This window comes from Cryptomeria japonica, chromosome 11 (assembly GCF_030272615.1).
Source record: "Cryptomeria japonica chromosome 11, Sugi_1.0, whole genome shotgun sequence".
Classification (NCBI taxonomy): Eukaryota; Viridiplantae; Streptophyta; class Pinopsida; order Cupressales; family Cupressaceae; genus Cryptomeria; species Cryptomeria japonica.
In genome coordinates this window covers 721,372,431-721,508,785 of record NC_081415.1, presented here as the reverse complement: position 1 = coordinate 721,508,785, position 136,355 = coordinate 721,372,431, and the positions used below count along the sequence as shown (strand labels likewise).

At 36.5% G+C, this 136,355-nt stretch overlaps 3 protein-coding genes across 8 annotated transcripts; 2 read left to right on the top strand and 1 right to left on the bottom strand.

Moving 5' to 3' along the window:
* The first annotated feature begins 16,491 nt into the window (after positions 1 to 16,491).
* Positions 16,492 to 30,231, top strand: LOC131061272 (36.4 kDa proline-rich protein-like). The gene is made up of 2 exons (XM_057994855.2): positions 16,492 to 16,852; positions 30,197 to 30,231. The coding sequence occupies exons 1-2, from the start codon at positions 16,492 to 16,494 to the stop codon at positions 30,229 to 30,231; spliced, it is 396 nt and encodes a 131-aa protein (XP_057850838.1).
* Positions 30,232 to 37,762: 7,531 nt separating this feature from the next.
* Positions 37,763 to 54,054, top strand: LOC131061271 (uncharacterized). Of its 5 annotated transcripts, none has more exons than XM_057994854.2 (2): positions 37,763 to 40,435; positions 53,826 to 54,054. In XM_057994854.2, exon 1 carries the CDS (start codon positions 38,084 to 38,086, stop codon positions 40,424 to 40,426), a length of 2,343 nt encoding a protein of 780 aa, XP_057850837.1. In that variant the 5' UTR covers positions 37,763 to 38,083; the 3' UTR covers positions 40,427 to 40,435; positions 53,826 to 54,054. The 5 variants fall into 5 exon arrangements, with proteins under 5 accessions (XP_057850837.1, XP_057850835.1, XP_057850836.1 ...); XM_057994852.1 differs by lacking the exon at positions 53,826 to 54,054 and adding an exon at positions 53,127 to 53,677; XM_057994853.1 differs by lacking the exon at positions 53,826 to 54,054 and adding an exon at positions 53,091 to 53,677.
* A 78,447-nt stretch (positions 54,055 to 132,501) lies between these two features.
* On the bottom strand, positions 132,502 to 134,137 carry LOC131061381 (extensin-2). Of its 2 annotated transcripts, none has more exons than XM_057995025.1 (2): positions 132,922 to 134,137; positions 132,502 to 132,787 (listed from the first exon to the last, which is right to left on the bottom strand). In XM_057995025.1, exon 1 carries the CDS (start codon positions 134,112 to 134,114, stop codon positions 132,939 to 132,941), a length of 1,176 nt encoding a protein of 391 aa, XP_057851008.1. In that variant the 5' UTR covers positions 134,115 to 134,137; the 3' UTR covers positions 132,502 to 132,787; positions 132,922 to 132,938. The 2 variants fall into 2 exon arrangements, with proteins under 2 accessions (XP_057851008.1, XP_057851009.1); XM_057995026.1 differs by having other exon boundaries at positions 132,502 to 132,764.
* Between the last annotated feature and the right edge of the window lie 2,218 nt (positions 134,138 to 136,355).

Sequence of the window (136,355 nt, the reverse complement as noted above, 5' to 3'; positions counted from 1 at the left end):
TAGGGTTTGGGCAGATCCGGAGCAAATACAAATTAACAATTATATGCAGATTCAAATACACAAAGATGAAGAGAAATACACAACAAAAATAACACATATATTTAACATGGTTCACCCAAGATGGGCTACATCAACAGAACACAGTCGTCCAATCTTTTTCTTATTATCCAGTAAAATAGTACAACACCATTGCAATGCCTTTTTACATTCCAACTCCTTATAACATGCAATTTTAGGGCAACATACAAAGTTGGCTAAAATTAACCCTAACCCTAAAGAAATATTTTTGCAATCTTTTCCTCATACTCGTATTCTCGTATACTTGTACATGTATTCTCGTATTCTCGTACACGTATGAGAAAATTTTGTGGGGAACCTTTGGCTTCCCATTACTTCAGCCCTTTGGGCCGGCACCTCCACCCAACGAGTGTCTAGTACTTGCATGATCAATCGCCACATACCAACAACTTAGATTTTTAGATCTATGTTGTAAACAACTCCTTATTTTCAATAAAGTAGCAAGTTTTACCTTCTCAAATCTATGTTTTATGTGTTTGATGAATGATCTTGATGCATTTTTTGTGATTTGATGTATAAAATCCTTAAATTATGTCTCATTTATGCACCTTGACATGGAATATTCAAAATTTAGGTAGGTTATAGGTTGTATTGAAGTATTCAATTGTTTTAGCTGTGAGAGCATCTATTTTTCCTTCAAGAACTTGAAAGGCAATCTTCTTATGAAACACTATTATCAAGCATCGATGGCTTTAACCTTGGTTATTCCTTTAACCCTTGCACAAGAGTTTATCCTTTGGGTAAAAGCTTTATCCAATGAATAATCTTAATCTAACCTTAACCCTTACCTCTTAAGGTAACCATGAGGTCTTCTCAAGTATTTAATGCTTCTCACATCTCCTCTCAAGTAGTCTTATGTTGACAATTGTCACCATTTCATTGGTGAGAATTATAAACATGGATTGATAACTTTCAATCGCGACCCTTGATAGGATCATCCAATCTTGACCCTTCATTGCCCTATTTTCCCTATAAATAGATCCCTCATTTCTCCATTTTTCATATCCAAGTTTTGTGCATCTAATCTATACTCATTTTTATCAAGCATTTTAATCCCTCTTTAAATAGAAATAATCTAATAAGCATTTTAGAAGTATTTCTCTTTATCATAATATTCATATTAAGCTAGTTTATCATGTTAGGATAGTTCTTTTACTAATCCTTTCATCTTATCATCATATACATGATAGTTTAGTTCATCTTTTGTTAAAATTGTGCATATTAGGATTGCATTCATGTTAGATTGATCAAACATCCCTCATTCTCATGATTGTCATCCCTAAGTCACTTTGCTCGGTGATATGAGAGCAACAGGAGTTGACTTGAGGGGTCTTGTGAGATAGTGAACAATGGAACATTCCTTGGGAAATTGAGCTATTCCATACAACTCCATAACTTGCACCAAGAGTCTCATTGGTGTGTGGACTAGTCTTGAATTCATAATATTCGTTTCATCGAACCACTTTTCCCACATACACCCACCGTTCGAATAACTCCTATGGCTGCGAGGGAAAGAGGGCCATGAAGTCCCGCTTGAGTGGTTTTCCTACACATTGGCAAGTGCCACACCCGACCACCCACTCCCGGGTGTTAGTGTGTAGAGTTGGCCACCACAGACCGGCCAGAAGTACTTTCCTGGCAGTTGCATCTGGTCCCATTTGTCTGCCTGCTAACACATCATGTGCTTCCTTCAACACACTAGGTATTTCCTCCTCCATAACACATCTCCTCAGGATTTGGTCGGGGCCCATTTTATATAGCAGACCATTGATTAGCTGGAAGGTCTCACTCTTTAGTGCCAACTTCCATCGTTCCCCTGGGGGCATCTCCTTTGGGAATGTGGAAGTAGAGAGGTACTGGCCAATCTTCTCATACCACGATGGTAGTACTACAATCTGGAACAAGTGTGCATCTGGGAAGTCCTCGTTCACCCCTTCGACCGGTTCTCCTGATTTGATCCTTGATAGTCAGTCGACTATCACATGGGACTTGCCTGATCGTACAATAATGGTGAAGGTGAATTCTTGCAGGAGTAGCAGCCATCTTCTTACCCAACCCTAGATAATTATTTTATTTACCAGATACATTAGTACCTGATGGTCCACGTAAAACATGAACGGAGTAGCCACCAGGTAGTGGCAAAAAGTTTGTACCGCATACACCATCCCAAGTGCCTCCCTCTCTGTTGTGCTATATCTTTGTTCAGCCCTTGACAAAAGTCGGCTGGCGAAGAAAACAGAATGATCCAGTCCTTGTGTCCCTACTTGTGCGAGGGTAGCACCAATCGTGAAGTTGGAGGCATCGACGTGTACGTGAAACTCCTTATTCCAATCTGGGTACACCATTATTGGTGTACGTACTAGTCGATCTTTTAATTCCTTGAAGGCTTCTTCCTGCTCCGTACCCCATACGAAAGACTCTCCCTTCCTTGTTAGCTTATTTAGGGACTAGGAGACTCAGGCAAAGCCTTTGATAAATGTCCGATAGTAGCCAACATGACCCAAGAATGACTTCACCCCTGTCACATTCATTGGATTCTCCATGTTGACAATCACTCCTATCTTATCTGGGTCTATCTTCAGACCTTCTTTACAAACAATGTGACCGGGAAGCTTCCCTTGTGGTACCATAAACCTGCACTTCCTTGGGTTAAGAGCCAGCCTAGCTTTTTGGCACCTCTCCATACATTCTTCGAGTGCCTTTAGATGGGTGTCCTGATCACTGAAAATCGACCAGTCATCCAAGAATGCCCTGAAATTTCCTACGGATATTTTGTCAAAAATGTGTAAAATTATTCTGTGGAAGGTTGTCAGTGCATTACATATCCCAAAGAGCATGTGATTGTAGGCGTACACCACCTCCTCCACCATGAATGTGGTCTTTAGCTTATCTTCTTCCGCAATACTTATCTGATTGTATCCCGAGAACCCATCTAGAAATGTGTATATCTCATGCCCAACTACTTCTTCCAGAATGTTGTCAGTGAATGGGATTGGGAATGGATCTTTGATTGTTACTACGTTTAGGTACTTGAAGTCCACGCATATCCTTATCTGATTAGCTTCCTTCTTGAGAGAAATGACTATTTGGGAAACCCAATCACTGGTTTCCACTTTGAATATGATCCCAACCTCCAACATTTTGTTGATTTCCTCATTCACCTTGGCTACATAGTTCTTGTTCATCCTGTACGGTCTCCTCCATACAAGTTGGGCTCCTGGTACGAGGGATATGCGATGTACGCACAATTATGGTGGTACCCTCTTCAATTCCTTGTAGGTCCAAGAAAAGACATCCTTGTATTCCAAAAATATCCTGAAAGCTTCCGCCTTCAATACGGGGTTCTAGTCATCCCCCGCGAGTATCACCTGTCGGTCCTCATCCTTGCCTAGATTGACTTTTTTCACACCTTTCCTCGTAATTGATGGGTTTGTCTCATTCAAACTAGTGGGTTGGCGTGTCATCCACCCATGCCATTCCCTCCTGGTAACTACCGTACTTCGAGGAAAATGACTATTCTTCCATACTGCCACTTGATTCCCCAATCTCGCATATTTGCAACATGTGGCACTCCGAGTGGAAGACCTCATAGTCCTCCATCTTCCAATGGAAGAGTCCAATGAGTGAACCAATTCCATCTTCAGAGCATCCATCCAGTTCCAACACTCCTTCTTCATTAGGTTCCCTCCCTCCTCTGTCTCCTTTGAAACCCCACTCCCACCTATTTGAGTCCTCTGAGTCGGAGTCAGACGACGTGAGCTCTTCACTGACAAACTGATTCCTTAGGTCAATCACATACTTATTACCTTCACTCTCGATTGAGAGTGTATTCTTCTTGCAGTTATGGTTGGCTCTAGCCATGATCAGCCATCCCCTTCCCAGGAGGGCGTCGTACGCTTTTCTCTCCAGTAGAATGACTATGAAGTCCAGAAGGAATTGTTATATCCTGATCACCACCTTTTGTGCCATGAGAGTCCCGAGGGGTTTGATGTCGTACTGATCCGCACCGATGAGATGAAATATTGGTGGCTAGAGAGTAGGCTTGCCTAGACCTCTCCAAGTTTCTTCCGGTAGCACGTTGACTCCAGACCCTCCATCCACGATGGTGTTTGTGAGCTTCTGTCCCATTATGTCCATCTCCACCACGACAGGTTTTTCATCCAATGCTTACCATGAGCAACATAGGGTCCATGGCATCTGTACTAGGTTCCTTCACTGGAGCCACACTAGGTGGTTTTGTCACCGTCTGGTGTTCCTAGCCAACGGTGATGTCACTGAATGCATTTGTCAGGGCCATCCTCAACTGTGGCATGGTCTGTAGAAGGTTGGATACCTGTACGGGTATAGTGGTCTGTAACATCTGCTTAATGATAGTTTTTTTTTGTCCTGATCGGAGTGGGGTACTGGAAGCTGGGTGTGAGGCCCTCCATTCTTCTGCCATCGTCCGCTCAATATCTACCCTGGCTTCTGGGAGTCTTTCCTTCTCCATGCGAGATTTAGGATACATGGCTTTCTTGTTTTACAATCTCGTTATTGCTAGTATGCCTTCCTCTGGTTCTTCTACCTCCAACATATTCACCCCTTTTTACTTTAGACACTCTGTGTCCTCATGATTCCTCGAACTGTACCATTTGCACAACATACTTCTTGTGTCATCTCCATTTTGACATTCCCATGCAAAGTGGCCCCATTCGTTGTATTTCTAACATTGGATCATGGGTCGTCCCTTTGCGTCGTATTGAATTCTACTCCTCGGCGTGTTATTATTGGGCCTATTGTTACCCTGTCGGTTGTTTCGGTACCCTCCAAGAGAGCTGTTAGAGTTTGATGTTGGCTTCAGAGGTGTCGCTGGCGGTGTGACTTGGTCGGGTTGGGCATAGAGCACTTGTGTGCTCCGTACTTTCAAGTTTTATGGGCACTCCTTAATGGAATGTCCCATTACTTGGCAGATGTCACAGAAGAATTTTTTAGGGCAACTCCCCTTAGTGTGCCCTTTTGTCTTGTAGTCTATGCACCATAGTTTCTTTCCTTCCTTGCCACTTTCTTTGTCAGACTTTAGTTCTTTCATCATCCTCATCATATCCCTTTGAAGTGCTTGCAAGGTTTTGGACTTCCCATCGCTGTCTTCATTCACACTATCACCATCTCTCACCCAACACTTCCCTCGGGATGTCTTATTTTCACTCTCAATATCCATCGCATGGTTGTATGCTTCATCATATGAGGGCAGAGGGACCACCTTCATCTTTCATTTGAGAGATGGTACCAGTCCTTCAACAAACCATCTCTTATTGAGGCCATCAACTTGTTGGTTCTCCATTTTGTTGAGCAATTCCCTTAGCCTTTTGTTATATACCCGCACACTTTCACTTTTTCCCTGCTTGGTATTGTAAATCTCCGCCACGTTTTCATTGTCATCCCGTAGAAGTTTGAACTCCTCTCGGAAATCCTTCTTCAGATTGTTCCATGACGTTTTATATTGGGCATCTAGGTCTGTATACCAATCAATTGCTATTCCTGGCAGAGTGGCTAGAAATGCCTTCAACCAGTAATCCTGGTCGTCTTGGCCATTTGCCTCCCAAATGGTCATGCATGTCTTACAATGTCGTATGGGATTCTCTGACCTGTCACCCATGAATTTTGGAAGCTTTTGTTTCTCTAGGGTGTGTGCCATTGTTTTTGTCTAGGGGGTTTTATGTAGTGCTTGGAAGTTACTATATGCTCGAAAGGTATTATGTGTCTGGAAGGTATCATACGCTCTTGACCTGGTTGGACCCTTGTCCATAGGGATTTGGTCACCCTCACTCCTATAGTCCCTCCTTCTCGGGGTTTCTGGATCTGACCCTCCTATTTCGATTCCCTCTGAAAAGGACAAATTCCTGATGTCGGATAATGTTGCTTCAAAAATATTAGCAATCTCTGCGTATAGGTCTCATACTACCTCCTCTCTTTGTTCAGAATACTCTAATGGGTTGCTCTGCAACTCAGCTCTGAAGTCTTCTTCACTTGACATCGAGTGTGGGGCCTCATCAGCGAGATCTTCCTTCACTATGTCTGGAAGTGGCAGGTTCCTAGTGACCTCCGCCAACTCCTTCCATGTACATGGCCTTTGTCTCTCCCGACTATGACTCCGACTCACACTCTGACTTTTGCTATGTTTTTCAGGGCTCTTCAAGTCAATAACCTCCCTTAGCCGTCGTCTCTGCTCGGCCTATTCTTTTATACGGAGAGATCTTTGTATAGTTCCCTCGTCTACTCCTTCGGTTGGAGTGGTATGTTTGCCTTTGTTTGGTCGTAGGGGCATTAAGTGCTAGAGGTATGGTGTCAGCTTGTCTCCCTCTCCTCTTCCTCCCTACGGTTCCACTCTTCGTACCTTTGGAGTAATTGTTGCCGATAGAGTTCCTGTGCAGTTTCCTCCCTTTGGTCTTGAAGTGCAATCAGATTTCTGGTGAGTAACCTTGGAATACTTCCGAGTAGGTCAAAGACGGGAGTGCTAATGGTGAGTTCACCACGTACCGTGCCTTCAGAGATGGCTCTCTCCTGAGCCTCCCTCTGCATGTACTGCATGACTGACACGTCCCACAACTCTACCAAGTTTGTCGTCAACTAATCCTCTTGGGTCTCTTCCGCAGTACTTTCTTCGTGTTTGTGTTGTCCACAATAATTAATTGGTGGTTGAATGGCTGGCCCATTAATTCCTTCCGCCTGTCACCATAATTATCTCCAGGTTCATTCAAGCAATGGTGCCAAAATGTTTAGTCCTTAATGTGAGGTTGGTAACTCATGGATAAAACAAGAATTTCCCACACGTACCAATTATTCACGTAACAAAACATTCATATATCAAAGCATAAGTAACAATAACAAACAACTATACCAGAAGAATGATATCTTTATTGAATTCTCCAGAATATGTTAGTACAATACTATCCTTGTCGAGGTTCCATCTGAATCATACATAGACTCGATGGTTGGCCAAGTTGCCAATCGTCACTAACTACCAACTACCCCACGAGAACCTCTCGATGACTCAAACATAACCAAACATAAACACCCATCCCAACTACAAACTAACATGTGTTATTAACCCCTAACAATGACACATTTCCTATATCTTTTGCTTTAGTTCACAAAGTTTCACAAAGTCTTGGCGCATTGTATTTAGTTCTATGTTTTATTTCTTTGTATCTTTCTATCCCTTTTCCCATTTTAAAAATATTCAAACAGTCGGCTTCTAAAATCTCAGAGGTTGTTTAGAAAAAACCACCTTGTCCCTTGTTTGTTAAACTTCTTGTAAGGTTGTTTGTCCGTAAGTGTAAACATTAAGGTCAATAGTTACTATCTCCCTTGGAACACCGTACCTTGTAAATATTTAGCCATACAAGTATTGAGAAACCTTAGTGTACCTTGCAGTCCTTAAACCTTTTATTTATATCCATTTAGCGAAATAGTCAATACAAACCAATATGTAGGATTTTTTGTTAGTTGTTGGTTCTATGGGTCCAATAAAATTAATCCCCCATTTATCAAATGGTGCGAATGCTAGCTATTCCATGTAGGCATTCCCATCCTCTGACATCCATCACATCTCCTTGTATAATGGATAAAATCTTTATGTATGGTAGGTCAAGAATAATCTGCATTAAGGATCTTGATTGTTGTCCTCTTAGTTGCAAAGTGTCCTCCACATGGTTTATCATGGCATGCCTTGAGTATGTCAGATGTTTCATCTTCCATAAGGCATGTGCGTAAGACATTGTCAAACCTTGTATAAAATAGGTAACTAGTTATCCATGAGTAGCAAGAGCTATAGTGAACTAGGCGCTTCTTTTCTCTGGGTGACAAATGTGGAGGTGTCTACCCTGCAACCATGTAATTAGCAATATTTGCATACCGTGGGGCATATACTAATAATGTTGTTTAAGGTAAAAATTAAATTGGGTAGTTTAGGGTCTAATCCGACTTTCATCCACACATTGGAATACAAAATGACCTAAAGAAGTGATCTTCTTTGACTAACTCTTCTGAAAGAGAGTCAAGGGATACTTTTAGGGTTTTCATTCCTTCTCTAATATGAAAGGGAAGATACCAAATTTAGTAGAATGCAAATCCAAGCTAATAAGATAAATGGAACCAACTATAAAAGTAGTAATAATAGTTTGATAAAGAAGCAGAATTGAGACAAAAAGTACAAATCTGAGAATAGGGATCTAGTGTGCACCTGTAACCCAAAAATGAGCTTGATTTGACAAGACCAGGATGTTGTATGCCTTGGTCCCAGAGACTAAATTGAGTTGCAAAATGAGGGAATGAATTTTGAGTCTATCTGAGAGCTTCATGTGAAATCTAAGGTTGACTGAGGAGGACTAGTGCGCGGAGCACCTTGGTCCCTGAGATCCAGGTCCAAATTTTGATGTTGGGTCTATGTTTGTCTATTGAGATCTCCCAGAAATTGACCACTCTAACATAAACCTATAACTGCAAGTCTCCAAGCTAAAAAATGGTGTGTTTGTGGCTATATAGAGTTTTTCCTTAATAAAACCCATTGTTTTGGTGATTTCCACCTCCATAAATAGCAAATATTGTATTGAAAAATGTGTTTACCCTAGAATCTCTTGTGTTTGTGAGATTCCTATGAGCTAAATGCAAACTAGAGTTCTACCCTATGTTTTGAGCAAAACCATAAAATGAGTGTATTATAAATACTTCAAACACAAAAGAAATACGGATCTAAAGAAATAATGCAAATTCGAAAATCAATGTTATGTAGATTTGAAACTCAAATAGAGATATGAGAATTACAGGAAATCATACCAAAGGAAAAGGAAAAGGTACAAGCCAATCAATAGTCGGTGCTATCCTTAACATTCTTCAATATATCCTAAAGCTTCCATTGTTTATGAAAATATTGATGAAGACTTCATTGATAGATGATTTTGCTAATTTTAGACTTCACACAAAGTTGCTCTTTCACTTCACAAGGATCTCCTTTCCAAATTGCTAGATAAGGATCCTCAAAATGAGGGAAAGAAAGGCTTTATATATGAAACCCCAATTTTAAAATTGATAATAGGCTGAATTATAAATGATAAAAATTGACACCAAGCGATATTTGAACATTATAATACCGCCAAATTAAGCTCCCGAAATTCAGGGAAAAAAGTTTGAGACTGTCCAGCCAATTTTATTTTTTTCTAGGGATGCGAGATATCGTGATTCTAAAGTCAAATCCAACATGGTAGGTCAATCCAAGATGTGTAGATATGTTAAAATGTACCTTAAATATTAAAATCAGGACATTATTAGGAATAAATTAAGTTGAAATAAAAAGGGGCGCACCTAGGGTTAAGGGCCCAATTTTATGATGTGTGAATTAATGAGAAAGGACTTTAGATTTAATTAAATTAATAATTAAATGCCTAAAGAAGCCCTATAAATGCAAAATACAATGGGGGACACAAAGGGAGGTGCTAACCTAAGCGTGGAATTGGACAACCCTAATTAGGGGTGTACAATTTACGATGCTATAAATGAAAAGAGATGTTCATCTATATTTGAATCGTCCACTACTGGATCTTATGTAGAGGTTTTTAATTTTGAGAGAAAGTCTTCTAGTACATTATCTTTGCCAGGCTTGTCTACAATTGTGATGTCAAACTCTTGTAATAAGAGCACCCATCTAACAAGTTGACCACTTACCACTAGTTTGTTCATTAGGTAGTGTATTACTACATGATATGAAAATAAAGTATCCAATGTTATAATTCTTAAATCTGTTGAGGGCATCAATAACGATAAGTATTTCTTTCTCCATAACTATATAATTAAACTTAACACCTTGCAAGTTCTTACTGATGTAATAAATTACATATTTTAAATTACCTTCCTTTTGACTTGACATAGCTCCAAATGCAAAATCAAAGGCATATGTGTGTTTATGGAAAGTAAGAGTCTAGTTTAGTCCTCTAAGTACTGGTTCTTGAGTGAGGGTTGATTTTAGTTCTTCACATGATTGTTTACAACTTATAGTCCACTCAAATTCTACTTCCTTGGTCAACAATGTGAAAAAGATGCAACAATCTTGTTAAAGTCCTTTATGAAGCAACTATAATAAATTGCATGCTCAAGATATCTTTTGACATCTCTTTGATTTTGTGATACTAGGACATCTAAGATCATCTCAATTTTAGCAGGGTCAACCTAGATTCTATTAGCTGAGACAAAGTAACCAAGCACAACTTCCTCTTCCATCATCATAAAACTTTTTTCATGACTAAGGGAGAGGTTATTGTCTTGACACCTCTAAATTGCCTTATCCAAAATTTTCAATGCTTCCTTATAAGTGCTACCATAAGTTGTGAAGTCATCTATGTAAATCTCCATTGTATCATGGGAAAAGTTTGAAAAGATGCTCAAAACAACTCTTTGAAAGGCAGCCGATGCATTGCTTAATCCAAAAGGTAGTAGTAAATAGGTATAGGTCCCCCATGGGCATGTGAAGGCAATATTTTTTTGATCCTCAAGGGATATCTTGATCTAATTGATCCGATGGAATAGGGTTTGAGGCAACGACCTAATTTTTTTTTTTTGCAACATGAAAATATTTTAAAATGTCCTTTTTTAACAATTCTCGATGCAATGAAATAAACAATGCCTAGAAACAAAACTTGATGTCTAAACCATACATATGCATTTAATGAACTAATGTTGTGATTAATTAACAAGTGCAAGTGCATAAACTAAGCCATGAACTAAACACTGCAAGTACATAAGTAATGAATGAATGCATCTAATGACATGTAAAAATTAGATCTAAAACTCAAAATCAAAACTTATGCAAATGTAAGAAGAGTAAGGTTCACCAAAATGTAAGAATGAAAATGGAACCGGGTAGGACATAAGACCAAGGTCCACTTTCATACAAACATTGGACTATGAAATCACCTAAAGTAGTGATCATGTTTGACTAACTCTTGTAAAAGAGAGTCAAATGATACTTCTAGGGTTTCTATTCATTTACTACTTTAGAAAGTGAATGAACTATGGAAATAGGTTGAAGTAATGTAAATCATGGCTAAAGTATGAAGTAAATGAACACTTATGTTATTGTAATTGACTGATAAACACACAAAAATGTTGTAACAAACACAAAATTGGATGGGAAATCTTATTGTACATCTATAACTTCAAAATGAAGCTAAATTTGTAGGTTTGGGATGCTCAGAATGCCCTGGTCTGCTGAGTATGAGTTGTTGTATGAGAATGTATAACCCGAAGCAGTTTGGGAGCCACCTGAGAAATCTATTGAAAAAAATTGAGGATAGGGGAACCCTCAGTGCCCTGGTTTGGATAGGGGTGCCCCAACTACCCTAGTTTAGATAGGGGTGCCCCAACCACCCTGGTCCTAAACAATCACATTCAAATTCTGGGAGCAGGTCTGGTACAATTTCCTTATGCTATTTTGGGCTTCTTGGTTATGTCGAGTCCCTATAGCTACACCTGCAAGATGGAAAATGGTAGGGTGGTGGCTATATAGGTGTTTGCCTTGGACAACCCCTCGTTTTGGTGATTTCTACCTCCATAAATAACTGATATTGAAATTGGAATAATGTGTGTGCTCTTGAATCTTAAGTGTGTCTAAGATTGATATGACCTAAAGTGTCTAATATGCAAACTAGAGTCCTATTCAAATATGTTAAAGCAAAAACCTTAAATGATAATGATTAACTTGAAAATGCTTTAAATCACACAATTAGAATGTAGATATGAAGCAACAATGTAAATCTGAAACTAAATATGATGTAGATCTAAAGCCCAATGGTAGAAACATATGAACAACATGAAATCATACCAAATTCCTTAGGAAGAGGTACAAGCCAACCATCAGTCGGTGATTCCCTATCATCCTCCAATGTCTCTTGAAACTTCCATGGTTGAATGAATGTTGATAAAGTATTGATTGATTTGTAGATATGAGACTCCTTTAAAGTAGCACTTTCACTTCATTAGGATACCTTCAATTGCATAATTGTTGCTCTCCAAATACGCCCAAAAGCGATTATCACAAACGAGGAAGTAAATTACCTTATATATGAAATCTTAGGTTTGAATTTGATGAAAATATGGCTTAAGTTTGTTATTTATTTGCACATAGTGGGATTTCAATTGATTAGGACAACCAAATTATCCTCCCGAAATTCTAAGAAAAATTCTCAGGGCTATCGGGAGTCAATTGTACTAGTCTCGATAGCTTGATCCTGAATTTCTAGGGATGCAAGATAATGAGGTTCTAATGCTAATTATAACTCGGTGGCTCAAACCATGATGAATATATATGCAAAATGTGTTTTGGAAGTTGCAATTGGGGTAGGATTAAGGATAAACCATGATAAAATGATAAAATGGCACACCTAGAATCAAGGGCCCAATTTATAGAGTGTGATGTTATTTAAATTTTAAAAAAGGGCTTAGATTTTAATTTATTTATTAAAATGCATATATGGAAGTCCTATAATGCATAGTACAATGAGATGTACTAAAATGAGTGCTAACTAAGTGTGGAATTGAACACCCTAATTAAAGGTGTAAAATTTAAAATGGTGCAAATCTATAATCTTTTTGGGAGAGATGGGATAAATTATTTGACCTGTGTTGTATTGTGTCATTTGGACTATCAATAGAACCTTGAGGTAAATAGAAAATTTCTTTAAGTTGTTTATACCTTATTTAATATTATGTAGGCTAGAAAAAAATAAAAAAAATATTATGTATCTTAGGTTGTGATCTTAAAAAAAATTAGTAGGTGTTGTTGAGATTTTTGGGAGTATTTTAAAGTGGATGGTCCCCTGAATTTTATAGTGCATCTTAAGCTTAAAATTTTCAGATCTAAAATTTAAGGAAGCTAGCAGTCTCATGAATTTTATTATTTTGCATGTTTAATTTAATATAATATTGAAAATATAAAATAATAAAAATATGATATACAATATGCTGAAATATCTTGTGTAAGAGAGTTCAATTTGGTGCCCAAATCCCACTATTCTAAGCACACACAACTTCAACTAAATCACAGTTTTCTTATGTTCAAACTTTTGAAATACATGATAAAACCTCAAAAAAAATGCTATACATTAGTAAGATTTATGAAATAACAATGATGAAAATATAAATTGATAAAATAAATGTTATTATTAAAATATATAGATGACAATGTTGTTGTTATTATTCTTTGGTTTGTGCATTGCTCTATGATTGATTTGCAAACAAGCAGATTAAAAAAATATATAGATCATTTTTAGTCTTTTTAAATGGGAGTGAACACTTTTAATCAAAGCTATGAATCAATGAGGCCATATGTAAGGGACCTCATCCCCAACATGAATTTCAAAGCAATAACACCCCAATAATAAGGGTTTTGAACCTTGGTGGTAAGAACCACAACACTAACCATTGATCTACTCCACTATTGGCATAAAGAGATAATTTTTCCTTAAATTTTGTTGGATTAATTGATGAGAATCTAAAAACTCTAGATGATTGATAAGAAGTAGAAAAATTTCTAAGCTAGTGGGGAAAATTTCTAGCACCATCCCAAATACATCCACTCAAAAATTACAAAGTAAAAAGTAGGGATTCATATTCCTTAGGAGAAAATTTTAATTAATATTGAATCATTTTTGCCTTAGGGGTTCCCTTACTCCATAAAAATAGCTTCCAAAGCTCCTCCATGAGAGCTCGCCCTTCAACAATTAAGAACATACAAGCAGTAAGTATCATCTTCAACTCATATCTTTATTGAAGAGGGTCTCTTGATTTCCTTATTTGAATTGAATACAAAATATTCATTCACCTAACATATTGATTAATCAAATAGCTATGTATAAATTGAGGTAAATTTTATTTTAATATTATGTTAATGTTGGCAATTGACACTCTATTGGTTAGGTTTCATTATGTTGTCATTGAGGGCAACATGATTTTGAGTTCCGGCTTCATATGGTGTACCGACGGGTACTTCACAGACTCTACACCGACACCGATAGGATAGAAGATTTCTTTGTTCACCGGCAATGAAGGTCGACATGGTATAGTTAAGGTTATCGGTATTGGAGGTCGACTTATCTTGGATCCGGCATTGACAACTTGTTTTATTGTTTATTCATTTATGTTATATGGCCGACATGTAATCTCATATTGCATATATCCTTGTAAGCCGACATAAGGCATAAATTTGTATAGCGTATATAGGGTAGATTGATTAGATCATTTTGTAATAAGGATAGACATGTGTAATGGACATGGAAATATAATATGATGTGAAATTATTCTAAGAGATTATGTATGTGAGGAATTCATTGTAAGGGTTATTTCGGTACAAAGGTTTAAGGTTTTAACCGGAACAAACAAAGCTTAAACCGGAACTCTATTCCGGCATAGAAGATGTTATCTTAGCAATTCACACTTCTCCAGATTGTTGTCTAGAATTTTATGTAGTCAGTGAGGCTCCTATTGTGATTGAGCAGTGTCCTCTAGGTTGTAAGCCTTCTTGCAAGTGCAGGCCCATCACATTGAACTTGTGACTGCAAATTCTAAGTCTGAAGATAACACACCATTAGCTTTCAAAAGGGTTGTGAGGAAGAAACCGAAAGAACCTAAGGTAGAAGCAAAGAAACAACCAGTTAGGAAGGTCACCATCAAGTTACCAACACAAAAGCAGGCACCTAAGGCCACATCAACAGCTGCATCCGGTACTATTAGAAGGAGGAAGAAGAGTGACATTTATTTGGCACTAGAGACTGATAATGTGACTATTATACCACCTATGACTTGTGCTAAAATTGTTGATGAAATTACTATGGATGGGATGCTGAAAAATGTTGTCTTATTATGATACATTAGAAGTTGATGAACATAGAGAGGTAGAGGAAGCAATTCTATTGTATTTGGATATCTATAAGAAAGCAATAATAGATATAGAAAATCAAATACCGGCATAATTATATAACATGTTGGATGCTAGAAAGTTATCTGCAATGCAAGAAGACAAACACATTAAGATGTGATAACTTTTAGCTATCTATGTTGCTATAACTCCAAATGAGATGGAAAAGACAATTGAGGCTGCAGATAGGAAGGTATTCAATAGAAAACATAGAATAAATAGCATGATGTTAGGAAGGATGAATGAGGTAATAAAAGAAACACAGAAGGCTTGGATCAAATTTTTGGGAGAACACAGAGGATTCTTTACTTCATCGGAGACCAAGACAGATATTGTAGATACACCGGTTGAAGGGAAAGGAAAGGGGATCATGGATACTCCACCCTCAGTTTTGAAGAATATCAAAATAGTGGAAATTGAGCCACCAGTAAATGTACAGACAAATACTGAGACACCAATTAATACTAAGAACATTGTACAAGATACTAACATTGAGGACAATTGTACTTTAGATACTAATGTACAGGTTGAGGATATTGTTCCTAGAGTGGAATTGGCAGTTGCATAGACTACACCAAGTGGCGAAGCCACCGATGCAAGTGAGGAGGTAATAAAGGATAAATCATCAGAGAAAATAGGGGAATTCGACAGGGAACTGTTAGAGTATTCGGGTATTTACTTGATTAATTAAACATTATTTGTTTAACTATTTAAGTTCCCTTTATCTCCTTTACACTTAAGCTAACTTTAAGTGCATATAATTAATTATCATGTGCAAACCTAGGTTTTCCCTTTTAGGGTTTCTTGACCTATGAAAGGTTGAGTTTTTTCTTTTCATTGTATGAAGAAGGATTATTATTGACAATACATTTTGGAGATTATTGAGCTCTCATCTTTTGGAGCATATTTTTTCTGTGTATTCTTTCCTTCTGTGATTTGCTTCATTGTTTTTCCTTGTAACAGGTTTTTCAGCTTGCAGAGATTATTTGGGCTCCTATGGTGTTGTATTTTCTCATCTCCTATATGGTATCAGAGCTTTAGATCTGCAGCTATCTGTTCTTGTTTTGAGATTTTTGGCTTTGGAAGCAGATCTGGGGTTTCAGAAAGTTTTTATGCACCTAGGGTTTGACCTTTTTTCTAAGCACTTTGGGCCTAAACAAACCTCACCATCGTGCTCAGAAGGCCCGAAAACCCCTATGGTCATATAAAATTCGACCTATTTTGGTTCCTGAGCCTCTGGGAGTATTTTTTTTCTCAGATTCGGTCGTACGACCTGGTACGCAAATCGAGAAAAAAATTCAATTTTTTTTTTTTTTGTTTTGCCTTTTTACGACATGCAGGCTGAAATTTAATTTTTGTAAAAAAAAGAAAAAAAAGCCTAAAAGGCGATAGTGTTTTTTTTTACCAAAAAAAAAAGAAAAAAAAATCAAATTTCTTTTTTTGGGGGGGTTTCCCACAGTACGCAGGGTACCATGGGGCCCCCTGCCGCTGCTGCAGATCTGTCAGGCTCGTACAGTAGCTGCCGACAGTCTTTTTCGGCCCCCGCGGCTCCCTGCTGGCCCCCAGCTCTCCGGCCCTCGCGGCTCCCTGCTGGCCCCCGCAGGCAGCCCCCGGCTCTTCGGCCCCCGCCAGCGCTTCCCCGGCCTCCGTTTGCACCTCGGCTCCCCATGCAGCTCCGCCCGCCGCTCACAGCTCCGCCTCGCTCGCCAGCCGCCGCCTGTAGCACCGCCCCGCCACAGCCCGCCGCCTCAACGGCCCTCGCCTGGCCCGACCTCCTCCCCTGCCTTGGCTTCGCCACTCGGCCACCACCGAAGCTCTACCTGGCCGCCACCGGTGCGCCACCCACTAGCCACCAGACCTCTTTTTTGGCCTTTTTCAGGGGGGGATTTGGTTTTTTCACCCTATCTTGGGCATACGGAGTCATTTTTTTGAAAACAAATAGGTGTCGGAAAGCTGGTTTCGAGGCCGACCTCATGGTGTTGGTATTTTTTTTCCAATTTTGCTGTTTGACTATGTTTTTTTCCAGTCAAAGTGAGGTCTATTTTTTGCACTCCGGGAGCCATAGAATGAGCATCTGACCTCCGTTTTTCAAAAAAATTATATTTTTGGAAAGTGTGTGCTATGTACTTTCCATCCATATGATTTTTATTTCCAGATTCTACTTCAGGAATATTTTATTCAGTTTTTTTCTTTTCAGCACTCTAGTGGATATCTTGGTTGTTTCAGGTCCTGGGATCTCTTCTCTGAGTAGGATGTCTCTATTTTGGTTCACGTTTCTATTTCTAATCTTCTTATCATTGTAGCTTGTATTTATGCAAACACACTGAGATAAAGTGCCATCATGCATTGTTTACTTGGAATCTTGCATATCTTGTGTCTTGTTGTACATGCACTATTGATCAAGTCCCATGAGGGGGTTGATGTTTGCCTGTTGTTTGCCATCTTCCTTTGTCAAGTGAGTGTTCCTTCCACGACATTCGCCTCATGATGATGTGTCTCAGCACCTTTGATGTTCTTGGTTCTTTGTCATGCAGTTGTTTTTTGTTATCCTTTTCAGTGTTCCTATCCCTCTCCCACTTCCGCATTATGGGGAGGTTTATCCTGTTGGTTCTACTGCTTCCATGGTTCGATTGATCAGCTCTTCAGGCTTTGGTTTCTCATGCCATCTGTATCTTCGATTTCAATTGTTTTTGCCTTGTTTGCCTCCTGATTCGAGTAGTGTCATTTGAGGGCACTCATGCAGATTACAATCTTCTCTACCTGGTCATGTTCTAGTTTAGTGGATCTTCTCCATATCAGCAGTTATTCTTTGACAGAGTTTGCAAGTTCTTCATGCTTTAGTGGTGTTCTTTTTATCTATTTTTGGAGTAGAGTTTTGTTCCCACGTGGTTTTCTCTATTTCTCCAGTTCATAGAGATTTCATTATATTTGGGTACCTGATCAGGCCTTGTTGTCGGGACCCATCTTTATTGCTTTCAGTAGTTGTTCTAGGTTTTAGCTTCTCCCTAAGTCTAGCTTAAGGGGGGGTGTTAGAGTATTTGGGTATTTACTTGATTAATTAAACATTATTTGTTTAATTATTCAAGTTCCCTTTATCTCTTTTACACTTAAGCTAACTTTAGGTGCATATAATTAATTATTTTAATTAATTATTATGTGCAAACCTAGGTTTTCCCTTTTAGGGTTTCTTGACCTATTAAAGATTGAGTTCTTTCTTTTCATTGTATGAAAAAGGATTATTATTGATAATACATTTTGGAGATTATTGAGCTATCATCTTTTGGAGCATATTTTCCCTATGTATTCTTTCCTTCTGTGATTTGCTTCATTGCTTCTCCTTGTAACAGGTTTTTCAGCTTGCAGAGATTATTTGGGCTCCTGTGGTGTTGTATTTTCTCAACTCCTATAGGAACCAGTTACTAGCACATCATTATTGACAATTGACACTTCTCTATATGAAAAGAAAACCATCACAGAGATGAGTCCCACATAACTAATGATGATGTTGCTCAGAAACTGATGAAGGAGGGAACCATAGATAAAGGGATTATAGATCAATCCATAATTGTTTTGCACAGAGTGGTCCCAGAGTGTAAGATTGAAAATGAAGCGATCCATTCCGACAAGCTTAAGGTAATAACTGAGCACATATCAAAAGACTTTCAATCCTTACAGCAAATCTCTAACCGACAAGCACTTGAAAAATTCACTCTGGCTAAGAGAGCCGCTTTTGATCAGATCATTGAGAGAGAGAAGAAAAAGATTGAGGAGAAGCTAATTTTGATAGAAAATTCTTTGAAACAATGTACTAATATATACAGGGTATGTTGCAATACTGAGATACTTACAACAAATGTAGATAAAAAGACAAAAGAGACATAGGAGAAGATTGCTAGTATTGCTAACTCTTTTGATGGACTAATTTCACTGACAACATCTATTGATGGACAAATTTTGACTTTGGAGAACCAAATTTTTGCTCTTGAAAGGGAAAGAGATAAAATCATTCAGAGAGCCAGAATTCTCAAAGGTTTGGTGAGTCCAAGATTGGATTCACTCTGTGTACATAAGAAGAAATGCATGGATATGTTCGGAAAGCCCACACCGACAGAAGTTAATGAGAAAGAATCACTTGCATATTTACTGAGTGGACTTGTATCTATCTCTGACACATTCAAAACCAGCTGGGATACTTATATGGAATTATTGGAGAAGGCTTATCCGGAAATCTTGAAACTGGTCAAGCTCCGGTAAGACATTTTTGGAGGTATTCAATATACAATACTTATTCTTTGATATATTGTTTTTGGGCATTGATGTCAAAGGGGGAGTAGTATATATGTGAAAAAGGATTGCATACATTAGGGGAGTTATAGATTTTTTTTGGAGTTTTTGGAGATATGGATCATTTTGTATTTTCAGCTCAAGGGAAGCAGGGCAGGATGAAACCGACAGTTGAAACCATGACCATTTTTCACATGAGTGTTGCCATCAATGCCAAAGGGGGAGATTGTTGGCAATTTACACTCTATTGGTTAGGTTTCATTATGTTTTCATTGATGGCAACATGATTTTGGGTTCCAACTTCATATGGTGTATTGGCAGGCACTTCACAGACTCTACACCGACATCGACAGAATAGAAGATTTCTTTGATCACCGAAAATGAAGGCCGACATGGTATAGTTAAGGTTATTGGTTTGGAGGTTGACTTATCTTGGATCCGACATTGACAACTTGTTTTAATGTTTATTCATTTATGTTATATGGTCGACATGTAATATGATATTGTATATATCCTTGTAAGCTGACATAAGGCATACATTTGTATAGGGTATATAGGGCAGATTGATTAGATCATTTTGTAATAAGGATAGGCATGTTTAATGGACATGGAAATGTAATATGATGTGAAATCATTCTGAGAGACTATGTATGTGAGGAATTCATTGTAAGGGTTTTTCCGGTACAGAGGTTTAGGGTTTTAACCATAACAGACAGAGCTTAAACCGGAACTGTTTTTTGGCATAGAAGATGTTATCTTAGCAGTTCACACTTCTCTGGATTGTTGTCTGGAATTTTATGTGGTTGTTGAGGCTCCTATTGTGATTGAGCAGTGTGCTCTAGGCTGTAAGCCTTCCTGCAAGTGCAGGCCCATCATATATTGTAATATCTCTTCATAGGGCCAGTGAATTGATATTGTGGGTCACAAATCCCACCGTGGTTTTTCCTCATTGAGGTTTTCCACATATAAATTTGTGTGTTATGATTCTCATTTATATGTTTGGCTTATTAGTTAATTTACTTCTTTCAATTATGTTTATACCGATATACCGGTTGGTGTATGAATGTTTTGTTAAGGCTAAAATCTACTATTCTGGTATAACATTGATTCAACCCCCCCACCCCTCTTAGTGTTATTGGTTTCCAACAGTTAATAGTTTAAGATGTGTATGCAAAAATCAAACAAATTGCTTTGCATGATCATTATTGTTTTTAAATTTATTTTCATAGAAGCTAAAGTTTCAGTTACAAAAATATGAATTTTAGGTATATAATTTTGCTATGTCAAAGTTACAAATTGCTTTTGTAATAACCCTTTTTGCAAATTCAATCAGATTTGATGGTTTCTCTAATTTTTACTTCAAATTTGTAAATATGAATGTTTTGGGAAATTGGGTATAAAGGAAATTTTTACCAAAACATCACTTAATGAACCTAAAACTCAATGCAACCAAAAACTTAGTCCATTACTATTATTGAAATAATTATTGATGCTAAATGAATTAAATAAGTCATAATGTCTTCTATAAAATACATTGGAAAGATCTTCCAAAACATGGTCTTAAACACTAAGGAAATCAATTTCAAACTTCAAATAAATCCTCCAAACTCTAGATAAATGTTTATATTAGAAATAAATTTGAAATAAAGCTTCCAATACAACATAAGAACAACAAAATATGTTGCTAACAACAAGACAAAAGCAGTTGGGGCGACCTATGACGAGCTGGTGACTAAGGCAGAGGATCTGCTGAAGAAAATTACTATGTAGTGTCTCCTTGGGTTCTTTATTGTTTAGCTGTTTTTTCTGTTCGCTGGTTTTTTGGACCAGTCGCTTTGTATGAGGACTCTATTTTCTCAGCTTTTTATTTTAACTATGTTGTAATGGTTTCGGGTCCTTAAAACCTATTTTTCATTCAATCAGAACAAGACAAAACTGAAATTAATCTTCTCCTCTAAGTACTCCAAACTCCAACAAACCCCTATAAACACCCCAAGAAAGCAACACAATTGCAAAGCTCTTCTAAACACATAAAATATTTGGGTGAGATTGCCTCTAGAGACTTTTAGGTCCACTTCCCTTGAGCCTCAATCTCTTTGATTTATCAGCCTTGAAGATTTCACCTTTTTGGTTTACTAGCCTCCAAAGGAAAACAACTTTCGCCTGTTGAAAATGACTAGATAGAATTAATGATAGTTGCAACTCAAATTAAATAAATAAAAATATTTTTAAACACAATTCTGGGTGCTCAAATCCATGCCTAGGAGGAAAAGTGTTGAATTTTAAAATTGAAACATTCACTTGTCCTTTGTTCACCAACTCTTAACATTCTATTTTGAACTGCTGACTTAATCTCCTTATTTAATTATTTTTATTTTTACTTCATAAACCAAACTTGCCATTTCCAAACTCATAACCCCTTTTATATTTTAGCAACAATTCAAATTAATTATCATTAATTAAAATTTCCTTTTGGCAATTAGACTTTCTCGGTTTATTTGTAGGTTTCGATTGACTATTTTTAAATAAATAGACTTGTTATAAATAGTAAGCTGCTAAATTTAGAAAGGAGACATGACAACTTTACTAAATGTGAATATATTAGATATTTTAGTTTTCATGTATAAAGTTGAAATCTTTTAAACTTTATAAACACAAAATCTCTAAAATTATTACATCTTTTCTAGATTATTTCTTTCATAGAAAACAATTAGGAGTCTCTTATATTATCACATCACCTTAGAAAAATATCAAATAGATGATAGACAAGTATTTATGGCTTTGTTTGAGATAAAGAGATGAATGCGATGTTTGACCAAAAATACTATAAATTCTATCAACTATATGATAACACTTCTAGGTGATATTACTAGTTCATACTTATTTCAAAATTCACATAAAACTACTTGCAATGCTAAAATTTAAATACTAAACCTAAATAAATAACTAAATCGAACCACCTTATTATAACTCCTAAAAATAAAATACTTTTGCTTGCTTGCTTCTATTCTTTTGGAAAAAATACCTTCCTCCAAGCTAAAAAATCCACACATCCGATAATACCCACAAGGGCCTAAAATTGATAGTTGTATGGCCATATATTAATTTTTTTGAAAGTGTAATGTCAATTTTTTTTAATCAATAAATGCTTTTAACTAGAGCTATGAACTAGGGAGGCCACATTTTTTAGGTACCTCATCCTTAGACATGTTCAACATTACCACCCTTATTTCTCCTCTATCATCCCAATGCTTACTCTATCTCCTAATTTATTTTATCTCTTCTTTCCCCTTATCTCTCTGTGTTGGCCTCTCTATAATTATCTAACCCTACCTCTCCATTCTCAAGCTCCTCTTTATCACTAATTGTGATCTCCTCATCACTCCATATCTCCTTATATCTCAGTCGCGTAGAGATCCTTATTACTCCTTTCGATCTCCTTATCACTCCACATCTACGCTGCCACCTCTTATCACTCCTGTCTACACCTATTGGTCACCTTTTCATGCCCTTCCTTCGTCACGTGTGTGGTACCATTCTCCTTTACATGTTCATGTCCTTGTTGCTAGCACTAAACTCCCACCACTGTTGACACACCACCATTCTCTTTCTACCATTGATTCACCATCTATGTGCTTTGTCAATCATCTCTGAATTGGCCTGTGTGGGAGTCGAACTAAGGACCCAATATCAACACTGGGCGTGCAACAACCATTGCATTGGTGGTCAACCCTCGTGTAATGAAAAATAAATTATACGTTGTAATTAGGCTCACTTTAGCATTGACCTTAATCTTTTATTCAATCATTTTAACCCATCCTTGGCCTTTTACCCACTTCCAATTTCGTGTTGTGTTGTATTTTTGTATGTTCAACCTTGTTTCATATGTATGTGTTCCCCTATATTTATTTTATGTTTTGTACCCATCTTGTGAAGTTTTTGAGTGCGTTGTGCTTGGACACCCATAAGACGTGCTTTTGTCCTTTAACTATACAATCATACAGTATCTAATTTTTTGACTTACCAAAGACCCTTCAACTTCCATAAGTTTCTTTTTAACTGTTGTATGCCTAATGTTTGAAAGTCCAATAATCACATCTATATTTTGAATGTCTATTAGAGCTTCCCTCTTATTATTTTAGGATGGATATTTAATCCTCACATGCATGCTTGTTCTCTTTAATGCAATCTATAACATTTTACAACACTCTAGACATCACGTTACAATATTCTAGAACTTTTTTGTACCTCCTTGGTCTCATGAGCATCCTCTATTGTCATTGTGAAGATCAATTTGCTATTCTTTGTTCTTCTCTATTTGTTTTCTCTTTAGCAATTCCTTGTCTCCTTTAACTTGTACAACTATCACCTCCTTTATCCTAATATATACACCGTAGTCACAAAATTGCATCCTTATGCAAATTCATGCTTATCTAGGCCCCATTTTAGCGAACCTGGACTTTAGTGCCCAATCTGCTTGACCCAACTCAATTTTGTATATGTTTTTAGCTTCCTTGCCCCATTTAGGACCTCAGGTCCCAATTTGGGCTTGCTTTGGAGGGAGCATGGTGCCTAGGATGCCCCACTCCCCTTAGTTTGGCCCCAAATTGAAATCAGACAACGGGCAACTTGATTTAGTGGGAAATATTTTCTCGTGTCTACTTGCTTCGTGTTTTGCACCCCAAAATGCTTAAGAGATATATATAAGCAAGCTATCCTTCCTCATTTTGGGATCTAATCTAATATATCTATCATCTATCAACTATAAGGATGATGACATTATACTAAATTCTCAAGAGCAAGTGATCAAGCATCAAGGCATTTATGGCAGATATAGGCATTTTTTATGGCCTCTATGATCTTCTCTTTCTAAGTCAACATCAAGCATCTTCATGATCACTTTGAAACAAATAAATCCTATAAAGGTATAATCATTTAAATTTTAGCTCTAGCCTCTGCTACCTAATAGCATGCTTTCTATTTCAATTCTAATTCAATTAAATTTCAAGGTTAATTCCTAAACTTTTGCAATTTGTCAGAGCCAAAACTGATGGGAGCGGGGTGCCCTGGGCAATTGAGTCTCGGGTGTGGGATAAGCTAGGCGATTGAGTCCCTACACTTTTGCCTCAAATTTGGACTCCAGGTTAGTTACAATATATACTTTCACATACTTTTCCAAAATTGGGTTTTGAGTTTATTGTCTTCTTATACATGCAAAAAACTATTATTTTAGCTTACTTGCTCCTAATTCATTAATTCTTCCTTACAATTTGCATAGTCACTTTCAACTCAACAACGAAAGACCATTGCATCCACTTTGTGCTTGAGCCATCTTGAGTCTAGTGGTTCATTCTCCTTCCAAATATAATCAAAGCGGAAATAGGCCTAATTTCCTAGTTTGTGTGCATTAAGTTAGTGACCCTGTTCCCTCCCACATTACATACACTAAAGTGTTTCTCTTGATAGACCAATGATTAACACTTAAATATCTATCTATTTTACTATTGTTGTTTTCAAAAAATTTAAATATGCTTAGTGTTTAAGAGCACACATTCTCTCATCTTTCCTCGTTTCTTTATTTGTCTATGGAGGTTGAAAGCCCAAATCAAGGGCTTGACTTAAAGGCATGCTCCTTATTAGTCACCGCCTTTCCCCCCTTCTTAGCTTGAAAGTGTTTGAACACTTCCAAATGCATAGAGGAATGTGTGTGTGTGTGTGTATACCCACACATATACACATATGTATATGTGTGTGTGTGTGTGTATACCCACACATATACACATATGTATATGTGTGTGTGTGTGTGTGTGTGGAGTTAGCGATTTCTTAATTTTTATACATTTTTGGTAAACCTAGTAGTTTGATATTATTATCTTGTATACTTGCATCTAGTGTTGGATAGATTTTGGGAACATTCCCGAGTTTTGTATTTGTCATGGACAATAATGCAAAAGTAGGACTACAACACATCTTGAATGATAATATAAAATTAAGACAATATTGTGATGTGCCACTATCCAAACCAATGAACTTCTCGAGTTGGTTTCTAGATTCTTTATCATTTCAACATTTCTACTCTATAATAATTTTTTTTTTTTTTTCTTTTCCCTTCTATTATTTGTAGTTTCCTCATAACCCTAACCCAACTCACATGATATGATGTAAAGTTTAACATAACTTATGTTTTACACAAAGACTATATTAAATGAAAGAAGACACTATTTAAAATTATATAAGATCATAGTGAAATATACATCTAATTTTGCCGAAGGCATTCCCTATATGAAATGTGCAATCTACTTTTTGAAATCAATGATTCACAATTGATTAGAAGGATGCAAGATGATTGAATTGATCTCAATTGTATGTTTATATTTATATTAATTTTTTTTTTTAATTATGATAAAAAAATTTAAAATATATTTTACTATTATTAATTAGAAAAAGAATGTGCATAAAAAGAAAAATCTATCTTTTACTATTTTCTTCTTTTGATAAGAATATCTTTTAATATTATATTCTTTTATTAAAATGTTCTCTTTTTTTAAAATTTTAAAAATGAAAAAGAAAAAAAATTCAAAAAAGAATTAGCTACTTTCTTCTTCTTTTTTAAGGATTAATTTTTCATGAAGTTTGAAATTTATTTTAATTGTTTATATCTTTTTATGAAATTACTAATTGTAGACACCTAAAATTGTCATACCCTAATTAAATTAATATTTTATTTATTTAATTGGTCTCACTTCTTCTATTAATTAAATGGATTTTTATTTATTTAATTAATTCATTAGCTTTTCCCCCCCATGACATTTGTCATTCATCTCTTAATTTGTCTTTAACCACCTCCTTCATATTTTGGCATTTTCTATACCCACCCTTTAATCTTAGCCGACCATTTATCCTTCCACTTCTTAATCCTATCCCTCCATTTTCTAGGGTACTCTTTATATAAGAGGATCCTTTCATCCTTATCAATCCTAACTAATGCGTCTAATCAACCTTCATGCGATCAACCAATCAAGTGTCTACACAACCACAATCCATTCTTTATTGAGCTCTCGTGTACAATACAAAATCTGAGAGCAACCATATCAAAGCAAGATCGATGGAGAAAGGAAACAATGGAGATCAAACCCTACTAAGCATGTGAACGACATACTCTTTTATGTTTTGTTGTTTTGCATGTTTTAGGTTCTTCATTGGTGTATGGTGGATTTTAGTTATAGAACTAGGGTTTTATGTGTTTGAATCTTATTTGGTTTTACGATAATTTATCATTCCATTTTCACCGTATACACTAATAGTAATTAAGATTTAATAGAATTAGTTTAGTTTATAATTATTTATCTTACTCAAATATTAATTATTGTAGAATAATTATATTTTGAATTGATAAGAATATATTTTAATTTTATTTTCTTCTATTAGGATATTCTATCTTGTTTTTTATTAGTTTATTCTAATCATCATCATATTCTTCTTCTTCTTCTTCTTTTAAAGTTTAATTTCCATTAATAAAAAAATTAATTTTAATTATTTTTGTCTTCTTATGAAATTACATAATAATTAAAAGAAGATAGAATTAATTTAAATTGTAATTTTTATCTTATTAAATTTCAATTTATTATAGAATAATATCTTTAATTTATTAATCATATTTATATAATAAAATAAGTTTCAACTGAGCCTAAATTAAAAGTTTAGAGTGAGAGATCAAGAGAGAGAAACTAACCTTTGATTACTTGTTTCAACCAATAATTTAAGGATATCATGTGTCCTTGGGGAGTTGCTTAGGGTAGCATGTCATTTGAATATTATCTCGATCTTTATCTCTATCCCCTATTTATATTTCCTTACCCTTGTTTGTATATCTCTCTTCCCCCTCTATCCTTCCCACTGTATCCATCTATATATCTCCCTCTTTGTATCCCTCTCTTTCTGTGCCCGTCTTTCTTACGTCTCCCTCATTTTACATCTCTCTACTTCTCCTCTAGCCTCTCTTTATTTCTCTACCTCTCTCCCCTTCTCTATCTATTTATATATATCTTTCTCCCTCTCTATATCTATCTCCATATCTCTCTCACCCACACACACATTCCTTGTTTCTCCCTCCCTATCTCTATATCTCTCTCACTCACATTGGCACAAGCTCTCTAATTCTTTATCTCTATCTCCATCTCTATCTCCGTCTCTCTCTAATACACTCCTCTCCCTTCATCTCTCCTACTCTCTCTCTATACACCATTTCCTATACCTTCATCTTCATCTTTATCTTTATCTTTATCTTTATCTTTATCTTTATCTTTATCTCTCTATCTCCCTCTTTCGATCTCTATTTCTCCCTCTCCCTCTTTCTCTCACTCTCTCTCACCATGTCTCTATTTAACAAGTTATATCTACTTTGTCTCTCCTTTCTATTCCTATTTCCACCTCCCTCCCCCCCCCCTCTCTCTCTCTCTCCCTCTAACTCATACACACACAACTTATTTTTCCCTCCCTATCTCTATCTCTATCTCTCTATCTTTCACGCTCTCTATCTCTCTCCCTCTCTCCAAACCTTTCTCTATTACTTGTCCCTATCACCTTCTTTCTCTCACTCTTTCCTCCTCCATCTCTATTTCCATATATCTCTATCCCTCTTGCTATCAATATATCATTATCTCCACCTCTCTCTATTATTCACTCCATCTCTCTTGTACTATATCTTTTTCTCTGTATTTCTCTCCATCTCCCTCTTGCTACTCTCTCTATCTCTCTCCCTATCCCTCTTTGTCAATCTATATTGTCCTTTATCTATATCACTCACTCTTCCTCTCTCTCTCCTCTCTCTATCTCTTTCTATCCATATCTTTCTCTATCTCCATCTCCTTACTTTCAGTATTTTCCAAATTGAAAAATCCCCCAAAAACATTATTTTCAAAGCTAAATCATTCATATCAAATCCTTGAACTTGCACAAATTTGTTATTATCTTCAAGTGAATGTGTAAGGCCCCTTGGGTTATTAGTAAACTCATTAACTGATTGAGTCACATCTAGGCTTAAAGGAACCTTGAAGTTAGTCATTTGAACTTTTTCGCAATCTTAGCACATGGTATAACTTTGATCAAGAGAGAATAGAGTGACCATTGGTAAACTTTATTCGGTGTTAGACGTAGTCCTAAAAAACAAGTCAACAGGTAGTATCTATTGGTTTCTTTATTTTTGTAGTTTTTTCATAGTTTGCTTTTCTTTGTTGTTGTTGATGAAAGTTGGCCTATTGGTTGTTAGTAATAGATATAATCAGTTTTTGCAATGGTTTAAAGATATCTAATGGGAGGTCTTTTTTTTTTGTTCTAGAGACATTTTGGGTAGTGTTGGTTTCTGTTAGGATTGTTGTACTAGTTTGGGGTAGTTGTAATGACCAGACAAATGATATTTCTCAGACTGATGTAATATTTTTAATACTTTTATATAATTGGGTGCAACTCCTTAGTCGCTTTTGAATGATAAAGTGATAATAATTGAAACCACAAATTTGATTGGTATCTGAATGTGATTACACAAAAGTGATTTATTGATTCATAAATATCAATGACAAAATGACCTTCTATGAGCATGCAACATGTTGGGCCTCAACCATTTGAATACAATTTAGATCAAGATCCTTTATAATTTAAAAGCTCAAGTCTATGGTTGATGTTCTACGCTTTTTCTAGCCTTCACTAGCTATTTTTGCCTCTTTCTATCTATGCTCTTCTTTCCTCAAATGATATTGTACTTCCTTTCTATAGGTGGTTGTAGAATGGTATGTGCCTTATGAAAACATAGTACATTTACCTAAGCAAATGCAATAAAGATCAATGCTCCTAATATTCAAATGATTTGATTTGCAGCTGGCCTTAGTTTTAGGATACGATGCTTCACCTTTGGCTTTTTGTAGCATGTTGGTTCAATAGTATCATTTTGTACATGAACCCTCTCAGGACTTAGAAATTGGTGTGAGATTCAAAAGTTTGTTGCAAGTCCAAAACAAGGTTCTAATATATATTGTATGATTTGGTATCGGTCCTCAAGATGAGAAACATAGATGTGGTGAACGTAAATGCTTTATAAGGCTTGTATTCTTGACCACGCCTTAAAATATGCAAGTGAAAAGAACTTTTCCATGAAATACAAATGATTGTGCTTATGACAGATATGGAAGTTGAACAAACAAATAAAAATTCTATGAGATGTGTCATGAATTTGCCACACTTCATTAGAAAACAACTAGGAAAATTTGAAAATATCTACACAATAAACAAATGGTAAAAGAAAATATTTTTGATCGATACATGATTGCTTGTAGACTTGAGATGTCATTGCATATATATTTTAGGTAATTTAAAAGTGATTCCCTAACTTGGGGTTAATTAGAGGGAAACCAAAATGGTTCATCTTAGTTGAAGATATCCACATGGACTATTGAATAGGCCTTTCTATCTAGTTTATTATATATTCTTCATGTTTTATATTTATAGTGATTCTTCTAATTCTATTGTCTAGTATTACTTCATTTTATCTATTTACATTGTTAGTGTTGACTTTCTTCACTTTGTCTCCACTGCATGTTTTCTATTTATTGCCCTTCATAATACTCATATATCTGCAATTTTAAATACTAGTGATCAAGTCTTTCAATAACTCCACTTTATATGTATTTGTTGGATTGAACATTTTAATGATTTAATAAGGTCCAAATTTCTTCTTTTTCAATTTATTATATGTTCTAGCAGCAAATCTCCCTTTTCTTAAATATAAGACAACACTACTTCATCTTGTACCTCATATTTCTTATGTCTCCTCTTTATATATGTATTCTTCTTATACTTCATATTCATTTTTTTCAATTGAACTCTTTCCTCTTTATGTAGGTTCTTCATATGCTGTATATAATCTTTTGCAATAACCCTCTAAATATGACTTGTGGTGAAATCTCTTAACTATATACATTTTTCACATTATATTAATACTTCAATTGATGTTTTTCTTGTACTCTTGTTTATCAAATTACTGCATGAAAAATTAAGCTTGTGGTAATGCCTGTTGGTATTATGGATGCGTTGCATTGGTTTTGTCATTGATGTCAACACTTGTCAAACACTTGAGAACACTTGGAGATCTTTGGTTATTTTCACCGACATGTTCAATGACTTGTGCACAGTCACCGGTATCTAGTTCACCGACAGGTTATATTGTTCACCGACACTGAGGATGATTTGTTATCATCTCGAGATTACTTGGTTATGTCGAAGACATCGTTTGGACACTTGGTTTTGGTGATTTGGTCATTGATCTAATCAGGTTTGCATATTTGTTGTTACCAACAAATAGGTCTAGGTTATGGACCGACAAGCATTATCTATTCCGGATCAACACGACACATTATGGAGATGATTTGTTATTATTGTAAATGCATTGAGCCGACATCATGCATTGCATATTGATTCATTTGTAATTGATTTTATTGTAATATCTTAGTGAGCCGACCTACACATTTGGTCTTAGGTTTTGGTATATATGTAAAATCTCATTTATGAGATTAAGTAGTAGAGGAGTGTGAAAAAGGATTGTAATAAGGTATATGCGAATATAAGCAGAGCTATACACACAGACATCATTTAAGATTCAAGGAGGATTTTGAAGAAGACAATCAAAGCTTAACCGGTACTGAATCCAACATATGAAGATGCTATTTTGAGCAGTACATTATCACTGGATTTAACCATCCAATTGTAGTCAGTGTGACTCCCATTTTGTGATTGAGCAGTGAGCTCTAGGTAGTTGGCCTTTTTGCACATGCAGACCCCATTTGTACACACATACTATCTGCAGTAGTATCATCTAATTGTGGGTAAGGTTTCCCACCGTGGTTTTTCCCCTTACAGGGTTTCCATGTACAAATAACTGTGTTAAGTGTTATTTGTCTTTATGTTTCATGCATTAAACTTTACCGGTACTGTTATTAACTGCTAAACTGTCTACCGACATTAAAGTTTGGTTGACCGGTATTATGCACTAAGTTTGGTTAAGTTAGTTTTGGTTTAAAATTAATAGACAACCGATTTGTGCCCCCCCGCCCCCCCATCTCAGTTGCCTCCGGGACCTAATAATTGGTATCAAAGGTTAGTCCTCTTTTTGCAGAAGTTTAACAACTTGAGGAGGTCCTATGTCTACTAACTATTTCAGGAAGGACAGTCCAAAGCTTGATGGAACCAACTATGGTATATGGAAGATCATAATAGAGACACATTTGAATTGCATTGGAAATGACATATGGGATGTTACAAAGAATGGCTATATTGCTCCTACTCAAGGTCAACCTACTCCACCAACCTTGGCTAAAGATGAGGAAAATGATTGCAAAGAAAGAGAAACACTTTTGAGCGCATTGTCAGATTAACAAATCATGGGATTATCAGATTGATCTATTGCTAAAGCTATTTGGGATAAATTGGAGACATTGAATGAAGGTGATACCACTGTCAAAATTGCAAAAGTGGAATGCTTCCGGGTTAGGTATGAAAATCTGAAAAATGGAAGAAGATGAAAGGATTTATGCTTTTATGGAAAGAGTTAATGAAATTGTTTTGGGTATACAATGTTGTGGAGGATCCTTAAGTGAAGATGAAATTGTTTCTAAAGTTTTAGGAGCTTTGCCACCGACATACAAAATGAAAGTAACTGTTATTAATGAATTGAAAACAATGCCTAATGCATCAGTATCTAGAGATACTTTGGTTGGAAAACTTTCAACTTTTGAACTTGAGGAATTTGGTCCCATTGCTACAATTAAGACAGATTTGGTTTTCAAAGCGAGATCATCTGCATCATCATCATCATCATCATCTAAAAAATCTGATTGGAAAGCACTCTATGCTAGAGAACTTGAAGAAATCAGAAGAGAGAATGAAGAACTTGAAGAGCTTGAAGCACTATTTGCAAGGAAAATGCCTAAAGGTCTAGTTGGAAGTAAGTATGAAGGTAAGACACCATTTAAATGTTTTAACTACAATAAAATTGGTCATATGGCATCTAGGTGTCCTGATAGACATACAAGATTGAAAGAAGAAGTTAAAAGAACATACAAGCCTAACCCTGAATATCAAAGGTACATATTTAAGAAGAATAGAGACAAATCATGTTACTATGCTGATGAAGGAGTTACTGATGATTCTGATGAGGAACCGATGAACAATGGATGAGCTTTTGTTGCTATAACAGAAGATCAACCGACACCTACTGTTCAATCGGTAGAGCAGGCCCTGACAGCTAAGATTGAAGAAAAGGATGAATGGATCATTGATTCCAAATGTTCACATCATTTGACTGGTGATAAGAGTAAATTCTTAACATTTCAAAAATACAATGGAGGTCTAGTAAGATTTGGAGATGACGACTTGTTTGATCAGAGGAAAAGACACTATATCTTTTGATGGTAAGCACAATACTGATAATGTTTACTATGTTGAAGGTTTGAAGCATAAACTTTTGACTGTTGGTCAATTAGTTGAAAAGAGATTTCAATTACAATTCAAAAATGGTAAATGCAAAATCATGAATAAAACTGGTTTGGAAATTACAACCGGTAATCAGACTAGAGGTAATATCTTTCATTTGAATAATAATGAGAAGACATGCTTGATTGCACATATTGATGAAAGTTGGTTATGGCATAAGAGACTGTGTCATGTAAATTTTGATTGAATTGTGAAAATCAGTACAACTAAGGCAGTAAGAGATTTACCTAAGATTGTTAAACCTCACAATCCGGTATGTAAGGAATGTCAATTTGGAAAGCAAGTTAGAACAACTTTTAAGAGTATTCCAGAAAAATCCAATAATGTTGTTGAATTAATTCATACTGATTTATGTGGTCCAACAAGAACTAGAAGTTTACAAGGAGATAGATATTTTATGCTAATCATTGATGACTATTCTGGAATGTGTTGGGTTACTTTTCTCAGGGAGAAATCAGAAGCCTTTGGGAAATTCAAACTATTCAAGGTAATGGTAGAGAATGAAACTGGTAAGAAAATCAAATGCTTGAGATCAGATCAAGGAGGTGAATTCACATCTAAGGAATTTAATACATTCTGTGAAGTGAATGGAATCAAAAGACAATTATCAACACCTCGGACACCCCAACAAAATGGAGTTATGGAAAGAAATAACATAACTATTTTGGATGCAGCTAGAAGCATGATATCAGAAGCAAACCTACCTCATGTGTATTGGAGAGAAGCAGTCAATACAACTGTTTATACATTCAACAGAGTTCACATCAAAGGTGAAACCGGTAAGACCCCTCATGAACTATGGTTTGGTAATACTCCTACTCTTAAATATTTTAGAATATTTGGAAGCAAATGTTATATTAGGAGAGATGATTATATTGGCAAATTTGATCCTAGAAGTGATGAAGGAATATTTCTTAGTTATTCATCTAAGAGCAAGACATATAGATGTTCTAATAAGAGATTGCAGAAAATCATTGAAAGTGCAAATGTGAAGATTGATGAATAGTTTAGAAAGTCTATAGACTCTGAACCGACAGTTGAGATAATCACAAATGAATCTACTATGAGTACACCCGTACAGAATGTTGATTCAGTCACACCGACATCATCTGAGAATTCTACAGTGACTAAAGAACAACAACAAGTGAACACACCCATGTATGTAAGATTGAATCACTCTGAAAGTCAGATAATTGGGAATAAGTATCAAGGAGTTATGACTAGAGGAAGACTGACAAATGAAGAGGTATGTCTAATTTCTCAAATTGAACCAACTACTATTAATGAGGCATGTGAATATAAAAATTGGATTAAGACTATGGAAGATGAATTGGAACAAATTGAAAAGAATAACACATGGACATTGGTTCCCCCGCCTAAAAATAAAAATGTAATTGGAACTAAATGGGTATTCAGAAATAAACTTAATGAAGATGTTAAGGTAATTAGAAACAAAGCAAGATTAGTGTGTAAAAGATATTCACATAAAGAAGGAATTGATTATAATGAAACCTTTGCACTGGTAGCTAGAATTGAGACAGTCAGATTATTCTTGGCTTTTGTAGCACACAAGAACTATAAAGTATATCAAATGGATGTTAAATGTGCATTTATGAATGGTGATCTTGAAGAGGAAGTTTACATTGAACAACTTGATGGATTTTCTTTGACAGATGACAAAGATATGGTTTGCAGGTTAAGGAAAGCTTTATATGGATTGAAGCAAACTCCTAGAGCTTAGTATGCTAGATTGGACAAATATCTTTTGAAGCTTGGTTACACTAAAGGTAATGCTGACAACAACTTATATTACAAAGTGACTAATGATGACATCTTGGTTATTAAAGTTTTTGTTGATGATATAATTTTTGGAGGAGAAGATGGATTGTGTAAAGACTTTTCTAATAAGATGAAGGAAAAATTCGAAATGTCTATGATTGGGGAGATAAAATTCTTTTTAGGATTGTAGATTTCACACACTGATAAAATTATATTCATAAATCAATCAAAGTACTTGAAGGAATTACTAAAGAAATTTGGCATGAAAAACTTTAAACTGGTAAGTACACCTATGACTACAACTGATAAACTATCATTGAAGAATGAATCAACACCTGTTAATTCAACAAGATGCAAGTCTATGATAGGAGGTTTACTGTATTTGACACAAACAAGACCTGATATTATGAATGCAATATGTATTGTTTCAAGATTTCAGAGTAATCCTAATGAAAATCATGAATCAACAGTAAAAAGGATTTTCCGGTATCTACAAGGCACAACAAATCTTGGTTTATGGTATCCTAAAGATGAATTTTTTTGATTTATGTGCATACACAGATGCAAATTGGGCAGGAGATGTAGATGACAGAAAAAGCACCACCGATAGAGCATTTTTTCTTGGCAGCAGACTAATTTCATGGTTGAGCAAGAAACAAAGTTGTACATCATTATCAATAGCAGAATCAAAATATGTTGCAGCAACAACTAATTGTACATAGGTACTATGGATTAAGCAAATGTTGAAGGACATAAAGGTAAAATGCACAGAACCTATAATCATTTATTGTGATAATATGACAGCAATTGATATATCAAAGAATCCAGTATTTCACTCAAAAAATAAACATGTTTCTATCAAATTCAATTTTCTGAAAGAGAATGTTGAAGCAAAAGAAGTGAAATTGGTTAATGTGAATACTAAAGAGCATATTGCAAATATCTTTATTGAGCCTTTGCCTAAAGAAACTTTTGAATATCTAAGAGATCAACTTGGAGTTATACCCTCACCGGTAGAAACTTAGATAGTTGGAGCATGGCATCAGACCGACATAATTAATAGAGAAAACTTTTTTCTGGCTTTGATGAAGGAGAGCTACTTCTCAGGGGGAGTAGATTGAATAAATGTGGTTATAACAATTGGTATTTGTAACAAGTTCTATGAATTGATTGTATTTGGTTTTGTATTGCTTTGACATTTGATGTCAAAGGGGGAGAGATATCTATGGAAAACACATTATCTTTTGGGGGGAGAGATTGTTACTCTCTGTATCTCTATTTTAATGATCTCTTTGGGAGATTGTTGGTTTTTGGTTTTTGGCATTTCTGCTTTGGCACTTAGATGGTTTTTCCATCTTGTGTGTCCATCAATGCCAAAGGGGGAGATTGTTGGTATTATGGATGTGTTGCATTGGTTTTGTCATTGATGTCAACACTTGTCAAACACTTGAGAATACTTGGAGATCTTTGGTTATGTTCACCGACATGTTCAGTGACTTATGCACAGTCACCGATATCTGGTTCACCAACAGCTTATATTATTCATCGACACTGAGGATGATCTGTTATCATCTCGAGATTACTTGGTTATGTTGAAGACATTGATTAGACACTTGGTTTTGGTGATTTGGTCATTGATCTAATCGGGTTTGCATATTTGCTGTTACTGGCAAATAGGTCTAGGTTATGGACCGACAAGCATTATCTATTCCAGATCAGCACGACATGTTATGGAGATGATTTGTTATTATTGTAAATGCATTGAGCCGACATCATGCATCGCATATTGATTCATTTGTAATTGATTTTATTGTAATATCTTAATGAGCCGACCTACACATTTGGTCTTAGGTTTTGGTATATATGTAAAATCTCATTTATGAGATTAAGTAGTAGAGGAGTGTGAAAAATTATTGTAATAAGGTATATGCGAATATAAGCAGAGCTATACACATAGACATCATTTAAGATTCAAGGAGGATTTTGAAGAAGACAATCAAAGCTTAACCGGTACTGAATCCAACATATGAAGATGCTATTTTGAGCAGTACATTATCATTGGATTTAACCATCCAATTGTAGTCAGTGTGACTCCCATTTTGTGATTGAGCAGTGAGCTCTAGGCAGTTGGCCTTTCTCTGCATGTGCAGACCCCATTTGTACACACATACTATCTGTAGTAGTATCATCTGATTGTGGGTAAGGTTTCCCACCGTGGTTTTTCCCCTTACAGGGTATCCACGTACAAATAACTATGTTATGTGTTATTTGTTTTTCTATTTCATGCATTAAACTTTACCGGTACTGTTATTAACTGCTAAATTGTCTACTGACATTAAAGTTTGGTTTACCGGTATTATGCACTAAGTTTGGTTAAGTTAGTTTTGGTTTACCAATATTTATGCACTTATGCACTAAATTAGTAGATGCAAAGTGGATTTGAAGCTATCACTTTTCCATTGAGATTCTTTGTTGCACAAACAACATTTTCTAGATGACCTACCAATTGATCTCATGTACTACAAAAATTTATTCAAAAAAATTGACCTAATTTACACACCTCTATGACATGCCCATTGCACACCCAAAACTATTTTTGCATTTAGAAGGAAACTCTAAATAGATAACCCTCTAGCTTACTAAAATCTATTTTTCTAAATAGATAACCCTCCCCCCAAAAATAGCTTTATAGGAGGGTCAAATGTCAAATTTGAGGCCCCCATAGTTTTTTAATTCAAAGATGATTAGTAGGTCAATGCAACACTTGTGGAGGAGGAGGCGACGTGGCACAATCTGATTGTCAACACGATAACATTCCCGGGAGAGTTATGTGGGATCCACCGTAGGTGCGTATTTTCATGGAGTACGGTCTTGATGACGTCAGCATTGGGGATAGACATTCCGTGCGAGCAACAAATAAAACGCAAGGCAAACCCCTGAGATCGGGTCGTCCGACGTGGCATGCACGAATGGTGTATTGACACTCTCTCCAAATACTAAAACAAGCATGTAGCCGCTCCCGAGCCGCCACGTGTCAAATAGACTGTCCGGATCATTAGGGCGTGGACTTTTACGGGCACGCATGGCAGTTGGTGAATGTAATTTCTATTTTTAATTTGATTTTACCATAAGCTGGCGGTAAATTTGGAGGTCGGAGGATGATGACACATTTGCACAGAACGCTTGGTTGGTTTAGAAACAAAAACGAGAAATTGGTGTGGAGATTTTGAGAAGTGCAGATGACGAAGAGGGAAGTGTTGTGCGTGGCTGATCAGACCAGTCGGCTACACGTTAAGATTATCAGGCATCGGGCGGTGAATTTTTTACCCAGGGCTCAGATTTTTTTGGGCTGAAAATGGTTTTATAGGGTCTAAAGAGTGTTTTTTTTTTTTTTTGGGGTGGTTTTTAAGGGTTTTGAGAGTTTAAGATGGTTATGTGAGGAATTGAGCGTGGTTTTGTGAGATGGAAACCAGCCGATCGGACGGCGGGGCGTCTCTGCCTCCTCGCAAGAGGTTGCTGGCAGGGTTGAAACAGAATGGGTGGTTTTGCTCTGCGGAAGAGAAGGCGGTTTCCAAGAAAGATGAAGGCCGGGACTGTAAGGGTTACGATTGCTGTGCGACCTGCGGCATCAAAGACGAGGATAATGTCAAAGTGAAGAGTGGCACAAGGTTTGTTTCATTTTGCAGTTCTTGTAATGCCCTGCTGAATTCTGGTGCGATTTGTTGTTATTGTTACGGGAGGATTGCGAATGATAAGGAATTATCCGTTACACTTTGTTGCTGCAAGTGCCAGCATCGCGTGCACTGCGACTGCATTACTAAACATGATTCCTCTGGCAGCGTTTGCCATGATCCGAAGTACTTTGTATGCGGGGATTGTACACAATTTAAGGTGCCTTTGAACGTGGTTGGTAATGGTTGCAGAGTTGATGTGCCTGGGCTAGGGTTAGGGTTAGAGTCTGACGGCCAGGACAAGAAAGGGTTAGGATTTGAGGGACAGGAAAATGGAGAATTAGGGTTAGGGTTTGATGTCCGGGACAGGGGAGAATTAGGGTTAGGGTTTGATGTTCATGGTAAGGGAGAATTAGGGTTAGGTTCAGGGTTAGCTGTTTCCTGCAATTCGAATGCTGGAGGCTGTGCCTCTGGTGGAGAAAGCGTTGTATTTTCTGTAGATAAAAATCCAGTGTCGTCTGTACATAAATCTTTAGGTTTGAAAACATTGATGGAAAATTGCAAGCCTGCCGAGGCTTGTAGCACTACTGAGTCGAAAATTGTAGATGCTGAAGATGAATTGAGGGAGGGAATTGCTAAATATAAATTGAGAAAGAGTGATTTGTTGTTAAAATCGCCTCTTGAGCTTGAGGAGCTTGTGGCAGAGGCCAAGGCTGCTGTGTCGAGGACAGCAGAGGTTGTGGCTGTGGCCAAGGATACAGCATTTAGAAAAGCGGAAGAGGCTGTGAAGGCGGCTGCTGTGGCAAAGGAGGCTTTGAATATAGCTGCTCTTGTTGCTCGGGAGGAGAGGGAGATCAAAGCAGCTGTTAGAAGTAAACATTCTTCAAAGCAGGGTACAAATAGAGTTTTAAACAGACATAGCAAAATTGAGGAAAATGAAGTGAAGGAAGATGTAGGAACATTTTCGAGGAAAATGTCTGTTGTTGACGATGAGGAGCTGGCACGCCGACTTCATCGTGCAATCAATAGTTCTCCCAGAATTTCTCGAAATACAGTCTCATTGGGTGAGAGAGGCATGGGAAGGCTCAGAGTATCTGATTCTTCTATGGCACATTCACATCGATCAGTGGTGCCAAAGCAGCAAACTCGGCTGAGAATTCCATCCTTAAAGAAGCAGGAACAGAAGCTACAGAGTAAGTCAGAGAGTGTCAACTGGGGGAAGCTTGCTCACAAAAGAGAGCCTGGTAGTCAAAGTGCATGTGGTAAGTTTGTAGGCAGTCCTATCAATAAACTTTTACAAACCTTAGATCACTCAGAGACAGAATCATCAGTGGGTCTTCTCGCTCTGAATCAGGATCCTTCAGTTCATAAGCCAATTGAAGCTGATATGAGGCATTTAAGTAATTGTGCAGTGACAGAAGTACCTTTTTCTGACTATGACGAAAAGGCTTCAGATGCAGGTAGGGTTTTGAAAGAACTTGCTATCTGTAATTATAGTAGCACTTTCGTGAAAGATGAGAATGGTCAGCCTCTGCAGCCAGAAGTTGGTAATTTGGAGAAACTGGCAGAAACAGTTGCTGTGGTCATTGAAGAAGAAAATTATCGATGTGAAGAGGATAGGGTGGACAAGTGTATAAAGGAAGAAGCAGCGAGCTGCTCCAATAAACCAATTGAGCCTGTTGGTGGACAACAGAGTCCAGAACCTGGAGAGGCAAGTAGTCAGACGCATGCAGGAGTCAAAAGGAAACGACCATCCCTAGATCTTCTTAAAACTAATGAATGTAGAATAAGATCTTCTAAGAGTAGCAGAACATCTGTCCAAGTTGGAAACTGCCATGGTGGAGTTGCGGTGGATAACAAAGGTTCTCCTATTTCCGATGACAACACAATAAGATCGCATGGAAGACGATCACATTCAAGAAGCAAGTCAGAGAGGAGAACAAAGTCCATATCAGGTGATTTTCCTCAAGAAAGTCAGGGCTCTGCACGTGGAGTAGTAGCTTGGCCTCAGGATAAATTGAAACCATCCCAAAGCTATGCAGGAAGTGTGAATTTAACTCCTCTCCGGGCTGCTCCTCAAATGCATCTGCAATCCTCTGCCTTTGCAAGTGGACTGTCACGGAAACACTCTTAGCCAATGCAGGTAATTAATTAAATTAAAACTACTAATTTTTCTGATTCAAAATATGCACAACATTTATTTGAGATTGATTGCACTTGATCACGGCCATTCCAGTTTCCTTTAGAAGTGTAGTTTAAGCTGATAAAGATTGTATCCTTTTGTTCTCTGTAATTTTTTGCCTGTTCTGCAAATACTTATTTTGTAGATTGAGTTGGCAAATACATATTTTTACTGCCTATGTAGAACTGAGGACGTTGATGTGATTGTATACCTTTTAGGACATTGTGTTTACTCTGGAACCTATTCACTGTATAGAATGCCAGGTTCTTGATGTGTTTGTATAGATAATAGAACATTGATTTTGCTTTGGAACCCCTACTGCTGGCTTAGAACATTAAATTGTTCATGTGTTTATATAAATATTAGATATAGTGATATTGCATTTGGCTGTGTACCCTGTACAGAAGCAATCTTCACTTTTGCTTCTCTTACCAAAATGCAAAAAGAAAAGCCAAAATAAAAAGGAAAAAAGCAAAAAGTAAAAAAAGAAAGGAAAATGCCAATTTGAATTTATTTATTGCAAAAAATGAATATTTTGGAGACAGTGATATTATACTATAAACAAAAAAGTTGAGTTTATGCAAAATAAGTTAGGTTGTATAAGAAAGGCTATAGATGGTCAAACAATAAAAGAAAATGATCATATGTTGAATTCACAAGAGAAAACCACAAGGAATATTGTGGGGTACAAGAATCTACTCTTAAGTTTGGTTCTCCCCTGGTGATTAGAAACACAAACTATGGCTTTTATCGTCCATGTAAGACTTCGATCATCAAATATACTAATAATGATTCATTAGGTACGATGCATTTATCCACATCTTTGGTCTGTATTGATTCATTAGGGAAGATACATTGATCATTGTCATTGGTCAAACACTGTAAATTCACTTTAAATCTGAGTTTTCAGAATGTTCTATTCTTGGCCATCCATCTTAATTTAAACTGGATTTTTAAGATAATATTTGTGACCACCTGTTTTTACTTTATTCATTATTTGACAAAAAACCAATTAACATTACACAAACCAACAGGTTCAAAGGTTTAAGTTATGGAGCCTTGATATAAGGTTATTGTATTTGTCTTTTTATGTGAGGATCTTTTAGGCTGGAGTATAAGTGACTAGGTATATTGAGATAAATTAGATTTTACTCTGGCTAGTGGTGCACACTTCCTTGGAATTGTGCAGTTGTGTAGGTTTTTACAGTGGGTTCTACGTGGTTAGGGTTAGGGCAAAGTTACATATTTGTTGGGCAAAATCAAGTTAGCATTTGGGTTGTGAAAATGGCCTCATTTGGGAAGAATCCTTACATCTCTAATTTATCTGGAAGATGAATTGCATTACATAGATAGACAGCCAAACTTCTTCATGCCATCAAGTCTGACTTGCTAAAAGATGCTACTTCCTGCCATCAAGTCTGCTTTGCTAAATACATCTGAGGCTACAAACAAAAAAATCCATACCCAAGCCAAAATGCCTTTGAAACACCACTTTTCAAAACAATGGGAAGATGTTAAGAATTACATTTCTCAAGGCTTCTATCCTGCATTACCACCCACAGATTTTAAAGAGCCAAAGGCTAATTTTGACAATAGAGAGCCAAGTCAGCCTATTTTTTCAACAAAACCTGCAAAATAGATTTCAGACGACTGAAGACTACCCAAATTAGCATGCTTTCTAAGAATGCTATTCTCCAGATTTTACTACAACAAAATAAGGTCTTCATCAGGGAGGGTTATGCAAATATTCCACTCACGAGACATAGAATCTGGCACTCTGACCTCCATCGTGTGAATAAAGTCCTGAGCGATTGAGGCTCTAGCATTTGCAACCTCTGAATTTGCAAGCCCTTCCTTTCCAAGCACCTCCTTAACAAAATACAGAGCTGTAAGATCCTGGATACTAACGTCCTGCAGAAACACTGATCTGACACAACTATCGCATAGGGGAAATCTCTCTGCGAAAACTACATTTCATGATGCCCTTGGGCCTTAACAGATGAACACACCTTCCAAAAACCTGCACAAACAAAACATCCACAGCATAACCACAGAAAATCTAGCTACAGAGAAGAAAGCGCTGCTGCAGAAAATGAACAGGGAAGGCTCTATATGTTATGCGAAGAAACAAACCATGAAGCTGTGGGTTGCAAGGCACACATTGTAGGAGTTAACTAAAAATCATCTCACTTACAATATCATGCCCCTTCAAACCATGAATCTGCAGGCTGCAAGGCACACCTGGTAGGAGTCCAAATCATCTCACTTCCCATTAATTATGCCCCTCCAAACCATGATAAATAATTATTAACAATCATTTTGAAAACTGGAAAAAGAATGGATGCTAGGAGGAATCAAATCCTTCACATGCTTGGTATCTTTCCCCAATTTCTCCTTAATGCTTCACACATATGGATCCAAGCTAACCTTTGACGAGAAAGTAGATTGGTCATCAGCCAACTCTTTAGCAACTCAGTTGCATTCACAGAAACAATAGCTGAAAACAATCAAGTTGAGTTGTTTGCATAAAATCTGTTATTCATCAAAGTACTAACCAAACGCCAGTTATACAAATTTTTTTCACTAATCTGTTGAGCCCAAAAAGAATTCACCGTCTATCTCCAAATTCTTCCACCCTGAAGTAACTGCCAATTTAATCCCATTTAAAACAGTCAGAGCCTTTGCCTCATTATTGATTTTGGCCCCTAAGAAGAAAGAAGCTACTTTGATAAAAGCTCCCGAAGATGACTGAAAGCAATATCTGCTCCCTCCAAACCTGGCTTGCTTCACTGCTCCTTAAAATTTCATTTTCAAAACATCATACGTAGGTGGTATCCAGAAAGAATACAGTATGCAACTGCTTAGTGTTGATTATACATTTAACAGGGTCAACTATTATTAATGTTAAAACATAATGAGTTTTGTTTTTTGATAATTAAAGTGAGGGGTAATGGCCCTCTCCCATTATATTATGACATTGAAAATGGGACCACAAGACAGATACACATTTAATGACAAAATGGATTGCCATTTATTGACAGCATAGATTCAGAACATTGGTATCCTTTGCATGACAAAATAGATTCTGACTGTAACCAGCTACATACATACTGTTAATACATAGTTTGATATTAACCCTATCATACTTGACTTCCCCTTGAAAAAGGGCCTTACTAACTAACTACAAAATGGTAACTATTACTAACTGCAGATTGACATTGCATTAATCTGAAAAAGGAAGCACCAAATCAACAAGAGAGAACACAGATCTAACCAAATTATGTAATTAGAAATTGCTCGACTTTGGGCCGTAGGATCCATTATTTTGCTTGACCAAGGCCATGCGATGAGCCAAAGACTTAATTGTATTTTTGCCTTTGCCACATTGAATCATTCTTGAAGTGGAGAAGATTTCTCTGTTTGATTGAGATTCACCACCTCCAACTGTTGGGTATTATGCACGTGGGCCACAACCAACTGCAAGGAAGCGTTGAATGGCTGCCAACCATTTGATTATGGCTTCCATTTAAGCTTCATCAAACCTCACCATTTGAATAGAGACCAAACTGTGAAAGAAATAACCAATGCAGTGCAAAGAAGAAATCTTGGTGGGGTTGGCCATAACCATAGCTTCTGATAGACCCATTTTGAACTTCTCCCAAAAACAAAAACAATTGAGGGCTTTAGCCAATTCTTCAACTGTGGTGATAGTGAGGATATTGTTTACCGACATGGAGGAGATTCAAGAATTTACTTGATCGTGCCTAGCATCCTCCAAAAAATCTTGCCCTAATATTTGTTGATTTCTTAGCTCAGAGGAAATTCTGCATAGGTTCAGTGTGAATGTGTTGGAAGTGGTTCAAGTTATTATATTTTGCATTTCACTTTAATAAAAAAAGGAATGTCTTTTATTTAGCTAATAATGCCTAATAAAGTGTAGATATACGTTAATGATATAGACTAATCTTCCAACTCATCTCTTGCAAGAGATAAGGAGCTTTTTGAAGATTAGATTTTTGCTAAATAGTATAAAGACAGGTGCAAGATAGAAGAAATATATACAATGATAAATTGTCATGCAGTTGCCTGCTAAACAATTTTGTAGAGGTTTCCTTGTAAGTTATTTGAAGGAATGAAAAGTTGAGTTGAAGGTTTAATTATTTGGGTAATTTTTTCTGCTTTTGTTGTCAAAGTTTCAATTATAGAACATTAGAACTTAAGTTGTCTCGGTTGAAACTCTTCATGGTATCGGAGAAGATTGTAATGATTGTGTGAGAAATTTTTAAGGCTCTTGTGGGATTCTCTCAAGGAAAATTGCAACTGGTTTTTGAAGAATTTGTGGGCTGGTTTGAACTGAAAATCACACCATTTACAAGGCAAAAAAATTGCGACTAGTTTTTTGTAAAATAGCAGAAGTATTTTATTGTTGAAATTTTTGTGTGCCACTTTTATTTGCGAATTGTGACACCAGGGAAGGTGAGAAATTGCAGAGCTTTTTAATAAAAAAATCACAACTAATTCTCTGCAAAATCGTGAGAGTTTTATATCCAAATATTGTCAAACTTTTTTGTTGTAAAACTGTGATTGAATTTTTTCTCAAAAATACACTTTTTTTTTTGCTGATTTTTACAGCCCATGCAGCTAGGGCACATAAGACCAATAAATCAAGGTTTTCAGGATCCATAGCTAGGGCAAATTTTTAAGGTATTTTTCACTTTTTTTGAGCGTTTATTTTTCTAGATTTGGGATTTTCATGAAAGAAGAAAAATAATGGCATTAGATAGCCTTAGATTTGAGGATAGATTGGAAGGTGCAGAAAATTTGTTTTGCTTTGGAAAATCAGAATATCTTTTTTTTTGGAAGAGAATGAACTCTGGGATATCGTAAAAGATGAGGTGCTTCCACCTATAGATTCTCAACACTTGGCAACTCAAAATAAAGAATTAAAGCCAAGTGGATAATCATGGATGGGGTAAAGGATCATTTAATTCCTCATTTATCTGAAAAGAAAACAACCAAGCATATTTTTGATGCTTTAGTTAGTTTTTACCAAAATAAGAACATAAACAAGAAGATGATATTTCAAAACAAACTTACATTCAATGAGATGACTAAATTAGATTCAATTATCAGTTATGTTATAAAGGCCACACAACTTCGTGACTAACTTGTAGCAGTTGGGGAGAAGATTGAAAATGTAGAGCTAGTGAACTTGGCATCAAACGGTTTCACATCTTCATGGCAAGCATTTGTATATTTGTATATAGGGTATTTGTGCCCAAGAGAATCTTCATTTTTTTGCAAGATTGTGTGACGACTCTTTCGAAGAGGAAACTGGTATCAAGTTAGAAGTGAGTCACTTTCACATCATCGGTTGTCTAGTTTTCGTTCATATACTTGTAGAGAAGAGGACCAAGTTGGAACCTTCCAATATGAAGGGTTAATTTGTGGGTGACAATGAGTTGTCAAAGGTCTATAGGGTCTATGTTTTTTAGCAAAGGAAGGTAAGGAAGACTTTGCATCTAGGAAGTCCCATGAGCTAATTCTAGTAACAAAAGATGAGGAGCAATATGCTTCAAAGGTTGAGTCTTTGTCTCCAAAGATATCTTTTGTTTCTAGTTTAGAAGAACAATCTTAGATTTTTGCCCTTTCCACTTCTATTAGAAGACTTTATGGTTCACATAGACATTGAGAGACACTGATGAGCATGTTGAGGTTCCTAGGAGCACATTTAGGGAGAGCAAGCTTTTGAAGACGTTTCCAAACTACATGATGTTAATGAGTCAGAGTAGTATCATAGATTTAGAGCCTTCCGACTTCTTGGAAGCAGTAGATCAATAGGTTTGGTAGGATGCTATGGTGGAAGAATACACATCGATCATTAAAAATTATATATGGGACATAGTACAAAAAATGAAAGGGAAATTAGTTGTGAGTTCCATTTGGCTCTACAAAATCAAGCATGCAGCAGTGGTAGCATTGAGAAGTTAAAAGCAATGTTTGCAGTGATATGGTTCTCCTAGAAAGAGGGAGTGGACTATGAAGAGACATTTGCTCGAATTGCTAGATACACTTCCATTAAAATAGTTATATCTTTAATTTTATTAATGAGATGAAAGATACATCAAGTGAATGCTAAGACAACTTTTCTTAATGGTATCATTGAGGGAGAACTGTATATTGAACAACCTTAGGGCTTTGAGGTAAATGGGAACGAATTCCTTGTTTGCATGCTTAAGAAAAGCCTATGTGGACTAAAATAGGCACTTGGTATTCCGAGATAGATGAATATCTGCAAAGAATGGGCTTCATCAAAACTGAAGTAAATCCTAATCTATATTATATAATTGTCGGGACTGATCTGCTTATTTTGGTGTTATATGTAGATGGCATGTTAATTACAAGAGTAGGATAGTCCGTTGCAGGGTGCAACGCAAATTTAGTTGTTGAGTTTGAGATGAAGGCCATTGGCATGATGCATTACTTTTTCAGTTTAGAGCTTTGGGAAAAACTAGGGGAGATCTTTCTTGGGTGAGGTAAGCATGTAGTTGAGATCCTGAAGCAATTTTGGATGGAGGATTGCAAGCATATAACCATACCTATGATCACTAATCTGAAGAAGGTTACTGTAGAACACAGGTTTACTACTACTGAGAGCGGGGGGGGAGGGGTGTGAATCAGTAGTAAATAAAACTTCAATCTTTTTATAATTAATTCTTAAACAACTTAAACTTTTAAAGAGCTTCAATCTGAAAACTGAAAGAAATGCACAATAAAGACAATGCACAAGATTTACGTGGAAACCCAGGATGGTTAAACCACGTTGAGAGCGCTGCTAGGATCTACTGTCCTAATCCAGCCTCATGATTGAAACTTCAATTACAAAGTTTAAGGGCACCAACCATAAGGAGTCACCTAACCCCTATCTATATGAGCACCAACCCTCCAAATACCCAATGTCTTGAGCACCAACTCAAGAATTTAGATATACAAGATATTGTCAACCACCATCTCAAAATCACCAGATTTTACAATGACAAAAACAGATACAAAACTTTTAAAGTCTGAACAATACTGTCCTTGAATAAAACGAAGTAAGAAAGTACTGAATGCACAGTGATCAATCTGAAAAGTATACTCAAAAACCAGGAATTCAATTCTGAATATCAATGTCTCTGTAAATTTCTGCATGATACAAAGACCAATCTGAAAAGTGATATGTCACTGTGAGACAGCGAATAAAGTCACTTCAAATTGCTGTCAACTATTTAGATAAAATACTGAAAACAGAACTGCAATGTTATCACCGATCAAAGTTCTATCAAAATGGCAGCATACTGAACAATTAAACTGCAATGATATCACTGGTAGGGCACAGATGAGTACTTATATTTTAAAGAACTGTCACTATAATATCAATCTTTAAATGATTGTGAAACAATTGCGATTATGCCTGTCACACCTATGATAAATGCAGTCAAAGGATTTCAGATCGAACTTTCCTTCGTACTCACACGTCTTTACCGTAAGGAAGTCTAATCCTTCACAGAATTACTCAGTTCTAGAAACAAACATAAAAATCATTCTCGTGAATTGAAAGGTTTTTCCAGCATTTACATAATCATATGCTCCACACACAAAAACTCTTATACTCACAGCACACATAGCATTTATATAATTTCTATTAACCAGTTATGAACAGTTAAAAGAAGTTATAACCAAGTCCAACCTTTTCCTTAATGAACTTGTTAAAGCATTCTTCAAATCATCGCTTATCTTATTCTCTTAGTTACAACTGCTAACTTCCATCAGTTATAACTGGCTTCAACCTAACAACTAATCCCAACCAACAGCATATAATTAAATTCTTTGCTGCTTATAAAAAACAACAACGATATGCTCTTCTTGTGATGGTAATTCTTAAAGTTAGTTGGTATAAACTGTTGTAACTTCAAAAGACAGATAGCACTCAGTTTGAACCAAAACTGAATCAGAATGGAACCCAACTTTAATGACAGAGATACGTTTGAAGAACCATCTTCAACAATTAACTGGACATGCTGGTAAAAATAGATTTGCATTGTTTTCTTGCTGTAACATTGTCTTCTTGTTGGATTAGAATGACCCATGAGAACATCTGAGAAACGTATCATTCTGAAATAAATATTTATCATCATCACAGAATAATCATACTGTTGTGTATTAATCAAAATAGCAGATCCAGAACAGAGATAATGATATTTGAGACAAGAAGAATGTACAGAGATGAAAATTATAATGCTGAAAGTAAAAGTTTGGAAACAGCAAGCAGCACATGGACGTTGACATCAATGACAACCACAAAGGGTACTAAAAGTTACAACTTAGATTCATAGTTGATGGATCCCATGTTGTACATGCAACTAATAGGTTTTAATGTTTCATAATGTATTTGGTCAACATTAGATTAAACATATGTTTTGTGGGGTTAACACTTTGAGTCAGTTCATGGTGGAACCAATACAATATGGTTTGAGATATCTTAGAGATGGTGAAAAAGCTGCAAGGGTATAGGGATTCTGAATGGATAGGTAGTGTAATAGATGGGAAGATCACCATGGAGTGTTATACTAGCTTGGGTTCAACAATGATATCCTGGTTCAGCCAGAAGTAGACTTCTATGGCACTTAGCTAAGCAGAGGTTGAATGCATGGCAGCTAGTACTACCAGAGGTTATCTGGCTTTGAAAGTTGCTTGCGGATTCTGTGATTAGGAGTTGGCTCTCACAATCAATTATTGTGATAAACAGAGTTGTGTCAAACTTTATGAGAATATAGTGTTTTATGAAAGGTCTAATTACATAGAGATCAGATGTCACTTAATTCAAGACAAGATTTAGAAACAAGCAATTAAGCTCTATTATATTTCTATAGATCAATACATAGCTGATATTCTAACCAAGCCCTTAGCAAAAGGGAGGTTTGAAGCATTCAGAGACAAACTTGGATTGGTACAAAATTCCTTTCTTGCTGAGAGGAGTGTTGAGATTTTAACTTGAATAGGAGCTTCTGTATGTTGATTTTAGTCTTTTAGATTAATTCAATACTCAGAAAATAGGAATTTAACTTAATTTCCAGATTATATGAATTGCTATTAGTACTTAGGAATTTCCAGAATTAAGTAAAAGTTAAGAAATGAACAAAATGAACACACAACACACAAGTACCCTGGGAAAACCTCCTAGGAGGAAAAACCCAGCAAGAAAGATCCTCAGATCTGATTATGCCTTAAATACATTATTCTGATTACAACACTTATCTCTGATTGCTGTCCAAACAGCAAGTTGCCAAGGTGATGTAGAGTGATGCCCTAGTTGTAGATGATCAAGACATCCACCAGCAGAAGATAACTTCGACAGGCTGAAGCAGCATGTATCTAAATGTTCTTGCAGTTCACCAAGGAGCAGGTTCGCCAATTGTAGGAGGGCAGATCACATTTAGGAGCAGAGCAGATCGCATTGTATGTGTGATATGAAATATATATTTACTTCATTTGATGAACTCATATATATATCTTCCTCTAGGTATAAACCTCTAAAGTCGGCTTAGCATAAAATAACCTTTATTTTATTTATTATTATTCCTTAGCATGTTTTTATAAAGCCACATCAGGTGGCGTGAGGATAGGGTCTGCCCTATTTTATGTTGGTGTGAGAGAGAGGGCCCAGCCCTAAGAGTGGCGTGTGGGAGGAGAAGGGCCCAGCCCTAAGAGTGGCGTGTGAGAAGGGAGAGAAGGGCCCAGCCCTTGGCGGATTCCAATGTTGCCTTAAGGCAATTGGAATCCGCATTCTACCTAGTTACAATCAACACTGTACAGGTTCACTGCGAACATGTTGGAAGTGGTTTGAGTTTTTCTGTTCTGCATTTCACTTTTAGTAAAAAAGTGAAAGTATTTTATTTGGCTAATTAAGTCTAATAAAGTCTAGATATACATTAATGATTTAGATGTATCTTTAAACTCATCTCTTGTAAGAGATTAGAAGCTTTTTGAAGAATAGATATTTGCTAAAAGCCTAAATAGTATAAATATGGGCTCAAGATGCAAGAAACATATACAGTGATAAATTATTCTGCAGTTGTTTGGGGAACAATTTTAGAGGTTTACTTGTAAGTTTTTGAATGAATGAAAAGCTTATTTGAAGGTGTAATTATTTGTGTAATTTTTTTTTTATGCTTTCATAGTTCAAGGTTTCACTTTCAACTGTTGTATGATTGATGCAATGTTAAAAGAATAATTCAGGTCATAGAACATTAGTACTTAAGTTGTCTTGGTTGAAATTCTTCAATATTTCTTTGAATGGTTGTCATCGCATCTTCCATTAGAAGAAAATGGTCTCCTTAACTTAGTTCAAGTGATTTCTCCAATGAAGGCCATATGGTAGACACTAGCACCTAACACTAAGGATTCTGTGATAACCAGATAACAAAGCAAAGAACACACGGTGACTATAGAGTTGATGGAGAGATAAACACTTGTCTGGGAAGTGATACTTGGGTTCATTTATGATATAATATCACCAACCCTGCTACCAGATGATTGTACAACCAACCTTCAATGTGGAGCTAGGCTTACCTTGCTCTCATGAATCCACACACTTTCAAACCCCCGCCAATCCAATAGCCTATCATTTGAAATGATGGCTTTCAGCTGCTCCACCCTAATGATTTGATAAGTAGTTTGTGAGCTTATTCCCTCCCTATAGCAATGGGAGATTGAATATTCCTTTAGTGAATCAAGAAGCTCCAAGGTTTCTTTTAAGATGTATTGTATTTTATTGTTTAAAGACTCTTTTTCTGAGGCAGAGAATTATTACAATCGAATCACCTTTGATAATCACCTTATTTGGAGGACATGTTTTGAGCAGCTGCAGCCTGGTAGTAATGCTTCCACCTCTGCCTTGTTATTAGTTCCTGGGTAGAGTTTCTTTTTGAGGCAGCTTTGATCAATTTGCCATTAGAGTTTTGAATGATGCAATTAATTCCTGAAGGACCTAGATTTCTTCGAGATGTACCATCAAAATTCATTTTCCATGTTCCTGTCAGAGGATGAACCCATTTGATCATTGATTTGTTTGTACATGAAAATTTTATATTTTACCAATTTCATTGGTTTAATTTTTGTCGTGTCCGTTTTGAAAATATGTGGAGAACAGAAAAGAGATATCCCTGTTACTTGTTTGTAGATTTGCACTAAGCTGTGTAGTTGGCTCCATGGCCTCTACACCTATGCAGAGGTTTATAGTATAACCTCCTCATCAACCCTTATTTGTCAAGGAACTAGAAGTCTGGGATCCAAATTACACACAATCATTTAGTAACCTATGATGATTTTTTATTTTTTTTCACTCATTCTATGATGTCCCAAATGGGCTGGCACTTGGGCACCATGTTACCAGAGAAGTGCTAACAGGCTCCTTGGCTTTGTCCATGCCTTCATAGATATAGCTTCTTGTGGGCTTTGCTTTATTGACCACGTGAAGGAATAAGAAAAAAATTGGCAATAGATGACAATTTGATAGGTTGACCTTCAAAAACATTGAGTGAATTTTTTTAAAGATGACTGCCTGAATTGCTGCTAGTCTAGTATACTCCCGATTCTGAGCTGTCAGACTTGTGAGGCATTGAGTTGAGGCTGCAAACATTATATGACTCACTAAGTTTGTGACTTTGGGAGTACTTGAGATTCTGATGTTTCACAAAAGTGATCCTAAAATGTGTCTTGTTACACAAGAATTGTGATTCTTCTAATCCAAGTTACATTTATAGAAGCAAATTATTGCTGTAATTTCTGGTGCCCGTGGAGTAATTTAAAGGATTAGAGATTTGTGTCTGGATTGTAATTTTGATGAAGTCTACATTTTTTTCAATGTTTTGGAACTGTCATAATTAACAATGCAATGTGCCATCTTATAAATTGAAGAACTCTGTTACACTTCTTAAGATTCAGACTGAAACAAATATAAACCTTTTCAAATGATTACGCAACTTATCAATTATTGACACTTTTTGAGTTGGAAAAATTACAACAAATAAGATGCTTTTGAGTTGGGATCAAACATGGAATACCGGCAATGCATTTGTCATCATTAAAGAAAGTGGTTGTTGTTCAGTTATAAGGTAAGATAGTGAGCCTGTGTTGTTTTTTAAACAGTTAAGATTCTTGACTATGTATAATACACTTGAAGATTTATGTCAGTCATCCAATTCTTACTTAAAGACAATGTGCATGAGTCGTCTGTCATTGTTTTCAACAATTTCACTTATTTCTTTCAATTAAATTTCTTTTAAGTGACATGGTTATTAGTTACATAATTACATTAGAGAATAGCATTTTCTTTTCAAAATGTGATATTCCCAGCTTCAGTAAAACTTGTCTTTGTATGGGATGGTAAAATACTGCCATTTGATTGCTTATACATTCCTCAAGGTTTCTTGAGATGGATATCAAGATTATCCGATCCCTGATAAGTGTAGACATATCCTATGCACTGATGTTTTTTTAGTAAAATCTTCAACATGATAATTTTCTGGATCCTTGAAATAGATCATCTAACTTGTAAACTATTTTCCCAGTTCAGGATTACTCACGCTGCGTGTTCCACTTGAACTTTCAGATTTCAATGATAAAGTGTCTTGCGGCTTGGTACATTCTGAGATTTCGTGTAATGCCTAAGAATTTCAGAGGTTTTAGATTGCACACATTCTTAGTATAAGTGCTTTTTCCCACCCTGTAAATGATTCTCAAGGATCATCGAGTGATCTGTTTTTCGTGCCAATAAATATGAACAAGAATACCTTATACAAGCTATTTCAAGTGGCTCACTGCAAATTTCTTATGAAATAGGTATCAATTATCATTAATTGTTTGCAGTCTACCATGAACAGAGTTTAACATTTATTCTTGTTCTGCAAAGTCTGAGAAGTTTTTGAAGCCACTAGCTGTATTGATCTGGCAAATTTGGCTTCCTTGTGTAATATGGAGTCATCATCATCTATGATATGCATGTACATATCTCCCTTGTTCTTCTTCATGTTTGTGGTGGCCTGATATGGCCGCAGGCCTACCCAACATTTTTTGCTGTTTTCCTTTACAGCATTTTCAAACAGTGTTGTTAAATCATATGTAAATTCATTATCAGGTACGTCTTTTCTTCAAACTATTCAATGCTTCTTGGTATTGCACTCGTTGAGGAATTTCTGTTTACTGCAGTGAGTTGATGTTAACAGGACGATTGGTCTTTTGTCGTATCTTTGTTGAAATAGGAAGTTATACTTACTACTTTCTAGTGCATTGAGTTGTATGCTTCATTCAGGTGCAGCTGCTCTACTTGATGGGAGAAATAACGTTTTTATGATGCTATTACTTGTATCCTAGATCAGTCATTCGATTAAGTTTTAATAATAAGCACAATGGGAAGGAAATCCCGTTGAAATTGCAGTTGCCAAAATTATATGTATAAACCTCATTTTCATTTAATATAAAAATGGAGGGAATTTTTAGTTTGGTATTTATGTACCATCTCTTCCATTATTTTGGCCTAACCTTTTATTGTTGTTAATGGTTGAGTTTATGGCACTTTTTTGGGTGGTTTTGGCAGAAATGATTTCAGAGGATATTATCTCATGTATACAGTGATTTTTTCATGATTTCTCTTGGCTACATATTACAATTATGTTATCCTCGCTTTTACAAAGTTTCATCCTAATTTTTTCTGATCATGCTCTAAATCGAGAATCTATTCTACCTACTGTATTTTGTAGCATGGCATTAATAGTAACACTTATTTTGCTAGCCATACAAACATGGCAGTCAATTGCAGATTGATTTTATAATAATTGTATATATGCAATAGTTGAAAAATAATCTCTATGAAAAAAATGGCAAACTTGTTCATACCACCTACGAAGCAGAAGATCAAATCCCTTAATACAATCATTTACCACATGAAAATAAATTGGTTTGTTAAGCATGAAAATGTTATGAATAAATCTCCATGGATTTTAGGCACGAGGACAAAACCAAAACAGGTGGCCGAGTCTTGAGATTGGTGCAGTGTTGTTTGCAAACAGGATGAGCCAATCCAATAACCACATGGTAAATCCTAGAATAAGAGGCTCCATAGAAAATGGATGATTTAGCTTAATGATGGATCTTCAGATTGTATCAAGGTATTGGTTTCAAACTAAGATTGGAGAACCTCAAATTCCAATAATAATTGAGATTTTCAAAAGATGTTTACTTAAAGTTTCCCTCTATGTAAGGTCAATCTCTGAGAGCCATATATAATTAAACGAAAAATCTATCTCGATGGCGGTTTAAGGAACTGAGGTTTTTGGATATATATTTTAATCAGCAATTATCACATTTGCCCTCTTGATATAAATTCGACCCTTATTTTTATAATGAATGAATGCCCTTTTTGCGTGGGATCCATAAAGTTTGGCACGTGTTATAGCACTAATCTTTCGCAGTTTAAAGATATCGCAGAGAGAAACGCTAATTAATGAAAACATTAATAATAACAAACAATGGGATGTTGGAAAATAAAGTAGGGAATTTTTTTCTCTTGATCGTAATGTTAATTATGAGTCTAATTGAGCAAACATGGTAAGGTGTCCTGCAGTTTACATTGACAAGCATTTGATAACATTTGCTTCCATTGGCTGCGATGGAGGTCGCAACTAAATGTTAACTTTTCATTTTTTAATAGTTGAAATAAATAGGGCTTTCAATAATAAATCTCTTTAGTGCGGTTTCTAAAGCCATACCTCTCGAGTGGGAGCTATAACTGTCACTCTGTGTGCATTTGGTAGAGAAATAATTGACTAGTTTAAGAAAGAGTTGTATTTTAATGGGAATCAAATATTTAATTTTTAAAATGAGATCGAAAGTAAGGTGTTTTTGTTTGTGTACATAATAATATATGTATCATTTATTAATGATTTAATGAAATAAAATGTTCTTTATCATGGAGGAAATCTGCATTATCTCACATTAAAATTTAATCTTAGAATGTAATTTAAGTACAAATGTTCATAATATAATTCTATTTTGTTTTTTAAATTAAGGAGAGGAATAATTGACCATTTTTTCATAAGTTATAGTCTACAAATAATAGTATTAATAGAATGATATGCAACTTTGTAGCTCCTTTTGGGAAAACCCGTGAGCAAGAGTATGAGCTAGTGACCCAGTTGTTGTGTAGTATAACTTGGTGGAGGACGAAGAGGATATCTCCCTCATGGAGTTGTGGTTTGAGACAACATGTTCTACAAGAGTGTTCGAATTTTGAGTTGGTGTAAGGTTTTGGATCTAATAAAGGTCTTGTACCTAGTGATTTAGCTAGTTCCTAGTAGAGGACTTATTCACATGACTTAAGTTTACCTAGGTTCTAGGCGTCTCCTAGAAGATTTATTAGTTGTTACATGATCTTATCTTAACTCATGACAACTACTTTCAGTTACCTAGGTCAACACTTTAGTTGTCTCACTGTATAGGATTATGATACATATCAACATATTGTCTAATTCTACCTTTCAACTTGTGCTTATAATCAAGACCTCTCATATGTATTTTCATTTCTATTTGTTATATTCAACCATTATTCAATCTTGCATTGTTGAAGCAAGCTATTCTTGCTATTGTCTCTTGTGAAAGTTATTTTGGTCTTGTAGGGATCATGGGGGTGTTGTGGAGTCACCAATCTACTCCTACATGGTATATGAGCTCTAGATTTGAAGACTACTTCCCAAATACGAGGATGTGTTTTGACTTAAAGACTTTGTTAGATATAGATTGGGGTTTTAAGGATCTCATGTTTGAATCCGAGGCATCAAAGAAAGTTAGGTTTGACTTTTGTTTCATCAAATTTTATAATGTTTTGTTAGATTTGCGAGGTTTTGAAGTGTGAAGATTGGTTTATTTAGGTCACTGATTTTTCGGAGCACTTGTGACTCAAATCAACATCGCCATTTCGTTTTGTAGATCGATTTGATGAATTTTGATTGTAAATTTGTCCATTATTGTAGTTGTTTTTAGAACATTTTTTCCCTAAGCGGGGCATACGACCCTCTGAGTGCAGATACAATTCGTCATTATTGAAAAAAAAAAGGTTCATTTTTCTGTGGTTTTACACATGTATTGGGCAACAATATTTTGTGTGGTCTTTTTTTTCAAAAAAAAAATCTATTAAAAAAGTTCCAGTGACAAAAATCAATTTTTTTTCAATATTGCAACCTTTATGGCTCTACAGATCCGTCCAATCATTGCAAACTTGGTCGGCCCATGATAAGCTAGCCTGTGGCTCCCTTGAATCCATGGCTAAGTGCCACCCAAATCTACCATCACCAATTGCAGCCTCTGTCAGAGCATTGCTGTCACTCGTTGCTCGATGATGATGCCATACATTTTTTTTTGCCACTGAACAAAGCATGGTTGTGAGGTGGACTAGGAGCCAACCCATTTGTAGCCCCGAGGTGCCTTGTGGCCCCCTTATGTTCCATAAAGGAGTTTCTTCCATTTTGGTATAACTTTCTCATATGGAGGTGAAAATTGCAAACGGAGATATTTGCCACAAAGTCGGTTCCCCCAATTTTCCAATGCTGCAAGTGATTTTAATTTTAATTTTTTTTGGTTTGAGCACAATTTTTGCTGTTTGAAGTCAAATCTTCATCTTTGGTTCTTGAGCTCATAACTTTTTGTCACGTTCTTTGGTTTTCACGATTTTTGCGATATTAAAAAGGTATTGAAGAGCTCTTTCAAGTCATCCATACACTTTTTCTAGATTATATCTTAGGTATATGGTTGTTTTAGTTTTTCTATTTTTGCATTCTAGAGGATTACAGGAACATTTTTGATAGTTAAGGAGGTGTTGTCTTGATCTAATCATCTCATTTCAGCTACATTTCATGCAAGTATCTTTGTTTCATCATCTGAGACGTGTATAATTGTTGTAATCATGGATTATTCAACTCATCCTTTTGTAATCCCTTTGTCATAAGGACAATTATGAATCTTGGCAAAAGAACATTGTAACATACTGTAAGTGGCTTGATATTTTGCCTCATCTTTGGCTCATTCTTGAGCCAATGACATAATAGAAAAAAATTGTTTGAGGTAATAAGAATGATCATATTATAGGATTAATTGTTTGTACTTTTAGTGAAGCATCTTTAGAGAAACCTATCACAAGATTTTAGGAATCAGGTGCCCATGCATGGTTTAGACCAAGATTTGAGAGATTTTTGGAGATCCTTATATAACTCTATTCCTAGATGATCCTGGATCAGATTGCCTCATACCACTTGATGATGTTGACAATCTTCCCTTTGATGATGATACTGTAGAGGAGCTTGACAATGATGCAAAACATGAACGTCTTGATGATCCAAAGACTTCTCCTACAACACCTACTCCAATTGAGATTGCACATTCATCTTTTGTTGGTGATTCATTGAGCTCATTGCAACAAGTTTTTGATTGTCTTCTTGATTGGAATTCCTATTTGACAAACATTGCTTATTATTTGTGGAGTCTCGCATTTCAAATTTGGAAGATCAATTTGAGGGGTTAACTCTCCTATTTGATGACAAATCTATTATCACTTCATCTTTGTCTTTGGAGCTTGTTCAAAGTTAGTTTCCATTTGTTCCTTGTTTGTCACCTATTGTGATTGGGCATGTACCTATTTGGTTTGTGGTATTTTCGTGTATCAAGGCCTTGGCAATACATGAGTAGATTCTAGAGACTTCTTTATACATTTGGATTCTACTTCTTACCAATTCTTACTTGTAATGAGAAACATTCTTGCATTTGTACTTTGCTTATCTTCTTCCCAAGTGGAAAAATGTTGATTGTAGGTATTGGACTATGTTTTGTCTTCAAGCATTCACCATTTCTGCAAGACATCGTAGACTGTAGGGGGTTATATAGTCTCTCTCATTCCTTCCTATGGGGGGTCATTGATATTGTATATTCATGATGGATGTAGTACTTGGGGTATCATTGAGTCCTCCATATATTATCATTTGTTTGTCTATTCTCTCTTTTGGAGACAAGTTTTGTCCCAATGGGTTTTCCCCTTTTCTCCATTTGTGAAAAATTGCATTTGCATTGTATATGGGTACCTAAAATGGTTTTGTAAGCTAGGAATCATCATCCTAATAATCTTGCATTTGTGCATAATAATCTACTCAAGTCGCACTTAAGGGGGAGTGTTGGCATGAATAAGGTTTTGGACCTAGTAAAGGTCTTGTACCTAGTGATTTTGTTTGTTCCTAGTAGGAGACTTATTCACATGACTTAAGTTTACTTAGGTCTTAGGTTTCCTTCTAGAAGATTGATGACTTGTCTCATGATCTTAGCTTATCTCATGACAACATCTTTTAGTTACCTAGGTCAACACTATAGTTGTCTAATAGATTATGACACATGTCAACATCTTATCTAGTCCTACCTCTCACCCTACTTTTATAAGCAAGGCCTCTCATGTACATTTTCATGTCCATTTGTTATATGTTGAACATACCCCAACACTAAGAGGGGGCAAGGGGTGAATCAATCTTGAAGTAAACCTAAAACTTATAACACAATTCAAATTTCAAACAAACTTTAATCGGATTAGCAGAAATGAATGATAAAGCAATGAACACACATGCACAAAATAACACCAGATTTACATGGAAAACCTAAGTAGGGAAAAACCTTGATGAGATCTAACTTACACTATAAGAACACATATTACAATATTTGTTTTAGGGCTCATTGTCTAAGGAAGTTCATTGCTCCCAAAAAGGACCTGTAGCTAAGATCCACTACCTTAAGAGCAAGATACAAAAGACTTGCAGATGATAATCACTATCTCCGAGCAAGATATTTAAAAATAAGAGCTATAATGAACAAGCCTTCAACATCATTGCTTCCAACAATCTCCTTGAAATGTAGCTCTCGTGATTCATTGCCTCAAGCAACCATTTGGCAATTTTGCTCCAATAAATTCATCTCACACTCTTACTGCTTTACTTTTGCATCTTCCATTCCACTTCAATCCACACAACTTGCAATTAATTTGATATATATATATATATATATATATATATATATATATATATATATATATATATATATATATATATATATATATATATATATATATATATATATATATATATATATATATAAACCACAAGACCTCAAAACATCAATTAGGTCGGCGGGAACAAGGGAAAAGGCACGATCCCACTAAGTTAGCCAAAAATACAAATTTCGGTGAAAGCGATCCAATCTAAGAGATAGAAAGGACCTAAAACATCTTATAGCATCTTCCAATGTAGTCCCAAACAACACAACCTAGTGCACATCCACCCAATTCAACAACAAGGTAACGTGTAGAGAAGCATGTAATACATAAGTAATCGGCCCAAAAACATGTCTACCAAATGAAATAACTCAATGCAGATCACCACCAGGAAAATTGGGACCTAAGTACAACTCATCACATCCTCTAATGTTGGTGTAGACCCCTCGAAGCATAGCGCAAGAAAAAGAGTAGACCTACTCAACTAGATAATTACAAATCACCTTGAAAACCAACTCCAGACACAATGTGCCATCAAAGAGATCAATCACTATCATGTGGACCACATAGAGACACTCCTTGAGAATCCATCAACACTTCTAGATACATATTTCATACTATCAAGCCAAGACAAGTTGGAAAAATCAAATTGATACAAAGTTCTTCATTACCAAAATGCCAGGAAACATAGTTATGAGATAAGACATTGACACACATATGTATGGAATGCTTCATCATTTAAAATTTGAACTAAGACACTACACAAACATTGTAAGAATGTCCACCAAGCCGCAACAAAGGAAACATCAATGTGGAGAAATGCAAAGCATTTTTTAGACCTGTTCTAACAAACCATCAACCTATCAATATATTGTAATAACCATACACATCTTCTGCAACACTCAGGACCTGAAAATATAAGAATGTAACATCCATAGAGTGTATGCATTGTACCCAAAACCGCAAGATCACAACGCCAAATGTAGAGAAATTCGAAGCATTCTTCTAGACTATCTTCAACATACTTTCCTATATTCACTCACTTCATCAATTTGCAATAATTAGAATATCCTTGTAACATCATTTTCTCACTCAAGAGCATCAAGAGAGATACTACAACAAACTTGTATTATTCTCGAGATCATCAACAACACATCAGTTCATCATCATGCTTCTAATCCTTATCTTAATATGATATCATCATGATACCATCCATAAGCTTTAGCACCATCACTAAATCATAAGAAGGTGGACATCCAAAACCAAGAACTTCTTTAACCAACATCCATTTGCATTCTACATCAATGTCAATACTTGCCAACAATCTTCCCACAGTCTGACAATCACAACACAACACTAAGCATATCATCAATGACACCACATAAGCCAAGGGTTGACATCAATGATAACTACCAACAATCTTCCCCTTTGTCATTAATTACAACACTCACACAACACAATACTTTATCTTCTTCAATCATATAAACTTTTTGTACTTTCTCTCCCACTTTGACATCAAGGACAAAGGACAAGGGTCTCCACTAAACTCTACACTTTCTCTCCACTGATAGAATAATCTTTTGCATTTTTTACTTTTCTCTCCCCCTTTCTTATTATTAATCTACACTCACTCATTTGTACTTACTTTCCCAAAATAGTCATACTTGCTTTCCCTTACACTTGCTTCTTCCGTCAATAACAACTAACCAACTACCTGCTCCCCTTAAGGGGTAAACCACATCAATCCAAGAGACAAAAGATATACCTTGAATCTCCCGTGGATAGATGCACCAACTAATGCACTTGATTTGAAGGAGGGGCAATAAACCCTAGCCTCTACCTAAGATATATATATATATATATATATATATATCCTTTGAAAGAGCCTATGTGAAAATGTCTACAATTTGATCCTTTGTGGGAACATACTCCAATTTGACTTCTAGCTCTGTAACCTTCTATCTTAGGAAGTGATATTGGATTGAAATGTGTTTAGTCCTTAAATGCATCACCAGATGCTTTGAAATGTTTATAGTATTTGTATTATCACACAAGATAGGAATAGTCTCATCAAATACCACCTTGATATCCTTCAAAGTTCACATCATCCACAACACTTGGGTGCAACAAGATGTTGCAACAATGTACTCGACTTCTATAGTTGATAAAGAAACTGAATCTTGCTTCTTATTAAATCAAGAAACCAATCCAACTCTTAAGAAAAATGCACTTCCACTTGTACTTCTTATGTCATCCACACATCTGACCCAATCAACATCCGTATAGCCTTCAAGTGAAGTCATTATTCCTTTTACACCAAAAATTATAATCCAAAGTGCTTCAAGTATTTGAATATCCTTTTAACAAACTTCTCATGAGATTGCTTGGGATTAGCTTGATATCTTGTCATTAGACATACTACATGCATAATATCAGGTCCAAAAGTAGTCAAATACAATAGCCCTCTAATCATATACCTATAAAGATTCTGATAAACTTTTGGAGACTCATCATCCTTGTTTAAATGACAATTAGTAGTTGTGAGAGTACTTATTGGTTAGAATCCTCCATACCAAACTTCTTCAACATCTCTTTAACATAGCCTAAAAAATAAAGATACCATTATCTAGTCGAGCAACTTGAAGTCCAAGGAAGAAAGATAACTCACTAATCGTAGACATCTCAAATTGTTTCTACATCTCTTCTGCAAACTTCTTAGACACACCATCATCTCCAACAAAGATAATGTCATCCACATACAACAACTATTAAAAACTTGTCTTAGTCAACCTTAATGTAAAGATTACTATCTATGATACCTTGTTGAACTAAGTATTTTTCAAACCTTTGAAACCATACAAAGCCTTTTTGACTCTTCACACCATGTCTAAATCCTTTGATAACTGAAAACCATTAAGCTTCTCTATGTAAACTTCTTCCTCTTGATCACCATTCAAGAAAGCTGACTTGACATCCATTTGATATACCTTAAATTCCTTATAAGGTGCGAAGGAAAGAAAAATCTTGACAGCCTCCAAACTTTCTATCAGAGAAAATGCATCCTTTAAATATATACCTTACACTTGTGAATATCCTTTGCAAACTAGCCTTGCCTTGTTCCTTGTTACTTCGTCCTCATTCAACTTGTTCTGGAACACCCACTTTGTTCCTATGGTAGTCATTTGCAAGTCTAGGGACTAATTCCCATGTCTAATTCTTCTAAATTTGATTGAGTTCATCCATTGCTTTCAACCATCCATATTTGCTAGCATCAACAAAGGTCTTGGGATCTACCTTTGATAGGAGACAAAGGTTCACTTGCTCACTTGCTTTTGCAAGTCTTCTTGTGGTTTGCACAACATCATCCTTATTACCAATAATATGATCTTCTAAATAGTTTTTCTCAACATATTTTGTTGGATTTTTAGGGGCCTCCATTGGTATTTGTTGTTGTTGTTGTTGTTCTTCTTCTTTAATGCAAGAAGCTTCTTTTGATCCACAGTCCTCAGGTTCTTGTTCAATCCAATTCCAATCTTCATCTACTTTGACATTTATGCTTTCAACCATCTTCTTAAGTATCTTGTTGTAACATCTGTAGGCCTTGCTTCTTGTTGAGTAGCCAAGGAAAATTCGTTCATAATTTCTTGAATCAAAACTTTCCAAGATCTTCTTCATCTCTTCTGATGTAACATTTGTTGCCAATTTTTTTGAAATACTTGATTGTTGCAAATCTTCACTAGCATAGCTCGATTGTTGACCCTCAACTACTCTCTGTTTAAAATATAGATAGAAGTATGTTTCGCTTCCTTCCATATACATCAGGTAGACTAGCATCTTTTAGCATTGTTCTTGCCATTTCTTGGTTTGTTTTGTTTGTTCTTTCTACTACCCCATGTTGTTGGGGGGTCCTAGGAGTAGACATATGTCTCCTAATACCATGCTTTTCACAAAACTTTTCAAACTCATTTGAAGTATATTCATCACCTCTATAGGATCTCAAACATTTGATCTTAACGAGTATCTCATTCTCAACCATAGATTTAAATGCTTTAAACTTATCTAGGGCTTCTAATTTTTCTCTTAAAAATGTAAGCAATGCCATTCTAAAATAATCATCAATAAGCAAAATAAAGTGTCTTTCACCATTGAGTCCTTTTGTCCTTGTTGGTTTGCATAGATCAATATCTATCAACTCCAAAGGTTTAGTAGTAGAGTACTCCTTATTCTTGAATCTTATCCTTGTTTGCTTTCCCATTTGACACTCCTTACATAAGGTATTTGTAGGTTTGATGATTTTTGGCATATCTCTCACTGCATGTGAAGAGCTGATCTTTACCATGTTGTTTAAGTTGATGTGACCCATTCTATTGTGTCATAGCCAACATTCACTGGTTTGTGACATTAGACAACTTCTTTCTTTAGTTTCTTTTAGATGATAAATGTTTCCATCAATTCTTGTTCATTTTGTAACTAGTTTTCCTGGTCTTCCTTTTCTGATTTCACAATATTTTTCATGAAATATAATTTTATATCCTTTGTTGCACATCTACATGACACTGAGAAGATGATGCTTCAATCCTTTAAAATAGAGAAATTCTTTTGTCTTATTCTTTCCATCATTTGTTATTGTTCCTTTTCCATAGATTTGGGCAGACTCTACACCACCAAACTTGATTCACCATTCCACATCTTAAGATTGATGAGCTTCCTCTATTACCACTCATGTGATTGGAACATCTACTGTCAATCACCCAAGCATTTGGTTCCTCTTTAGCATGGAAGGCAATCCATACATTCATTGATTTTTCATTGTTTTTATCAATCTGTAGGGTACCAAAAATCCTTACACTTTTCAACTTTACTCACTTTGTCATCAACTTTCATAGCCATAAATAGTATTTCATCATTTGAATCATCACAATCCTCATCTTCAGATGAATAACTTGGGCCCCATTATTATAGATTTGGATTATGAGGATTTCAATAAGATAAGTCCAAGGAAACAAAAACTAATGTTAGATAACAATATGCCTCATGACTAGCACTTCAATCAACATTATGCAATGATCAAGCTACTTTGTTTCAAGGAGTATATCAACTTCCAGTATTTCTTACACATAGATTCCTAACCATTGAATTTTCCTACCAATTAGAAATCATTGATTTTGAATATGTTGTGGGAAGGAAGAAAAGGGTGATGTACTCCTTTCTCCTTGGGGGAATAGCTATCAATGGGAGGGGCTTAAAGAATCTCTTCACACCACAATTGGTAGACATTGGTTTGGAACTTACTGATAATTGCTATGTATATGAACTAGAGAGATTTACAACAAAATAGGTCTAGAATTTGAGCTTAAGAACATTTTTATCACTCAAATCCAACCCAACATTGAAGTAAAAAAGTAACCAACCAATGTTTTCCTAACTTATATGTGGAGATATATGAGATTCCTGTGATACCCCTCCCTTTCTTGGAAGATCTATTACATTGCAATGTGGATGTATTATCCTAATAAAATAATTACACACGTTTTCCAAAAGGGCTTGCAGGACCTAGATTGGATTGAAAAAATTGTGCCCATCAAAAATATAGGTAAGGAGTAGCTGAAATAGAATGAGATTATGTCCAAGAAACCATTGATGGGACTTGGAAAACATTATGGGATGGAGAGCATGATTCCCCTAATTTTTACTATGATTTAAGTAACGCATAAAGGAGAGGAGTTACATGAGCATGCGAGGAAGAAGAAGAGGCCTAGAGTTCGCCACATACTAAAACCAATAGTGGTTTAGTAGAAGAAATCCCTTCCCCTCCATCAAAATTATCTTCATGGTCATCACCAATTCATATGATACATGAACAATAATCCCAAGACTATAACCATATGGCTTAATTAGATTCAGAATATGGGAGCCTTGGGTGACAACTATAATAAGTAAATTTGGTAACTCAAATGACCCTTCATATAGAAATGGACAAACTTAAAAAATGAAGTAGATAATCTCCAATGTGTAGTCTTCAAAATCTAGGTAAGCAAACAACTACAATGGAGAAATCTAATAGGATTATGGAAACACCTTTAGGAAAAAGATTGGGGTAGATTATAGTCGTTGAACTAAAAAAGAAGAGGAAGTTGGTAGTGTCAAGATGCTTTAACCTTGAAGAGATAAAAATCATAGTATGAACTTAGGTACACCTACAAAGTCAAGAATTCCAACTACAAGGACAACACGAATATGTAATCCTCTTCCCTCTTCTTCTCTCCTACATATTTCTACACTTTCTTTATTGGTGCCTCTTGTTTACACTACTTCTCCTATCCCACACCTCTTACATCTTCCTTCCATCACTAAGGTATCCTCAATAGTTGTACCCACTACAATATCATCTCGATTATTCCAACCAATCATTTCCTCATTATAACCATCCCCTCTTTTGATGTCTCTATAATTATCCTTACTAGCTTTATAAATACTCCCACATCCCACTTTTATTTTACCCTAATTCTCTCCCTCCACTATAATGTTTATGCTCCTTTCCCCTAAAGAAATGTTGGCCTTGACCCAAAAAACATTGACATTTTAATATGGTCTACCTCAATGGTCCTCAATTGTAGCTAATTCCATCAACTCCTCCACATAACTGCACCAACACATACTGAAAGCTAGACATGCTTATGAGGTCAAGATGGAAATCTAGAGGTAAAAATAAGATTAACCAACCTGGTAGCAGATCCTGAGATAGATGCCGAATGGAAAATACCAAAGCAAAGGAATAAGAAAGGATAAACTCCATCAACCTCTCTCATAAGAAAATCCAGCAGAATTGCTCAAGTGGATGTCGGGTATACCTCCTCCACAGGCCGTCCCTCTAACCACACAGTCAGAATTAAGGAGGCCAGCAAGAATATTGCAGTTGGAACCCAGAAGACTCTTAAGGAGTTAGGAATTGGTAAGTACCTATGAAGATTATTTCTTGGAATATTAGGGGACTTAATAACCCCCATAAGTAAGATATTATCAAGAATATAATAAGGGATAGTAAACCTGATATCTTTCTAATTCAAGAAACCAAAATGAGTAAAGAGAAAGTTGAATCTTTGAAGTTTTTCAAAAACGGAAAAGTCAGTGGTGGAAGTTCTGAAGGTGCTTCAAGAGGCATTGCTACCATTTGGAATCTCAATTCTGTCAAAGGGCAAATTATCATCCAGGACAATAATTTCTCGTGTATCAAATTCGAGCATCTGAAAGATGGTACTACTTGGGTCCTTACTAACATCTATGCTCCCAACACCTTAAAGGCTAGAAATTCCTTCTGGAAAAATCTTATTCAAGCTAGGGACAACTTTAGGAATCTTAGCTGGTTGGTAATGGGAGATTTTAACACTCCTTTGAGAGAAGAGGAAAAATATGGAGGAAGCCCCCCCCAGTTGGAAAGCAGATTGGCCCTTATGGACTTCATAAATTCTCAGGCCCTCAATGATTTGGAAATTCAGGGATGTAATTATACTTGGACTAATAGGAGAATTGGTACTGACCTTATCCAAGTCCACCTTGATAGGACTCTCATTTCTGATGACTGATTTAGTCATTATTTCTGTTCTTTGTCAGCTCACATTTGGGTTGGCTCGGATCATTTTCCCATTACCTTTAATGTTGAATCCATCAACAAAAGGAGAAACTTCCCCTTCATATTTGAAAAAATGTGGACCCTCCACCCAGACATCAAAAGTAATATCCAGAAATGGTGGAGCATCCAAGTGGAAGGATCTGCAATGTATAGAGTTGTTAAGAAGCTTAAGAGTATTAAGGATAACATAAGAATCTGGAATAAATCCAGCTTTGGGAACATTTTTGAGGCCAAAAGTAAAGTCTAGGAGGATCTCAAAGAAATTCAAACTCAAATCCAGAAAGATGGTTTCAGAACTGTGTCCATTGCTGAAGAAAATGAGGTTCTCAAAAAATATCATGACATCATTGCCAAAGAGGAATACTTTTGGAAGCAGAGATCAAGAAGCATTTGGCTTAAGGAAGGCGATAGGAACACAAGATTCTTCCATATGTCGACTATCAAGCATAAAGTAGTTAATAGGATCTCCAAACTCGTGGTTGATAAAGCGGAGATTACTAAGGAGGAGGAAATCAGAAAGGAAGCCAAAAGTTTTTTTTCGGATCTGCTTAAGAGGGATAACATATTGGATACTGAAGATCAATCTTCTTTTCTCCTTAACATCCCTTGTCTCATAGATGATTATAAGAACGCCTCCCTTTCCTCCATTCCTTCTAATAAAAAAATAAAAAATGTTGTCTTCTCCTTTGATGGTAACAAAGCGCCGGACCCGGATGGTTTTCCAATGTTCTTCTTCCAAGATTTCTGGGACATTGTTGGGAAAGATGTTACCGATGGAGTTAAGGAATTTTTCGGGGCTAGGAAACTTCTGAAAGAAATCAACGACACTTTTCTGGCTCTCATACCTAAATCTCAAGGGGCCGACTCCATGGACAAATTCAGACCTATCAGTCTCTGCAATTCCTTTTATAAGATAATATCTAAGGTCCTAACGACCAGATTGCTTTCCGTCCTTCCTGCTATTATCAGCGACCAGCAAACTGGTTTTGTCCCTAGTCATCAAATTATAGATTCTATTATCACTGTGCATGAGAACATCCGTTCTCTAGTTAAAGCTAAGAAGCAAGGTCTTATTCTTAAGCTTGACCTCTCCAAAGCCTATGATAGGGTTGACTGGGATTTTCTCTTGAAGGTCCTCAAGTCTTTTGGTTTCTCCTCCAGAGTTGTGGATCTCATCACCCATCTTATCTCTTATGCTTCTTTTTCTGTCCTTATCAATGGTTCACCTTCCCCTTTTTCCCAAGCTTCCAGAGGTTTGAGGCAAGGGGATCCTATCTCCCCTATCCTTTTTATTATTATGGTAGAATGCTTTGGAAGGAGTATGGATAATTTGGTGTTGCAAGGCTCCTTTAAGGGCCTCCACCTGTTCTCTGCAGATCTGATTTGTTCTCATCAACAATTTGTCGATGATACAATTATCATGGGGGAATCTAGTATCTCTGAAGCTAAAATTTTGAAGAGTAATCTTTGCAAGTTTGCCTCTGCATTTGGCCAGCTTATCAATTGGACCAAAAGCGAAGTCTTTTTCATCAACACTCCAGAGAGAAGACAACAAAGAATCAGTAGAATCTTGGAGTGTAGGATTGCTGATCTTCCTGCAAATTACCTTGGTCTCCCTATGGGTACTGCTCCGCCTGACTCCTTCTAGAGCTCTCTAGTGGACAAATTCCAGAAAAAGTTAGCTGGATGGAAAGGAGCCCTCCTTAGTCAGGCTGGTAAGCTCCAACTCCTTAAAGCTTCTCTTCAAAGTATTCTGATATATGCGCTCAGCCTTTTCAAAATTCCTATGAAGTATGCTGATGCGATTGAGAAAATCCAAAGAAGATTCCTTTGGTCTGGGGTTGAGGACAAGAAAAGAATGTCCCTGGTGGCTTGGGATCAAGTTTGTAAACCGAAGAGACATGGCGGGTTGGGACTGAGAAGGATCCGTACTCTAAATGAAGCACTTCTGTCCAAACAAGTTTGGAGAATGTTCCATCTTGATACCGAATGGTGTAAAATTTGGCGAAGTAAGTACTCTCTTCTTTCCTCTTCCATGTCTTCTTTTATCAACTCTGACATTAGTATTAATGGTTCCCACATACGGAATTATGCTTCAAAATGTAAAGAAAGTATAGCAAAAGGAGTGTTCTAGAAAGTTGGAAATGCTAGGAAAGTTCATTTCTGGGAGGATCCCTGGCTTTTTGAAAAACCTTTGATAGAAATCAATGAATGGCCCCCCTTTGCTCCCTCTTGTATTAGATCTTATGGCTCCTTAGTTGCTGAGTATTGGACTGGAAATGAATGGCAAAATATTGAAAGCATTCACCCAAGTCTCTCTAAGCTTAAGACTCATCTGTTTGCGGTCTGGTTGAACAATGAAGCTGACTCCCTGATCTGGAAACTTAATCCTAAAGGTACCCTCATTGTCTCTTCCATGTTTGGTATCCTGACCCCTGATCCTTCAGTGAATCCCATCTGGTCTAAAGTCTGGATTAGAGGCCTTACCCCCAAGATCAACTTCTTCTTCTCGACTGTCCTTCACAATAAAATCTTAACCCTTGACAACCTGAAATGTAGAGGCTTTGCTTTCCCCAACAGATGTGCTCTTTGCCTTCAGGAAGAAGAGTCTGTGGATCACCTGGCCATCCACTGCCCCTTCTCTACCTCCATTTGGGAAAGGTTCCTCATTAGTTTTAGTACTACCTAGGTGTTCCCCAAAACCATCTCAGATTTGTTCTCCTCCTGGAACATAAAATGGTCTAACTCTTTTTTGAGTTATTTGTGGCAGCTCTCGCTTCCTCACATCCTGTGGGGTCTTTGGAAAGAAAGAAATAACCGAATCTTCAGGGATGTTTCACTCAACCAGGATATTGTGTTCCAGAAAATCCAATGGGCTATTCAAAAGAATATAGAGATCAATGAGGGTCCTTGTGTTGCGAACAACCTTCAGGAAGCTATCATTCTTAGGGCTTGGAACATGAAGTGTTCTGATAGCTCTAACCTCTCTCATAATAAAAGGCTTGATGCTATTTGGAAAACTCCTCCCCAAGGTTGGTTCAAAGTTAATTTTGACGGTGCTGCCAAAGGTAACCCGGGTCCTTCAGGTTATGGAGCTGTTCTAAGAGATGACAAAGGAATGTGCAAGGAAATGGCTGCTGTCCCTGTTGGGGTTCAAACTAACCATAAAGCCGAAGCAATGGCTGCTCTCCAAGGTATACTCCTAGCCAAAAAATGGAATTGTCCCTACCTTTGGATCGAAGGGGACTCAAACAATATCATAAATTGTCTTAAGGGGGTCTCAAAACCTTCTTGGTCGATCAACAACATTATTACCTTTGCTAGAGACCTCATTTGCACCTTCAAAAAAAGCTACATTTCCCACATTTATCGGGAGGCCAACGGTTCTGCTGACTAGGCCGCCGCTGCGATAGTTAATAAGGAAGTGATGACCATGTGAATGAGAGAACATGTACTCCCCGAAGATGTCAGGCAAATCATTTGTCATGATCATTATAGAAGTACTCCTAAGATTCTCGATGGACAGGAAAATTATGAAAATAATTGATTTGAGAACTTCGAGTCACTGTAATAATAAGATTTTCATTATTTATATTATCATCGCAATAAGTTCCCACGCTTTCTAGGTGACTCTTATTGTTTTGAAAAGCTTTTCGGCTAATTTGCTCTGCAAGTTTCAAAATCTAGTGTTGAACAACGACAAAATGGGTGGCAACAGGAGGCGATATGAACCAAGTAGCTTTAAAGAATGGAAACAAAAGGAGGAGGTTTGGGGTATTCTATAGAAGGGCGGCCTCTCTAAATTCATGGAGAGACTCCATGGTCGTGATGACATGGTCACCAACTTTTTCTGTAAAAACTGGAAGAAGGGAATGCTGAGAATGGGAGATCAGATTGTGGAAATCGACGAGGATCTAATTGCTCAAGCTACGGGCCTCACAAGAGATGGGTGCAACTTCTACAGAGATAGGAAAGTCATCAGGGAAGCTATAGAAAGATACCCGGACATGGAGAAAGAGAAGAAACGACTGGTAAAGTTGAGCAAAACCTACTACCCGCCTAGGGCTTTTGCCAAGCCCTGGTGGGAATTTCTCTTTGTTTTAATGTGATATATCATGCTAGATGGTAGGTTCACCAAATTCTATGGTTATCACTTTGTCCTACTGAACCACTTTAGGCACAATGATAAGGTAAATTTTCCTTATTTTTTGCTCTGTTCAATGAATGCGTCCCTCAAGACCCACAAAGAGAACCCACGGGGTGATACGACTATGCACCAAGGCCTGATGGTCCTCATCTATGATCATCTTAAGGCCAACCAAATTGCTCGCATGCAACCCTCTACGGATACTGAGGATGAGGGGTCTGACCCTGCCTTTTCAGAGGATGAGGAATCTGAAAGCGACCCCACGACCGACACTGATGACAACATGGATGTCTCAGATTATGATAGTGGAAAGAAGAGGAAATACAACATAACCAGACCCTCATCCTCCAAGGGCAAAAAGCCCAAAGGTAAACCCTTGATTAGCATTTCTTTGAAAGAGGAGACTTCAGACGACTCTGAGGAAGAGTACCCTCAAAGGCGGCTGAAGAGGAGGACTAAAGTTCACACCCAGGCCAGAAAAATGCACAAGAAGAAAGAGGTGATTGTTAAGGAACCAGAAGCTCAAAAGTAGGTTAGGGACCCAGATAACAACCAAAATCCAAAAAAGGAGACATTGGAAGAGGCTCTTAGGGCTATTGACACCACCACCCTGCACACCCCTAAAGTGGAAATGGCTACCCCTGAAATAGTTGACCACCCATCTAATCCTCCTCCCGAGGGTTTGCATATTTTTATGGAAACAATCGAGTGGCTCATCAATGGTTACAAGAAAGCTGTGGACGAAAATAAAAAACTCTGTAACAGAATCCTGATCCTGGAAACCATCAATACAGGGGAAGGGAAAACCATGGCGAACTTCATTGAGGACCTGAAAAGTACCATCACCAAAGCTGAAGACATAAGAGATGCTTTCAATCCTAGGTTCGAAAAAATTGAGAAGGATTTGTTGGAAAGAAAGAATCTTGCTGACACCAATGACCACATTCTCACAGATACTGTTAGCAAAATTGGTAAAATAGAGGAGTGTCTGAAGAGCATTGCCGAACAGAGCCTCAACATCTTGAAGATTTCAGCCAACAACACCAACACTCTCATCAGCAAGTTGGATGATGATAAAGAAATTATGGACATTGACTCGGAAACAGAAGGAACAGGGGAAGTTCAAGGTCCCAGAACCCGTACCAGAGGCAAAAAGAAGGACAAAAAACCAAACAAGGATCTGGAAGACCTTAAAGCTGTCGGGGCTACTTACGACGAGCTGGTGATGAAGGCAGAGGACTTGTTGAAGAAATTACTGTGTAGTGCCCTCTCTGTTTCTTTGCTGTTGTTTGTTTTGCCGTCTTTTCGGTTTACTGGCTTTTGGCTAGTCTTTTTGTATGCGGTTCTTAAGCATTGTTGGTGACTTATCTTAATATCTCTTGCGAAAGGTTTCGGGTCCTGAAAACCTATTTTTTTAATTAATTAGAACCACCTAGGTCATTTTATGACCCTGTTCAATTATATTTGATGATTTGAAATATGAATCCTAATGTGGATAAATTACGAGACTTAGTGAATGTAGTGGTTAAGAGTTTGACTTTGGCATGACCTGAAGATAGAGTGGAATTGATGGAAGAAGCACAATTTTTTTTCACCTCATATGTCCTCAAACTTAGTAGGATGTTAGATTAAAGAAAATTTGATCTACGATGAACTAGAGATATAGTAAATAATCTCAACACACAACTAAAAGCATAAGACTAGGAAATCTAGAAGCTAAATGCAAAACTCTAGATTCAAGCTCTAATAAAGAGGCTACAAATAAAGTTAGAGAAAATAATCATCCTACCATTAGAGATCAGTAAAACTAAGCTAACATTAGAGGCATACCTTCAAAATATATAAAGTTGAAAGAGTTAGAGAAAAGGGTGTTAGACACAACAAATTTTCATAAACAATTGTTTTTAGTAGATTCCCAAAAATAAAGCACAAACACAATTCAATTATTATAAGTGGAATTCCATTTGTCCAACTAGCTACCTAGAGTTACACCCTTGGTGAAGGACTCGTATGCCACACATTGGCCTAAAATTATAGACATGGGCATGAAGCTTACTATTGTGCTAAAATTTGAGTTTGATGATGTCATTTCGCTCTTCTAAGGTCTCTCAAGATAAAATTTGAGTTTCATGATATCCTTTCACTCTTCCAAGGTCTCTCAAGCATAATACCTAGTTATTAAAGGAGTTGAGAAAATACAACACCACAGGAGTCCAAATAATCTCTGCAAGCTGAAAAACCTGTTACAAGGAGAAGCAAGGAAGCAAATACAGAAAAACAAATACACAGAGAATACTCAAAAAGAGAGAACTCAATATTCACAAAAATATGTAATGTGATTCTTACAATGAAAAGAAAGAACTCAACCTTTAATAGGTCAAGAAACCCTAAAAGGGAAAACCTAGGTTTGCACATAATAATTAATTAAAATAATTAATTATATGCACCTAAAGTTAGCTTAAGTGTAAAAGAGATAAAGGGAACTTAAATAATTAAATAAACAATGTTTAATTAATCAAGTAAATACCCGAATACTCTAACAGTTATTTGATAAGCACTTTGGTCATTATGGGTATTCATCATAAGAGAGCTACTATAGTGAAAGTGAATGATATTTTTACTCAAAGAAAAGCCACTCTGAAGTGCAATAATTGTTGGCATTATGATGATGTTGTGATTGTCATTGATGGAAACACACTTGCTTTGTGTACACTTTCTTGATGTATGAGTTATGCTCAACCAATATTTGTTCCAACCGGTATTATGTATTATAGTCTTTAGACTATCGGTGTTTTGCAGAAGATGTTTCCTGGTCACAAACTGACTGAAGACCTAAAGCGGTATGAATACCTCAAGCGGTTCGAGGATCTCAAGCGGTACGAAGGAACAAAGCGGTAGTTAACATTTTTCCAGTCTTCACTTTTGACAACCGGTAATTGGTAAATTCTATGAACCGGTATTGCTCTGTGATGAGTTACCAACTGGTATTTCTGTGATGAGTTATCATCCACTGATACTTTGGTGGTGATTTTGTGTTGTGTTACCAAATGTGTCTAGATGCACTGAACCTAGGAACTTGTAACATAATCCTATTGGACTGACATGAAATCAGACTCCTTTATAAGGACATCATGTCTAGGGTTTTAGATGACGAGGTTTTGTATGTGTGATCATACAAGAGCAGATAAGGTCTATGTGAAGAGTAGGAGTGTGGAGATATTGAAGACTGAAGTAATGCTGAAATGTATTAACAATGAGCTATCATGGATCTAACTAAGCATACTGTGCTAGTATCTAGATCACTCACTTGTTGATTACTCACATCTTCGACAAGTCTGAAACCCTTAACCGGGTAGGCCTAGCAAAGCCTTTGTAAATCCTCTAACAAGGTGGTTCACAACTATGAATCTGAAATCCTCTCACAAGGTAGTATTTAACAGGACTTATCTCCTAACAGAGATCTAGATTCCTAACAGGATTTGTTCTAGTGAAGAACATTGTATGACCTTAACTAGTTTGACCTTAACCGGTCTGGTTTCTATTCTGTAGATAGTTACTTGTGAGTTTCTTCTCACCGTGGTTTTTCCCATTTGGGTTTCCACGTCAAAACTTCTTGTGTTATGGTGATTGTGTTCTTGTGGGTGAATGCTTTATTTTTTATTTGGTTTGCATTTATCTTAACCGGTTTATTTGTAAATTTGTCATACCGGTTATCTGCTAAACTATTTAAGTGTTTGAATTTAGTGTTTTTTGGTATACTAATTCACCCCCCCCCTCTTAGTATTCATCAATAATCAATTAACTAATTTAGAGTAGGTTGTGCAACTAATGAGGAGGCACATTGTTTCACTTGTGCAACAAATATTCCCCTTCTCATTTAAAAATGAAAATACAATGTCAGAAGAAGGCGTTTTCAAGGAATTTCTCACAAATAAACAAGCATACCATATATTTTTTAGGGGTTGGTTCCAAACATCAAGAATTATATACATAGAGGCAATTATTTGTCCTCTAGTGTAATTCTGGTTTTAGCTTAAGGCTATCGTTCAGAAGATATAAATCTTCTAACATAAGGACATCATTTACTTAGACAAGGCCATTGATACACTCAAAAGGAAAGTCCATCCAACTGATAGGAAGTAAGCATCACTTCAGTCCACCCTTGAGAAAATGTGAGTACTCCTTTAGAGTGGGTACTAAAATTTTAAATTTTTTATTACTTTTTAATAAGCTATAGTTACTTAGATATCAATGGTTGAGTTTTTCCTTGCAAGAAAGTATCCCCTGAGAGGCCATCACAATTGCATATCTTCACTCCCCATTCACTCTTTAGGATACCTTCTTTTACAAGCACCTTTTCTTTACGAGCTTCTTTTAGGGTAGATACTTTTTGTTTTCTATGTTTGGCTAATATTCATTATTATTCAACAATATAGCCTTCCCTTTCTATGTTGTAGTTTTCATTTGGTTGCATAACTTCTTGTCATCTCCAAAAATTCTTTTTTCTCCAAAGGCCTATAGTGAATCTACACATTTTTCATTTGTAAAGATTAATGATGTACACTCCTCTAAGGCATTGTCGATATGACACATCTTCACATCTTCCCAGTTGTGCCATTGATTAGAAGTTAAAAAAACAACATGATGTGGGGACTTCTCATGTTAAAGTTAAAAAGTAATGGAAAATCTTTAGTAATTTAGAAATCTTGATTGTTTCCAAAGACCAATGGATGCTATAATTTTTGGAAGTTCCCAATTTAATTACTTAATGCAATTGTGTAATTGACTAGAACTGAGTTAGCATACTTGACAGGCCTAGTTTGATCACCAATTTTTGTGAAACACAAGTAATCTAAAAGGAAGAGTTCACTTGTGTGCTACATGTCTACTTGGTGCTCTATGGAGATATTGTTTATAGGGGTAGTGTTTTTTTTTATTTTATTGGTTAGTAATGATATGGTATTGTAGTGTCATAAAATTGCGACCCCTGCAATTTTAACCACATTTTAGGTCCTCACCTCGGCGGCGACATCTTCTTCCCCAACCAAGACCTATTTCTGCATTGTCACCCCTTCACCCTTCCTCCTTCAAGACTTGTGGTTTCTTTAGACCCTGTTCGGGCCCCAAAATAGGGCAAGACAGGGGCGTGGCACCCTTGTCCCCACCCCTTAGGGTGGCCCTAAGCTAGGTCTAATCGGTCTCCTATGCATAATTTTCCTTCGGGGTTTGTAATTCCTCTTTGTCGGCCTTCAGTGGTTGAAAATAAATCCTTGAGGCATGTATAAAAGGGAATTCAATTCCCTCATTTAGAGGAGGATAAGAGGCATAAGGATAGGATATGAGATTTCAAGGTCATCATCAAGCATTCAAGCATTCAAGTCTTCTTCATTCATCCATTGGAGCAACATTACAACATTCATTTGCAAGGATGTGTGTGTGTTAGGGTTTTGTCATTTTACATTCCATTTCATACAACACTTGTGGTTACATTCAAGAAGCAAAGCAATCATCATCAACAAGTTGCAGATCTACAAGGTATACATTTCCATCATTTACATTCAAGCATTTGCAATTACTTTCTTTCAAGGTTGATTCCTCAGCCGGGGTTTGATTGAGGAAAACCCCTATCCACAACTATTATCCCTCTCTTTTCTGTGTGTATGTTGCAGTTGCGTAGCTGTAATTGTAGGTTTGGGCTTCATTTGTAGAGATAGAAGAACCCTTTTCATTTCACGGATTTTGTCGAGGACCATGTACATTGTCGCCACGGTCCCGACGACTTTTCTCCAAATTTGCAAGGCATATTTGTATCAGTCTAATTATCTCAGATCCGAAATTACAGCGTGATCCCAAACCAGTAGCTCCTCATTCCACATAGTCAACAAGTCAACTTTCTCATTTACAAAAGAGGGTAAATCACACTTCAACCCTTGCAATCCACCTGGAATCACATCCTTGTTTCCCTTGGATTTGGATCTAGTGGATTCAAGCCCCTCTTTTGAATGTAAAGTTCCTCCAAGTGAAAACCATCCTAGTGACTTCCTTTCTCTCTCCTAGGTGGGGAGTCACTAGGGTTCAATTTTCCACTTTACATTTTGGTGAACCCAATGTCTTACACATTAATTCTGATTTCTCATTGTTAGATCTGATTAATTGCAATTTGAATTTCAAATTTTCATTTTCAAGTTTGATCTATTTGCAAATTTTAGAGGTTAATTGCATAAAAACCCTAATTTTTCATTTTGAGAAAATTAAGCTTGTGAGGTGTAAAATTTTAATTGCTTGTTTCAGATCTGATTTCTATTTCAAAATTGCAATTCAAATCAGTCTCTTTATTCTGAAAATTCAGTGGTTAAATCATAAAACCCTAATTTTAAGATTCTTGTATTTTTGACCTTTGACTGCAAGTTTGACCAATCTAGACATCTCTAAATCGGTTGTTTTTTTGGATTCCGCATTAAAATCATAATCTCTATCATCCCTGAAAATTTCAAAAAAAATTGGTTGGACCGTGTGCACTCCTGCCACGGTCCTCGACTTTTTTCCCAAAATTTTGGGAGACGGAATTGACTGTATTTTTTTGCTCAAATCCATAAAATCAGCGTACTTTATCAATTTTAACACTCTCTAAGGTCAAACACAAATTCAAGATTCATCAAATTCAAATCTTAAAATTAATTTTCATAGAAAGCTCCTAATTTTAGATCTGCTTTTTCAGCAAATTCATATTTCACTTAGGAGACTTTCAATGGCAATTAATAAATTGGATTTACTTGCTCTTTCACATGTGATTACATTGTTTTTTGCATATATTTACTACAATCATGTGTCGGATAAGAGTTTATTTCATTCCTGTTGCTTCTCTTTATTCATAACACTTGGTCATATTGCGTCGTTAGGATTTCCAAATTATTTTCTTTTCAATTAGATCTCAAAGTTTTCATGTATCATTTATGTTGCATTACGGTGATGTTGTTAACAAAATTCATTTCCTATGTTAATCACCTTAAAGATTTTGTAGATACTAAACCTAGATATCCTAACCTTTGTACCTCTCCTAGGGTATCTAGTGTGGATGAGATGAGACCTAATGCTTTAACCAATGATCTCCATAAAAAAGAGCAAGCATTGGAAAGTAAAATGGATCCATCTTCTTCTTCTACACGTACCCTTGAGAAAGAGGGGCAATATCAAAACATCAACATTCTTACATATTTAGATCCTCCTTATTCTCCTAAGACCTATCTTCAACATCAAAGTCTATGTAGGGAGGATGATGTCATGCATTTTATTCATGACCTTTGCCCTCGCATAGAAATAACTAAAAATAAGCTTTTATATTATGAAGATGTTCCTCCCCAATCTTCCAAAAAGGATAAGCTTGATAAAGGAAAAGAGATTGTCATTTCACATGATACTCCTCCTTCATCTACAAATCCTTTTCTGCCTCCTTACACATCAGATTTCGAATAAATTCATGACCATGTTCCTCCATCTAGTCAATTGCAACATTTTTATAGTCATGGCTTTCATATAATTACACAACAAGTTTTTAAAGGACAAGGAATTGGGAAATTTGATCATGAAATTCATGTACCTATAAATCCTCCTACACAAACTACTACAAGAGGCCTAGGAAGTAGTACCCCTCTTTCTATGGATGAATTCTTTAGGCTTCAAAAATTTAAAGATTACCTTCAAAAACAACAAATCAAGAGAGCCTGCAAGAATGCTTCTTCTTCAAAGCGTCCTTTTTGTTCATTTCATCAAACCCATGACCATAATGCTAATGATTGCCTCGATTTTCAAAATTTATTCAAGATGGCATAGATAGTGGCAAAATTAGAATTGTGGCTAAAGAAACTTCTTCTTCTAACAAACCCTCTCCTTTATTTCAAGACGATATTTATCATCCTGACAAATTAGTTGCAAGAATCTATTGGAGATTGAAATATGACAGGAACCTTTCCTTTCCTCCTCAAAATAAAAACAAAAATCTTAAGCAAGTGAAAGGTATTGAATATTGCATTTTTCATGATTCATATTCACATTCTCTTGGAAAATGTTATGCATTGAAGAAATTTGTTCAACTGCAATATGATCGTGCACAAATTTGTCTCACAACAGATCTACCTGTATTTCTTGGTAAAAACATAGTGCCTTAGCACTTCTTTTCCCTTCATGTTGCTCTTCACCCTATGGCATAATTAGCCCATTTAACATGGGCTCTTTATCATTAGTGGTGGTATTGTTTGTTGGCATTATAACAGACAATAAGAGATTGTTGGCGTTTCAATTAGGATATTGAGAAGGTTGTTGATAATTATGGATACAACTGATTAAGGATGTTTACTGTCTTCACAATATTATTTTGTCATTGATGTCAAGAAATTGATTTTTTGATTTAGTATGATGTTGCCATATCTTAAGAAGTATGTTTTTAAGAGAATTAAGATGTCAGTAAAAGACACAGAAAGAATGTGATGAATAAGGGGAGGAATAAGTTATTCAATGGACAACTATTACCGAGTTAGACAATGATGAGATCATGTTGTTTAGATTGTTTTGATATCCTACATATGCTATTGTTTGTAAGGTTAATACTATACTATGTTACCGAGCAAGGAACCTATTCGGTAAACCCTAAGGTTATCGCTATCGGTTAATGAAGGCGGAATGTCTACCGAGTGAAGTTAAGTATTTACCAAGTTGCAACCGAGTAATAACAGAATGCATTGGATGAATGCATGCGTTATTTAATGATGGAAGCTGATGAGCTGGTTATGATTAAATGATTGATACAACATGTATGAAGTTTGTTAAGGATCTATGGCAATGGAAGATCGGCAGGAAGATCTACAACTCATATTGAACCGCAATACCCTAGCACAAGTTCCAAGAAATGTATGCAAGTTCCAAGGCGAGGTAAAACATTTTCAGATCGAAAGATACATTGAACCTAGTCAAGATTGAAGATCTGATGGCTATGATTGATCATGGGAAATGTGATCAAAGAGATTAAGCGGTTAGCAAATTGTTTATAAATAAGGAACTGTTGATAAACAATGTATGCAGGCAAGTGTAAGCACAGGGATGCTACATAGTGATTACCGAGCACAGAAGCTTGAAGACCTGTTTGAATAACAGAGTAAGGAGCCCAGCAAAGGGACAAGATAAGTCCTATGAATAGATTGTATTGAGCAAATAAGAATCTACTTTAGCATTTTAGATGCAAAGTTGAAGACATACTCATTACTGTTATTTATTTGTAAGTGACAGAAAATCTCTTAACCGAGTGGACTTAATAGTCTTATTTGTAAATCCTCTAGCAAGGTGACAGTATGATTGAGTGTTTGAAACCCTTTAAAAAGGTCACCTCTAATAAGGTGAAGATCCTAACAGATCTGAGGGAAATCCCTTAACCGGGTCACATCTAGCAATGTGTTTGTAATCTTTAACAGGATTTGCTTTTAACCGAGCATACTCTATAAGAGTATATTTCTTAGTGGGTCTGAAATCCCACAGTGGTTTTTCCCTATTTGGGTTTCCACGTTAAATCTGGTGTTATGAGTGTTGTTAGGATTATGTGTTCTTAAATTTGCATGTTTTACAGTTTTGGTTACATATATCTGTTAAAGCTACCAAGGTTGAATCTGTTGAATATATTGAAGATTAAGTTTGTATGATTCACCCCCCCCATCTCATCTTATTAACAATTGGCATCAGAGTTATCAACTGGTATTAGAGCATTGGACTCTGGAAGAAAAGTTTAAAGGTACTTGAGGAAAAGATCCAAAGATGTATAAGAGGGATGCACCGAAGCTGAACAAGTCAAGTTTCTCTACATGGCAGAAAAGGATGAAGCTGCACCTATCAGGAATTGGAGAATATGTTGTATATTATCTGGAGAATGATTTCATTACACCTAGAACCTATCCATTGACAATGGAAGAGATAAAGGCAAAGCAAGAACATATTCAAGCAATGATTGAAATAACATTTGCATTGACCGACTCAGTGTTTAATGATCTAGAAGGCTGCAATGATGCCAAGGCAATGTGGGACAAGCTCATATCTATGTATGGTGGTGATGAACATGTTCAAAGAGAAAAAGTGGACAGTCTAAGAGGACAAATTGAATCTATGAGAATGAATGAAGGGGAGAACATAACCCAGTACAGTACAAGGTTAAAGGAGATTGTCAATCAAATCAAAGGAGCAAGAGGAACCATTGAAGAGAAGGATGTCACAAGTAAGCTATTAAGAACCCTTCTACCTGCTTATGCAATCTGAGTCTCTGCAATCAATGAATTGAGGTATGTACCCAATATGCCAGTTTCTTTGGATGCTACTATTGGTAAGCTACATGCATTTGAGTTAAGTAACTTTGATAACAGTGGGTCTTTGGTAAATAAAATTGAGTCTGCATTTAGTTCTTTTCATCTTGATGAATCTGATGATTACAATAATAGAAAGTATAAGTACTCTGAAGGGAATCATAGTGGAGCAAGTGAAATATTTCGCAAAAACATGGAGGAGGTACACAAACTTTATGAAGAAATCAGAAAGCAAGAAGAGTTTGAAGCACTATTAGCCAGAAGGCTACCGAGAGGAAAAGGTAAGTACAAAGGAAAGTTGCCTTTGAAATGTTTTAACTGTGATAGAATAGGACATATGGCTTCTAATTGTCCTGACACAGAATCCAGTGAAAAGAGAGATTACCGAGATGACAGACAGAAAGATAATCATTACAGAGGACACCGAGACTTCAAAAGAAGAGATAAAAAGACATGTCTAATAGCTGATGAGGAATCTAATGATGACAAATCAGATGAAACTGATACAAAGGAAGTTGTTTATGTGGCTATCAAAGATGGATCAGATGAAGAAAGGTACCAAGAAAAAGCTTTAATATCTCACATAAATACTAATGATTCTTGGATCATAGATAGTGGATTCTCACATCACATGACAGGTGATAAACACAAGTTTGTTATGTTAGAAGATTATGATGGAGGTTATGTAAGATTTGGTAATGATGCACCATGTCCAGTGAGAGGTAAAGGATCTATAACACTTATCGACAATGCTAAATGTAATGATGTTTATTGGGTTGAAGGTTTGAAATACAATTTGTTGAGTGTAGCACAACTAAACAATACAGGATACCGAATAGAGTTTCAGAAAGGAATTGTCAAAGTTCATGACAAGCATCGAAAGTTAGCAGCTACCGGGACACAAACAAAAGGTAACACATTTCACCTTGACTCAACTCGGAATAAGTGTCTATATGCAAAGATAGATGATACCTAGTTGTGGCATAAAAGGTTTTGTCATGTAAATTTTGATAATCTGATCAAAATAAGCAAGAAGCACCGAGTAAGAGGTCTACCGAGTCTTGAGAAACCTGAGAATGCTATATGCCGATGATGCTAGATGGGTAAGATGACAAGATCAAGCTTTACAAGTAAGTCCTACACTTCTAAGGGAATTTTAGATCTTGTGCATACTAATCTTTGTGGTCCTATGAAAGTTCAGTGTTATTATGGTGATAAGTATTTCATATTATTTGTGGATGATTACTCAAGGATGATGTCAGTAATGTTTTTAAAAGAAAAATCAGAAGCTTTTCAAATGTTTAAATGGTACAAGGGAAGAGTTGAAAATGAAGCAGGAAGACAACTGAAATGTCTTAGATCTGATAGAGTAGGTGAGTTCACTTCTGATGAATTTAACTTCTATTGCAATGATCATGGTATAAAGAGGCAAGTATCTACACCGAGAACACCCCAGCAAAATGGGATAGCCGAGAGAAGAAACAGATCAATTGTGGATTGTGCAAGAACCTTGATGATAGAAAAGAAGGTACCTCAAACATTTTGGAGAGAAGCAATCAACACTGCAGTTTACACCCTGAACCGAGTACAACTGAAGAAAGGAACCTTGAAGACACCATATGAAATCTGGTATGACAAGAAACCTAATGTAAGTTATTTTAAAATCTTTGGAAGTAGATGCTATGTTCACAAAGATGACAAAAATGGTAAGTTTGATCAGAAAAAGTGAAGAAGGAACATTTCTTGGTTATTCTTCTAGAAGCAAAGCATTTAAATGTCTGATCAAATCATCTAACAAAATAGTAGAAAGTGCAAATGTGAAAATTGATGAATTTGCAGAAAGAAATGATGAAGGAAACTCCAAAGAACCAAAAGATTATGAAGGATTCGTATATGTTCAACCGAGAAGTCCTACCAAGAAAACTGCCGAAGGAAATGAAGAGAATATCCAGTTACCGAGTGATGAAGAAGATCATACAAAGTCTACCAAGCCTATATTAGCCAAGTATGTCAGAAGAAATCATGCATCAAGTCAGATTATAGGAGATAAGAATGATCCAGTGATGACAAGGAATAAACTGAGATAGAACACATGTCTGATATCTGAATTTGAACCAAGGATAGTGAAAGAGGCATTTAACAGTGAAGATTGGATAAATGCTATGACAGAAGAGATTGATCAAATCAAGAAGAATGACACATGGACATTGGTCCCAAGACCGAAGGACAAAAATGTAATCGGTACAAAGTGGATTTTCAGAAACAAGCTGAATGAAAAAGGTGAGGTCATTCGAAATAAAACAAGACTAGTTTGCAAAGGTTATGCTCAAGAAGAGGGAATTGATTATGGTGAGATTTTTGCACCTGTGGCAAGACTTGAAGGAGTAAGAACATTGTTGGCATATGCTACTTACAAGAATTTCAAAGTATATCAAATGGATGTCAAATCTGCATTTCTGAATGGTATATTAGAACAAGAAGTTTTTATTGAACAACCTGAAGGATTTGTTGAAGGAGAGAATAAAGATCAGGTATGTAAATTGAACAAAGCTTTATATGGTCTGAAACAAGCACCTAGAGCATGGTATGAAAGATTGCACTATTATTTAATCAAGATTAGTTTTATAAGGACAAGTGAAAACAACAATATGTACATGAAGAATGATGAAAATGGAATACTGATCTCAACCATATTTGTTGATGATATTATCTTTTGTGGAAATGACTCTTTATGCAAGAACTTTGGAAATGAAATGAGCAAAGAATTTGAGATGTCATTAATCGGTGAGATAAAGTATTTTATAGGTCTATAGATACTGCAAATGAAAGATGAGATTTTCATTACTCAATCCAAGTACATAAAGGAAATCTTGAAGAAATTTGGAATGGAGGATTCAAAACCAGTAAGTACTCCCATGACTACCAACTATAAACTATCAAAGAATGATGAATCCACATCTGTTGATGAGACAATTTACTGATCTATGATTGGAAAGTTGCAATATGTTGTAAACAGTAGGTCAGATATAGCACATGCAGTAGGTATAGTTGCAAGATTTTCTGCAGATCCCAAGGAAACACACATGACAACAATCAAGAGAATTTTCAGATACTTGAAAGGCACTGAGGATTATGGCTTAGTATATCAGAAAGGAAATGACTTTGATTTAAAAGTTTATATTAATGTTGATTAGGCAGGCAACATAGATGACAAGAAAAGCACAAGTGGTGGAGCTTTCTTTTTAGGAGAAAGACTAGTGAGTTGGCTTAGCAAGAAACAAGGATGTATTTCACAGTCAACAACAGAAGCTGAACATGTTGCTGCAACATTGAATTGTACCAATATAACATGGATCAAACAACTGTTGGAAGGCATAAATGAGAAATTTACTGAGCCAGTAACTATATTCTATGATAATAATAGTGCCATTAACATTTCAAAGAATCCTGTTATGCACTCTAAGACAAAGCACATCTCTATCAAATATCATTATTTTAGAGAAGAAAGTGGTGTTGGAGTATGTTAGCTCAAAGGAACAAATAGCAGATATTTTCACCAAGCCACTGCCAAGGGACACTTTTGAGTATCTCAGAAGTAAGTTAGGGGTCCTACCCCTATCTTCTACTCACTGACTGAGTTCGGTGAAAGCATCAATTCGATGACTCTAAAGAATACCTTTTAGGAGTTGATGCTGATTTACACACTTTAGGATGTTTTCTAAAGGTGTGCAGGAAACAAAAATAGGGAACGAGAATTGAAGATAAAATGCTCTAACCGAGACTGAGTTGATACTGAACAGCAAAGGAATTACTTCACACAGGAAGAAATTATGTATTAGTTTTCTTTTGGCATTGTTGTCAAAGGGGGAGAAGACTAATGTATGGGGGAGAAGACTAATGACAGGGGGAGAGCATTTTAGCAATCTAAGCAATCACAATCACAACAATCTGAATTCGAATCTTTTAGGTCAAATCAATTGGTTTTGCCATCAATGCCAAAGGGGGAGATTGTTGGCATTATAACAAACAATAAGAGATTGTTGGCATTTCAATTAGGATATTGAGAAGGTTGTTGATAATTATGGATATAACTGATTAAGGATGTTTACTGTCTTCACAATATTATTTTGTCATTGATGTCAAGAAATTGATTTTCCGATTTAGTATGATGTTGCCATATCTTAAGAAGTGTGTTTTGAAGAGAATTAAGATGTCAGTAAAAGACACAGAAAGAATGTGATGAATAAGGGGAGGAATAAGTTATTCAATGGGCAAATATTACCAAGTTAGAACATGATGAGATCATGTTGTTTAGATTGTTTTGATATCCTACATATGCTATTGTTTGTAAGGTTAATACTATACTATGTTACCGAGCAAGGAACCTAGTCGGTAAACCCTAAGGTTATCGCTATTGGTTAATGAAGGCGGAATGTCTACCGAGTGATGTTTAGTATTTACCGAGTTGCAACCAAGTAATAACATAATGCATTGGATGAATGCATGCGTTATTTAATGATGGAAGCTAATGAGCTGGTTATGATTAAATGATTGATACAACGTGTATGAAGTTTGTTAAGGATCTATGGCAATGGAAGATCGGCAGGAAGATCTACAACTCATATTGAACCGTAATACCCTAGCACAAGTTCCAAGAAATGTATGCAAGTTTCAAGGCGAGGTAAAACCTTTTCAGATAGAAGGATACATTGAACCTGGTCAAGATTGAAGATCTAATGGCTATGATTGATCATGGGAAATGTGATCAAAGAGATTAAGCGGTTAGCAAATTGTTTATAAATAAGGAACTGTTGATAAACAATATATGCGGCCAAGTGTAAGCACAGGGATGCTACATAGTGATTATCGAGCACAGAAGCTTGAAGACCTATTTGAATAACAGAGTAAGGAGCCCAACAAAGGAACAAGATAAGTCCTATGAATAGATTGTATTGAGCAAATAAGAAGCTGCTTTAGCATTTTAGATGCAAAGTTGAAGACATACTCATTACTGTTATTTATTTGTAAGTGACAAAAAATCTCTTAACCGAGTGGACTTAATAGTCTTATTTGTAAATCCTCTAGCAAGGTGACATTCCGATTGAGTGTTTGAAACCCTTTAACAAGGTCACCTCTAACAAGGTGAAGATCCTAACATATCTGAGGGAAATCCCTTAACCGAGTCACATCTAGCAATGTGTTTGTAATCTTTAATAGGATTTTCTTTTAACCGAGCATACTCTAGAAGAGTATATTTCTTAGTGGGTCCGAAATCCCACAGTGGTTTTTCCCTATTTGGGTTTCCACATTAAATCTGGTGTTATGAGTGTTGTTATGATTATGTGTTCTTAAGTTTGCATGTTTTACAGTTTTGGTTACATATATCTGTTAGAGCTACTGAGGTTGAATCCGTTGAATATATTGAAGATTAAGTTTGTATGATTCACCCGCCCCCTCTCATCTTATTAACAATTGGCATCAGAGTTACCATTGTTTCCATTTTTCTTCTTCTTTCTATACATTTATCTCTATCTTGGTGCATTATTCATTATTAGGTCTCATTTCTTGCATAGGGTTATTCTTATGTGAGCATATAATTGTTCTTTGGTTTTCCTCTATGCTTGGAGAGGGGCATCTTTAATGAGTACTGCACTTCTTCTCTTTCCTTCATTCTCTTGGAAATCTTACCTCTTCTATGGTTTTGATTATTTGCAAGTATGATATGCCCCTTAGCAAGGAATGATCTCTTGAGTACCTATCCCTTCCTTGAAAGGATTTGTTCCACTAGGATGACATATCACTTGAAACTAATCACCATCATAAAATGTGTAATGTTTCTCATTTTTCTCCTCACTTGGGGGGCAAGGATTTTCACTCCTTTCCCTTTCTTTCTTTCTCATTTATCATTATTTCTTCTAGGGGCTGCATTTTTCATATGTGATTATCATTTCTTACAATGGTACACTTTTATGATTAATCCCCCTTGGGGAATATATGATGCTTTAAATCTCTTCCTTTCGAAGATTACCACTTCTTGAGACATGTATTTTACATTTACTAATGTCTTTTCTTGCATATGTTCATGCAAGTTCATTGCACATTTGCTTATGTTTAATCTCTCTCTAGTAGATTGTGTAAGCTCTTCTTATTTTCCCTTAGCTTGGGGGGAAATGATCCTTCTCTCTCTCTTTCTCTAGGGATCCACTTTGCCCTATTATATGGATGGTGTGGGTTATATTGCTTGATGTCATTCCTTGTGCATAGTTGTTGGTTATTGGCTCAAGGATTCTCACTTATACAAGAGGTGTTAGTCCTTGAGTACGACCTCTTTTACACTTGGTAATGTAGATCTATGATAAATTCAACCATCCCTCTGGGGGCTAAAAGTGAGTCATCCCTCATCAAGAATCCCTTTCACCTAGAAATAGGAGGAAGGATTGCATTCTTGTTCTTTCCTTTTCTTGTTCTAGAAGATGTTATATTTTTCTAAGACAACTCCTCTTGGGGGTAGATGTCTTTTGAACAAATATCTCTTCTCCTCCAAGGATCTCCTTCACACTTACAACAAGCTATCTCTTTTCAACTCTCTTATCCTTTCTTGAAGAGTATTCCCTCTCTTACTTGGATTTATGGTAGTGTTGCATAGCGGATATCTTATTTGTGATGAAGGTAGGTATCCTTGTTCTAGTTTCCTTAAGATATCAACATCAACCTATGTTGACATCTTAAGGGGGGGGTCACCCACACTGCTCCTTTGTACTATACTTCTCTCATTTATTGTACAGTGAGACATTCTTGGAACCAGAGGGCGGCCTCTTAGAGCAAGATGTCATCACTTTTCTTGTACATTGAGACATTCTTGGAACTAGAGGGAAGCCTCTTAGAGAAAGATGTCATCGCGTTTCTCTTGTATAGTGGGTCATTCTCGAAACTAGAGCACAAACTCTTAGAGCATTATGACGCCACTTTTTCTCCTATGCAGGGTGATTATTCTCAGAACCAAAGCACAAAATCTTAGAGTGAGATATCACGCCTTTCTTGATACTTGTACTATACATTCTATATAGGTTGTAGTGTATTCGGGCATAGACTCCTATAAGGTGCTTCAAACCTCACTTGCACACATGTCCATGAGGTTGAGTAGAACTAACAATGTTCTCACTCTCTCCCTTTACATGGATCACCTAGATAGGCTCTAGGGGTGAGATTTTACATGTCCTTCTCTCCATGGATCACCTAGTTTTAGGGGTGAGATGTCCATGGTTTCTCTCTTTTTCGCCTTTCTTCTCATGGATCACCAAAGTGTGTATTCATGTTCTCCCTCTTCTTCCTCTCATGAACTCATAGTTTTACTATTGATGGTTCATGGATGATGTCAACTTTACTCTTTTATGTGATCGCTCATGTTTATGTGATGGCATTGATCTTTGTGTCCTAATTAGTTGTTGAGACATCTGAGTATCAAGGTCTCTTCGACTAGTTGGTTTGTTGTCTTTTGTCTTGTTATTGCCGTGTGTCTTTTGTGCTATCTTTGTTTTGTGTGTCTTGTTCCTTTTTGTTTTGTGTTCTCTTGCATATGTTGGCGTGAGTTGAGACCCTAAGATTGGGGGCTTTTGGCTCCTCAATATTGGTGATGTCTTATACTCCTTGTGGTATTGCTCCTCATCCCTCATCTTCATCTTTCCTTTTCTTCTACTTTACCTACAGTATTGGTGTAGGCCATACTCCCACTAAAGTGGGGGCTAAATATAGTGTCATAAAATTGCGACCCTTGAAATTTTAACCACATTTTAATCCTCACCTCGACGACGACATCTTCTTCCCAACCAAGACCTATTTCTGCATTGTCACCTCTTCACCCTTCCTCCTTCAAGACCTGTGGCTGCTTTAAACCCTGTCTGGGCCCCAAAATAGGGAAGGATAGCGGTGTGGTGCCCCTATTCCCACCCCTTAGGGTGGCCCTAAGTTAGTTCTGCCCAGTCACCTATGCATAATTTGCCTTCGGGGTTTGTAATTCCTCTTTGTTAGCCTTCGGTGGTTGAAAATTAATCCTTGAGGCATGTATAAAAGGGGATTCAATTCCCTCATTTAGAGGAGTATGAGAGGCATAAGGATAGGATACGAGATTTCAAGGTTGTCATCAAGCATTCAAGTCTTCTTCATTCATCCATTGGAGCAACATTACAATATTCATTTGCAAGCATGTGTGTGTGTTAGGGTTTTGTCATGTTACATTCCATTTCATACAACACTTGTGGTTAGATTCAAGAAGCAAAGCAATCATCATCAACAAGTTGCAGATCTACAAGGTATACATTTCCATTGTTTACATTCAAGCATTTGCAATTACTTTCTTTCAAGGTTGATTCATGTTTGTGTAAATAATTATTCATCTTGGATATTATTACACCTTACTTAAGTTTACTTAGGAAATGCATTTCATAGTAGTTTGGGTATGAGACACTTGGGTGTTTGTGCCACATTGGGATAGTGTGTGTAGGAGAATTTCCACCTTTTATGGTGTGATCTTGTTGTTACACTCCACATTCAGTGGGTGATGCACCTCATGTGGAATATTATATTGTTTCTCCTACCTACCCACACCTATTTCCTACGTACTCTTGTTTCTTATTGAGCCACATGTCATGTTTGTGTGCTCGCATATCCATATAGCCTTGCCTATATAAGAAGGCTCATATTCATTGTATGTATCACTTGATGATCCAGTTGATCAATATTTTCATCTTGATAGAATACAGTTTATTTCTATCATCTATTTTGTTCTCTCTCATTTGTGCTTTCCATTGCCTCTAGATCTTGGCAAAATATCACATGGTATCAGAGCTGGTCCATGTCTCACATGGTATCAGAGCATTAGAGTGTCATTGGTTTGCTAATTGAGAGAAATTTGATGCTATTTGGGGTTTGCATTTTGGATCTTTCTATTGCAGGTTTTTATTGAAGCTTGATGGGTCAAATCTGAGGTCATCATTGGATTGAGGAGGACCAAGAAACTCAGTTTTGCCTTTAGTTTCATCAAAATCGAACTTCGGAGGCCAAATCTAGAGGCATTTGAAGTTTGACGCTGCGACGGAATTTTCTAGAAATTATAATTTTGCAGGCATTTTTCAAATAGCGATATTTAACTCATCCAGACTCGTTTTTTCGAGCAATTTTTTTTGTTTTGGGGTATAATTTCATGATTTGTACAGTGGTGCAAAAGTTTTCTGATTTTCGGATACAGGTTTTTCGGAAATCGCGAAATCCCAATTTTTACAACTTTGGAGGCTTCGTTTGGGCTCACATGGACTCCTTTTCAGGTGCCGTTTTTTTTGAAAGTGCATATTTTTTCATCTACTTTCATAATCTGCCATCTATTTCCAGTGATTTTAAGTAGAAATTGTACTTTTAGTATTTAGCCATTTGGCATATTTGGTACTTGCATTTTGCTTGGATCTCAGTTTAGATCACTAGCAGTATTTGTTGAAGTGTCTTAGATCTCATTTTGAGAAGCTGTAAATTGAAATCAGAAGTCCACTTTTCCTTGTTTTGCAAGTGGCCCATTGTATACGCACTAAGTATAAAGTGCCAAAAGCACCATTTTGGGGGGATTTCTTGATTGAGTATTTTGGGGGGGTGTCTTGTGTGATTGTGCCTCTCTCTATCTTGTGTTTTTTCATTTTGGTGCTATGGGTTCTCCTAAATTTCCACTTTTAACTCCTCATAATTATGCATCATGGAAAATTAAGGCATGGAGTAAACTAATGGAAAAAGGACTCATTCATTATGTAAATGAAACTATTACAACAACACCTGATCCTAAGGTTGATCCTAATGCTCAAATTGAATGGCTTACTAAGAATGCTATGGCACTTGGAACTCTTAGAAAGTATGTATCAGATGACCTCATTTTTCACATTGATAAGTGTACTACAATTAAAGAGGCTTGGGATATTTTTAAGAAATTGTATGGTCAAGTTGATGAGATTAAGGGCTACAAGCTTGATAGTGAACTCACAACTTTGGATCCCAAGGATTTTGATACAATCCAAGATTATGTCACAAAAGCAACTGAGCTAAGAGAAAAGCTAAAGGATTGTGGAATTGACAAAAAGGATGCTCAATTGGTTTATAACTTGTTGGACAAGCTTCCTTCAAAGTATGCAACCTTTGTATCTAGCTTTCACACCCATAGGTTAGCTCAAGGTTCCTCATACACTTCTCCATCATTTGATTCATTCACGGAGATGTTGATACTTGAGCAATCTAAGTTGACCACGATGGGGATTCTCAAATCTTCAAAGTCACAAGCTTTGGTGGCTAACAAAGGGAATCAAAGTAATCAAGGAAAAGGCAATAATCAAAAGCAACCTAAGTCAAAACCACAACAAGTTGGAGCACAATCTTCCTCTCCACAACAAGGTGATACACCATTCTCACCTAAGAGGAAATCATGTAAGGATAATATTTTTTGTGGATATTGCAAGAAGTCAGGACATGATGAACATCATTGTTATAAGAAGGATATTGATGAGTTGAAGAATCTTCTTGAGAAGAATAGAATCAACCTACCTTCTAGAATGTCTACATTGGCTTCTTCTTCCAAGGATAAAGGAAAGGATCACTCTTTTGGTACATATAAAGGAAAGGGACAAGCTCTTTGTGCTACTACAAGTCACGATTTAGGGAGATGGCTTCTAGATTCAGGGGCTTCTCATCATATGGCATCTTCGTAGTCTATTTTTTCTACATTTGAGCCTTGCCACATGCCACAAATTTTGATGGGAAAAAATACATACATGGATGTGATTGGGAAAGGATCTATTGCCATTGGGGTAACTCCTTCAATGATGTGTTGTGTGTACCCCACTTGACAAATAATCTTCTTTCCATCTATCAAATCACACATGGGGCAACTAGGAAAACTGTGGAGTTCACACCCAATTCAGTTATCATTAGAGACTTGGAGAGTGGAGCTATCATTGTGACTGGGGTGGTTGATCATGCATCTCGATTGTACTCTTTTTCAGATTTTGGTCCTATTGATAAGGTTGGTTCTTCCTATGTTGATGATTCAGATTTTGAGGAAAACTTTGGGCATTTGAACTTGGGGATTCTCACATGTGACCCCGTTCTTGAGCCTTGCATTTCATCTCCTTCTATTGATATCACACCACCTATTGCACCTGATGATGCAACTAGTGTGATAGTTTTGCCTTCTTATGATTCAGTGTAGCAGGATATTACATGTCTTCCAGCTTCAGTTGATTGGGATGCCTACTTGACAGACATTGCAGGTTTGTTTGTGGACTCCTACATTGCAGATTTGGGAGACACCATTGATGACATTCATCTTCTCTTTGATGAAGATGATCCTTCTTTGATTGTTGTGAGGTATCACTCTGACCCTCTTGTGCATTCTCTACATGATCAATCTTTAGAGGTTGACATGATTGTGGATACTTTTGTACAACACTTGGAGGAGGTCTCTTTATCTTTTGAGGAGACATGTGAGTCTTTGGATATCATTCTACATTCATCTCCACTAGATCTTGGAGTGCCTTTTTCAGCAGTGTGGCACAGTTTACCACCTTTGGAGGGGATATCTTTCAACATCGACATGGGGACACTTGAGCAGTTTTCAGAGATTTCATTCATCATGAGGTTTTTTCATACATCTTCCATTCATGGTTGGGGAGACTTCATGGATACACCTTTGGTTTTGTTTCTTCCTAAGGGGAGGAATGTTGTTCGATGTTCATGGAGCAGTTTCTTCATTCATCTTCAAGCTTCTATCATTGGTGCAGATTCCAGATTGAGGGGGGGATTCCTAGTCTCTCTTCTTCTTCTCTCATATGGGGGGGACTTTTTCCTCACATGGGATTTTGTCCTTCACATACTTCTATGAGAGTTCTTTGTATCTAGTTTTCATCTCTCTTTTGGGGGAGGGTTTTTCTCTCTTTCCCTGCTTTGTGAGAGATTTCCTTGCACTGGTTTTCATGCATTTGCATTTGTACATGGGTACCTAACATGGCCTTGTAGTTGGGACCCATCTTGCATTGCTTAGTTGCATTGTAGACTTAAGTGCATTCCCCTAAGTTGCACTTAAGGGGGGGTGTTGGTGTAAATAATTATTCATCTTGGATATTATTACACCTTACTTAAGTTTACTTAGGAAATGCATTTCATAGTAGTTTGGGTATGAGACACTTGGGTGTTTGTGCTACATTGGGATAGTGTGTGTAGGAGAATTTCCACCTTTTATGGTGTGATCTTGTTGTTACACTCCACATTTAGTGGGTGATCCACCTCATGTGGAATATTATATTGTTTCTCCTACCTACCCACACCTATTTCCTACCTACTCTTGTTTCTTATTGAGCCACATGTCATGTTTGTGTTCTCACATATCCATATAGCCTTGCCTATATAAGCAGGCTCATATTCATTGTATATATCGCTTGATGATCCAGTTTATCAGTATTTTCATCTTGATAGAATACAGTTTATTTCTATCATCTATTTTTTTCTCTCTCATTTGTGCTTGCCATTGCCTCTAGATCTTGGCAAAATCTCACATGGTATCAGAGCTGGTCCATGTCTCACAATTCCTCAACTGGGGTTTGACTGAGGCAAACCCCTATCCAAAACCATCCTCCCTCTCTTTTCTGTGTGTAGGTTGTAGGTACGCAGTTGTAATTGCAGGTTTGGGCTTCATTTGCAGAGACAGAAGAACCCTTTTTCATTTCACGTATTTTGTGGAGGACCATGTACATTGTCGCCACAATCCCGACAAATTTTCTCCTAATTTGCAGGGTAGATCCGAAATTACAATGTGATCCCAAACAGGTAGCTCCTCATTTCACTCTATCTCTCTCTTTGTTCCACATAGTCAACGAGACTACTTTCTCATTTACAAAAGAGGTTAAATCACACTTCAACCCTTGCAATCCACCTAGAATTCACATCCTTGTTTCCCTTGCATTTGGATCTAGTGGATTCAAGCTCCTCTTTTGAATGTAAAGTTCCTCCAAGTGAAAATCATCCTAGTGACTTCCTTTCTCTCTCCTAGGTGGGGAGTCACTAGGGTTCAATTTTCCACTTTACAGGTATAAATAATGGACCCCTCTCTTTCAAAATGATAAAAGTACAGTTTTGGAATACTCTGAACCGATTGATTATTTCCAAAGATCAGTAAATTCAAAATAATTTGTGGAACTGTTAGGTTTTGTGATAGACAAGAATTGAGTTAGCCCGATGTTGGTTGTATATCACATGCAACTCCAAGCAATAGATGATCAAAGATCAAAATAGTTGAATGAAGAAAAAATTGAAATGAGAGAAAACCAAAGATAAAGAAAGATAATTTTGAGAAGACTCTCAATACTCTCATCAAGCTATCACTGAACTAGTGAAGGTGAGAGGAGAGTGGTGAATATATAGCAAAATAAAGGCATATGCATCCAACAGGTGCATTAACTCCTACTCCCTATAAAGAGTGGGAGGTTTACCTATTTGGTAAAATTTAAAAACATGTGGCACAACCTCCTTGCATGAAGAGAAGAAAGGAGTTATGAAAGGTGGCACATAAAGCCAAAAGAGGGTTAGATACCCAATTACCCCATAACCCACTTAGGAAATGACAAAATAGTGATTATGAGAGGTGACACAAAAAATGCAACTCAACTACCCATGTGTGGGAGAGAGTGACACATGCAACGAAAGTATTTCTCCACATGTCCTCATATTAACCACTCCTAATAACCTAGGCAAACTTAAATAATGTGTAGGAAAAATAAATACCCCCTAACATACGGAAAAAAGAAAAAAGAAAAACCTACACTAACATGATCTTGTTTGATTAACACATGTTTTTTGTTGCACCAAAACTCTTTGGGATTGTTTGCCATATCAATCCTTCATTTGTAAACTCAAAGTTCTATAGTCTGTAAGTAATATAGTAATCATGCATACTTACGTCCTTTCCAATTTACTAGAAGTTGTTTGTTTTGAATGATACAAATTATGTGCAAGTTTTGAATGGTGAAAGTATATCTCATATTGAATGATTCAATTGATATTTTAGGATTTTTTTGTTTGTTCTTATTTATGTTTTCTTGATACTCTAATGTAGATTTTACTGAAGATTATACAAATAATGACTTGTCAATCCCAAAAATTATGTCCTACGTTTACAATGTTTCCCATGTTGGTACAAAGGCACATGAAAATTCAAAATTGAATATCAATATGTACCCCTCCCTCAAAGAGATTTATAATAAAGCATTCCCCCAATGGGAAGGAGAAGAGGTGTTACAGAGGAAGAATGAGGTGTTTGAAGTTGTTTCAATGGGATGAGATGAGGAAAAAAGTAAAAGAAAAATCATAATAAGAAATTTAAATATTTGTGTGTGAATGTGCATATAATATATATATATATATATATGTATGTATATATCTATATATATGTTTGTGTGTGTGTTTTCAAGTGTATGTATGTATGTATGTATGTATGCATGTATCTATATATATGTTTGTGTGTGTGTGTGTTTTCAAGTGTATGTATGTATGTATGTATGTATGTGTGTGTGTGTGTGTGTGTGTATATATATATATATATATATATATATATATATATATATATATATATATATATATATATATATATATATAAACAAGGTCCACCATTAGTAGGTTAGTTCCAACCAAAACCAAGACAAGATGAACAAAAACCATCTCAAAACAAATTCAACTTGGATATTTAAAAACAACATGAAAGAAGCACAAACAAGCAAAGAAAGAAAGGCTAGTCTTCCCAAGGTGCCTCCATGATGCTTTGACGATTGTTCCCCCCTTTTTTCTCTCCTCTCCAAGTCCCAAATGAATGAAGCTCTCAGCTTTTAGCACAAGCCATGGATGCCATATGGAGATTCAAGATGGTTGGAAAATGCTAAACAAGAAGCTATGTAAGTGTAAATGATGTTTCTATGAGAAAGCTCTAAATGTCTATGCTAATATCAGTATATTAACAATGCTCTAATGCTTCCTTTTTTTCTTGAGGAATGAGGCTTTATTTATAGGAAAAAATAGAGGATTTGGTGGTCAGGATTGAAACGGCTTGTGAAGGGCTAAGATTGAATGATTCATGATCCATGTGATAGCTTTCAACCCAATCCCATGATGACAAGTGTTATTATGAGATGACTTGAGAGGAGAGGGAAAGAGCATTTAATGCCTGAGAAGACATGAGGTAATGATAATCTTAGAGGATCCGATTAATACTGAGAGGGGGGTGAATCAATATTAACAATAATTTCAAACTTAAAACTTGAACTTATAAAACTTCTTCAAATAAAACATAAACCAATAATAAACTCTTTACCATTACCGGTAATCACTGATAACCAACTGTTAAACGATTTTATCAGAACAACTCATTAAGTGTTCATCAATATGCATAAATTGAAAGTAAAACATAACAACACATAAAAATAGTCACCATATAAACACCATGTTTTTCATGTGGAAACCCAAATAGGGAAAAACCACGGTGGGAATTGGTACCCACAAAAATTATGCACTCTTTTGAAATGCACCTTGTTAGGATCCTAGCCCGATTAGAAGCTTACAATGATGCCCTGTTAGGAGTCGCTCGGTTAAGGGATTTAGATAATGAGCCCTCTTAGGAGCTTTGACCTGTTAGGATCAAACTCACAAGAGGATTTATCACTCTAATATAGAGCTACCCAGTTAAAAGATTTACAATGTAAGGCCTGTTAGGACCTACCCAGTTAAGGGATTTTGACTTTTGCAATTGTTAGAGAACAACAGTGAATGATCTGGGTACAACACTTAACTGCTTTCTTGATCAGATCCAATTAAGCTCCAAATTTGCTATTCTCTGGTAGATCTCATACTCTGGTTCGACTTCACACTTTTCTCAAAACCACGGACACAACAAACATCAACTATATCGACTTAAATAACCTTTTCAACTTAGTCAGTTACAAAACCCTAAGACTTACAACATAGATAATCACAAATCTTTTACAACTCATTACAGATCATCATGGATCATCATTTGGATCATTAAAATCAATTACAAATCAATTACAAATCAATTACAATCATTGAATGATCATCACATCTCGATTTGATACAAAGTCAAACCCTTAGAACACTCCGCTAAGCACTTTGCATATTCCCAATAAATTCACTCTCCAAACATGCCAACACATCTTTCAAACACTTCATGCGGTTTGTACCACGTCATCACCAACATTTGAACTTGATGCAGATCACTGCCAAACCAAAAATCATTATCGATTAAGAGAATTGTTTACCAGTCCTTAGACCCTTCCTAAACACTAGCAAAAATACAACATAAATCATAAACATGATTTCTGATAACCAAAACATGATGCGGTTCCGGTCAGATACATATTAGAATGATACAAGCTCACATTCCAAACCGCAACACTTCAATCATCACAAATTGCCAGATCAAATCAAAACATTCCTCATTTACCGGTTAAGGTCCTAATTCCCAATTCACTGTCTATTATACCAAGAAGGTATTTTTGGTAGACTAGAAAGACTTAGATGAAAAATTACAACATAGTAAACATCAGTTGCCATTAATGACAACACAAATAATTGATCAAAGTCATTCAATCATGCAATCTCAATCTCTTCATCACAATGTCATCACAAATAGTCCTTTACCGGTTCAATCACCATTCTTGATCTGCATCATTTATGCCAATCATGCCAACATTCTCCCCCTTTGGCATTGATGGAAACACCAACATAAACTCCAACATATTCAACTAAAATCATGTTGCTCAGTTCTGAAACTTCTCTGTTGTACTTCACTCTTCTGTCGGTTCACTCAGTTCTTCTTCACTTGGAACTGAATCTTCATTTCTTATCCCCCTTTCTATTACACATCTTCTCCTCCTTAGGCTAATATATTTATTCTCCCCCTTTGACAGTAATGCCAAAGGTGCATATGCATCGTTGGTCATCAAATCTCATCTAAGGCGCTCCCCCAGCGGAGTAGCCACCATTTTATCAATCCTCGGTGAAAACTATTAAGTAAGCCCACTGGATTGATGTATCTCCTACATCTTAGTTCTTCTTATGTAGGGGTGTGACCCCTAATTTACCTTTGAGGTACTCAAAGGTAGTCTTCGGTAATGGTTTTGTAAAAAGGTCTGCTAACTAGTTTTCGCTTGTCACATACTCCATTTTGACTTGCTTCTCCTGGACTCTCTCCCTCAGAAAGTGATATTTCAATTCTATGTGCTTTGTCCTTGCATGTAACACATGATTTTTTGAAATATTAATAGCACTTGTATTGTCACAATAAATAGTTATCGGTTCACACATATCATGTTTAAAACCTTCTAATACATGTCTCATCCAGATTGCCTACGTGCAATTCATTGATGCTGCAACATAATTTGCCTCTGCTATTGACTGTGATACACATGTTTTCTTCTTACTTCTCCAAGCAACCAATCTACCTCCAAGAAGAAAATCTCCATCGGTAGTGCTTTTTCGGTCATCAACATTGCCTGCCCAATCTGCATCAGTAAAGACTTCCAAAGAGAAATCATTTTTATAAGGACACCATAGTCCATAGTCTATTGTGCCTTTCGAGTACCATAATATCCTTTTCACCGCTACCAAGTGAGTGTCCTTGGGATCCTTCTAAAATCTAGCAGCCAAACCAACAACATGTGCAATATCAGGACTACTGTGAACAACATAATGCAGCTTACCGATCATGGACCTATATTCTCTTTCATCAACAGAGGGTGAATCATCTTGCTTAGATAGTTTACAACCTGTCACCATCGGAGTACCAACCGGTTTACAATCTTCCATGCCAAATGTTTTCAAAACTTCCTTTACATACTTACTCTGACAAATAAATATTCCACCATCCAATTGTTGGACCTGCAACCCAATGAAAAACTTAATCTCACCAATAAGAGACATTTCAAATTCTTTCTTTCATCTCCTCAGCAAACACCATACATAAATCATCATCACCTCCAAAAATTATATCATCTAAAAATACTTTAGCTATCAATACTTTGTCTCCATTAGTCTTAGGATATATGTTATTGTCCTCACTGGTACGCTAGAATTCTATCTTGATCAGATGTGCATGCAATCTTTCAAACCATGCCTTCGGTGCCTACTTCAATCCTTACAGTGCCTTATGCAACTTGCAAACCATATCTGTATCCTTAGTTAAAGCAAATCCATCTGGTTGTTCTATGTACACTTCTTCCTCAAGGATTCCATTAAGAAAAGCAGATTTAACACACTTCTAGTAGACCTAAAATCCTTTAAATGCAGCATAAGAAAGTAACATTCTTACTCCTTCCAATATTGCCACCGGTGCAAAGGTTTCTCCATAGTCTTCTCCTTCTTCTTGTGCATAGCCTTTGCATACCAACCTTGCTTTATTCCTCACAACCTTGCCTTCTTCGTTCAACTTGTTTCTAAAGACACATTTAGTGTCGATCACATTCTTGTCTTCCAGTCTGGGAACAAGTGTCCATGTCTTGTTCTTCTCTATCTGATCCAATTCCTCATTCATAGAATTAATCCAATCATCATGCTTCAATGCCTCTCTTACTGTTTTAGGCTCTATAGTTAAAATCAGACAAGAGTTTTCTCTGATTTCCCTTCTTGTTTGTACACCAACATTTTTATCTCCTATAATTTGTTCTTCTGAATGATTTAGTCTGACATATCTTGGTTTTACCGGTTCTGATGATGTCCTTTCTGCTTCATGTTCTTCAACTCCTTCATTGCTCTCTTCATTTACTGGTTGAGTGCCTATTTCTGCATTGTTTTGCTCATCATTCTTTTCTACCTCTAGTTCAATAAACACAAGTTTATCTTCATCTTTCTCAGGTTCGGATTTGTTGGTCTCATCAGATTTCTTAGAGAGTTCATCTACCTTCACATTAGCACTCTCAATGATCTTTTTTTTTCTCTTGTTATAACACTTGAAAGCCTTACTCTTTGTAAAGTAACCAAGAAAAATACCTTCATCACACTTTGCATCAAACTTTCCAGTGTAATCATCACGTTTAATGAAACATCTATTCCCAAAAAAATTAAAGTAACTTACACTACGAGTCTGGCCATGCCATATTTCATAAGGTGTTTTGTTGTTACCTCTCTTGACAAGTACCCGGTTCAAAGTGTAAACAACAGTGCTAACTACTTCTCTCCAAAACATTTTGGGTACTTCACCTTGAATCAACATGATTCTAGCAGCTTCAACAATTGTTCTATTCATCCTCTTTGCTATCCCATTCTATTGTGGAGTTCTAGGAGCTGACATCTGCCTCTTGATTCCCTGTTCATCACATAACTTCACAAATTCATCAAAAGTAAATTCTCCACCCCGATCAGATCTTAAACATTTCAAATTCTTCCTGGTTTCTTTCTCAACTAAAGCTTTGAATGCTCTGAATTTACTGAATGCCTCTGACTTTTCTCTTAGAAAAGTTACCCACATCATCTTGGAAAAATCATCAGTGATTTTCATGAAATATCTATCACCAAAATAACTCTTAGTCCTCATAGAACCACAAAGATCAGTATGAACCAAATCAAGGATATTTTCTGAAGAGAAAGACTTACTCTTGAAAGATACAGGAGTCATCTTACCCATCTGATAGTCTTTACATAGCACATTATCTGGTTTAACAAGCTGGGGCAAACCTCTCACAATACTTGATTTACTAACCTTTATCAAATTGTCAAAATTTACATGACAAAATCTCTTGTGCCATAACCAACTGTCTTCAATCTTTGCCACCAAACAACTATTCACATTAGTATTCAGATGAAAAAGATTACCTCTTGTCTACTTTTGAGTAGCAATCAATTCTCCATTATTTCCAAGAGTAATGCACACTCCACTTTTAAATTCTAGAAGATAACCCTTATCATTTAATTGACCAACACTCAAAAGGTTATGCTTTAATCAATCAACCCAAAAGACATCATCTGCATTGCTTTTTCAATTTAATTAAGTGGAATATTAGTCATTAAATAAATATTTAATATTCATTTAATTAATAGACAAATTTATGTGTCTACATTTGCCCCTCTTTGAGACGGTGTGGTTTATCGCACTGTTTCAAAGAACAACAGATAGGCATGAGAAAAATGCCCCAGCGATGTTATTTTTTATGGGTTGGTGATGCATGAGCATCCCTAGTTCTTGGCAATCTTGCATCAAATAAAAATATTTCCTTTCTGTTTTGCTTTCTATTTTGCAGTTTTAGCATTTCCTTTTGCATTTTCTGGCATTGGCTCACCGGATCTTGAGGAGCTGGATTTTGCTTGAGGACCTGATCATCTACCTTATTTCCAAACCACGGAGCATTTGGATCATTTTTCGGGAAGTTATCACTACCAGTTTTCAAGACAGTTTTTTGGTACCGATTGCTTGGACCTATTTGCATTAGTGATCTACTATATCCCTTTCGTAGCTTATGGAGTTCTGAGCATTGATTCTGATGTTACTTGGTGTGTGGTCAACCTTCCCTTTGATCTACACTTCATCCTTTGGATTTTCTAGAGGAATTTCTTTGGCGGAGGCCAACCTTGTTGTTTTTACACGTTCGGTCTTGTTCTTCGACATTTGATCCCTTTTTGGGCTGACCGGATCCCTTGGATCGTATAAATCATTGTAATTAAGCATTAGAATGTAGATCGAAGGTGATAGACATAACATAGAAGCTAGATCTTAAGATTTGAGGTCCCGGTTGTGACCTGTTCTATAATTGAGCATGTTTTAGTAGGCCAGTGAGCCGGTTTCTGTAACCCAGATGTTACCGGTTGATTGTAATCAATTTTAAAGATATAATTCATTCTAATCTACATTGCCTCCATCATATCCTTGTATTTTCGTTGTGTTTACTCTTGCTAACCGGTCCAGACTTATCTCTTTGAGGTCCTTCCTAACCAATGACTGCACCAAGTGGTATCAGAATGAGCTTTCATTCTGAAGATTGTGTTGTCCTGAGAAATTTTGTTGTAGGGTGGTGGATTGTGGATCCGACCTGCAGCTGTAGAGGACTGGTGTGAAGATAGCACAAAGGGAAAATAGGAATGGTGGAGTGCGTGGGAATGCAGACTGTGTTGTGATGGAAATGTTGCAAGGAATTATAGCCTGGTTGGAAGCTGTTGAGACAGCCCATAGAAGAGGCCAACATATTGAAGATGTGAGTGAAGATGAAGGAGAAGAAGCCCTGACGGAACAAGTAAACCCACCCACGATTGATCCAAATGAAGAGAGGTTTTTGAGGGTTTTGAGTAGGGAAAATACTAAACCTCTTTTTACCCCACCAAAATATGATGGAAAGTTGGATTCAAATGAATTGATGGATTGGATCTCAGAGATGGAGAAATATTTTTATTTTGAGAACACTGCAGAGGAAAGGAAGGTGAAATATGCTTGTACCCAGTTGAAAGGACATGCATCTTTTTGGTGGGAGCATTTGCAGGTTGATAGACAAAGAAGAGGTAAAGAGAAGATCAAGACATGGGATCAGATGGTTGCTAAGTTGAAATCAAAATTTATGCCAGCTGACTACCAAGTGAATCTATTCTGGAAGTTGCAGAATTTGAAGCAAGAGGAATCTAGTGTGAAGGAGTACACATAACCATTATACAAGTCGGATATCAGATCCGAACATGTTGATCATGAAGTTGAACAAGTTGCAAGATATTTGAATGGATTACGGATGTTTATATAGGATGAACTCAGTTTGATCAAGTTGCAGAGTGTTGAAAAGGCTTATCAGTATGCCCTGAAAGTAGAAGAAAAGTTGAACAAAAGACATGAGCAAAGACAAAGTGGTAGAGGTGGAAGGTGTTTTGGAGGAAGATTTCAAGGAGGAAGAGGATATACTAGAGGAAGAAGAACATGTACAGATCAGAACAAGGACAAGGAAGTAAGCAAATAAGGTAATTCATACCGAAAGGATGATAGAAATTTCTACTGGAGAAGAGAACCCGATGGTTACTAGAATGAGAATTTTGGAAAAGATGACAAAAGACAAGACAAGAGAGTTTAGAGGAACTTGCTATAAGTGTGGAGGAGAAGGACATCATGCTTTCAAATGTAAGAAGACAAAGAACACTAGGAGGGAAACATTGGTAGAAGAAAGCCCCACCAAATTAGCTAACAAACTGGAAGATGGAGAACTGTTAATGATGAGAAGAGATTTGTGTCATATCGGAGAAGATGAGGAGCCCTTGCAGAGGAGGAATTTCTTCAAGACCAAATGTAAGGTATCCAGTAAGTGCTATAAAGTTGTTATTGATAGTGGTAGTTCGAATAATCTTGTTTCAGAAGAAGTGGTGAATAAGTTGAATTTGGAAAGATTGAAATACCCTAAGCCTTATCAAATAACATGGATTCGAGATGATCATAAGTTGTTGGTAAGTGAGCAATGTTTGGTGAAATTGAAAATTGGGAATTATCATGATGAAGTCTTGTGTGATATTATGCCTATGGATATTTGTCACCTTTTGTTGGGTAGACCTTGACAGTTTGATAGACAAGAAATACATGATGGGAGAAATAATATATACACTATTGTGGCCAATGGGATGAAGAAAACCTTGTTTCCCTTGGAGGATCCTTTCAAGAGTGAAGTGTGCACGAATGCTAGAATCTGTTTGGTGGATGGAAGGAAATTCTTGGATGGAATGAGACATGAGAATGTGTGTTTTGCCTTAGTTCCTAAGAAGACTGAGAGTCCAAAGCATGAAGAAGAACAAACAGAAGAGATAAAAGAGTTGCTGACAAAGTATGAAGACATCATATTAGATGATGTGCCTAATGGATTACCACTTGTGAGAAGTATCAATCATTGCATGGACCTGATTCCCAGAGCTAGTTTGCCTAACAGAGATGCACACCGAATGACACTGACAGAGAAGTAAGAGTTGAATAGACAAGTGCAGGGGATGTTGAAGAAAGGTTTGATCAGAGAAACTCTGAGTCCTTGTGCAGTACCAATAGTATTAGCACCTAAGAAGAATGAAGAATGGAGGATGTGTACCGATTCCATAGCAATAAACAAGATCACAGTGCAATGTCAGTTTCCCTTGCTTAGGATGGATGACATAATGGACTGTTTGAGTGGAGCCAAATAATTCACAAAGATAGACTTGAAGAGTGGATACCATCAGATCAGAACCAGAGAAGGAGATGAGTGGAAGACAACATTCAAGACAAATGAAGGACTGTATGAATGGTTGGTGATGCCTTTTGGGTTAACTAATGCACCGAGTACTTTCATGAGGCTGATGAATGAGGTATTGAAGAAATTCTTGGGTATGTTTGTTATTGTATATTTGGATGACATTTTGATTTTCAGTAAGTCAAAAGAGGTGCATTTGTTGCATTTAAGACAAGTTTTACAGAGGTTGCGAGAAGAAAAGTTGCTGATAAATCTTAAGAACAACCAGAAGGACACCTTTTGAGATTGTTACCGGAGCACACCCTAGAGGTATATCAGAATTAAGAGATATCAGCAGTGAAGATAAGAGAAGTGCGGAAGCAGAAGAATTTGTAGACCACGTGAAAACTTGCATATTCAAGTTAAGCAACATTTGGAGGACATGAACAACAAGTATAAGGAGAAAGAAGATGAGAAGAGAAGACATAAGGAATTTGAAGTTGGCGATGAAGTCATGGTGTATCTAAGAAAAGAAAGATTCCCAGTTGGAACTTATAACAAGTTGCAGATGAGAAAGTTTGGACCTTGCAAGATTTTGAGAAAGTTCAGTTCCAGAAATGCATATGAAGTGGAGTTACCAGATAGTCTGAGTATTTCACCTCTATTCAATATTGTAGATCTACATCAGTATCATGAAATAGAATTCAGTGAGGACAATATTGCAGACTTGGAGAAACAGTTTCCCCAGAAGGAACCAGATCAGATTGAAGACATTTTGAACAGTAGGATTGGGCGTAGTACCCGTAGCAGTCAATATAAGGAGTATCCTGTGAAGTGGAAAGGCAGGCCAATTGAAGATTCATCTTGCATTCCTTGGGAAGAGGTAGATCACCTGGGTTTTCCTCTGACCCCAACAAAGTGAGAGACTCACTTTTTCAACAACCCTGGATGTTTGATGCAAGAGCATCCCTGGTTCTTAGCAATCTTGCATCAACCAAAAATATTTCTTTTATGTTTTGCTTTATGTTTTGCAGTTTCAACATTTCACTATGCATTTTCTAGCATTGGCTCACCGGATCTTGAGGAGTTGGATTTTTCTTGAGGACTTTATCATCTACCTTATTCCCAAACTGTGGAGCATTTGTATCATTTTCCGGCAAGTTATCGCTACCGATTTTTGAGACAATTTTATGGTACCAGTTGCCTCGACCTATTTGCATTAGTAATCTACCAGATCCCTTCCATATCTTGCAGATCCTGAACATTGATTTTGATGTTCCTTGGCATGTGGCAGACCTTCCCTTTGATCTACACTTCATCCTTTGGATTTTTCAAAGGAATTTCTTTGGCGGAGGCTAACCTTGTTGTTTTTACACGTTAGATCTTGTTCTTCGGCATTTGATCCCTTTTTGGGCTAACTGGATCCCTCGGACCGTATAAATTATTGTAATTAAGCATTAGAATGCAGATCGAAGGTAGTAGATAGAAAATAGAAGCTAGATCTTAAGATTTGAGGTCTTGGTTGTGACTTGGTCTATAATTGAGCGTGTTTTAGTAGGCCACTGAGTCGATTTTTGTAACCCAGATGTTATCGGTTGATTGTAATTAGTTTTCATGATATAATTTATTTTGTTTTGCATTGCCTCTATCATATCCTTGTGTTTCTATTGTGTTTACTCTTGCTAACCGGTCTAGATTGATCTCTTTGAGGTCCCTCCTAATTGGTGACTACACCAGTTGGTATGCCCCCTCGAGAGATGGGCCAAAATTTTTGAAAAATCTGGTGATCTCTCAAAAAATAGAAAGAAATTAGGGGATGATAGAGGAGATGAATTTGGAGTAAATGGCGAAAGAATGGATGAAAATGGGGTCAAAACAGAGAAATGACAAGCCTCAAAAGTTCCTGGGGTCCATGGAGGTCAGCGAGGCAAAGCAGGGGTAGGGTTGGGTAGGGTATATTTAAGTTAGAAGGGGTAAAATGGTCCTCATCATTTGCACACGTGACTATTGTGATCCAGAGCCCCTGATAGTGACATTTGCAATAGATTGGTAGAGCAAAAATGGTGTTCCCACTTGTACATCATCTATTCAAGCGCATTCAGAGGTAGCAACGGCCAATCGACTATGGATCCCCGATATGTCTAATTCTGACTTTTACCTCTAAAGCTCATTTATTGCACTTAATAGCTAGGGGAAAAATTTGGACAACAAAGGTGCTAAAACGTTGTTTTAGTACTTTTGTCACCCAAAATAGCGCATGTGTGCCGCAATGGCACTTTTGTGCATTTGTTTCAATGCCATCATCATAATAGCGCTATTGTTGAGGTGTTTTAGCACTAATGTTTTCAACGTTTTGGCACTATTATCTCGACAAGTTGAGTTAGATAGTTTTACCAAAATTGTCGCACAGTGTAGCACATGTGTATAGGTAAAGTAGTGATATTGATGTGGTGTAGCGTTGTTGTAGCACTTGTGTCAGGGTTTAAGTGCTTTTGCATATGCCCATAGGATAGTCAGTGTCGATTGCCCCAATTTTAGTGTTAAGTTGATAGTTGATGTCAATGTTGCTATTGTATGTGTGTTTGTGACTTGTGTGAGACTCGGTGTACCTGTTGAGACTAGGCAATTGATGTAAATGCTTGTTGTTAGTCTAGGTGTTTTGTGAGTCGAGTTACCCGATGAGACTTAGATACTTGAAAAAGCATTTGATGAAGTCTAGGTAATATTCAATTTTGCATAGAAAGGAGATTGACATTTTTGTTTGATTGTGTTAGTAGGAGGATCACCTAGGTGTCCTGCAGATGCGAGAGAGGCATCCTACCACACAATGTCTGCGCGACCAATTGACAGATCTCGAGATTGACTGCATATGCACCGCATGTTTATTTGATATGATGCATCTACCCGTGATTCAGACAAATCGTGGATTATTGACTACGTTGGCCAAGCGATGGCACAACAAGACATGCTCATTCCACCCAGCGATGGGAGAGATGTCGGTTACACTAGAGGATACTTCACATTCCAATCACTGGTGAGTTGGTTACCTACAACAGGGCGATGGGTGAGGCGGCATTACGACGAGTGTTTCCCTATTCGAAGTTAGAGGTCTAGGACAGATTTGTCCCATGGGAGGATATAGTTGATTTATATGAGCCACTACCGGAAGTACTATCAGGCATCATTGGAGGGCTCCTTTGCCTTGATCAGAGGTCACATGGTCTTTCTATTGGCCGGGGACAGTTTATCGAGCGGATGGCCAGCGAGGGCACTCGGTATGCATGGGGGCCATGTGTGTTTGCCCATTTATACAAGGATTTACATGAGGTGGTTTACCATGGTATTACCTCGTTGGGAGTAGGGAGTACATTGCTGCATATCTTGGCATGGGAGCACTTGAACATCACAAGACCGGTGTGCATGAGGTTTAGGGAAATTGACCAGCCCTATGTATATATGTATGGAGGTATGATGACACAGCCCCAGCTAGGGAAGCTGGAGTACTAGCGACAAGCATTGGATGATCTAGATACAGTGATATGGTGCCCCTACCTGGATTGTGAAGTGTAGGAGGATGATGCAAATGTGATACCCTATGTATTCACAATTCAGTTCTTGATTGGGCAGACATCTTATGTGGTTGAGAGACATCTTCTAGGCCAAGTGATGAGGCAGTTTGGTTGGACGCAGGGTATGCCACGGGGTTCTGGAGAGTATGCTAGAGTTTTTTGAGAGAGATTCCTTTGGGGGCCTGTATTTCCCCAGGATCAGGCCTTAGCAGAGTTTCAGACCTTAGCGGCGAGGCCATGGCCATACCAAGCAGAGGTGGCAGATGCAGGGGTTATAGACGAGTATGATCAATACTTGGCGGTACATCCCTTTCCACAGATCTCATATCCAGTAGAGTCGGTGCCACCATTCAAGGATGACAAGGAACTGAGACAGGGTAGGAGGAGGAGATTAGATGGGGGAGGTGGAGGAGGTAGAGGAGGGGGAGATGGTGGAGGTGGTGGTGGAGGAGGTGGTAGTAGGGGTATAAGGAGAGGCAAGGGTGGGATTCCTTTGCGACTGGAACAAGGGCCTTGGATACAAGGACTAGCAACAGCTGTTGCAGAGGGAGAGGAGAGGATGGCATTGGTGGAGATGCAGGTATGGGGGCGTCCGTGGAGATGTGGTGATAGAGGATGAGATATTCTTAGATGTGGTGGGCGAGATCATAGCAATCTCAGAGGGGTCAGAGCAACAGGGGTGTGATGGGTCCTCTTCGGTGGGATGGTGAGGGTGGTGGTGGGGGGGGCAATGACATCTAGTGCGAGTGCAATTTGAGGTGTCTTTTGCATTGTGACATTTGTTTATATACTAATACTTGGATGGCTCTTGATAGCCCATATTTTTGGCATCATCGTATTCTGATACATGTGTACTTTATTTTGGTGAGATATATGATGAGATCTCAGTTTTGGTGGTGATGATATGATGCATTCATGTGATGACATGATTGCTTTATGCATGATGATGACATGATTTGATGTGATGATACTAACATGTGGATGCAAGTTATTTTGTTGTATGCGATGATGTTGATTATTTGTATATGTATGATTGGATGTGATGTATGTTACTAACATGTGGATGCAAGTTATTTTTTATATATGCAATAATACTTATGTGTTGGCGATGATAGTATGATTTATGATAATGCTTATTCTAATGTATGCTACGTAGATGTAATGAATATGTATGTTTATGTAGAATGTTGATGTTGATGATGTGATGAATGATGTATACCTATTGATGATGTAATAGAGATGTAAAATGATGTGGTGATGTTCCTGTAGATGATTGTATGTATGATGGTAATATATGTGCATGCGGGAAAATGCGGTGACAAAAATGAATAACTAGAGATCAAAAAACCCACGCACCAATGAGACTCTTGGTGCAAGTATATGAACTACTTGAATTAGTTCAACTTCCCAAGGTGTGTCCCATTGTTCTCTATCTCATAGGATCCCTAAAGCCAGTGTTTTGCTCTCATATCATTGAGCAAATGACTTAGGAATGACAACTCCAAGAATGAATGATATTGTGATCTATATGCATGAATGCATTCTAAGATCTATATGATGGGTTAAAACTTATGATGATTAATCTCGTATGAAGATAGTGATATGATGAAGATATTTCTAAATTATCCTAATTATGATATACTAGCATGGATATACTACTAATATGAAAATGAAATGCTTTTAAATGTTTATGATGATATTTTAACAAAGAGAGGCTAAAATGCTTAGTAAATTAGACTATAATGTAGAGGCATTAAACTTGGATCTATCAAAAATGAAGAATGAGAGCTCTATTTATAGAGAAAATAGGGCAATGGTTGGTTAAGATTGAATAATCTTAACAAGGGCTAGGATTGAAAGTTAATCAATCCATGTTTACAATTTTCACAAATGAAATGGTGACAATTGTCAACAAGAGGTTGCTTCAAAGGAGATGCAAGAAGCATTAAATGCCTGAGGAGACATGAAGGTTACCCTAGGAGGTAAGGGTTGAGGTTAGGTTAGGGTTACTCAATGGATAAAGTTTTTACCCAAGGGGTAAACTCTTGTGCAAGGGTTAATAGGATAACCAAGGTTAAAGCCATGAATACTTGATGAGACCCTTGAGTCAAAAGGATGGTTAAGTTAGAGGAAATTCTCTAACCACAACTCAAAGATGAGTTAACCATAAATGGTTATGTAAGAGCCTTTAATGGTTTGGAAGACTTTAGATGTTAACCATTTGAAGACACAAAGCCTTTAATGGTTATTTAAGACTTTGGAGGCTTTGAGAAGTGACTTCCTTTTGCTTAGGAATGTGACAATAATTAGGAGATGAATTAAGCTAAATTGGAAGTGATTAGAAGAATCTAGAAGGGGTTTAGGAGGTAAGTGGGAGATGTAGGACAATACAAGTGGATGAGGGAAAAGGATTTTAATTAAAATAAAATTACTTTATTTCAACTAAAATAGATGCAACTTGCATAAATACAGGTGGAGGATTTAATAAATGGATTATATTTATTTATTTGCAAGGATCAATTTAATTAAAAAGGGAGAAAGCGGAATTTATTAAATAAAGTGATTTATTTAATAAAAAGCTAGAAAAGGTTTATGTGAATTTAATTAAATAAACTGAGTAATTCATTTAATCAAATGAATGAAAATGAAGAAATTAATTAAATAGAATTTAATTAATAGGTGGAATGGGGTTAAAATAAATATTAAATATTTATTTAGGAAAGTGGTTAGATTTATATGTCTACAATATGCTTGTGGATATATATGTTGTGTATGAATGTTGAAAATGTTTGATTTTAAAAATGATGGGAAAATGAATTGATATGAAAGATTAGAAAATGATTTTTGATTTTGATTTATGAAGGATGGATGATTTTTTATATATATGATTGTATGTATGATGATTGTATCTATGATGGTAATATATGCTTGTGGATATATATGTTGTGTATGAATGGTGAAAATGATTTATTTTTGAAAATGATGAAAATGTATGAATGTATTTGAAGATGTTTATGAAATATTAATATGGACTAAACTATGTGATTTGTAATATACAAAATGAAGTGAAGGAATGCACCTATTGAATGAATGTTCCTAAATGCAGATGAATGCATGTAAATGAATGAATCTAATGAATGCTAATGAAAATACACTTAAATGAACACACACTAAATGAAAGCAATGAAAGCACTTAATGTTAATTGTATGCCACTAATGAATTAAATGAATGCACTGAAGAAAATGAATGCAAATGAATGTACTTACTTAATGAATTAAAAAGGCATGCAACTATGGATAATACCTAAATGAAGTTAATTGGATATACCTAAATGATTTCTAATGAACATACACTAAATGAATGAGAAGAATGACAATGTTAAATGAATGCACCTAAATGGGTTGAAAATGCCACTATTTACAAATTCTTTTTATCCTACATGACGCATAAATGCCAATGTGTTGGAGAATGCAAATATTATATGGATATGTGAGATGATGTATCAGAATACTCCGTTGTGATTGTTTACAAGGTAAGCCTTCGATAGAGAACTTTCTCATAGCATCCCTAATTAATTGCATGCTTGACAAAATATTTGTACAATGTATGAATGAATAAATGAATGAGTGATATGCAATGGAATGAAATATATATAGATGAGATGGAATGGTGATCCATGGTTTATTCATTGTGCTTTATATCCTCATTGAGCATGGTAGTATCGATATTGGCCGAGGTATTAGAAACCAAGTTTGAATGTTGCACTTGTAAACAAACATTGCAGACAAGGAAGGTTCCCCTCCATTCTAGTTCATATACGTATGGTCGAGGTATACAATGTAGTTAGTAAGCCATAGGGATCCATGACTATATTTTTGCATAGGATCTCATAGCTTAGTGAACTTCCCACATAGACATCATTAGTATTTGCCCCAGGACTTCATTGGAACAATCCGCAAATAGAAAAACAAAGAAAAGGATATCATGAACCATCCTGGCCACTCTAATCACTTGTGGATATCCCGGAATAACATAGGAACTTGATATATAAAGTAAAAATCTTAACCAAGTTCCTATCAGCCAAACAACATCTTCTTGTCAAAGATATTTGTCACCATGTCTTGTTTTTTAAGGAAGGATGCATCCTTGTTTAAGACAGTTTTGTGTATGTTGTGCTTAGAATGTTTGTTTGTTTGTTGATTTGATAGGTGGTCATCGTTAAGTAGTTCAAAATTTTGTTGTGTGTCTGACTTGATATTTATGTACAAGGAACAAGTTTATTGCAATGTTTTTGATTGATTTTGATATTTTCTCACGTTTTAGGGTTTTTTGAATGTTTTGAATGTTTTTGGGTTTTCTTCAGGACATTTTCTGAATGTTTTTGGTATTTTCTGAGTTTTTCAAATGAGTCACTCAGCGAATCACAAGCATGGAGAATCCACTCCCATCATTAGGTTAAGAACATTTCCCCCAGTTAGGTGTGGGAGTAAAAACATGATCCCAATCAACAATATGCATCTCAAAAGGTTCCATACATAAGTTGTGCAGAGCATAGAGCTCATCATATCTTAGAAAATACCAAAAACATTCAGAAAAAGTCTTGGAAAAAGTATTTTTAAAAAAAAGAAAAAAATAAAGAAAATAGTAAAGAAAAATCATTCATCCAAATGGTTGAAACCACTCCGGTGGCGCCTTGGATAAGTACGATGGTGAAAACTTGGCAAATAGGCACCATTCATAAAGGTTGTAGCTCCATTTTCTTTCAATCTTGTTGCGATCTCATCCATTGCATCCATTTATACATCATTTATACCATGGCTTGGAATTGATCTGCATGACCCTATGATTGTAACTCCTCCATGATGTGTTGTTGATATGCTTTTAGGTGATTGTAGGTAGCTTGTCGCTTTTCATCAAGCAGTTCCAAGTCTTGAAGACGTGAGACCCGATACTCTTCATCAATAATCGAATTTCGCAAGGAAACCCATAGAGATGGTAATTCTATCTCAATACGCAAAATAGCCTCTACGCCATATACAAGTGAATATGGGGTTGCGCCTGTTGAGGTTCGAATGCTAGCTCGATATGCCCATAGAGTTGGATTCAAATGAATGTACCAATCATGACCAACATCATTGATTGTCTTATTGAGGATACTTAATATGTTCTTGTTTGAGGCTTCTTCTTGACCATTTCCTTGTAGGTAATAGGGGATGAAGAAACAATGTTGGGTATGAAACTTCTCACATTGTTCACAGACATTTTAATTTTTGAAAGGAAGTTTGTTATCTGTGATGATGGACATGGGTAAACCATACCGGTAGATGATGTAGTTTAAGATAAATGAAGCGATATGCTTGTCGACTACTTGGGAAAGTTCGAACCACTTGATGATGTATTATGTGGTGGTAATGATGAAGTTGTGACCATTGGATGAAGACGGTTGGATTTTACCCACAAGGTCCAGTCCCCACTAACAAAAGGGCCATGGTGTTGTGATGGGTTGCAGTTCATGCGCTGGTACATGTGTCAAATCTTTGTGTACTTGGCACTTTTTACACTTTCTGAGAAAGTAGTAGGAACCTTTTTCCATAGGCCAAAAGTATCCAGCCCGCATGTTCTTTTTAGCTAGTGAAGGCCCACTTTAATGGGCCTCACAAATACCTTCATGGACTTCTTCTAAAGTTGTGTTCACCTCACCTTGCTCTAAACATCGGAGGAGAGTACCATCGAGAACTCGTTGGTATAGGGTTTAAACAATGATGGTGTATCAAGCAGATTGATGTATGAAGGTTTTGTGTTGCTAATTTGACTGGTTAGGTGGAAGGATTTGATTGCGTAGGTAAGCGTAAAACTCACCATACCATGGGGAATCAGGGCTGATGAGTTGACATACCATCTCGAATTTCAGGATATCATAAGCGGGGATCCAAAGTTGTTCAACTAAGAACTCGTAGCATGTTGAATTATGTGGAAGATCAAGGAGAGAAACTATGGTAGCCATTGCATCTATAGCTCGGTTCCGATCTTGAGGAATCTACTAAAAAGTGATAGCGGTGAATAATTCTTTGAAGCTATCAACCATTTTCTTGTAAGGCATGATCTTATCATCCTTATTTTGGTATTCATCATTGACTTGTCGAATAACTAGTTGTGAATCGCCATAGACTTGTAGCTCCATTAAGATCCATTGTACGACCATTCTTAATATCGTGATCAAGGATTCATACTCTACTATGTTATTAATGCATGGGAATGTGAGCTGGCTGTATGATTTGTGAATGCTATCCCCTTTAAGTGTGATGAAAATAATTTCGGCTCCTGAACCATGTCGAGTGTAAGACCCATCAAAATATAACTTCCATTGATGTGATGGCATAACTGTGAATATTTCCTCATCTAGAAAATTTGAGATGAGCGGATGGTCTCCTATGAGTGGTGCATCAACCAACTGATCTGTAATGACATGCCCTTTGATTGCTTTTTGGTCCACGTACTCTATGTCGAATTCACTAAGGAGCATAACCCATTTTTCCAAACAACCTGTTAGTGTTGCTTTACTGAGTAGGTAATTGAGTGGATCTATCTTGGCAATGAGTTGTATCTTGTATGTCAACATGTAATGCCTTAACTTGGTTGCTGCTAAAATCACTACTACGCAATCTCGTTCAATAGGGGTATAATTGAGTTCATACCCAACTAGTGCCCTGGAAATGTAGTATACTGCACATTATTTGCCTTCTTCATTATGTTGTGCGAGTAAGACACCTAAGGTCGTAGCCGTAGCTGATATGCATAAAACTAATGGCCTATCTGGAAATGGTGGTGTCAGTAATAATGGCGTCATTAGAGAATCCTTAAGCTACTAAAATGCTTGTTGACAATTCTCATCCCATTTAAAATAAACATTCTTATGGAGAAAATGTGTGAAGGGATGACATTTATCAACCAATTGCGCGATGAAGTGACGAATTGATTGTAGCCTCCCTTATAATGTTCTCAACTAACTGATGTTCCTAGGAGGTGGAATTTCCATGATTGTTTTTACCTTTGTGGTATCAACCTCAATTCTTTTATTTGAGACAATGTATCCTAGGAGCTTCCCAGAGGTTACTCCAAAGACACACTTCTTTGGATTTAGGCGTACATTATATTTCTCTAGTCTGTTGAAGATTTTGTCTAGCACGGTGAGGTGTCCCTCCCTTGTTAATGATTTAGCTATTAAATCATCCACATAGTCTTCCATTAGTGTATGCATCATTTCGTGGAAGATGGTAGTCATCGCCCTTTGATATGTGGCACCTACATTCTTCAGACCAAATGGCATCACATTCCAACAGTATGTACCCCATGGGCATGTAAAATCTATTTTGTGTTGATCCTCTAGAGCAATCTTTATCTGGTTGTATCCTGAAAATCCATCCATGAGTGATACCATTGCATGTCATGTTGTCAAGTCTATGATCATATCAATGTTTGGAAGAGGTAACTCGTCATTAGGACATGCTTTGTTAAGATCTCTAAAATCTATACAAATACGGATGCCCCCATTTGGTTTTTCCACTGGTAGAAGGTTTGAGATCCATTCTACATAGGCAATGGGTCTTTTCAAACCCACATCAAATAGCTTTTTGAGTTCTACTTTTACTAATAGTGCAATCTGAGGATGCATATTTCTGAGATTTTGTTTTACTGGTTTGGCTCCTTCTGCTATTGTTAAGTGATGCATTACTAATTCTGGATCAAGGCCTAGCATGTTTGCATAGAACCGTGCAAAATTTATTTGTCACTTTCGAAAGAACTCTATAAAATCAAGATCTTCTGCTAGAGTCGGTGATTCTGCTAGATGCGTAGTATGTGTAGATTTTTCGGTGTCCCCAGATTGATTTCCTTTGTTACCTCAATGAGAATAGATGATCTCTCTTGATTAGTGCTGAATGGGAGAATGTCAAACCTTCCATCCTTTGGCGCCTCAGAGAGGTTTTCACCTTTGGATATGTCCTTTGCTTTTACTCTTTTGGTTTCCACAAGTACCACAGTGTGGTTTTCATTTGAGGATCTTGTTTTGATTGTAATATTTTTGTGACTGAAAGGTTTGGCATTCTCTCCAAAGTAAGTCGTGTTGTGAATTTCAATAGCATACCCAGATTTGTGATCCTTGCTTGGTATGTTATCCCGTCATTCAAGAAAGTCTATGATCGCGTCATCATTTTGGAATGTGTCAAGGTGTGGGGAATCTTGTTGGTTCCAATCAATGAGTTCGGAGTGAATAATTGGCATTGCTTCATCGATGAGGTTAAGTTCATAGGATGTGTCGGTTAGGGTAAGTATGGAGGAATCAAGGTCATCATTAGTACTATCCTCTTCGTAATCGGGCTCATGAAGTGATCTATCTATTCATGAAGTATCTTCAGGATCAAAATCCCAAAAGTTTTTAAACCATGCTTCTCCTTCAATGTTTTTGTCTACAAGAGGGCCAGAGGAATCTTCTTCAGATTCCTGTGAAGCCAAAGAACCTCATTCGTACTCATATGAATCTGTCTCGAAATCACTTGGTAGAACTCTATTGCTATATGTTATAAGGATGTCGATTGATGTGAAAGGTTTGTCGACAGCTGCCGCAAGGGTTCTTGATGTTGCTGGGGTGTCAAAAGTGGACAAAAAATTTATCCTGGGAGTGATAGTTTGGCGGGAAACGTAACTCCTTTTCTTACTTGTTGTATGTGGAGACTACAATTGAGAAGTGCTTTTGTGACTGGAATTTTCTGATCTTGTAGGTTGATTTGCAATGGACACTGTTCTTCTTCTAGAAGGGGTGATCTTAGAAGTGGACTGCTTTTGTTTGCTTCGAATCCTAAACTTAGGAGAGCCTCTTGAACCAGGGTTGAATCTGAGTCCGGTTGTATCCCGAGGTTGTAACAATGGTTGCAATGGCTCTTACACACCTTGTTTGTGGGATCCCAATGCACTATGGCCATCATAGCCCATCTTTTGCATTAGGGTAAAGCCTTTACCATACTTCTCTGTAGGAATCCTGATCTATTGTCTAACTGTATCGGAAGGGTCTCTATAGAGCCATCCCGCCAAGTCTTCATCAATAGTTTCTTGTTCATGTGATCTGCTTGGGATGAATCCATCAAGTGTAGTAGTTTTGGCTGCAACAAGTGGCTTGAGTGATATTTAGGGTTTGCCATGAGTCCTAGGTGAGAGGGGTAGTTGGACAATGCAGAAAAGCTGACTAATATTATACTCTTTGGGGCCTTCATCCTTTACTTTCATTTTCAGCTTTTCTTGTTTGGGTGTAGGGATCGATGGACTGGTGAGATTTGTTGGGTGGATGTAAGATGATAAGGTGGTGGCTTCTCTATTGCTAGGGACTGTGATATCAAGTTGATGCCTTATATTGTTGCAAAAGGCTCGAATGGGTTGGCATCACCGAGGATAGTAATCTCTACTCTGTTATGTGGAAACTTGATGTGTTGATGGTAAGTGGATGGTACTACTTGCATGGAATGAATCCATGGTCTACCTAATAGGATATTGTATGGAAGAGGGAGGTCTAGGACCTAACAAACCACATTCTTAACCATAGGTCCTACCCTGACAGGTAGATTAACACACCCTTTAGAGCAGCATTTTGCATCATCATAGGCCTTGATTGTGATCCACTTTCTGGCATCTACTACATCTTATGTGTATCCCAATGTTGTGGTTAATCGTAAGGTACAGATATTAAGGCCAACTCCATTGTGAATCAAGACTCGCTTGACTTTGCGTTTATGTATGAATCCCTCAATGTGGAGAGGGGCGTTATGCGGTTGTTGAAAGGATGTGTCATCATTATCTACAAAAGTGAGACATGGTGATGATTTGAGACTACCAACCATGGCTTGAAATTGATTTGTATTAAGGTCAACTGGAATTGACGCTTCTTGGAGAGCTTGGTCTAAGATGGTTTTATGTGAGGGTGATAAGCGTAAAAGCTCTAGTATGGAGATAAGTGTTGGTGTCTTATCTAATTGGTCCACAAGGTTATAATGTTCAGGCACATATGCCGCTCTTGATGGTTATCCTTGTACAGTGATCTTGCTACGAGGAGTAACAACGTTGCATGTGGGATCTTGACCTTTGATTGTAATGGTTGTAATTTGTTCATTGGCATCATAAAGGTTGTTGACAGTATAAGTATATGGTGCACAGGTATAGTTTGTTGTGTTATCTTGATTCTTACCTTGATGGGAGGGACCTCCTTTCTCATATGATGGGAGTGGGTTTTTGAAAATGGTATGATTAGAATTGGAAGTTTTTACATTGTCACCATCCACTTTTATGTCGCCTCGATCAACAAGGTCTTGAAAAATATCTTTTAACCAATGGCAGTTGTTCGTTTTGTGTCCTTTTCCTTTATGAAATTCACAATAGTCATTATCTATCCACCATAAAGGTTTGATCTATGGTTCATAGTTTGATGTTTTAGGCAATGTGATAAGATCAGAAGAGACGAGTTGTCATAAGATCTTGTCAAGAGATTATCCCAAGGGTGTATATGTGCGGGTGGGTTTGTAGGTAGGGTACCTATTTTTGGGTTCTCTTGCTATGTGTTTGGAGTTTGATTTCCTTGATTGTTTGGGGGATTACCTTGATTGCTAGTGGGTTTGTTGTGATTATCTGCTTGCCCTACAATTTTGACTAGGGGCTGGGCGATTTTGACAGTTCGTGTGTCCACAACACCATCATTGTCAATGTTTTTGTTCTTGGCCCAAAAATTTGATTTTAAGCCCTTGGGCTATTACATCTTTGAAAGTGTCTAAACATTTGATGTCTAAGTAGAATTCCATTTCCTCATTTAAGTTTGAAATGAAAATTTCAACTAATTGTTCTTCGAGAATGGGGAAGGAGCTCACCATTCTTTTGTTTTGTATTATAGAGATCAGCCATGGAGACATCCCGTTCTATGTTATGCGCATGATGAGTGATAAATTTTTGTACTAGGTCCTCAAAGGTCCTGATCCCGTCGGGTAGGCGTGAGAACCATTGCATGGCTGAACCTCCCAAACTTTGGGGGAAAAGGCACATTAAATATGTGTCCTCATATGCAACCTCTAAGTAGGTGGAGTAAAATTATCGCACATGATCTCTAGGGTCTCCCTTTCCTCTGTATTTATCAAACTTTGGGGTTTCGAAGTTGCATGGGAAAGGAGGCATGTATATGCTTCTATCAAATATCTTCGAGAGCATATTGCTTTTGTGACCTTCCTGAGTGTACTTGTTGGGCGAGGTCTTGCATCTATTGTCTCAACATATCCATTTTAGTAGGAGGGGGTGGGATGTTTTCGTGTTGATAGCGATCATCATAGTTGTGGGTATTCCTTTCCCTCCTGTCATCTTGATTTTTTTCTTGTCGATGGCTATGTTGGGCTTGTTCTAGTATATCCTTCAGTTGTGATACGTCAAACTCTATGGGAATTTTGGCTCCTTCTTGAGCAAGTTTAAGAAAATGGGCGTCAACATTTCCCCTGAGAATTTCCTCAAAAAGTATTAAATCTAGCATTATGAGTTGCTTCTTCTATTTGTGCTTGTGTAGGGGTGTCTGGGCCTTCTCTTCTAGAAAATGGGTTAATGACCTCTTCCTCTTCTTCCCATATTTCATTTTGAGTTTGTCTCTGACTCTGAGACCTAGTCCTAGCCATGTTGTGAAGTACGCAGTTGTGGGTGAAAAAGTGTGTGTTTGATCTTCTTTGATAGTTCTAACATTGTATGGTGATGAAGATGAGTTGAAATGTGTATGGATGATTAATCTCCTTTTACCAAAGGTTGGACATCAACAAAGTTATTTTTGAGATTTCTTATTTGTTTTCAAATACTTGTGAGATGAGGTATCGCGAGGTTTTGTATTGTACAAGGCACAAGCTCCCTAGCTATGAGAGGATGCACTCAAAAGCTAGAGTTTACCTATCTAAGATGTTTAGTAATTCCTCTGAGGATGATTGATCCTAGATGTAGAAACACACTAGAAATTTTTTGGTTGTTTTATGTTTTAGCAATATTTGAAAGAACTAAGGACAAAACCTTGTTTTAAGAGTTGAATGAAATTTTGATGTTATGGAATGAGTGCAAACCTTGGAATTTATGAGGTGGCTATGAATTTTGATGATTGATGGTGGAATGATGAAGATGAAAAATGGAGGTTTAAAATGACTTATGAAAGATGTGTGAGTATGATTTGAAAATGTAATATGGTATGGAAAAAATGGAGAAGGATGAAAGATATGTGAATGAGAAGTATGGTTTGGAAATGATGCGTGAATAGGGAAAAAAATGATTTGAAAATGAAGAGTGAAGATGTGGAATATAGTAGAATTTTGGAAATGTTTTGAGTTTGATTTATGGAATATGTTTGATTTTGGAAATGATTTGGAATATGTGTGAATTTGAAGTTGAAATATGGGGGAAAAAAAATGAAGTGAGTTTTGAAAAATGTGTGATGTGGAAAATGATTATAAAGATGTGTGGATTTTGATAAAGATATGAAAGATGTGTGAATTTTAGAGATGTGAATTGGAAATAAGAATTAATGTTTTGGAAATGTGTGAAAGATGAAACATATGAACTTTGGAAATGATTTGTAATTGATGGGTGAAGATGAAATATAGTAGAATTTATGAAAGATGGAAGATTAGAAAATGTTTTAAGAAGATGAAATATGGGAGGTGTAACCTTGGAATCTCTAATAGGTGATTGTGGGTTGTGGAATGTATGATGGATGAATGAGTTGACCATGATTGTGATGGTATGACAAAGCTCTTCTTTGAAAGAAAGCTTGGGATGCAAGTGGTTCTAATTCAAAGTTTTCGATGAAACCATGGCTAAAAACGTGATATCGATGGATGAAGGTATGGTATTTTAGCAACAATTTACAATTTTTGTACAAGAAACTTCTTCTCTTTTGGATGTTCTTTGTATTTTGCTTCGTTTTGGTTTTTTGATAAATTGACTTCTTGGCGTATTTGAGAGATTTTCAAACACAAAGCATTGATGGCTTTTTCAATAATTTTGCTTTTGGGATGTAACGTGTTTCAAATGGTAGATGATTTATTTGACAAGAAGACACAGCAAGTACACAAGCACATAGAAACATTTCTTCTCTTTTGATGTATGTTTAGGATCTTTTCAAATCCTCTCAAGGATGTTTTTCAAATCCTCTTTTGTTTTCACGGGTTTTGAACAAACAAAAGACAAATCAGATAGACTCTACTATTGTCAAAAATGTCAATCCTAATATCAATATCCCACACTTGATACTCCGTCAGCTCAAACAGCCATGTCACACCCTAAGGTGTGCCCGTTTTTTTGCCTTTGTCCAAATTTGAACCAAAGAGAATTGCTCCTCAATTGGATCATTTTCTCGGGAGATATATGGTGAGTGTCTTGGGGGGGGATTCTTCCCCACCCTTGCACTATGATATTACAAATGTTTGGCTAACTAACTCGGTGAGGTTTCTGATAACTCAATGATGAACGGATAGTACCAAACCGGTACTAAGAGGGCGGGGGGGAGGGGGGGTGAATTAGTACAGACAAAAACACAATCCTAAACCAGTTTGTCAGCAGACACTCTGCTTTGGTAGATAAATAGTAACACTAGTCTTAAACAGGGTACAACCGGCAAAACCCAGAATAACTGAGACAAGCATAAACCGATTGACACTTATCTTTTCATACAATCTAATACTTCATTTCCATTTCACCCTAGTGCATGAACAGGTAATCTATCATCAAAGATATATAAACAGCTAGATTAACATGATTTACCTTTAGACACAAATCACTTAAACCATCACATGAATAACACCACACATGGCACACAATTTTTTCACGTGGAAACCCAACTGGGAAAAACCACGGTAGGGATGAATACCCACAAGCTATTTTTTGAACTCTTTAGAAGTCCGCTCTGTTAGGAGCCTTGTCTGGTTAAAGACTGATACAATAGGTTCTGTTAGGAACCGATCTTGTTAGGGATCACCCAGTTAAGGGATGGCTAGAATACCCGGTTAAGGGTTAAACCTTATTAGAGGATTTCAAGAACTCAATGATTTTGAGTCACCCTATTAAAGGATTTATAGTAAGCCGGTTAAAGCTACCCTGTTAAGGGATTTCCCAACTGTTGAAGTGGTTAGAGATCAACAAGTATTACAATGATCTAGTAACAGCACTCAATGCCAATGCAGATCCGCTTTCATCAACTGCCACAAAACAGTTTCTCCGGTTTCTCCTTTGAATTTCTTGAACCTTTCTGATTTGTCCTTGTTGTCACCATTAGGATAGTTTACAGCAATATGTCCTATCCAGTTACAAGAAAAACATTTCAAAGGGAGCTTACCTCTGTATTTACAGGTTCCTTTAGGAAGTTTCCTGGCAAGAAGAGCTTCAAATGCCATCAGAATCTCCTCATCATCCATTTCTCTTCTCTGTCTTGGTTCACCACTAGTGCTAGCTTCTTTTCCTTTTCTGGATGGTACAACAGAAGCTTTAAAAGTTGATTCAGTCTTTTGAACACTGCCATCAAAACTATTTAGCTCATAGGCTGTCAACTTTGCAATGATGGAGTCTAGGGATACCTTAGTCTTGTCTATTGATCTCAACTCCTGAATAGCAGCAACCCTTATTGCATAAACCGGTAATAATGATCTCAGAACTTTGCTTACCATGGTGGAATCTTCCATTTTACCACCTGCACTCTTGATATCTCTGACAACAGTTTTGATTCTTATTCCATACTGTTGAATGGTCTCACCTTCAACCATCTACATGTCTTCAAACTTCCCTCTAAGGCTTTCTTCCTTAGCTTGTTTTACATGCTCATCACCGCCATAGATATTTTCAAGAGTATCCCATACTTATTTGGGATTTACTTTATCTTGGACATCAATAAACTCAATGTCAGATAAACTACTAATTAGGGCTTCCATGACTTGCCCATTCTCCTGCATCTCTCTCTTTTGGTCATCGGTGAGAGTACCGGTAGGGGCAACATAAGCATTCTCAACATAGCTCCAGTGTTGAGCACCCATGCTTTTGATGTATATCTTCACTCTATCTTTACATATACTGAAATTATCTCTATTGAACTTTGGACCTTCCATCTTCATCATTAGACTGGGATCTTTTCCTCAAGCGGTTAAGCTTATAACATAGAGGACCTGGAGGATGCTCTGATACCAATTGATAACTCAATGATGAACGGATAGTACCAAACCGGTACTGAGAGGGGGGGGTGAATCAGTACAGACAAAAACACAATCCTAAACCGGTTTGTCAACAAACACTCTACTTTGGCAGATAAACAGTAACACCGGTCTTAAACAGAGTACAACCGGCAAAACCCAGAATAACTGAGACAAGCATAAACCGATTGACACTTATCTTTTCAGACAATCTAATACTTCATTTCCATTTCACCCTAGTGCATGAACATGTAATCTATCATCGAAGATATATAAACAACTAGATTAACATGATTTACCTTCAGACATAAATCACTTAAACCATCACATGAATAACACCACACATGACACACAGATTTTTCACGTGGAAACCCAACTGGGAAAAACCACGGTGGGGATGAATACCCACAAGCTATTTTTTGAACTCTTTAGAATTTCGCTCTGTTAGGAGCCTTGTCCGGTTAAAGATTGATACAATAGGTTCTGTTAGGAACCGATCCTGTTAGGGGTCACCCGGTTAAGGGATGGCTAGAATACCCGGTTAAGGGTTAAACCCTGTTAAAGGTTACCTTGTTAGAGGATTTCAAGAACTCAATGGTTTTGAGTCACCCTGTTAAAGGATTTACAGTAAGTCGGTTAAAGATACCCTGTTATGGGATTTCCCAACTATTGAAGTGGTTAGAGATCAACAGGTATTACAATGATCTGGTAACAACACTCAATGCCAATGCAGATCCGCTTTAGCTCCTCTTCACCTTCTGCACTTACACTCTGCAGGTATCACTTCTCTCTTTTGGTCTAGCAAGAATCACGTATCTCTTCACTTGGATACTCACACAAAACTTTTGCCAACAACCTCTGAAAGAAACACAACATCGACCTTATAGGAAACAGATAGGTCAATAGCATAAACCCTAAACCCTAAAGTTGTTAGGTTAAACAATTAAAACGGTTCAATCCTGATCGTTGAGCACATTGCATTAAATGCAACAATCTTGAACCAATCTCAAGACGTTCTCCATTCTTTGTTTTCCACCGATTTCATGGCGGCTGATAACCCATCACGCGTTATCACCATTTACAAACTTCGCACATTCTCGAGGTAGATAGGAACAATCTCCTTCATGCAAGATCCTTCACGCGCACAAGGATGACATGGCAACATGATCTATTCTTCGTTACAATGCTAACTCATCACACAAAGTCACCGATTGAGTCACACAGGCTTGAAGCTTATCAACCGGAAACCCTGGGACTACCAACCAAAAACCCTGAGACTACCAACAGATAGTCATACAAAGCTTCCATGTATTGGTTCCCATATCAACATGCTGGTTCACCTTGAACAAACACACCGCTTCACTTTGGCACATATACCGGTTCTCACATATACTGGTTCTTGGTAACATACCGGTTCTCTCTTCTTCAACATATTGACATCTATGACAACATACAATGTCATCATGTCCTTATACTAGTTCACGTAATGCCAATAGTTTCTACTTCTAAAAGCTCTTTAGTAAAGGTTATGTTCGGCGTAGCGAAAGATATACTCCCTTAAGAGGCTTCCCAACCTTTAAAACAAAGGCTTTTCATATCTTAAGGATACTGGGAAAAGGCTATCAATGTACACTATCGTTGGAGGGGATTTTCATCAGCCTCTACATTTGATTATAGTGGGTCGGTAAACTTGGCTAAAAGTCGTTCCCCACTTAGGTCGTTCCCCTCTCACCAACGTTATGGGCTTCTCAGGAGGGCAGGCCTGCTAAAGGAGTTATCCTAATTGCAAAAAGAAATAAAATAAAACAAGTGAAATGGTGAGTTTGGCTTTTTTATGACCCAATGAAGGGGAGAGCATATGCCTTTCACGTTCAAGCATGAAGGACACTTGTTCTTTTTATGCCATCATTGCAATGTTTTCTAAATGCTACTTTGGAGGTGTTGCCCCAACAAACATGGGGTTCTTTTTATCCAATATAGTAAAATGAGTTTGTTTGTTCCTTTTAACCAAATATTGCAATGATTTTGACCTTGTGAAAAAGCAAACTTGGAAATAAACCTGGTCAACAAAAATGAAATCGTGTAGCCTTGGTAACAAAAAAGGTAAATGTGAGGTTAGTTTTTTTTATGCACCAAAATGAAAATGTGGTTTTGTTTTAAATGCACCAAAGTAAAATGAAGTTCATTTTTAACCCCTTTGTGAAAAACAAGAAAGATTAGGTTCATTTTATGCACCAAAATGAAGATGAACTTTGTTTTAAGTGCACCAAAGTAAAATGAAGTTCATTTTAAATCCCTTTGTTGAAAAACAAAAAAGATTAGGTTCGTTTTATGCACGAAAATGAAGATGAAGTTTGTTTTAAGTGCACCAAAGTAAAATGAAGTTCATTTTAAATCCCTTTGTTGGAAAACAAGAAAGATTAGGTTCGTTTTATGCACCAAAATGAAGATGAAGTTTGTTTTAAGTGCACCAAAGTCAAATGAAGTTCATTTTAAATCCCTTTGTAAAAAAAATAAAAAAGATTGATTTTAAACCAAAGAAAACAAAATGTTTCTAACTAACTCCCTCCAAGACCTACACGAAAAGTTAGAAAAACCTGCAACTAAAACATGCAAAAATTTAGTGCATATGGTGGGCTCACAAGACTAAAAAATGTTTCTTGAGGTTACAAAATTACTCCTCTGTCTGTGACAAAAGTGTTATACTAGTGTAGTTACAAAAGTGCTAACAGAGAGCAAAGACGCTACTTTAAAACGAGCGACAAAGGCGCTATTACAGGCGATGAAAGCGCTAAAACACTGCCTGCGTGTGAAAACCTACAAATTTTCAAAAGTTAGGCAAAATTTTAAAATTTTAATGTTTGATTCACATCGGGTTCACCAAATGATGCTGATAGAAAAGGCCCAAACAAGGTCCACCATTAGTAGGTTAGTTCCAACCAAAACCAAGACAAGACAGAAAAAAACCATTTCAAAACATATTCAAAGCAGATTTAAAAACAACACGAAAGAAGCACAAACAAGCAAAGAAAGAAAGGCTAGTCTTCCCAAGATGCCTCCATGATTGCTTTGATGATTCACGTCAGGTTCACCAAATGATGTTGATAGAAAAGGCACAAACAAGGTCCACCATTAGTAGGTTAGTTACAACCAAAACCAAGACAAGATGAACAAAAACCTTTTCAAAACATATTCAAAGGAGATTTAAAAACAACATGAAAGAAGCACAAACAAGCAAAGAAAGAAAGGCTAGTCTTCCCAAGATGCCTCCATGGTGCTTTGACGATTGTTCCTCCCTTGTTTATCTCCTCTCCAAGTCCCAAATGAATGAAGCTCTTAGCTTTTAACACAATCCATGGATGTCATATGGAGATTCGAGATGGTTGGAAAATGCTAAACAAGATGCTATGTAAGTGTAAATGATGATTCTATGAGAAAGCTCTAAATGTCTATGCTAATATCAGTATAGTAGAAATGCTCTAATGCTTCCTTTTTGGCTTTAGGAATGAAGCTCTATTTATAGGAAAAAATAGAGAATTTGATGGTCTAGATTGAAAGGGCTTGTGAAGGGCTAAGATTGAATGATTCATGATCCATGTGATGGCTTTTGACCCAATCCCATGATGACAAGTGTCATTACGAGATGGCTTGAGAGGATAGGGAAAGAGCATTTAATGCCTAAGAAGACATGAGGGTAACCTCATATGGGTTGGGTTATTGGATAAAGCTATTATCCAATGGGTAAACTCTTGTGCAAGGTTTACCCATGGTTAAGCCTTGACCAAAGGGTCAAGACCCATGTGGGTTGAAGTGTTGGAGAAGGGAAGCATTTATGACTTTGTAAGAGTCTTAAAAGGGTGAGATGATGGATTGAGGGTTAATCTTGGATTAGGATTGTGCAAATGATTAGAAGAGGGATTAGGCTAAATTATAAGGGGTTAGAAGAGTCTAGAAAAATCTAGAAAGAGGTGGGTGTGGGTAAAGAGGATTTTATTTAAAGAGAATCTATTTAAATGTGCAACTTGCATTTGTAGGAGAATGCAAGTGGATGAGTTATTTTAAAATAAATATTGATTTATTTAAAAGGGGGATTTGATTTGGGAATTCATGATTTTAAATAAATGTTATTTTATTTAAATAGGAAGAAGGGGGGTGAATTAAATAAATTAGATCTATTTAATAACTTGGACTATAGTTAGTAATTAAATAAATTCATTAAATTTATTTAACTAGAATAGCAGAATAGGCTAAGGTGAATTAATTAAATGCTAATTTAATTAATAGATAAATATTAGTCATTAAATAAATATTTAATATTTATTTAATTAATAGACAAATTTATGTGTCTACAATCAATATGTGTGTGTGTGCATATATATATATATATATATATATATCTGTGTGTGTGTGTAACAATGATCAAAATGATAGAAAAGTACAACACAGAGAGCGAGCAAAAAATCTTGCAATTGGGTCAACATGATGTATAAGCTAAGATATTAGACACATTGTATGAACTCCAAAAGGCATATAAATATACATAAAAATAATGATGAGGAAAAATAGAAGAATGACACAACATGAAATTTAACTTGTACCATGTCTTAATGGGAGTCATGTGGTTCGCCCAAGGTTAACTATCAAACATAAAACACATGTCCATTAATAATTATTGATCATCCATTAATTCATCCTCTACCCAATCATTAGGAGAGAAATAATCTCTTGATGAAGAGGGGAAGTCATCCTCATCCCAATAATAGGAGGAAAATAATACCTTCATGGATAAGGGTGATGGGTTTTTGTGGAATGAACGATATTAGTTAAGAATTCAATAACATGGAGAGGAGAAGTAGGCTAAAGGAGGTTGATGATTCCATCAAAGGTTGATAAGGGAGGAGGAATAATTGTGAGGAAATTAGATTTATAGAATATCTTATTGGCGAAGTGGGTGGCTAGACTAGGTTATAAAGAAACAGTATACCTAGGGTCCTTGATTTTTCCAATAGATAATGATGATCTAGGATCTCAAGGTTGTTTATGGATAAGGATCGTGCTAAAGGATGGGGTAGGAGGTGAATGTGAGAAAGGTACGGCAATATGATGCTAGGGTTGATTTTATGGAGTTATAAAAGGGAGAGGTGAAGGGGGGAAAAGAGCACTAGTAATGGGTAAGGGAGGTGGAGGTTGAGGGTAAAAAGAGGTGAAAAATGGGGCTCAAAATTTGAAAGGGTAGGGAGGGTAAAATGGACAATCACTACACTACTTTAATGCTTAAATTTTCTTTTCAAAGGTCTCCCAAAGGAAAGGGGATAAAGTAGTTAAGAGATGGAGAAACAAGGATGGATTAGGAATAGTAGGGATGGATTCTAATTGGGGTATGGTTTTGGATAAGGGCATAAGTTTGGGTTGAGGATAGGGTGGAGGTTGGGATAGAGGGTTGGATTAACATTTAGGTCTTGAAATATTTTAAATGTGTGGCTTGGGTTGGTTTGGGTTGGTTAAAGGTTTAGGTAGGCAAGAGGCATGGATGAAATAATCAAATATCAAAGTCTTGTGGTTAGAAGTGGGGCAATAAGGGGTATGGTAAATGGTATGGATTTAAATGAGGAAGGGTAATTTAATGTATTAGTGAATGATAGAAGGGATGGCTTCCATTGTTTCTAACTAGGAGCGGCCTAGGATAAAATTGAAATAATCACTAAAGGAAAATATTTAGAATATGGTTTGAACCAATTTAGACCCAAAATTGAAATGCAGGGTAACATATCTAAGAGCTCCACTATGTGTACTATTGGTACATCTCAATGGAACTCTTGGGATGGGGTAGGTTCTTTGGCTTGGTGCAATAGTAACCAAGTATTTTTGTTTGACTATGTTGAAGATCCAAGTGGCGTAAGCTAAGATGTCCTTGTTATGTCTAAAGAAAAAATATTTTAATATATAATAGGTCTTGGTGGTTATTTTAGAGGATACAATTGGGGAAGAAGGTGATGGGAAGGTAAGGAGGATGGAGAAGTAGGATATCAATGTAGAGGATAGAATATGAGATAGATGGGATATATGAAGTGCTAGAAGGATGGAGACAAGGAGTAGCCTCAATGGATTAGCTACCTCTAAGAATGAAAAGGTGTTAAGAGTCAAAGATGTAACCATTTTTGTAGAGGCAATTTTAGATAAAGAAGATTCTACATCAATAAATTGGCAATTAAATGTTGAGGAAATGAGTTAGTGAAAATGTGTAAGTTGGCATTAAGAGACATCACTAACTTTTTTCTTCAATTATTCAAACCTTGAAATTGGATTGTATTTTCAACAATAATATTCTAAATTATTTATTACAAGACCAAATATTTTTTAGTGTTGTGGCCATTAACACAATGGTATTGGAAAAATAATTTATTGCCATAAGTTCAATGTAAGGGGAGGTTACGGTCTAGAGGTTAAATGGGAAGAATTTGGATGAAATTATGAACAAGAAATTGATGAAGAATGGAATGAAGAGGATTGTATAGCTCCATACATTAGTGATTAGCCCAAGAATAAAGGGAAATGGTTAGGTTAGAGAATGGAGGATAGTTAAGGTCAACCTAGTTAGTAGTTAGCTTGGATTTTGGACTAAAGAATTTTTTACTGTTCTTCTTTGGGGGATATTTGGTTTCAATTATGAGATGAAGTTAAATAAGAAATATGGGCATTAGAAGTCAAAGAGGAGTTCGCATCAAAATTCCCCATAGACTATATGTAATCATAGAAGGTGATGGAAAACACAAGAATATATATATATATATATATATATATATATATATATATATATATATATATATATATATATATATATATATATATATATATATATATATGTAGATAATAACTTTTTCATGAATCGTTAGGGTAAGGTTTCTTATAAATACCCTCTAAACATAAGAATTAGGAAGATGATAGGTGATTTAGGAGAGGATGAATTGATAGCATAAGATAAACTTTGTCACCTATTTATCCAGATCTTGGCTACAATACACAAGGTCAATGACACTAACTTGTAGGTCTATGTTGAATTGGAGGTGTTGCATGAAAAGATTATCGAGTTAGCCAAATAAATCAATAGAATGAATAGGTAAAGAGTGACAAATTAATTTATTTGGGGGAACAAGCGAATATCTTAGCCAATAAATGACCATGAGAATAATGATCAAGGAAAGTGGAAATTGCAATCACATTCAACAAGGAAGATGTTGATAAATGGATGCTAACATACCTATATAGAGATGCCAACATGACCATGGTTGTGTTTTAAATAGAGAAAAATAAATTATGGATAATACAAACTACGATCAATAGAATCTTATAACAACTAAAATATTATCAACATTTTATATCAATAAATTATTGCTAAAAGAAATAAGAAGAAGTGGAAATTTGATCACCATATTTTATGTTGGAGGTTCTCATTGATGTAGCAAGAGATGCTAGTACCCATGAGATAGAAAAATGATTAGGACTACTTGGGAGCTTGCTAAGGTGGCCAAACCCTCAATTTATCCTTTCAACTCAACAATACTCAATAGTATAAGTATATATGCTCTTACAGAATTTGACGATGGTTAAAGACTATGCTATATGCTTTTGGAAATAAGGGAAATGAAAACCTAAGATAAAGTGCCAAATGTATACTATTAGGAATAATGGAATAAGAACTTGTATTGTAAGTGGTACTATGAACAAGGTAATGTTTTTTAATGTAACACTATAAGAGAAATGCACTGAAGAACATTATTCACATATGACATTTATGTTATTTTAAAAAAATAAGAACTAAAATTTTGAACCAAGAGAGGGATTTAAAGGGTTTCTTTCAAAACTAATTATTCCAAGTTTTTGAGGGGAAGAATGGTAGAGCCTACCACAAGATAAATCCTTCCCAAATCATGAATTAAGAGGATGAAAGATTCTAGGAAATAATAAAGATAGAATATAGGTAAAAATGAAGGAGCTTAAGAGGGAAGCTCTACTTTTCTTTGTTTCCCTAAGAAGAAGAGGAAGACAATATTGTTTTAAAATTTAGTTTTATGAGATGGAAATCATATGCAAATAGAAAATGATAAAAAATCACACCAATGATAAGGAGATGAATTGCTTCAATGAAATCCCGACAAGAGTCCTCTAAAAATAGTTAGATTGATGCAATAAAAATCAAAATAAAATTTCCCAAAGCTTTACTAAGAAAATCCCTAATGGGCTTGCTTCCTTTGAAGAGGAAGATTCTTGTAAAGGTTAAAAGACTAAAACCTCCTTAATGAAGTGAAAACCAACAAATGAATGTAAAATTCCCACAAACTATAAATGCATACTTTAAAAAAATTCAATTTTTCTTACACAACATCTTTAATAAATTTCTATTTAAAAACTAATATTGCATTAAGAAGACTTTATTATATAGATGTTCTAGTTAAAATTGCAGTATAATATTTAAAGAATTTAACATGAAACTTTTCATATAAATTTTAGATAATTTAATATCTAAACCATGGGTTATTGCTCAAAATTTATAATCAAAACAATTTAGCAGGCACATTTTGAATACCTGATCCTTGAATATAATATCTTGTAACTTCTGATCCTTTAAAAGATTTTTTTCTTAAAAGATTTTTTTTTTTCATTAAATGTGATGTAAAGGTATTTGATCTTCATAAATGAATTCATGTGAGCAAAGTGACAGAATAAATGATAGCGGTTGCAGGGATTAAATAGAATTTCAGACAACCAGAAAAAGGAAAAAGCAAGATTTCATTTAGATAACCAAATATATTACAGAGAGAGTGCAATCAGCTCTGGATATAGAGATATCGCAGCATTTTATTTTGCTAGACTGGGAAAAGCTTCAGGACTTTATTACAGCAAAATGGAACACTTTTTTTTCTGAAGACTGAAGCCCTAATTGAAACCCTAATACAATACTATCTTTAGTTACTGGTACTGAAAAACACATTGAAATCCATATAGCTGTTCAAATATCCATCAAGCTTTGAACCTGCACGTATATGGAAATCTCAACTGCATCAAAGAGAAATTTAGTCACAATGCACAAATATATTTTGAATCTGAGTAGATCATAAAATCAATGTTAACAGCTCTACCATAGAATAATAATAATATCAAAGGATATGTCTATAAAATGTGTTGCTCACCTTATTGTTTTAGCTCCTTAGTAAACTGGTGGAGGGGGTGAAGTGTACTTATACTCTGGTGGTGGTGGTGGTGGGGGGGATTGGTATTTGTAGAGAGGAGGGGGAGGTGGAGATGGAGATGGAGATGGAGGTGGAAGTGGAGGAGATTTGTAAATGTAAGTAGGAGATGGGGGCGGAGGGGATTTATACTTGTAGATTGGAGATGGTGGAGGGGGAGATTTGTTCTTGTGAATAAGATGGGATGGAGGGGATTCGTATTTGTAGATTGGAGATGGGGGAGGTGGAAGGGATTTAGGATAGTGTGGGGGTGGTGTTGGAGATTTATATATGTACGGATGGGGAGGGGATTTGTAATAGTGCAGGGGTGGTGGTGGGGATTTGTGGGTGTTGAGAGGTAGTGGTGGAGATGTGTATGTGTAAGAATTTAGAGAGAATTTGTGGGAGTATGTGGGTGGTGGTGGAGGAGGAGATTTATATATATAAGGAGGGGGAGGGGATTTGTAATAGTAAGGAGGTGGTGGTGGAGAACTATATATATAAGGAGGGGGTGGGGAATTGTAGAGGTATGGAGGTGGTGGTGGAGAATTGTATATATAAGGAGGGGGAGGGGATTTGTAGAGGTATGGTGGTGGTGGAGGAGATTCATATATATAAGGAGGGGGAGGGGATTTGTAGAGGTATGGAGGTGGTGGTGGAGATTTATATAGATAAGGAGGGGGAGGGGATTCGTAATAATAAGGAGGTGGTGGTGGAGATTTGTATATATAAGGAGGGGGAGGGGATTTGTAGAGATACGGAGGTGGTGATGGAGATTTATACACATAAGGAGGGGGAGGGGATTTGTAGGGGTATGATGGCGGTGGTGGAGATTTGTACTTATAGACATGTGGTGGAGGAAGAGGCTTGTAATGATAGGAAGGTGATGGGGGAGATAGAAATGGGAGCAGTGGAGGCTTGTGATGATAAACTGGATGAAGGGGAGGCCTGTAAAAAAATTTTGCTTGGACATTAGGAAGAAGAGGAGAGGCCATAAAGCAGAACAATGTGATCATAAGCATTCCCATTGGATCCATTGTTTGCAAGCCAGGGATGGTGAAGGTAACACAAAGTTTGCTCTTTATATAGCACAAGATGGGAGATATCTCGTTCAAGTGGACACCGCCAGGAATTAAAGGGATCCCCATTCTTCCCATTTGAAGAGACGGTAGTGTAGTGATTTCACTTGTGCCTGTACTGCCTCACTGTGCTGGTTTTAAGATTGGATTCGATCACCTGTTTTCATGCTTCTTTGTATTCAGACATCCTTTATCATTCCTGAAGTGGGTCCACTGCCGTTGGAAAAGTGAAAGCTGAATCGAAATCTCACTGAGTCATTTTAGATAAACATTATGGTTTTTCGAAATATGGAAATGATGTCATGTTATTAGTGAAAAGAAATGAATAATTATTATTACTGTATTGGTTATTAAAAGGTTTTAGTTTCAATAAATGATTAAGCAATAATCAAATTTAACATTAGAATTTGAGTTTGAGATGATAAATTGAAATGAGGTAATTATACTTTTTGGAATGATAAAGATGGATAAGGGTTACTTAGTTTTATATATGATTTGATGATATTGGATTGTAAATTGTTGATTCGTTATTTAAAATGATGTTTTTTATACCATATTTGGTTGGCTATGTGATACTTTGACAAATAATACACTAAATTATGTTTTGATAAGTGGAAATCATAGTGCAAAATTGATCTAGTTTGATTTTTTGGCATGAAATTGAATTTTGTGCAGATAATTGACTTGTGTTGCATGGAACCAATTTGACAAGTCTTGTAATCTAAAAATTTCTAATTCACCTCACCTTCGAGTATTCAAAACTATAGCAAGGGACTATTAGCATTTGCAAACACCTTTGAAGAGACTGCATAGTGAGGGATTAGTGGCTCGTAAACAAAGATTATAGACAAAAATCAACCATTCAATATGTCAATCTCTCACTAAGTATGTAAATGCTAATATGGTAACTAATGCTCATATATCGTCTTTGAGTGATGATGCAAGCAATAAGTGAGAGTTCTCCATTCCATATTCCAATTGCTTTTCCTTCCACGTATTAAATGAATTACAAATTTTCCTTTTACACAATATTCCATGGTACAATTTTAAATATATTTTTCTAAAGTTAGCAAGCAATGGTCCTACTAGGAACAAGAGGGTCCAAGCACAATTTTCAAATTTCAAAATTTGAAATTTGAATTTTAAGAGTGCAAGGGTTGATTTTGTGATATGATTTTGATTTAAGGTGAGGAACAAGAAGTCGGAAGATTCTTGGACTATGAGAAGTCCTGATTAGTTCAATCTCATGTAATTTGCCAACTTTTATGTCAAAAGGTTTCATTTGTATCCTAGTCATTGCATGCAAACTAACTAGGTCAAATTGAGTCCAAAAACGAAGGGAAAAAGTGCAATGTATGGGTGAATGCAAGGTAATGAGGGCTAAAATTGACCAAAAAGTTTTTTTTTAAATCATCTAAAAATTAGAGTTAGTTGTCACTAAGGTAATTATATTTAAATTATTTATGGATATATTATCAATATGATGTACACAAATATGAAATGTAAGATTTTGTTTCTATTTTTTTTATATGTGTTTTTCTAATACCTAAATGATAATGGTTGTTTAAGTAAATGATGTACACAAATGAACTTATTTCAACTATGATGGACTAAAAAAATGCAAATATATGCTAGGCCTATGAATTAATAAATGCGTATATGTTAGCATCCCTCAATTTTTCATTAAAATTTCAAGCTTGCGGGTTGCCTTATGGTGTCTCTTTTCTTTTCAGTCTTTGTATTTCCTCGCTTTGAACCTGTGTCGTTGAACCTTTAAGCAATTCAAAAGGTTCAAGGTTCAAAGCGCATTTTGGGCAATGTTTTTAGCGTCCTTTATCTTCACTAAAGCAAGTGTGTTGTCGTTATGTGTTTTGAACTTTGAACTGGTGAACCTTTTCTTTTTTTGGTTCAAGGTTCAAAAGGTCCTTTTGCGTGAGTCGCGGCTATGTGATGTTATTTAACGAGCAAGTGTAAATATGTTAAAGTCGGTATTGAACTTGAACCTTGAACCTTTTGTATTCTCTATTCAACAGTTCAAAGTCCGAAGTCTTTTCACTTGTTAGTTATTGTTATTGCTCGTTCCCGGTATTGTTTTGAGCCGCTAGTTCATTGTTGTTCTCACTAAATGAACTTGAACCATTGAACTGCTTGTGAGATGGTTCAAGGTTCAAAAAGTTCACTCTAAGCTGATTCTAAGAATTGTGATAACATTGGAGGCAACGCAGTAAGAAGGAATATTCCTAGCATATAACGGTTTAAAATTCTAAATTTGGAAAGTAATCATGAGGACATTAACTATTTGTGCGGAAGTGATGGGCA

Coding starts and splice junctions, on each gene's coding strand:
- LOC131061272 (XM_057994855.2), top strand. CDS start 16,492: ATGGGGCCCCCTGCCGCTGCTGCAGATCTGTCAGGCTCGTACAGTAGC. Junction 16,853..30,196: donor GCTCTACCTGGCCGCCACCG/GTGCGCCACCCA, acceptor CTCTTTATGTAG/GTTCTTCATATGCTGTATAT.
- LOC131061271 (XM_057994854.2), top strand. CDS start 38,084: ATGGAAACCAGCCGATCGGACGGCGGGGCGTCTCTGCCTCCTCGCAAG.
- LOC131061381 (XM_057995025.1), bottom strand. CDS start 134,114: ATGGGAAGAATGGGGATCCCTTTAATTCCTGGCGGTGTCCACTTGAAC.